Source organism: Schistocerca americana, chromosome 5 (assembly GCF_021461395.2).
Source record: "Schistocerca americana isolate TAMUIC-IGC-003095 chromosome 5, iqSchAmer2.1, whole genome shotgun sequence".
NCBI lineage: Eukaryota > Metazoa > Arthropoda > Insecta > Orthoptera > Acrididae > Schistocerca > Schistocerca americana.
In genome coordinates, this window is record NC_060123.1 from 13,585,158 (window position 1) to 13,729,336 (window position 144,179).

Here is a 144,179-nt window from a genome sequence, read left to right on the forward strand (position 1 = left end):
GAATTTTCTTTTGGGATACGACAATCTCATTTCCGATCCACTAATCCTTCTTTACTGCGTCCCTCACTCCCAAACATTGAGTAATTCACACGGAAATTGCGTCGCAATGAAATACGAGTACTATGTGTTCTAAGACATTTCCTTCTAAATCGAGTAACGTTTCTATGGAAACGACAGGATTTTCTTTTGGATACGACAATCACATTTCCGATCCACTGATCCTTCTTTACTGCATCCCTCACTCCCACACATTGACGAATTCACACGGAAATTCCGTCGCTACGAAATACGAGTATTATGTGTTCTAAGACATTTCCTTCTAAATCGAGTAACGTTTCTATGGAAACGACAGGATTTTCTTTTGGGATACGACAATCTCATTTCCGATCCACTAATCCTTCTTTACTGCATCCCTCACTCCCACACATTGAAGAATTCACACGGTTATTGCGCCGCTAGGAAATACGAGTACTATGTGTTCTAAGACATTTCCTTCAAAATCGAGTAACGTTTCTATGGAAACGACAGGATTTTCTTTTGGGATACGACAATCTCATTTCCGATCCACTAATCCTTCTTTACTGCATCCCTCACTCCCACACATTGACGAATTCACACGGAAATTGCGTCGCTATCAAATACGAGTACTATGTGTTCTAAGACATTTCCTTCTAAATCGAGTAACGTTTCTATGGAAACGACAGGATTTTCTTTTGGGATACGACAATCTCATTTCCTATCCACTATACCTTTATTACTGCATCCCTCACTCCCAAACATTGACGAATTCACACGGAAATTGCGTCGCTATGAAATACGAGTACTATGTGTTCTAAGACATTTCCATCTAAATCAAGTAACGTTTCTATGGAAACGACAGGATTTTCCTTTAGGATACGATAATCACATTTCCGATCCACTAATCCTTCTTTACTGCATCCCTCACTCCCACACATTGACGAATTCACACGGAATTTGCGTCGCTATGAAATACGAGTACTAGGTGTTCTAAGACATTTCCTTCTAAATCGAGTAACGTTTCTATGGAAACGACAGGATTTTCTTTTGGGATGCGACAATCACATTTCCGATCCACTAATCCTTCTTTACTGCATCCCTCACTCCCACACATTGACGAATTCACACGGAAATTGCGTCGCTATGAAATACGAGTACTATGTGTTCTAAGACACTTCTTTCTAAATCGAATAACGTTTCTATGGAAACGACAGGATTTTCGTTTGAGATACGAAAATCTCAATTCCGATCCACTACTCTTTCTTTACTGCATCCCTCACTCCCACACATTGACGAATTCACACGGAAATTGCGTCGCTATGAAATACGAGTACTATGTGTTCTAAGACATTTCCTTCTAAATCGAGTAACGTTTCTATGGAAACGACAGGATTTTCCTTTAGGATACGATAATCACATTTCCGATCCACTTATCCTTCTTTACTGCATCCCTCACTCCCACACATTGACGAATTCACACGGAAATTGCGTCGCTATGAAATACGAGTACTATGTGTTCTACGACATTTCCTTCTAAATCGAGTAACGTTTCTATGGAAACGAAAGGATTTTATTTTGGGATACGACAATCACATTTCCGATCCACTAATCCTTCTTTACTGCATCCCTCACTCCCACACATTGACGAATTCACACAGAAATTGCGTCGCTATGAAATACGAGTACTATGTGTTCTAAGACACTTCTTTCTAAATCGTGTAACGTTTGTATGGAAACGACAGGATTTTCTTTTGGGATACGACAATCTCATTTCCGATCCACTAATCCTTCTTTACTGCATCCCTCACTCCCACACATTGACGAATTCACACGGAAATTGCGTCGCTATGATATACGAGTACTATGTGTTCTAAGACATTTCCTTCTAAATCGAGTAACGTTTCTATGGAAACGACAGGATTTTCTTTTGGGATACGACAATCTCATTTCCGATCCACTATCCTTCTTTACTGCATCCCTCACTCCCACACATTGACGAATGCACACGGAAATTGCGTCGCTATGAAATACGAGTACTATGTAATCTAAGACACTTCTTTCTAAATCGAGTAACGTTTCTATGGAAACGACAGGATTTTCTTTTGGGATACGACAATCTCATTTCCGATCCACTAATCCTTCTTTACTGCATCCTTCACTCCCACACATTGACGAATTCACACGGAAATTGCGTCGCTATGAAATACGAGTACTATGTGTTCTAAGACATTTCCTTCTAAATCGAGTAACGTTTCTATGGAAACGACAGGATTTTCTTTTGGGATACGACAGTCTCATTTCCGATCCACTAATTCTTCTTTACTGCATCCCTCACACCCACACATTGACGAATTCACACGGAAATTGCGTCGCTATGAAATACGAGTTATATGGGTTCTACGACTTCTCCTTCTAAATCGAGTAACGTTTCTATGGAAACGACAGGATTTTCTTTTGGGATACGACAATCTCATTTCCGATCCACTTATCCTTCTTTACTGCATCCCTCACTCCCACACATTGACGAATTCACACGGAAATTGCGTCGCCATGAAATACAAGTACTATGGGTTCTATGACTTCTCCTTCTAAATCGTGTAACGTTTCTATGGAAACGACAGGATTTTCTTTTGGGATACGGCAAACACATTTCCGATCCACTAATCCTTCTTTACTGCATCCCTCACTCCCACACATTGGCGAATTCACACGGAAATTGCGTCGCTATGAAATACGAGTACTATGTGTTCTAAGACATTTCCTTCTAAATCGAGTAACGTTTCTATGGAAACGACAGGATTCTCCTTTAGGATACGATAATCACATTTCCGATCCACTAATCCTTCTTTACTGCATCCCTCACTCCCACACATTGACGAATTCACACGGAAATTGCGTCGCTATGAAATACGAGTACTATGTGTTCTAAGACATTTCCTTCTAAATCGAGTAACGTTTCTATGGAAACGACAGGATTTTCTTTTGGGATGCGACAATCACATTTCCGATCCACTAATCCTTCTTTACTGCATCCCTCACTCCCACACATTGACGAATTCACACGGAAATTGCGTCGCTATGAAATACGAGTACTATGTGTTCTAAGACACTTCTTTCTAAATCGAATAACGTTTCTATGGAAACGACAGGATTTTCGTTTGAGATACGAAAATCTCAATTCCGATCCACTACTCTTTCTTTACTGCATCCCTCACTCCCACACATTGACGAATTCACAGGAAATTGCGTCGCTATGAAATACGAGTACTATGTGTTCTAAGACATTTCCTTCTAAATCGAGTAACGTTTCTATGGAAACGACAGGATTTTCCTTTAGGATACGATAATCACATTTCCGATCCACTTATCCTTCTTTACTGCATCCCTCACTCCCACACATTGACGAATTCACACGGAAATTGCGTCGCTATGAAATACGAGTACTATGTGTTCTAAGACATTTCCTTCTAAATCGAGTAACGTTTCTATGGAAACGAAAGGATTTTCTTTTGGGATACGACAATCACATTTCCGATCCACTAATCCTTCTTTACTGCATCCCTCACTCCCACACATTGACGAATTCACACAGAAATTGCGTCGCTATGAAATACGAGTACTATGTGTTCTAAGACACTTCTTTCTAAATCGTGTAACGTTTGTATGGAAACGACAGGATTTTCTTTTGGGATACGACAATCTCATTTCCGATCCACTAATCCTTCTTTACTGCATCCCTCACTCCCACACATTGACGAATTCACACGGAAATTGCGTCGCTATGAAATACGAGTACTATGTGTTCTAAGACATTTCCTTCTAAATCGAGTAACGTTTCTATGGAAACGACAGGATTTTCTTTTGGGATACGACAATCTCATTTCCGATCCACTATCCTTCTTTACTGCATCCCTCACTCCCACACATTGACGAATGCACACGGAAATTGCGTCGCTATGAAATACGAGTACTATGTAATCTAAGACACTTCTTTCTAAATCGAGTAACGTTTCTATGGAAACGACAGGATTTTCTTTTGGGATACGACAATCTCATTTCCGATCCACTAATCCTTCTTTACTGCATCCTTCACTCCCACACATTGACGAATTCACACGGAAATTGCGTCGCTATGAAATACGAGTACTATGTGATCTATGACATTTCCTTCTAAATCGAGTAACGTTTCTATGGAAACGACAGGATTTTCTTTTGGGATACGACAATCTCATTTCCGATCCTCTAATCCTTCTTTACTGCATCCCTCACTCCCAAACATTGACGAATTCACACGGAAATTGCTTCGCTATGAAATACGAGTACTATGTGTTCTAAGACATTTCCTTCTAAATCGAGGAACGTTTCTATGGAAACGACAGGATTTTCTTTTGGGATACGACAATCACAATTCCTATCCACTAATCCTTCTTTACTGCATCCCTCACTCCCGCACATTGACGAATTCACACGGGAATTCCGTCGCTATGAAATACGAGTACTATGTGTTCTAAGACATTTCCTTCTAAATTGAGTAACGTTTCTATGGAAACGACAGGATTTTCTTTTGGGATACAACAATCTCATTTCCGATCCACTAATCCTTCTTTACTGCATCCCAAACTCCCAAACATTGACGAATTCACACGGAAATTCTGTCGCTATGAAATACGAGTACTATGTGTTCTAAGACATTTCCTTCTAAATCGAGTAACGTTTCTATGGAAACGACAGGATTTTCTTTTGGGATACGACATTCACATTTCCGATTTACTAATCCTTCTTTACTGCATCCCTCACTCCCAAACATTGACGAATTCACACGGAAATTGTGTCGGTATGAAATACGAGTACTCTGTGTTCTAAGACATTTCCTTCTAAATCGAGTGACGTTTCTATGGAAACGACGGGATTTTCTTTTGGGATACGACAAACTCATTTCCGATCCACTAATCCTTCTCTACTGCATCCCTCACTCCCACACATTGACGAATTCACACGGAAATTTCGTCGCTATGAATTACTATGTGTTCTATGACTTCTCCTTCGAAATCAAGTAACGTTTCTATGGAAACGACAGGACTTTTTTTTGGGATACGACAATCTCATTTCCGATCCACTAATCCTTCTTTACTGCATCCCTCACTCCCACACATTGACGAATTCACACGGAAATTGCGTCGCTATGAAATACGAGTACTATGTGTTCTAAGACATTTCCTTCTAAATCGAGTAACGTTTCTATCGAAACGACAGGATTTTCTTTTGGGATACAACAATCACATTTCCGATCCACTAATCCTTCTTTACTGCATCCCTCACTCCCAAAAATTGACGAATTCACACGGAAATTCCGTCGCTATGAAATACGAGTACTATGTGTTCTAAGACATTTCCTACTAAATCGAGTAACATTTCTATGGAAACGACAGGATTTTCTTTTGGGATACGACAATCACATTTCCGACCCACTAATCCTTCTTTACTGCATCCCTCACTCCCACACATTGACGAATTCACACGGAAATTCCGTCGCTATGAATAACTATGGGTTCTATGACTTCTCCTTCTAAATCAAGTAACGTTTCTATGGAAACGACAGGACTTTTGTTTGCGATACGACAATCTCATTTCCGATCCACTAATCCTTCTTTACTGCATCCCTCACTCCCAAACATTGACGAATTCACACGGAAATTGCGTCGCTATGAAATACTATGTGTTATAAGACATTTCCTTCTAAATCGAGTAACGTTTCTATGGAAACGACAGGATTTTCTTTTGAGATACGACAATCTCATTTCTGATCCACTAACCCTTCTTTACTGCATCCCTCACTCCCAAACATTGACGAATTCACACGGAAATTGCGTCGCTATGAAATACGAGTACTATATGTTCTAAGACATTTCCTTCTAAATCGAGTAACGTTTCTATGGAAACGACAGGATTTTCTTTTGAGATACGACAATCACATTTCCGATCCACTAATCCTTCTTTACTGCATCCCTCACTCCCAAACATTGACGAATTCACACGGAAATTCCGTCGCTATGAAATACGGGTACTATGTGTTCTAAAACATTTCCTTGTAAATCGAGTAACGTTTCTGTCGAAACGACAGGTTTTTCTTTTGGGATACGACAATCACATTTCCGATCCACTATACCTTCTTTACTGCATACCTCACTCCCATACATTGACGAATTCACACGGAAATTCCGTCGCTATGAAATACGGGTACTATGTGTTCTGAGACATTTCCTTCTAAATCGAGTAACGTTTCTATGGAAACGACAGGATTTTCTTTTGGGATACGACAATCTCATTTCCGATCCACTAATCCTTCTTTACTGCATCTCTCACTCCCACACATTGATGAATTCACACGGAAATTCCGTCGCTATAAAATACGAGTACTATGAGTTCTAAGACATTTCCTTCTAAATCGACTAACGTTTCTATGGAAACGACTGGATTTTCTTTTGGGATACGACAATCTCATTTCCGATCCACTAATCCTTCTTTACTGCATCCGTCACTCCCACACATTGACGAATTCACACGGAAATTCCGCCTCAATGAAATACGAGTACTATGTGTTCTAAGACATTTACTTCTAAATCGAGTAACGTTTCTATGGAAACGACAGGATTTTCTTTTGCGATACGACAATCTCACTTCCAATCCACTAATCCTTCTTTACTGCATCCCTCACTCCCAAACATTGACGAATTCACACGGAAATTCCGTCGCTATGAAATACTATGTGTTCCAAGACATTTCCTTCCAAATCGAGTAACGTTTCTATGGAAACGACAGGATTTTCTTTTGGGATACGACAATCTCATTTCCGATCCACTAATCCTTCTTTACTGCATCCCTCACTCCCACACATTGACGAATTCACACGGAAATTGCGTCGCTATGAAATACTATGTGTTCTAAGACATTTCCTTCTAAATCGAGTAACGTTTCTATGGAAACAACATGATTTTCTTTTGGGATACGACAATCACATTTCCGATCCACTAATCCTACTTTACTGCATCCCTCACTCCCAAACATTGACGAATTCACACGGAAATTGCGTCGCTATGAAATACTATGTGTTCCAAGACATTTCCTTCTAAATCGAGTAACGTTTCTATGGAAACGACAGGATTTTCATTTGGGATACGACAATCTCATTTCCGATCCACTAATCCTTCTTTACTGCATCCCTCACTCCCACACATTGACGAATTCACACGGAAATTCCGTCGCTATGAAATACGAGTACTATGTGTTCTAAGACAGTTACTTCTAAATCGAGTAACGCTTCTATGGAAACGACAGGATTTTATTTTGCGATACGACAATCACATTTCCGATCCACTAATCCTTCTTTACTGCATCCCTCACTCCCAAACATTGACGAATTCACACGGAAATTGCGTCGCTATGAAATACTATGTGTTCTAAGACATTTCCTTCTAAATCGAGTAACGTTTCTATGGAAACGACAGGATTTTCTTTTGGGATACGACAATCTCATTTCCGATCCACTAGTCCTTCTTTACTGCATCCCTCACTCCCACACATTGACGAATTCACACGGAAATTGCGTCGCTATGAAATACGAGTACTATGTGTTCTAAGACATTTCCTTCTAAATCGAGTAACGTTTCTATGGAAACGACAGGATTTTCTTTTGGGATACGACAATCTCATTTCCGATCCACTAATATTTCTTTACTGCATCCCTCACTCCCACACATTGACGAATTCACACGGAAATTGCGTCGCTATGAAATACTATGTGTTCTAAGACATTTCCTTGTAAATCGAGTAACGTTTCTACGGAAACGACAGGATTTTCTTTTGGGATACGACAATCACATTTCCGATCCACTAATCCTTCTTTACTGCATCCCTCACTCCCAAACATTGACGAATTCACACGGAAATTGCGTCGCTATGAAATACGAGTACTATGTGTTCTAAGACATTTCCTTCTAAATCGAGTAACGTTTCTATGGAAACGACAGGATTTTCTTTTGGGATACGACAATCACATTTCCGATCCACTAATCCTAATTTACTGCATCCCTCACTCCCAAACATTGACGAATTCACACGGAAATTCCGTCGCTATGAAATACGGGTACTATGTGTTCTAAGACATTTCCTTGTAAATCGAGTAACGTTTCTGTCGAAACGACAGGATTTTCTTTTGGGATACGACAATCACATTTCCGATCCACTAAACCTTCTTTACTGCATACCTCACTCCCATACATTGACGAATTCACACGGAAATTCCGTCGCTATGAAATACGGGTACTATGTGTTCTAAGACGTTTCCTTCTAAATCGAGTGACGTTTCTATGGAAACGACGGGATTTTCTTTTGGGATACGACAAACTCATTTCCGATCCACTAATCCTTCTCTACTGCATCCCTCACTCCCACACATTGACGAATTCACACGGAAATTTCGTCGCTATGAATTACTATGGGTTCTATGACTTCTCCTTCGAAATCAAGTAACGTTTCTATGGAAACGACAGGACTTTTTTTTGGGATACGACAATCTCATTTCCGATCCACTAATCCTTCTTTACTGCATCCCTCACTCCCACACATTGACGAATTCACACGGAAATTGCGTCGCTATGAAATACGAGTACTATGTGTTCTAAGACATTTCCTTCTAAATCGAGTAACGTTTCTATCGAAACGACAGGATTTTCTTTTGGGATACAACAATCACATTTCCGATCCACTAATCCTTCTTTACTGCATCCCTCACTCCCAAAAATTGACGAATTCACACGGAAATTCCGTCGCTATGAAATGCGAGTACTATGTGTTCTAAGACATTTCCTACTAAATCGAGTAACATTTCTATGGAAACGACAGGATTTTCTTTTGGGATACGACAATCACATTTCCGAACCACTAATCCTTCTTTACTGCATCCCTCACTCCCACACATTGACGAATTCACACGGAAATTCCGTCGCTATGAATAACTATGGGTTCTATGACTTCTCCTTCTAAATCAAGTAACGTTTCTATGGAAACGACAGGACTTTTGTTTGCGATACGACAATCTCATTTCCGATCCACTAATCCTTCTTTACTGCATCCCTCACTCCCAAACATTGACGAATTCACACGGAAATTGCGTCGCTATGAAATACTATGTGTTCTAAGACATTTCCTTCTAAATCGAGTAACGTTTCTATGGAAACGACAGGATTTTCTTTTGGGATACGACAATCTCATTTCTGATCCACTAACCCTTCTTTACTGCATCCCTCACTCCCAAACATTGACGAATTCACACGGAAATTGCGTCGCTATGAAATACGAGTACTATATGTTCTAAGACATTTCCTTCTAAATCGAGTAACGTTTCTATGGAAACGACAGGATTTTCTTTTGAGATACGACAATCACATTTCCGATCCACTAATCCTTCTTTACTGCATCCCTCACTCCCAAACATTGACGAATTCACACGGAAATTCCGTCGCTATGAAATACGGGTACTATGTGTTCTAAAACATTTCCTTGTAAATCGAGTAACGTTTCTGTCGAAACGACAGGTTTTTCTTTTGGGATACGACAATCACATTTCCGATCCACTATACCTTCTTTACTGCATACCTCACTCCCATACATTGACGAATTCACACGGAAATTCCGTCGCTATGAAATACGGGTACTATGTGTTCTAAGACATTTCCTTCTAAATCGAGTAACGTTTCTATGGAAACGACAGGATTTTCTTTTGGGATACGACAATCTCATTTCCGATCCACTAATCCTTCTTTACTGCATCTCTCACTCCCAAACATTGACGAATTCACACGGAAATTCCGTCGCTATAAAATACGAGTACTATGAGTTCTAAGACATTTCCTTCTAAATCGACTAACGTTTCTATGGAAACGACTGGATTTTCTTTTGGGATACGACAATCTCATTTCCGATCCACTAATCCTTCTTTACTGCATCCCTCACTCCCACACATTGACGAATTCACGCGGAAATTCCGCATCAATGAAATACGAGTACTATGTGTTCTAAGACATTTACTTCTAAATCGAGTAACGTTTCTATGGAAACGACAGGATTTTCTTTTGCGATACGACAATCTCACTTCCAATCCACTAATCCTTCTTTACTGCATCCCTCACTCCCAAACATTGACGAATTCACACGGAAATTCCGTCGCTATGAAATACTATGTGTTCCAAGACATTTCCTTCCAAATCGAGTAACGTTTCTATGGAAACGACAGGATTTTCTTTTGGGATACGACAATCTCATTTCCGATCCACTAATCCTTCTTTACTGCATCCCTCACTCCCACACATTGACGAATTCACACGGAAATTGCGTCGCTTTGAAATACTATGTGTTCTAAGACATTTCCTTCTAAATCGAGTAACGTTTCTATGGAAACGACATGATTTTCTTTTGGGATACGACAATCACATTTCCGATCCACTAATCCTACTTTACTGCATCCCTCACTCCCAAACATTGACGAATTCACACGGAAATTGCGTCGCTATGAAATACTATGTGTTCCAAGACATTTCCTTCTAAATCGAGTAACGTTTCTATGGAAACGACAGGATTTTCATTTGGGATACGACAATCTCATTTCCGATCCACTAATCCTTCTTTACTGCATCCCTCACTCCCACACATTGACGAATTCACACGGAAATTCCGTCGCTATGAAATACGAGTACTATGTGTTCTAAGACAGTTACTTCTAAATCGAGTAACGCTTCTATGGAAACGACAGGATTTTATTTTGCGATACGACAATCACATTTCCGATCCACTAATCCTTCTTTACTGCATCCCTCACTCCCAAACATTGACGAATTCACACGGAAATTGCGTCGCTATGAAATACTATGTGTTCTAAGACATTTCCTTCTAAATCGAGTAACGTTTCTATGGAAACGACAGGATTTTCTTTTGGGATACGACAATCTCATTTCCGATCCACTAGTCCTTCTTTACTGCATCCCTCACTCCCACACATTGACGAATTCACACGGAAATTGCGTCGCTATGAAATACGAGTACTATGTGTTCTAAGACATTTCCTTCTAAATCGAGTAACGTTTCTATGGAAACGACAGGATTTTCTTTTGGGATACGACAATCTCATTTCCGATCCACTAATATTTCTTTACTGCATCCCTCACTCCCACACATTGACGAATTCACACGGAAATTGCGTCGCTATGAAATACTATGTGTTCTAAGACATTTCCTTGTAAATCGAGTAACGTTTCTACGGAAACGACAGGATTTTCTTTTGGGATACGACAATCACATTTCCGATCCACTAATCCTTCTTTACTGCATCCCTCACTCCCAAACATTGACGAATTCACACGGAAATTGCGTCGCTATGAAATACGAGTACTATGTGTTCTAAGACATTTCCTTCTAAATCGAGTAACGTTTCTATGGAAACGACAGGATTTTCTTTTGGGATACGACAATCACATTTCCGATCCACTAATCCTAATTTACTGCATCCCTCACTCCCAAACATTGACGAATTCACACGGAAATTCCGTCGCTATGAAATACGGGTACTATGTGTTCTAAGACATTTCCTTGTAAATCGAGTAACGTTTCTGTCGAAACGACAGGATTTTCTTTTGGGATACGACAATCACATTTCCGATCCACTAAACCTTCTTTACTGCATACCTCACTCCCATACATTGACGAATTCACACGGAAATTCCGTCGCTATGAAATACGGGTACTATGTGTTCTAAGACGTTTCCTTCTAAATCGAGTAACGTTTCTATGGAAACGACAGGATTTTCTTTTGGGATACGACAATCTCATTTCCGATCCACTAATCCTTCTTTACTGCATCCCTCACTCCCACACATTGTCGAATTCACACGGAAATTCCGTCGCTATGAAATACGAGTACGATGAGTTCTAAGACATTTCCTTTTAAATCGACTAACGTTTCTATGGAAACGACAGGATTTTCTTTTGGGATACGACAATCTCATTTTCGATCCACTAATCCTTCTTTACTGCATCCCTCACTCCCAAACATTGACGAATTCACACGGAAATTGCGTCGCTATGAAATACTATGTGTTCTAAGACATTTCCTTCTAAATCGAGTAACGTTTCTATGGAAACGACAGGATTTTCTTTTGGGATACGACAATCTCATTTCCGATCCACTAATCCTTCTTTACTGCATCCCTCACTCCCACACATTGACGAATTCACACGGAAATTGCGTCGCTATGAAATACGAGTACGATGAGTTCTAAGACATTTCCTTTTAAATCGACTAACGTTTCTATGGAAACGACAGGATTTTCTTTTGGGATACGACAATCTCATTTCCGATCCACTAATCCTTCTTTACTGCATCCCTCACTCCCAAACATTGACGAATTCACACGGAAATTGCGTCGCTATGAAATACTATGTGTTCTAAGACATTTCCTTCTAAATCGAGTAACGTTTCTATGGAAACGACAGGATTTTCTTTAGGGATACGACAATCACATTTCCGATCCACTAATCCTTCTTTACTGCATCCCTCACTCCCAAACATTGACGAATTCACACGGAAATTCCGTCGCTATGAAATACGGGTACTATGTGTTCTAAGACATTTCCTTGTAAATCGAGAAACGTTTCTGTCGAAACGACAGGATTTTCTTTTGGGATACGACAATCACATTTCCGATCCACTAAACCTTCTTTACTGCATACCTCACTCCCATACATTGACGAATTCACACGGAAATTCCGTCGCTATGAAATACGGGTACTATGTGTTCTAAGACGTTTCCTTCTAAATCGAGTAACGTTTCTATGGAAACGACAGGATTTTCTTTTGGGATACGACAATCTCATTTCCGATCCACTAATCCTTCTTTACTGCATCCCTCACTCCCACACATTGTCGAATTCACACGGAAATTCCGTCGCTATGAAATACGAGTACGATGAGTTCTAAGACATTTCCTTTTAAATCGACTAACGTTTCTATGGAAACGACAGGATTTTCTTTTGGGATACGACAATCTCATTTCCGATCCACTAATCCTTCTTTACTGCATCCCTCACTCCCAAACATTGACGAATTCACACGGAAATTGCGTCGCTATGAAATACTATGTGTTCTAAGACATTTCCTTCTAAATCGAGTAACGTTTCTATGGAAACGACAGGATTTTCTTTTGGGATACGACAATCTCATTTCCGATCCACTAATCCTTCTTTACTGCATCCCTCACTCCCACACATTGTCGAATTCACACGGAAATTCCGTCGCTATGAAATACGAGTACGATTAGTTCTAAGACATTTCCTTTTAAATCGACTAACGTTTCTATGGAAACGACAGGATTTTCTTTTGGGATACGACAATCTCATTTCCGATCCACTAATCCTTCTTTACTGCATCCCTCACTCCCAAACATTGACGAATTCACACGGAAATTGCGTCGCTATGAAATACGAGTACTATGTGTTCTAAGACATTTCCTTCTAAATCGAGTAACGTTTCTATGGAAACGACAGGATTTTCTTTTGGGATACGACAATCACATTTCCGATCCACTAATCCTTCTTTACTGCATCCCTCACTCCCAAACATTGACGAATTCACACGGAAATTCCGTCGCTATGAAATACGGGTACTATGTGTTCTAAGACATTTCCTTGTAAATCGAGTAACGTTTCTGTCGAAACGACAGGATTTTCTTTTGGGATACGACAATCACATTTCCGATCCACTAAACCTTCTTTACTGCATACCTCACTCCCATACATTGACGAATTCACACGGAAATTCCGTCGCTATGAAATACGGGTACTATGTGTTCTAAGACGTTTCCTTCTAAATCGAGTAACGTTTCTATGGAAACGACAGGATTTTCTTTTGGGATACGACAATCTCATTTCCGATCCACTAATCCTTCTTTACTGCATCCCTCACTCCCACACATTGTCGAATTCACACGGAAATTCCGTCGCTATGAAATACGAGTACGATGAGTTCTAAGACATTTCCTTTTAAATCGACTAACGTTTCTATGGAAACGACAGGATTTTCTTTTGGGATACGACAATCTCATTTCCGATCCACTAATCCTTCTTTACTGCATCCCTCACTCCCAAACATTGACGAATTCACACGGAAATTGCGTCGCTATGAAATACTATGTGTTCTAAGACATTTCCTTCTAAATCGAGTAACGTTTCTATGGAAACGACAGGATTTTCTTTTGGGATACGACAATCTCATTTCCGATCCACTAATCCTTCTTTACTGCATCCCTCACTCCCACACATTGTCGAATTCACACGGAAATTCCGTCGCTATGAAATACGAGTACGATGAGTTCTAAGACATTTCCTTTTAAATCGACTAACGTTTCTATGGAAACGACAGGATTTTCTTTTGGGATACGACAATCTCATTTCCGATCCACTAATCCTTCTTTACTGCATCCCTCACTCCCACACATTGTCGAATTCACACGGAAATTCCGTCGCTATGAAATACGAGTACGATTAGTTCTAAGACATTTCCTTTTAAATCGACTAACGTTTCTATGGAAACGACAGGATTTTCTTTTGGGATACGACAATCTCATTTCCGATCCACTAATCCTTCTTTACTGCATCCCTCACTCCCAAACATTGACGAATTCACACGGAAATTGCGTCGCTATGAAATACGAGTACTATGTGTTCTAAGACATTTCCTTCTAAATCGAGTAACGTTTCTATGGAAACGACAGGATTTTCTTTTGGGATACGACAATCACATTTCCGATCCACTAATCCTTCTTTACTGCATCCCTCACTCCCAAACATTGACGAATTCACACGGAAATTCCGTCGCTATGAAATACGGGTACTATGTGTTCTAAGACATTTCCTTGTAAATCGAGTAACGTTTCTGTCGAAACGACAGGATTTTCTTTTGGGATACGACAATCACATTTCCGATCCACTAAACCTTCTTTACTGCATACCTCACTCCCATACATTGACGAATTCACACGGAAATTCCGTCGCTATGAAATACGGGTACTATGTGTTCTAAGACGTTTCCTTCTAAATCGAGTAACGTTTCTATGGAAACGACAGGATTTTCTTTTGGGATACGACAATCTCATTTCCGATCCACTAATCCTTCTTTACTGCATCCCTCACTCCCACACATTGTCGAATTCACACGGAAATTCCGTCGCTATGAAATACGAGTACGATGAGTTCTAAGACATTTCCTTTTAAATCGACTAACGTTTCTATGGAAACGACAGGATTTTCTTTTGGGATACGACAATCTCATTTCCGATCCACTAATCCTTCTTTACTGCATCCCTCACTCCCACACATTGTCGAATTCACACGGAAATTCCGTCGCTATGAAATACGAGTACGATGAGTTCTAAGACATTTCCTTTTAAATCGACTAACGTTTCTATGGAAACGACAGGATTTTCTTTTGGGATACGACAATCTCATTTCCGATCCACTAATCCTTCTTTACTGCATCCCTCACTCCCACACATTGTCGAATTCACACGGAAATTCCGTCGCTATGAAATACGAGTACGATGAGTTCTAAGACATTTCCTTTTAAATCGACTAACGTTTCTATGGAAACGACAGGATTTTCTTTTGGGATACGACAATCTCATTTCCGATCCACTAATCCTTCTTTACTGCATCCCTCACTCCCAAACATTGACGAATTCACACGGAAATTGCGTCGCTATGAAATACTATGTGTTCTAAGACATTTCCTTCTAAATCGAGTAACGTTTCTATGGAAACGACAGGATTTTCTTTTGGGATACGACAATCTCATTTCCGATCCACTAATCCTTCTTTACTGCATCCCTCACTCCCACACATTGTCGAATTCACACGGAAATTCCGTCGCTATGAAATACGAGTACGATGAGTTCTAAGACATTTCCTTTTAAATCGACTAACGTTTCTATGGAAACGACAGGATTTTCTTTTGGGATACGACAATCTCATTTCCGATCCACTAATCCTTCTTTACTGCATCCCTCACTCCCAAACATTGACGAATTCACACGGAAATTGCGTCGCTATGAAATACGAGTACTATGTGTTCTAAGACATTTCCTTCTAAATCGAGTAACGTTTCTATGGAAACGACAGGATTTTCTTTTGGGATACGACAATCACATTTCCGATCCACTAATCCTTCTTTACTGCATCCCTCACTCCCAAACATTGACGAATTCACACGGAAATTCCGTCGCTATGAAATACGGGTACTATGTGTTCTAAGACATTTCCTTGTAAATCGAGTAACGTTTCTGTCGAAACGACAGGATTTTCTTTTGGGATACGACAATCACATTTCCGATCCACTAAACCTTCTTTACTGCATACCTCACTCCCATACATTGACGAATTCACACGGAAATTCCGTCGCTATGAAATACGGGTACTATGTGTTCTAAGACGTTTCCTTCTAAATCGAGTAACGTTTCTATGGAAACGACAGGATTTTCTTTTGGGATACGACAATCTCATTTCCGATCCACTAATCCTTCTTTACTGCATCCCTCACTCCCACACATTGTCGAATTCACACGGAAATTCCGTCGCTATGAAATACGAGTACGATGAGTTCTAAGACATTTCCTTTTAAATCGACTAACGTTTCTATGGAAACGACAGGATTTTCTTTTGGGATACGACAATCTCATTTCCGATCCACTAATCCTTCTTTACTGCATCCCTCACTCCCAAACATTGACGAATTCACACGGAAATTGCGTCGCTATGAAATACTATGTGTTCTAAGACATTTCCTTCTAAATCGAGTAACGTTTCTATGGAAACGACAGGATTTTCTTTTGGGATACGACAATCTCATTTCCGATCCACTAATCCTTCTTTACTGCATCCCTCACTCCCACACATTGTCGAATTCACACGGAAATTCCGTCGCTATGAAATACGAGTACGATGAGTTCTAAGACATTTCCTTTTAAATCGACTAACGTTTCTATGGAAACGATAGGATTTTCTTTTGGGATACGACAATCTCATTTCCGATCCACTAATCCTTCTTTACTGCATCCCTCACTCCCACACATTGTCGAATTCACACGGAAATTCCGTCGCTATGAAATACGAGTACGATGAGTTCTAAGACATTTCCTTTTAAATCGACTAACGTTTCTATGGAAACGACAGGATTTTCTTTTGGGATACGACAATCTCATTTCCGATCCACTAATCCTTCTTTACTGCATCCCTCACTCCCAAACATTGACGAATTCACACGGAAATTGCGTCGCTATGAAATACGAGTACTATGTGTTCTAAGACATTTCCTTCTAAATCGAGTAACGTTTCTATGGAAACGACAGGATTTTCTTTTGGGATACGACAATCACATTTCCGATCCACTAATCCTTCTTTACTGCATCCCTCACTCCCAAACATTGACGAATTCACACGGAAATTCCGTCGCTATGAAATACGGGTACTATGTGTTCTAAGACATTTCCTTGTAAATCGAGTAACGTTTCTGTCGAAACGACAGGATTTTCTTTTGGGATACGACAATCACATTTCCGATCCACTAAACCTTCTTTACTGCATACCTCACTCCCATACATTGACGAATTCACACGGAAATTCCGTCGCTATGAAATACGGGTACTATGTGTTCTAAGACGTTTCCTTCTAAATCGAGTAACGTTTCTATGGAAACGACAGGATTTTCTTTTGGGATACGACAATCTCATTTCCGATCCACTAATCCTTCTTTACTGCATCCCTCACTCCCACACATTGTCGAATTCACACGGAAATTCCGTCGCTATGAAATACGAGTACGATGAGTTCTAAGACATTTCCTTTTAAATCGACTAACGTTTCTATGGAAACGACAGGATTTTCTTTTGGGATACGACAATCTCATTTCCGATCCACTAATCCTTCTTTACTGCATCCCTCACTCCCACACATTGTCGAATTCACACGGAAATTCCGTCGCTATGAAATACGAGTACGATGAGTTCTAAGACATTTCCTTTTAAATCGACTAACGTTTCTATGGAAACGACAGGATTTTCTTTTGGGATACGACAATCTCATTTCCGATCCACTAATCCTTCTTTACTGCATCCCTCACTCCCACACATTGACGAATTCACACGGAAATTCCGTCGCTATGAAATACGAGTACGATGAGTTCTAAGACATTTCCTTTTAAATCGACTAACGTTTCTATGGAAACGACAGGATTTTCTTTTGGGATACGACAATCTCATTTCCGATCCACTAATCCTTCTTTACTGCATCCCTCACTCCCAAACATTGACGAATTCACACGGAAATTGCGTCGCTATGAAATACTATGTGTTCTATGACATTTCCTTCTAAATCGAGTAACGTTTCTATGGAAACGACAGGATTTTCTTTTGGGATACGACAATCTCATTTCCGATCCACTAATCCTTCTTTACTGCATCCCTCACTCCCACACATTGACGAATTCACACGGAAATTCCGTCGCTATGAAATACGAGTACGATGAGTTCTAAGACATTTCCTTTTAAATCGACTAACGTTTCTATGGAAACGACAGGATTTTCTTTTGGGATACGACAATCTCATTTCCGATCCACTAATCCTTCTTTACTGCATCCCTCACTCCCAAACATTGACGAATTCACACGGAAATTCCGTCGCTATGAAATACGAGTACGATGAGTTCTAGGACATTTCCTTTTAAATCGACTAACGTTTCTATGGAAACGACAGGATTTTCTTTTGGGATACGACAATCTCATTTCCGATCCACTAATCCTTCTTTACTGCATCCCTCACTCCCACTCATTGACGAATTCACTCGGAAATTCCGTCACAATGAAATACGAGTACTATGTGTTCTAAGACATTTACTTCTAAATCGAGTAACGTTTCTATGGAAACGACAGGATTTTCTTTTGGGATACGACAATCTCATTTCCAATCCACTAATCCTTCTTTACTGCATCCCTCACTCCCAAACATTGACGAATTCACACGGAAATTGCGTCGCTATGAAATACTATGTGTTCTAAGACATTTCCTTCTAAATCGAGTAACGTTTCTATGGAAACGACAGGATTTTCTTTTGGGATACGACAATCTCATTTCCGATCCACTAACCCTTCTTTACTGCATCCCTCACTCCCACACATTGTCGAATTCACACGGAAATTGCGTCGCTATGAAATACGAGTACTATGTGTTCTAAGACATTTCCTTCTGAATCGAGTAACGTTTCTATGGAAACGGCAGGATTTTCTTTTGGGATACGACAATCTCATTTCCGATCCACTAATCCTTCTTTACTGCATGCCTCACTCCCACACATTGACGAATTCACACGGAAATTCCGTCGCTATGAAAAACGAGTACTATGTGTTCTAAGACATTTCCTTCTAAATCGAGTAACGTTCCTATGGAAACAACAGGATTTTCATTTGGGATTCGACAATCAAATTTCCGATCCACTAATCCTTCTTTACTGCATCCCTCACTCCCAAACATTGACGAATTCACACGGAAATTGCGTCGCTATGAAATACTATGTGTTCTATGACATTTCCTTCCAAATCGAGTAACGTTTCTATGGAAACGACAGGATTTTCTTTTGGGATACGACAATCTCATTTCCGATCCACTAATATTTCTTTACTGCATCCCTCACTCCCACACATTGACGAATTCACACGGAAATTGCGTCGCTATGAAATACTATGTGTTCTAAGACATTTCCTTCCAAATCGAGTAACGTTTCTATGGAAACGACAGGATTTTCTTTTGGGATACGACAATCACATTTCCGATCCACTAATCCTTCTTTACTGCATCCCTCACTCCCAAACATTGACGAATTCACACGGAAATTGCGTCGCTATGAAATACGAGTACTATGTGTTCTAAGACATTTCCTTCTAAATCGAGTAACGTCTCTATGGAAACGACAGGATTTTATTTTGGGATACGACAGTCTCATTTCCGATCCACTAATCCTTCTTTACTGCATCTCTCACTCCCACACATTGAGGAATTCACGTGGAAATTCCGTCGCTATGAAATGCGAGTACTATGTGTTCTAAGACATTTCCTTCTAAATCGAGTAACGTTTCTATGGAAACGACAGGATTTTCTTTTGGGATACGACAATCACATTTCCGATCCACTAATCCTCCTTTACTGCATCCCTCACTCCCAAACATTGACGAATTCACACGGAAACTGCGTCGCTATGAAATACTATGTGTTCTAAGACATTTCCCTCTAAATCAAGTAACGTTTCTATGGAAACGACAGGATTTTCTTTTGGGATACGACAATCTCATTTCCGAACCACTAATCCTTCTTTACTGCATCCCTCACTCCCAAACATTGACGAATTCACACGGAAATTGCGTCGCTATGAAATACTATGTGTTCTAAGACATTTCCTTCTAAATCGAGTAACGTTTCTATGGAAACGACAGGATTTTCTTTTGGGATACGACAATCTCATTTCCGATCCACTAATCCTTCTTTACTGCATCCCTCACTCCCACACATTGACGAATTCACACGGAAATTCCGTCGCTATGAAATACGAGTACTATGTGTTCTAAGACAGTTCCTTCTAAATCGAGTAACGCTTCTATGGAAACGACAGGATTTTCTTTTGCGATACGACAATCACATTTCCGATCCACTAATCCTTCTTTACTGCATCCCTCACTCCCAAACATTGACGAATTCACACGGAAATAGCGTCGCTATGAAATACTATGTGTTCTAAGACATTTCCTTCTAAATCGAGTATCGTTTCTATGGAAACGACAGGATTTTCTTTTTGGATACGACAATCTCATTTCCGATCCACTAATCCTTCTTTACTGCATCCCTCACTCCCACACATTGACGAATTCACACGGAAATTGCGTCGCTATGAAATACGAGTACTATGTGTTCTAAGACATTTCCTTCTAAATCGCGTAACGTTTCTATGGAAACGACAGGATTTTCTTTTGGGATACGACAATCACATTTCCGATCCACTAGTCCTTCTTTACTGTAACCCTCACTCCCACACATTGACGAATTCACACGGAAATTCCGTCGCTATGAAATTCGAGTACTATGAGTTCTAAGACATTTCCTTCTAAATCGAGTAACGTTTCTATGGAAACGACAGGATTTTCTTTTGGGATACGACAATCTCATTTCCGATCCACTAATATTTCTTTACTGCATCCCTCACTCCCACACATTGACGAATTCACACGGAAATTGCGTCGCTATGAAATACTATGTGTTCTAAGACATTTCCTTCTAAATCGAGTAACGTTTCTATGGAAACGACAGGATTTTCTTTTGAGATACGACAATCTCATTTCTGATCCACTAACCCTTCTTTACTGCATCCCTCACTCCCAAACATTGACGAATTCACACGGAAATTGCGTCGCTATGAAATACGAGTACTATGTGTTCTAAGACATTTCCTTCTAAATCGAGTAACGTTTCTATGGAAACGACAGGATTTTATTTTGGGATACGACAGTCTCATTTCCGATCCACTAATCCTTCTTTACTGCATCCCTCACTCCCACTCATTGACGAATTCACACGGAAATTGCGTCGCTATGAAATACGAGTACTATGTGTTCTAAGACACTTCCTTGTAAATCGAGTAACGTTTCTATGGAAACGACAGGATTTTCTTTTGGGATACGACAATCTCATTTCCGATCCACTAATCCTTCTTTACTGCATCCCTCACTCCCACACATTGACGAATTAACACGGAAATTGCGTCGCTATCAAATACGAGTACTATGTGTTCTAAGACATTTCCTTCTAAATCGAGTAACGTTTCTATGGAAACGACAGGATTTTCTTTTGGGATACGACAATCTCATTTCCGATCCACTAATCCATCTTTACTGCATCCCTCACTCCCAAACATTGACGAATTCACACGGAAATTGCGTCGCTATGAAATACAAGTACTATGTGTTCTAAGACATTTCCTTCCAAATCGAGTAACGTTTCTATGGAAACGACAGGATTTTCTTTTGGGACACGACAATCACATTTCCGATCCACTAATCCTTCTTTACTGCATCCCTCACTCCCACACATTGACGAATTCACACGGAAATTGCGTCGCTATGAAATACTATGTGTTCTAAGACATTTCCTTCTAAATCGAGTAACGTTTCTATGGAAACGACAGGATTTTCTTTTGGGATACGACAATCTCATTTCCGATCCACTAATCCTTCTTTACTGCATCCCTCACTCCCACACATTGTCGAATTCACACGGAAATTCCGTCGCTATGAAATACGAGTACGATGAGTTCTAAGACATTCCCTTTTAAATCGACTAACGTTTCTATGGAAACGACAGGATTTTCTTTTGGGATACGACAATCTCATTTCCGATCCACTAATCCTTCTTTACTGCATCCCTCACTCCCACACATTGTCGAATTCACACGGAAATTCCGTCGCTATGAAATACGAGTACGATGAGTTCTAAGACATTTCCTTTTAAATCGACTAACGTTTCTATGGAAACGACAGGATTTTCTTTTGGGATACGACAATCTCATTTCCGATCCACTAATCCTTCTTTACTGCATCCCTCACTCCCAAACATTGACGAATTCACACGGAAATTGCGTCGCTATGAAATACGAGTACTATGTGTTCTAAGACATTTCCTTCTAAATCGAGTAACGTTTCTATGGAAACGACAGGATTTTCTTTTGGGATACGACAATCACATTTCCGATCCACTAATCCTTCTTTACTGCATCCCTCACTCCCAAACATTGACGAATTCACACGGAAATTCCGTCGCTATGAAATACGGGTACTATGTGTTCTAAGACATTTCCTTGTAAATCGAGTAACGTTTCTGTCGAAACGACAGGATTTTCTTTTGGGATACGACAATCACATTTCCGATCCACTAAACCTTCTTTACTGCATACCTCACTCCCATACATTGACGAATTCACACGGAAATTCCGTCGCTATGAAATACGGGTACTATGTGTTCTAAGACGTTTCCTTCTAAATCGAGTAACGTTTCTATGGAAACGACAGGATTTTCTTTTGGGATACGACAATCTCATTTCCGATCCACTAATCCTTCTTTACTGCATCCCTCACTCCCACACATTGTCGAATTCACACGGAAATTCCGTCGCTATGAAATACGAGTACGATGAGTTCTAAGACATTTCCTTTTAAATCGACTAACGTTTCTATGGAAACGACAGGATTTTCTTTTGGGATACGACAATCGCATTTCCGATCCACTAATCCTTCTTTACTGCATCCCTCACTCCCAAACATTGACGAATTCACACGGAAATTGCGTCGCTATGAAATACTATGTGTTCTAAGACATTTCCTTCTAAATCGAGTAACGTTTCTATGGAAACGACAGGATTTTCTTTTGGGATACGACAATCTCATTTCCGATCCACTAATCCTTCTTTACTGCATCCCTCACTCCCACACATTGTCGAATTCACACGGAAATTCCGTCGCTATGAAATACGAGTACGATGAGTTCTAAGACATTTCCTTTTAAATCGACTAACGTTTCTATGGAAACGACAGGATTTTCTTTTGGGATACGACAATCTCATTTCCGATCCACTAATCCTTCTTTACTGCATCCCTCACTCCCACACATTGTCGAATTCACACGGAAATTCCGTCGCTATGAAATACGAGTACGATGAGTTCTAAGACATTTCCTTTTAAATCGACTAACGTTTCTATGGAAACGACAGGATTTTCTTTTGGGATACGACAATCTCATTTCCGATCCACTAATCCTTCTTTACTGCATCCCTCACTCCCAAACATTGACGAATTCACACGGAAATTGCGTCGCTATGAAATACGAGTACTATGTGTTCTAAGACATTTCCTTCTAAATCGAGTAACGTTTCTATGGAAACGACAGGATTTTCTTTTGGGATACGACAATCACATTTCCGATCCACTAATCCTTCTTTACTGCATCCCTCACTCCCAAACATTGACGAATTCACACGGAAATTCCGTCGCTATGAAATACGGGTACTATGTGTTCTAAGACATTTCCTTGTAAATCGAGTAACGTTTCTGTCGAAACGACAGGATTTTCTTTTGGGATACGACAATCACATTTCCGATCCACTAAACCTTCTTTACTGCATACCTCACTCCCATACATTGACGAATTCACACGGAAATTCCGTCGCTATGAAATACGGGTACTATGTGTTCTAAGACGTTTCCTTCTAAATCGAGTAACGTTTCTATGGAAACGACAGGATTTTCTTTTGGGATACGACAATCTCATTTCCGATCCACTAATCCTTCTTTACTGCATCCCTCACTCCCACACATTGTCGAATTCACACGGAAATTCCGTCGCTATGAAATACGAGTACGATGAGTTCTAAGACATTTCCTTTTAAATCGACTAACGTTTCTATGGAAACGACAGGATTTTCTTTTGGGATACGACAATCTCATTTCCGATCCACTAATCCTTCTTTACTGCATCCCTCACTCCCACACATTGTCGAATTCACACGGAAATTCCGTCGCTATGAAATACGAGTACGATGAGTTCTAAGACATTTCCTTTTAAATCGACTAACGTTTCTATGGAAACGACAGGATTTTCTTTTGGGATACGACAATCTCATTTCCGATCCACTAATCCTTCTTTACTGCATCCCTCACTCCCACACATTGACGAATTCACACGGAAATTCCGTCGCTATGAAATACGAGTACGATGAGTTCTAAGACATTTCCTTTTAAATCGACTAACGTTTCTATGGAAACGACAGGATTTTCTTTTGGGATACGACAATCTCATTTCCGATCCACTAATCCTTCTTTACTGCATCCCTCACTCCCAAACATTGACGAATTCACACGGAAATTGCGTCGCTATGAAATACTATGTGTTCTATGACATTTCCTTCTAAATCGAGTAACGTTTCTATGGAAACGACAGGATTTTCTTTTGGGATACGACAATCTCATTTCCGATCCACTAATCCTTCTTTACTGCATCCCTCACTCCCACACATTGACGAATTCACACGGAAATTCCGTCGCTATGAAATACGAGTACGATGAGTTCTAAGACATTTCCTTTTAAATCGACTAACGTTTCTATGGAAACGACAGGATTTTCTTTTGGGATACGACAATCTCATTTCCGATCCACTAATCCTTCTTTACTGCATCCCTCACTCCCAAACATTGACGAATTCACACGGAAATTCCGTCGCTATGAAATACGAGTACGATGAGTTCTAAGACATTTCCTTTTAAATCGACTAACGTTTCTATGGAAACGACAGGATTTTCTTTTGGGATACGACAATCTCATTTCCGATCCACTAATCCTTCTTTACTGCATCCCTCACTCCCACTCATTGACGAATTCACTCGGAAATTCCGTCACAATGAAATACGAGTACTATGTGTTCTAAGACATTTACTTCTAAATCGAGTAACGTTTCTATGGAAACGACAGGATTTTCTTTTGGGATACGACAATCTCATTTCCAATCCACTAATCCTTCTTTACTGCATCCCTCACTCCCAAACATTGACGAATTCACACGGAAATTGCGTCGCTATGAAATACTATGTGTTCTAAGACATTTCCTTCTAAATCGAGTAACGTTTCTATGGAAACGACAGGATTTTCTTTTGGGATACGACAATCTCATTTCCGATCCACTAACCCTTCTTTACTGCATCCCTCACCCCCACACATTGACGAATTCACACGGAAATTGCGTCGCTATGAAATACGAGTACTATGTGTTCTAAGACATTTCCTTCTGAATCGAGTAACGTTTCTATGGAAACGGCAGGATTTTCTTTTGGGATACGACAATCTCATTTCCGATCCACTAATCCTTCTTTACTGCATGCCTCACTCCCACACATTGACGAATTCACACGGAAATTCCGTCGCTATGAAAAACGAGTACTATGTGTTCTAAGACATTTCCTTCTAAATCGAGTAACGTTCCTATGGAAACAACAGGATTTTCATTTGGGATTCGACAATCAAATTTCCGATCCACTAATCCTTCTTTACTGCATCCCTCACTCCCAAACATTGACGAATTCACACGGAAATTGCGTCGCTATGAAATACTATGTGTTCTATGACATTTCCTTCCAAATCGAGTAACGTTTCTATGGAAACGACAGGATTTTCTTTTGGGATACGACAATCTCATTTCCGATCCACTAATATTTCTTTACTGCATCCCTCACTCCCACACATTGACGAATTCACACGGAAATTGCGTCGCTATGAAATACTATGTGTTCTAAGACATTTCCTTCCAAATCGAGTAACGTTTCTATGGAAACGACAGGATTTTCTTTTGGGATACGACAATCACATTTCCGATCCACTAATCCTTCTTTACTGCATCCCTCACTCCCAAACATTGACGAATTCACACGGAAATTGCGTCGCTATGAAATACGAGTACTATGTGTTCTAAGACATTTCCTTCTAAATCGAGTAACGTCTCTATGGAAACGACAGGATTTTATTTTGGGATACGACAGTCTCATTTCCGATCCACTAATCCTTCTTTACTGCATCTCTCACTCCCACACATTGAGGAATTCACATGGAAATTCCGTCGCTATGAAATGCGAGTACTATGTGTTCTAAGACATTTCCTTCTAAATCGAGTAACGTTTCTATGGAAACGACAGGATTTTCTTTTGGGATACGACAATCACATTTCCGATCCACTAATCCTCCTTTACTGCATCCCTCACTCCCAAACATTGACGAATTCACACGGAAACTGCGTCGCTATGAAATACTATGTGTTCTAAGACATTTCCCTCTAAATCAAGTAACGTTTCTATGGAAACGACAGGATTTTCTTTTGGGATACGACAATCTCATTTCCGAACCACTAATCCTTCTTTACTGCATCCCTCACTCCCAAACATTGACGAATTCACACGGAAATTGCGTCGCTATGAAATACTATGTGTTCTAAGACATTTCCTTCTAAATCGAGTAACGTTTCTATGGAAACGACAGGATTTTCTTTTGGGATACGACAATCTCATTTCCGATCCACTAATCCTTCTTTACTGCATCCCTCACTCCCACACATTGACGAATTCACACGGAAATTCCGTCGCTATCAAATACGAGTACTATGTGTTCTAAGACAGTTCCTTCTAAATCGAGTAACGCTTCTATGGAAACGACAGGATTTTCTTTTGCGATACGACAATCACATTTCCGATCCACTAATCCTTCTTTACTGCATCCCTCACTCCCAAACATTGACGAATTCACACGGAAATAGCGTCGCTATGAAATACTATGTGTTCTAAGACATTTCCTTCTAAATCGAGTATCGTTTCTATGGAAACGACAGGATTTTCTTTTTGGATACGACAATCTCATTTCCGATCCACTAATCCTTCTTTACTGCATCCCTCACTCCCACACATTGACGAATTCACACGGAAATTGCGTCGCTATGAAATACGAGTACTATGTGTTCTAAGACATTTCCTTCTAAATCGCGTAACGTTTCTATGGAAACGACAGGATTTTCTTTTGGGATACGACAATCACATTTCCGATCCACTAGTCCTTCTTTACTGTAACCCTCACTCCCACACATTGACGAATTCACACGGAAATTCCGTCGCTATGAAATTCGAGTACTATGAGTTCTAAGACATTTCCTTCTAAATCGAGTAACGTTTCTATGGAAACGACAGGATTTTCTTTTGGGATACGACAATCTCATTTCCGATCCACTAATATTTCTTTACTGCATCCCTCACTCCCACACATTGACGAATTCACACGGAAATTGCGTCGCTATGAAATACTATGTGTTCTAAGACATTTCCTTCTAAATCGAGTAACGTTTCTATGGAAACGACAGGATTTTCTTTTGGGATACGACAATCACATTTCCGATCCACTAATCCTTCTCTACTGCATCCCTCACTCCCAAACATTGACGAATTCACACGGAAATTGCGTCGCTATGAAATACGAGTACTATGTGTTCTAAGACATTTCCTTCTAAATCGAGTAACGTTTCTATGGAAACGACAGGATTTTATTTTGGGATACGGCAGTCTCATTTCCGATCCACTAATCCTTCTTTACTGCATCCCTCACTCCCACTCATTGACGAATTCACACGGAAATTGCGTCGCTATGAAATACGAGTACTATGTGTTCTAAGACACTTCCTTGTAAATCGAGTAACGTTTCTATGGAAACGACAGGATTTTCTTTTGGGATACGACAATCTCATTTCCGATCCACTAATCCTTCTTTACTGCATCCCTCACTCCCACACATTGACGAATTAACACGGAAATTGCGTCGCTATCAAATACGAGTACTATGTGTTCTAAGACATTTCCTTCTAAATCGAGTAACGTTTCTATGGAAACGACAGGATTTTCTTTTGGGATACGACAATCTCATTTCCGATCCACTAATCCATCTTTACTGCATCCCTCACTCCCAAACATTGACGAATTCACACGGAAATTGCGTCGCTATGAAATACAAGTACTATGTGTTCTAAGACATTTCCTTCCAAATCGAGTAACGTTTCTATGGAAACGACAGGATTTTCTTTTGGGACACGACAATCACATTTCCGATCCACTAATCCTTCTTTACTGCATCCCTCACTCCCACACATTGACGAATTCACACGGAAATTGTGTCGGTATGAAATACGAGTACTATGTGTTCTAAGACATTTCCTTCTAAATCGAGTAACGTTTCTATGGAAACGACAGGATTTTCTTTTGGGATACGACAATCACATTTCCGATCCACTAATCCTTCTTTACTGCATCCCTCACTCCCACACATTGATGAATTCACACGGAAATTGCTTCGCTATGAAATACGAGTACTATGTGTTCTAAGACATTTCCTTCTAAATTGAGTAAAGTTTCTATGGAAACGACAAGATTTTCTTTTGGGATATGACAATCTCATTTCCGATCCACTAATCCTTCTTTACTGCATCCCTCACTCCCAAACATTGACGAATTCACACGGAACTTCCGTCGCTATGAAATACGAGTACTATGTGTTCTAAGACATTTCCTTCTAAATCGAGTAACGTTTCTATGGAAACGACAGGATTTTCTTTTGGTATACGACAATCACATTTCCGATTCACTAATCCTTCTTTACTGCATCCCTCACTCCCAAACATTGACGAATTCACACGGAAATTGCTTCGCTATGAAATACGAGTACTTTGTGTTCTAAGACATTTCCTTCAAAATCGAGTAACGTTTCTATGGAAACGACAGGATTTTCTTTTGGGATACGACAATCTCATTTCCGATCCACTAATCCATCTTTACTGCATCCCTCACTCCCAAACATTGACTAATTCACACGGAAATTGCGTCGCTATGAAATACGAGTACTATGCGTTCTAAGACATTTCCTTCTAAATCGAGAAACGTTTCTATGGAAACGACAGGATTTTCTTTTGGGATACGACAATCACATTTCCGATCCACTAATCCTTCTTTACTGCATCCCTCACTCCCAAACATTGACGAATTCACACGGAAATTCCGTCGCTGTGAAATACGAGTACTATGTGTTCTAAGACTTTTCCCTCTAAATCGAGTAACGTTTCTATGGAAACGACAGTATTTTCTTTTGGGATACGACAATCTCATTTCCGATCCAATAATCCTTCTTTACTGCATCCCTCACTCCCAAACATTGACGAATTCACACGGAAATTCCGTCGCTATGAAATACGAGTACTATGTGTTCTAAGACATTTCCTTCTAAATCGAGTAACGTTTCTATGGAAACGACAGGATTTTCTTTTGGGATACGACAATCACATTTCCGATTCACTAATCCTTCTTTACTGCATCCCTCACTCCCAAACATTGACGAATTTACACGGAAATTGCTTCGCTATGTAGTACGGGTACTATGTGTTCTAAGACATTTCCTTCTAAATCGAGTAACGTTTCTATGGAAACGACAGGATATTCTTTTGGGATATGACAATCAAATTTCCGATCCACTAATCGTTCTTTACTGCATCACTCACTCCCAAACATTGACGAATTCACACGGAAATTGCGTCGCTATCTAATACGAGTACTATGTGTTCCAAGACATTTCCTTCTAAATCGAGTAACGTTTCTATGGAAACGACAGGATTTTGTTTTGGGATACGACAACCACATTTCCGATCCACTAATTATTCTTTACTGCATCCCTCACTCCCAAACATTGACGAATTCACACGGAAATTGCATCGCTATGAAATACGAGTACTATGTGTTCTAAGACATTTCCTTCTAAATAGAGTAACGTTTCTATGGAAACGACAGGATTTTCTTTTGGGATACGACAATCACATTTCCGATCCACTAATCCTTCTTTACTGCATCCCTCACTCCCAAACATTGACGAATTCACACGGAAATTGCGTCGCTATGAAATACGAGTACTATGTGTACTAAGACATTTCCTTCTAAATCGAGTAACGGTTCTATGGAAACGACAGGATTTTCTCTTGGGATACGAAAATCACATTTCCGATCCACTAACGGTTCTTTACTGCATCCCTCACTATCAAACATTGACGAATTCACACGGAAATTTCGTCGCTACGACATACGAATACTATGTGTTCTAAGACATTTCCTTCTAAATCGAGTAACGTTTCTATGGAAACGACAGATTTTCTTTTGGGATACGACAATCTCATTTCCGATCCACTAATCCTTCTTTACTGCATCCCTCACTCCCAAACATTGACGAATTCACACGGAAATTCCGTCGCTGTGAAATACGAGTACTATGAGTTCTAAGACATTTCCTTCTAAATCGAGTAACGTTTCTATGGAAACGACAGGATTTTCTTTTGGGATACGACAATCTCATTTCCGATCCACTAATCCTTCTTTACTGCATCACTCACTCCCAAAAATTGACGAATTCACACGGAAATTCCGTCGCTATGAAATACGAGTACTATGTGTTCTAAGACATTTCCTTATAAATCGAATAACGTTTCTATGGAAACGACAGGATTTTCTTTTGGGATACGACAATCACATTTCCGATTCACTAATCCTTCTTTACTGCATCTCTCACTCCCAAACATTGACGAATTTACACGGAAATTGCGTCGCTATGAATTACGTGTACTATGTGTTCTAAGACATTTCCTTCTAAATCGAGTAACGTTTCTATGGAAACGACAGGATATTCTTTTGGGATACGACAATCACATTTCCGATCCACTAATCGTTCTTTACTGCATCCCTCACTCCCAAACATTGACGAATTCACACGGAAATTGCGTCGCTATCTAATACGAGTACTATGTGTTCTAAGACATTTCCTTCTAAATCGAGTAACGTTTCTATGGAAACGACAGGATTTTCTTTTGGGATACGACAATCTCATTTCCGATCCACTAATCCTTCTTTACTGCATCCCTCACTCCCAAACATTGACGAATTCACACGGAAATTCCGTCGCTGTGAAATACGAGTACTATGAGTTCTAAGACATTTCCTTCTAAATCGAGTAACGTTTCTATGGAAACGACAGGATTTTCTTTTGGGATACGACAATCTCATTTCCGATCCACTAATCCTTCTTTACTGCATCCCTCACTCCCACACATTGACGAATTCACACGGAAATTCCGTCGCTATGAAATACGAGTACGATGAGTTCTAAGACATTTCCTTTTAAATCGACTAACGTTTCTATGGAAACGACAGGATTTTCTTTTGGGATACGACAATCTCATTTCCGATCCACTAATCCTTCTTTACTGCATCCCTCACTCCCAAACATTGACGAATTCACACGGAAATTGCGTCGCTATGAAATACTATGTGTTCTATGACATTTCCTTCTAAATCGAGTAACGTTTCTATGGAAACGACAGGATTTTCTTTTGGGATACGACAATCTCATTTCCGATCCACTAATCCTTCTTTACTGCATCCCTCACTCCCACACATTGACGAATTCACACGGAAATTCCGTCGCTATGAAATACGAGTACGATGAGTTCTAAGACATTTCCTTTTAAATCGACTAACGTTTCTATGGAAACGACAGGATTTTCTTTTGGGATACGACAATCTCATTTCCGATCCACTAATCCTTCTTTACTGCATCCCTCACTCCCAAACATTGACGAATTCACACGGAAATTCCGTCGCTATGAAATACGAGTACGATGAGTTCTAAGACATTTCCTTTTAAATCGACTAACGTTTCTATGGAAACGACAGGATTTTCTTTTGGGATACGACAATCTCATTTCCGATCCACTAATCCTTCTTTACTGCATCCCTCACTCCCACTCATTGACGAATTCACTCGGAAATTCCGTCACAATGAAATACGAGTACTATGTGTTCTAAGACATTTACTTCTAAATCGAGTAACGTTTCTATGGAAACGACAGGATTTTCTTTTGGGATACGACAATCTCATTTCCAATCCACTAATCCTTCTTTACTGCATCCCTCACTCCCAAACATTGACGAATTCACACGGAAATTGCGTCGCTATGAAATACTATGTGTTCTAAGACATTTCCTTCTAAATCGAGTAACGTTTCTATGGAAACGACAGGATTTTCTTTTGGGATACGACAATCTCATTTCCGATCCACTAACCCTTCTTTACTGCATCCCTCACCCCCACACATTGACGAATTCACACGGAAATTGCGTCGCTATGAAATACGAGTACTATGTGTTCTAAGACATTTCCTTCTGAATCGAGTAACGTTTCTATGGAAACGGCAGGATTTTCTTTTGGGATACGACAATCTCATTTCCGATCCACTAATCCTTCTTTACTGCATGCCTCACTCCCACACATTGACGAATTCACACGGAAATTCCGTCGCTATGAAAAACGAGTACTATGTGTTCTAAGACATTTCCTTCTAAATCGAGTAACGTTCCTATGGAAACAACAGGATTTTCATTTGGGATTCGACAATCAAATTTCCGATCCACTAATCCTTCTTTACTGCATCCCTCACTCCCAAACATTGACGAATTCACACGGAAATTGCGTCGCTATGAAATACTATGTGTTCTATGACATTTCCTTCCAAATCGAGTAACGTTTCTATGGAAACGACAGGATTTTCTTTTGGGATACGACAATCTCATTTCCGATCCACTAATATTTCTTTACTGCATCCCTCACTCCCACACATTGACGAATTCACACGGAAATTGCGTCGCTATGAAATACTATGTGTTCTAAGACATTTCCTTCCAAATCGAGTAACGTTTCTATGGAAACGACAGGATTTTCTTTTGGGATACGACAATCACATTTCCGATCCACTAATCCTTCTTTACTGCATCCCTCACTCCCAAACATTGACGAATTCACACGGAAATTGCGTCGCTATGAAATACGAGTACTATGTGTTCTAAGACATTTCCTTCTAAATCGAGTAACGTCTCTATGGAAACGACAGGATTTTATTTTGGGATACGACAGTCTCATTTCCGATCCACTAATCCTTCTTTACTGCATCTCTCACTCCCACACATTGAGGAATTCACATGGAAATTCCGTCGCTATGAAATGCGAGTACTATGTGTTCTAAGACATTTCCTTCTAAATCGAGTAACGTTTCTATGGAAACGACAGGATTTTCTTTTGGGATACGACAATCACATTTCCGATCCACTAATCCTCCTTTACTGCATCCCTCACTCCCAAACATTGACGAATTCACACGGAAACTGCGTCGCTATGAAATACTATGTGTTCTAAGACATTTCCCTCTAAATCAAGTAACGTTTCTATGGAAACGACAGGATTTTCTTTTGGGATACGACAATCTCATTTCCGAACCACTAATCCTTCTTTACTGCATCCCTCACTCCCAAACATTGACGAATTCACACGGAAATTGCGTCGCTATGAAATACTATGTGTTCTAAGACATTTCCTTCTAAATCGAGTAACGTTTCTATGGAAACGACAGGATTTTCTTTTGGGATACGACAATCTCATTTCCGATCCACTAATCCTTCTTTACTGCATCCCTCACTCCCACACATTGACGAATTCACACGGAAATTCCGTCGCTATCAAATACGAGTACTATGTGTTCTAAGACAGTTCCTTCTAAATCGAGTAACGCTTCTATGGAAACGACAGGATTTTCTTTTGCGATACGACAATCACATTTCCGATCCACTAATCCTTCTTTACTGCATCCCTCACTCCCAAACATTGACGAATTCACACGGAAATAGCGTCGCTATGAAATACTATGTGTTCTAAGACATTTCCTTCTAAATCGAGTATCGTTTCTATGGAAACGACAGGATTTTCTTTTTGGATACGACAATCTCATTTCCGATCCACTAATCCTTCTTTACTGCATCCCTCACTCCCACACATTGACGAATTCACACGGAAATTGCGTCGCTATGAAATACGAGTACTATGTGTTCTAAGACATTTCCTTCTAAATCGCGTAACGTTTCTATGGAAACGACAGGATTTTCTTTTGGGATACGACAATCACATTTCCGATCCACTAGTCCTTCTTTACTGTAACCCTCACTCCCACACATTGACGAATTCACACGGAAATTCCGTCGCTATGAAATTCGAGTACTATGAGTTCTAAGACATTTCCTTCTAAATCGAGTAACGTTTCTATGGAAACGACAGGATTTTCTTTTGGGATACGACAATCTCATTTCCGATCCACTAATATTTCTTTACTGCATCCCTCACTCCCACACATTGACGAATTCACACGGAAATTGCGTCGCTATGAAATACTATGTGTTCTAAGACATTTCCTTCTAAATCGAGTAACGTTTCTATGGAAACGACAGGATTTTCTTTTGGGATACGACAATCACATTTCCGATCCACTAATCCTTCTCTACTGCATCCCTCACTCCCAAACATTGACGAATTCACACGGAAATTGCGTCGCTATGAAATACGAGTACTATGTGTTCTAAGACATTTCCTTCTAAATCGAGTAACGTTTCTATGGAAACGACAGGATTTTATTTTGGGATACGGCAGTCTCATTTCCGATCCACTAATCCTTCTTTACTGCATCCCTCACTCCCACTCATTGACGAATTCACACGGAAATTGCGTCGCTATGAAATACGAGTACTATGTGTTCTAAGACACTTCCTTGTAAATCGAGTAACGTTTCTATGGAAACGACAGGATTTTCTTTTGGGATACGACAATCTCATTTCCGATCCACTAATCCTTCTTTACTGCATCCCTCACTCCCACACATTGACGAATTAACACGGAAATTGCGTCGCTATCAAATACGAGTACTATGTGTTCTAAGACATTTCCTTCTAAATCGAGTAACGTTTCTATGGAAACGACAGGATTTTCTTTTGGGATACGACAATCTCATTTCCGATCCACTAATCCATCTTTACTGCATCCCTCACTCCCAAACATTGACGAATTCACACGGAAATTGCGTCGCTATGAAATACAAGTACTATGTGTTCTAAGACATTTCCTTCCAAATCGAGTAACGTTTCTATGGAAACGACAGGATTTTCTTTTGGGACACGACAATCACATTTCCGATCCACTAATCCTTCTTTACTGCATCCCTCACTCCCACACATTGACGAATTCACACGGAAATTGTGTCGGTATGAAATACGAGTACTATGTGTTCTAAGACATTTCCTTCTAAATCGAGTAACGTTTCTATGGAAACGACAGGATTTTCTTTTGGGATACGACAATCACATTTCCGATCCACTAATCCTTCTTTACTGCATCCCTCACTCCCACACATTGATGAATTCACACGGAAATTGCTTCGCTATGAAATACGAGTACTATGTGTTCTAAGACATTTCCTTCTAAATTGAGTAAAGTTTCTATGGAAACGACAAGATTTTCTTTTGGGATATGACAATCTCATTTCCGATCCACTAATCCTTCTTTACTGCATCCCTCACTCCCAAACATTGACGAATTCACACGGAACTTCCGTCGCTATGAAATACGAGTACTATGTGTTCTAAGACATTTCCTTCTAAATCGAGTAACGTTTCTATGGAAACGACAGGATTTTCTTTTGGTATACGACAATCACATTTCCGATTCACTAATCCTTCTTTACTGCATCCCTCACTCCCAAACATTGACGAATTCACACGGAAATTGCTTCGCTATGAAATACGAGTACTTTGTGTTCTAAGACATTTCCTTCAAAATCGAGTAACGTTTCTATGGAAACGACAGGATTTTCTTTTGGGATACGACAATCTCATTTCCGATCCACTAATCCATCTTTACTGCATCCCTCACTCCCAAACATTGACTAATTCACACGGAAATTGCGTCGCTATGAAATACGAGTACTATGCGTTCTAAGACATTTCCTTCTAAATCGAGAAACGTTTCTATGGAAACGACAGGATTTTCTTTTGGGATACGACAATCACATTTCCGATCCACTAATCCTTCTTTACTGCATCCCTCACTCCCAAACATTGACGAATTCACACGGAAATTCCGTCGCTGTGAAATACGAGTACTATGTGTTCTAAGACTTTTCCCTCTAAATCGAGTAACGTTTCTATGGAAACGACAGTATTTTCTTTTGGGATACGACAATCTCATTTCCGATCCAATAATCCTTCTTTACTGCATCCCTCACTCCCAAACATTGACGAATTCACACGGAAATTCCGTCGCTATGAAATACGAGTACTATGTGTTCTAAGACATTTCCTTCTAAATCGAGTAACGTTTCTATGGAAACGACAGGATTTTCTTTTGGGATACGACAATCACATTTCCGATTCACTAATCCTTCTTTACTGCATCCCTCACTCCCAAACATTGACGAATTTACACGGAAATTGCTTCGCTATGTAGTACGGGTACTATGTGTTCTAAGACATTTCCTTCTAAATCGAGTAACGTTTCTATGGAAACGACAGGATATTCTTTTGGGATATGACAATCAAATTTCCGATCCACTAATCGTTCTTTACTGCATCACTCACTCCCAAACATTGACGAATTCACACGGAAATTGCGTCGCTATCTAATACGAGTACTATGTGTTCCAAGACATTTCCTTCTAAATCGAGTAACGTTTCTATGGAAACGACAGGATTTTGTTTTGGGATACGACAACCACATTTCCGATCCACTAATTATTCTTTACTGCATCCCTCACTCCCAAACATTGACGAATTCACACGGAAATTGCATCGCTATGAAATACGAGTACTATGTGTTCTAAGACATTTCCTTCTAAATAGAGTAACGTTTCTATGGAAACGACAGGATTTTCTTTTGGGATACGACAATCACATTTCCGATCCACTAATCCTTCTTTACTGCATCCCTCACTCCCAAACATTGACGAATTCACACGGAAATTGCGTCGCTATGAAATACGAGTACTATGTGTACTAAGACATTTCCTTCTAAATCGAGTAACGGTTCTATGGAAACGACAGGATTTTCTCTTGGGATACGAAAATCACATTTCCGATCCACTAACGGTTCTTTACTGCATCCCTCACTATCAAACATTGACGAATTCACACGGAAATTTCGTCGCTACGACATACGAATACTATGTGTTCTAAGACATTTCCTTCTAAATCGAGTAACGTTTCTATGGAAACGACAGATTTTCTTTTGGGATACGACAATCTCATTTCCGATCCACTAATCCTTCTTTACTGCATCCCTCACTCCCAAACATTGACGAATTCACACGGAAATTCCGTCGCTGTGAAATACGAGTACTATGAGTTCTAAGACATTTCCTTCTAAATCGAGTAACGTTTCTATGGAAACGACAGGATTTTCTTTTGGGATACGACAATCTCATTTCCGATCCACTAATCCTTCTTTACTGCATCACTCACTCCCAAAAATTGACGAATTCACACGGAAATTCCGTCGCTATGAAATACGAGTACTATGTGTTCTAAGACATTTCCTTCTAAATCGAGTAACGTTTCTATGGAAACGACAGGATTTTCTTTTGGGATACGACAATCACCTTTCCGATCCACTGATCCTTCTTTACTGCATCCCTCACTCCCAAACATTGACGAATTCACACGGAAATTCCGTCGCTGTGAAATACGAGTACTATGTGTTCTAAGACATTTCCTTCTAAATCGAGTAACGTTTCTATGGAAACGACAGGATTTTCTTTTGGGATACGACAATCTCATTTCCGATCCACTAATCCTTCTTTACTGCATCTCTCACTTGCAAACATTGACGAATTCACACGGAAATTCCGTCGCTATGAAATACGAGTACTATGTGTTCTAAGACACTTCCTTCTAAATCGAGTAACGTTTCTATGGAAACGACAGGATTTTCTTTTGGGATACGACAATCACATTTCTGATTCACTAATCCTTCTTTACTGCATCCCTCACTCCCAAACATTGACGAATTTACACGGAAATTGCGTCGCTATGAATTACGAGTACTATGTGTTCTAAGACATTTCCTTCTAAATCGAGTAACGTTTCTATGGAAACGACAGGATTTTCTTTTGGGATACGACAATCACATTTCCGATCCACTAATCGTTCTTTACTGCATCCCTCACTCCCAAACATTGACGAATTCACACGGAAATTGCGTCGCTATGAAATACGAGTACTATGTGTACTAAGACATTTCCTTCTAAATCGAGTAACGGTTCTATGGAAACGACAGGATTTTCTTTTGGGATACGACAATCACATTTCCGTTCCACTAATGGTTCTTTACCGCATCCCTCACTCCCAAACATTGACGAATTCACACGGAAATTGCGTCGCTATGAAATACGAGTACTATGTGTTCTAAGACATTTCCTTCTAAATCGAGTAACGTTTCTATGGAAACGACAGGACTTTCTTTTGGGATACGACAATCACATTTCCGATCCACTAATTATTCTTTACTGCATCCCTCACTCCCAAACATTGACGAATTCACACGGAAATTGCGTCGCTATGAAATACGAGTACTATGTGTTCTAAGACATTTCCTTCTAAATCGAGTAACGTTTCTATGGAAACGACAGGATTTTCTTTTGGGATACGACAATCACCTTTCCGATCCACTGATCCTTCTTTACTGCATCCCTCACTCCCAAACATTGACGAATTCACACGGAAATTCCGTCGCTGTGAAATACGAGTACTATGTGTTCTAAGACATTTCCTTCTAAATCGAGTAACGTTTCTATGGAAACGACAGGATTTTCTTTTGGGATACGACAATCTCATTTCCGATCCACTAATCCTTCTTTACTGCATCTCTCACTTGCAAACATTGACGAATTCACACGGAAATTCCGTCGCTATGAAATACGAGTACTATGTGTTCTAAGACACTTCCTTCTAAATCGAGTAACGTTTCTATGGAAACGACAGGATTTTCTTTTGGGATACGACAATCACATTTCTGATTCACTAATCCTTCTTTACTGCATCCCTCACTCCCAAACATTGACGAATTTACACGGAAATTGCGTCGCTATGAATTACGAGTACTATGTGTTCTAAGACATTTCCTTCTAAATCGAGTAACGTTTCTATGGAAACGACAGGATTTTCTTTTGGGATACGACAATCACATTTCCGATCCACTAATCGTTCTTTACTGCATCCCTCACTCCCAAACATTGACGAATTCACACGGAAATTGCGTCGCTATGAAATACGAGTACTATGTGTACTAAGACATTTCCTTCTAAATCGAGTAACGGTTCTATGGAAACGACAGGATTTTCTTTTGGGATACGACAATCACATTTCCGTTCCACTAATGGTTCTTTACCGCATCCCTCACTCCCAAACATTGACGAATTCACACGGAAATTGCGTCGCTATGAAATACGAGTACTATGTGTTCTAAGACATTTCCTTCTAAATCGAGTAACGTTTCTATGGAAACGACAGGACTTTCTTTTGGGATACGACAATCTCATTTCCGATCCACTAATCCTTCTTTACTGCATCCCTCACTCCCAAACATTGACGAATTCACACGGAAATTCCGTCGCTGTGAAATACGAGTACTATGTGTTCTAAGACACTTCCTTCTAAATCGAGTAACGTTTCTATGGAAACGACAGGATTTTCTTTTGGGATACGACAATCACATTTCCGATCCACTAATTATTCTTTACTGCATCCCTCACTCCCAAACATTGACGAATTCACACGGAAATTCCGTCGCTATGAAATACGAGTACTATGTGTTCTAAGACATTTCCTTCTAAATCGAGTAAAGTTTCTATGGAACGACAGGATTATCTTTTGGGATACGACAATCACATTTCCGATCCACTAATCGTTCTTTACTGCATCCCTCACTCCCAAACATTGAGGAATTCACACGGAAATTCCGTCGCTGTGAAATACGAGTACTATGTGTTCTAAGACGTTTCCTTCTAAATCGAGTAACGTTTCTATGGAAACGACAGGATTTTCTTTTGGGATACGACAATCACATTTCCGATCCACTAATGGTTCTTTACTGCATCCCTCACTCCCAAACATTGACGAATTCACACGGAAATTTCGTCGCTATGAAATACGAGTACCATGTGTTCTAAGACATTTCCTTCTAAATCGAGTAACGTTTCTGTGGAAACGACAGGATTTTCTTTTGGGATACGACAATCTCATTTCCGATCCACTAATCCTTCTGTACTGCATCCCTCACTCCCAAACATTGACGAATTCACACGGAAATTCCGTCGCTGTGAAATACGAGTACTATGTGTTCTAAGACATTTCCTTCTAAATCGAGTAACGTTTCTATGGAAACGACAGGATTTTCTTTTGGGATACGACAATCCCATTTCCGATCCACTAATCCTTCTTTACTGCATCACTCACTCCCAAACATTGACGAATTCACACGGAAATTCCGTCGCTATGAAATACGAGTACTATGTGTTCTAAGACATTTCCTTCTAAATCGAGTAACGTTTCTGTGGAAACGACAGGATTTTCTTTTGGGATACGACAATCACATTTCCGATTCACTAAACCTTCTTTACTGCATCCCTCACTCCCAAACATTGACAAATTTACACGGAAATTGCGTCGCTATGAATTACGAGTACTATGTGTTCTAAGACATTTCCTTCTAAATCGAGTAACGTTTCTATGGAAACGACAGGATATTCTTTTGGGATACGACAATCACATTTCCGATCCACTAATCGTTCTTTACTGCATCCCTCACTCCCAAACATTGACGAATTCACACGGAAATTGCGTCGCTATCTAATACGAGTACTATGTGTTCTAAGACATTTCCTTCTAAATCGAGTAACGTTTCTATGGAAACGACAGGATTTTCTTTTGGGATACGACAATCACATTTCAGATCCACTAATCCTTCTTAACTGCATTCTCACTCCCAAACATTGACGAATTCACACGGAAATTGCGTCGCTATGAAATACGAGTACTATGTGTTCTAAGACATTTCCTTCTACATCGAGTAACGTTTCTATGGAAACGACAGGATTTTCTTTTGGGATACGACAATCTCATTTCCGATCCACTAATCCTTCTTTACTGCATCCCTCACTCCCAAACATTGACGAATTCACACGGAAATTCCGTCGCTGTGAAATACGAGTTCTATGTGTTCTAAGACATTTCCTTCAAAATCGAGTAACGTTTCTATGGAAACGACAGGATTTTCTTTTGGGATACGACAATCTCATTTCCGATCCACTAATCCTTCTTTACTGCATCCCTCACTCCCAAACATTGACGAATTCACACGGAAATTCCGTCGCTATGAAATACGAGTACTATGTGTTCTAAGACATTTCCTTCTAAATCGAGTAACGTTTCTATATAAACGACAGGATTTTCTTTTGGGATACGACAATCACATTTCCGATTCACTAATCCTTCTTTACTGCATCCCTCACTCCCAAACATCGACGAATTTACACGGAAATTGCGTCGCTATGAATTACGAGTACTATGTGTTCTAAGACATTTCCTTCTAAATCGAGTAACGTTTCTATGGAAACGACAGGATTTTCTTTTGGGATACGACAATCACATTTCCGATCCACTAATGGTTCTTTACTACATCCCTCACTCCCAAACATTGACGAATTCACACGGAAATTGCGTCGCTATGAAATACGAGTACTATGTGTTCTAAGACATTTCCTTCTAAATCGAGTAACGTTTCTATGGAAACGACAGGATTTTCTTTTGGGATACGACAATCACATTTCCGATCCACTAATCCTTCTTAACTGCATCCCTCACTCCCAAACATTGACGAATTCAAACGGAAATTGCGTCGCTATGAAACACGAGTACTATGTGTTCTAAGACATTTCCTTCTAAATCGAGTAACGTTTCTATGGAAACGACAGGATTTTCTTTTGGGATACGACAATCACATTTCCGATCCACTAATCCTTCTTAACTGCATCCCTCACTCCCAAACATTGACGAATTCACACGGAAATTGCGTCGCTATGAAATACGAGTACTATGTGTTCTAAGACATTTCCTTCTAAATCGAGTAACGTTTCTATGGAAACGACAGGATTTTCTTTTGGGATACGACAATCTCATTTCCGATCCACTAATCCTTCTTTACTGCATCCCTCACTCCCAAACATTGACGAATTCACACGGAAATTCCGTCGCTGTGAAATACGAGTACTATGTGTTCTAAGACATTTCCTTCTAAATCGAGTAACGTTTCTATGGAAACGACAGGATTTTCTTTTGGGATACGACAATCTCATTTCCGATCCACTAATCCTTCTTCACTGCATCCCTCACTCCCAAACATTGACGAATTCACACGGAAATTCCGTCGCTATGAAATACGAGTACTATGTGTTCTAAGACATTTCCTTCTAAATCGAGTAACGTTTCTATGGAAACGACAGGATTTTCTTTTGGGATATGACAATCTCATTTCCGATCCACTAATCCTTCTTTACTGCATCCCTCACTCCCAAACATTGACGAATTCACACGGAAATTCCGTCGCTGTGAAATACGAGTACTATGTGTTCTAAGACATTTCCTTCTAAATCGAGTAACGTTTCTATGGAAACGACAGGATTATCTTTTGGGATACGACAATCTCATTTCCGATCCACTAATCTTCTTTATTGCATCCCTCACTCCAAAACATTGACGAATTCACACGGAAATTCCGTCGCTACGAAATACGGGTATTATGTGTTCTAAGACATTTCCTTCTAAATCGAGTAACGTTTCTATGGAAACAACAGGATTTTCTCTTGGGATACGACAATCACATTTCCGATTCACTAATCCTTCTTTACTGCATCCCTCACTCCCAAACATTGACGAATTTACACGGAAATTGCGTCGCTATGAATTACGAGTACTATGTGTTCTAAGACATTTCCTTCTAAATCGAGTAACGTTTCTATGGAAACGACAGGATATTCTTTTGGGATGTGACAATCACATTTCCGATCCACTAATCGTTCTTTACTGCATCCCTCACTCCCAAACATTGACGAATTCACACGGAAATTGCGTCGCTATCTAATACGAGTACTATGTGTTCTAAGACATTTCCTTCTAAATCGAGTAACGTGTCTATGGAAACGACAGGATTTTCTTTTGGGAGACGACAATCACATTTCCGATCCACTAATTATACTTTACTGCATCCCTCACTCCCAAACGTTGACGAATTCACACGGAAATTGCGTCGCTATGAAATACGAGTACTATGTGTTCTAAGACATTTCCTTCTAAATAGAGTAACGTTTCTATGGAAACGACAGGATTTTCTTTTGGGATACGACAATCACATTTCCGATCCACTAATGGTTCTTTACTGCATCCCTCACTCCCAAACATTGACGAATTCACACGGAAATTGCGTCGCTATGAAATACGAGTACTATGTGTTCTAAGACATTTCCTTCTAAATCGAGTAACGTTTCTATGGAAACGACAGGATTTTCTTTTGGGATACGACAATCACATTTCCGATCCACTAATCGTTCTTTACTGCATCCCTCACTCCCAAACATTGACGAATTCACACGGAAATTGCGTCGCTATGAAATACGAGTACTATGTGTACTAAGACATTTCCTTCTAAATCGAGTAACGGTTCTATGGAAACGACAGGATTTTCTTTTGGGATACGACAATCACATTTCCGTTCCACTAATGGTTCTTTACCGCATCCCTCACTCCTAAACATTGACGAATTCACACGGAAATTGCGTCGCTATGAAAGACGAGTACTATGTGTTCTAAGACATTTCCTTCTAAATCGTGTAACGTTTCTATGGAAACGACAGGACTTTCTTTTGGGATACGACAATCTCATTTCCGATCCACTAATCCTTCTTTACTGCATCCCTCACTCCCAAACATTGACGAATTCACACGGAAATTCCGTCGCTGTGAAATACGAGTACTATGTGTTCTAAGACACTTCCTTCTAAATCGAGTAACGTTTCTATGGAAACGACAGGATTTTCTTTTGGGATACGACAATCACATTTCCGATCCACTAATCGTTCTTTACTGCATCCCTCACTCTCAAACATTGACGAATTCACACGGAAATTCCGTCGCTATGAAATACGAGTACTATGTGTTCTAAGACATTTCCTTCTAAATCGAGTAACGTTTCTATGGAACGACAGGATTATCTTTTGGGATACGACAATCACATTTCCGATCCACTAATCGTTCTTTACTGCATCCCTCACTCCCAAACATTGAGGAATTCACACGGAAATTCCGTCGCTGTGAAATACGAGTACTATGTGTTCTAAGACGTTTCCTTCTAAATCGAGTAACGTTTCTATGGAAACGACAGGATTTTCTTTTGGGATACGACAATCACATTTCCGATCCACTAATGGTTCTTTACTGCATCCCTCACTCCCAAACATTGACGAATTCACACGGAAATTTCGTCGCTATGAAATACGAGTACTATGTGTTCTAAGACATTTCCTTCTAAATCGAGTAACATTTCTATGGAAACGACAGGATTTTCTTTTGGGATACGACAATCTCATTTCCGATCCACTAATCCTTCTGTACTGCATCCCTCACTCCCAAACATTGACGAATTCACACGGAAATTCCGTCGCTGTGAAATACGAGTACTATGTGTTCTAAGACATTTCCTTCTAAATCGAGTAACGTTTCTATTGAAACGACAGGATTTTCTTTTGGGATACGACAATCTCATTTCCGATCCACTAATCCTTCTTTACTGCATCACTCACTCCCAAACATTGACGAATTCACACGGAAATTCCGTCGCTATGAAATACGAGTACTATGTGTTCTAAGACATTTCCTTCTAAATCGAGTAACGTTTCTGTGGAAACGACAGGATTTTCTTTTGGGATACGACAATCACATTTCCGATTCACTAATCCTTCTATACTGCATCCCTCACTCCCAAATATTGACAAATTTACACGGAAATTGCGTCGCTATGAATTACGAGTACTATGTGTTCTAAGACATTTCCTTCTAAATCGAGTAACGTTTCTATGGAAACGACAGGATATTCTTTTGGGATACGACAATCACATTTCCGATCCACTAATCGTTCTTTACTGCATCCCTCACTCCCAAACATTGACGAATTCACACGGAAATTGCGTCGCTATCTAATACGAGTACTATGTGTTCTAAGACATTTCCTTCTAAATCGAGTAACGTTTCTATGGAAACGACAGGATTTTCTTTTGGGATACGACAATCACATTTCCGATCCACTAATTATTCTTTGCTTCATCCCTCACTCCCAAACATTGACGAATTCACACGGAAATTGCGTCGCTATGAAATACGAGAACTATGTGTTCTACGACATTTCCTTCTAAATCGAGTAACGTTTCTATGGAAACGACAGGATTTTCTTTTGGGATACGACAATCACATTTCCGATCCACTAATGGTTCTTTACTGCATCCCTCACTCCCAAACATTGACGAATTTACACGGAAATTGCGTCGCTATGAAATACGAGTACTATGTGTTCTAAGACACTTCCTTCTAAATCGAGTAACGTTTCTATGGAAACGACAGGATTTTCTTTTGGGATACGACAATCACATTTCCGATCCACTAATCCTTCTTTACTGCATCACTCACTCCCAAACATTGACGAATTCACACGGAAATTGCGTCGCTATGAAATACGAGTACTATGTGTTCTAAGACATTTCCTTCTAAATCGAGTAACGTTTCTATGGAAACGACAGGATTTTCTTTTGGGATACGACAATCTCATTTCCGATCCACTAATCCTTCTTTACTGCATCCCTCACTCCCAAACATTGACGAATTCACACGGAAATTCCGTCGCTGTGAAATACGAGTACTATGTGTTCTAAGACATTTCCTTCTAAATCGAGTAACGTTTCTATGGAAACGACAGGATTTTCTTTTGGGATACGACAATCTCATTTCCGATCCACTAATCCTTCTTTACTGCATCCCTCACTCCCAAACATTGACGAATTCACACGGAAATTCCGTCGCTATGAAATACGAGTACTATGTGTTCTAAGACATTTCCTTCTAAATCGAGTAACGTTTCTATGGAAACGACAGGATTTTCTTTTGGGATATGACAATCTCATTTCCGATCCACTAATCCTTCTTTACTGCATCCCTCACTCCCAAACATTGACGAATTCACACGGAAATTGCGTCGCTATGAAATACGAGTACTATGTGTTCTAAGACATTTCCTTCTAGATCGAGTAACGTTTCTATGGAAACGACAGGATTTTCTTTTGGGATACGACAATCACATTTCCGATCCACTAATCGTTCTTTACTGCATCCCTCACTCCCAAACATTGACGAATTCACACGGAAATTGCGTCGCTATGAAATACGAGTACTATGTGTACTAAGACATTTCCTTCTAAATCGAGTAACGGTTCTATGGAAACGACAGGATTTTCTTTTGGGATACGACAATCACATTTCCGTTCCACTAATGGTTCTTTACCGCATCCCTCACTCCTAAACATTGACGAATTCACACGGAAATTGCGTCGCTATGAAATACGAGTACTATGTGTTCTAAGACATTTCCTTCTAAATCGTGTAACGTTTCTATGGAAACGACAGGACTTTCTTTTGGGATACGACAATCTCATTTCCGATCCACTAATCCTTCTTTACTGCATCCCTCACTCCCAAACATTGACGAATTCACACGGAAATTCCGTCGCTGTGAAATACGAGTACTATGTGTTCTAAGACACTTCCTTCTAAATCGAGTAACGTTTCTATGGAAACGACAGGATTTTCTTTTGGGATACGACAATCACATTTCCGATCCACTAATCGTTCTTTACTGCATCCCTCACTCCCAAACATTGACGAATTCACACGGAAATTCCGTCGCTATGAAATACGAGTACTATGTGTACTAAGACATTTCCTTCTAAATCGAGTAACGTTTCTATGGAACGACAGGATTATCTTTTGGGATACGACTATCACATTTCCGATCCACTAATCGTTCTTTACTGCATCCCTCACTCCCAAACATTGAGGAATTCACACGGAAATTCCGTCGCTGTGAAATACGAGTACTATGTGTTCTAAGACGTTTCCTTCTAAATCGAGTAACGTTTCTATGGAAACGACAGGATTTTCTTTTGGGATACGACAATCACATTTCCGATCCACTAATGGTTCTTTACTGCATCCCTCACTCCCAAACATTGACGAATTCACACGGAAATTTCGTCGCTATGAAATACGAGTACTATGTGTTCTAAGACATTTCCTTCTAAATCGAGTAACATTTCTATGGAAACGACAGGATTTTCTTTTGGGATACGACAATCTCATTTCCGATCCACTAATCCTTCTGTACTGCATCCCTCACTCCCAAACATTGACGAATTCACACGGAAATTCCGTCGCTGTGAAATACGAGTACTATGTGTTCTAAGACATTTCCTTCTAAATCGAGTAACGTTTCTATGGAAACGACAGGATTTTCTTTTGGGATACGACAATCTCATTTCCGATCCACTAATCCTTCTTTACTGCATCACTCACTCCCAAACATTGACGAATTCACACGGAAATTCCGTCGCTATGAAATACGAGTACTATGTGTTCTAAGACATTTCCTTCTAAATCGAGTAACGTTTCTGTGGAAACGACAGGATTTTCTTTTGGGATACGACAATCACATTTCCGATTCACTAATCCTTCTATACTGCATCCCTCACTCCCAAACATTGACAAATTTACACGGAAATTGCGTCGCTATGAATTACGAGTACTATGTGTTCTAAGACATTTCCTTCTAAATCGAGTAACGTTTCTATGGAAACGACAGGATATTCTTTTGGGATACGACAATCACATTTCCGATCCACTAATCGTTCTTTACTGCATCCCTCACTCCCAAACATTGACGAATTCACACGGAAATTGCGTCGCTATCTAATACGAGTACTATGTGTTCTAAGACATTTCCTTCTAAATCGAGTAACGTTTCTATGGAAACGACAGGATTTTCTTTTGGGATACGACAATCACATTTCCGATCCACTAATTATTCTTTGCTTCATCCCTCACTCCCAAACATTGACGAATTCACACGGAAATTGCGTCGCTATGAAATACGAGAACTATGTGTTCTACGACATTTCCTTCTAAATCGAGTAACGTTTCTATGGAAACGACAGGATTTTCTTTTGGGATACGACAATCACATTTCCGATCCACTAATGGTTCTTTACTGCATCCCTCACTCCCAAACATTGACGAATTTACACGGAAATTGCGTCGCTATGAAATACGAGTACTATGTGTTCTAAGACACTTCCTTCTAAATCGAGTAACGTTTCTATGGAAACGACAGGATTTTCTTTTGGGATACGACAATCACATTTCCGATCCACTAATCCTTCTTTACTGCATCACTCACTCCCAAACATTGACGAATTCACACGGAAATTCCGTCGCTATGAAATTCGAGTACTATGTGTTCTAAGACATTTCCTTCTAAATCGAGTAACGTTTCTATGGAAACGACAGGATTTTCTTTTGGGATACGACAATCACATTTCCGATTCACTAATCCTTCTTTACTGCATCCCTCACTCCCAAACATTGACGAATTTACACGGAAATTGCGTCGCTATGAATTACGAGTACTATGTGTTCTCAGACATTTCCTTCTAAATCGAGTAACGTTTCTATGGAAACGACAGGATTTTCTTTTGGGATACGACAATCACATTTCCGATCCACTAATCGTTCTTTACTGCATCCCTCACTCCCAAACATTGACGAATTCACACGGAAATTGCGTCGCTATCTAATACGAGTACTATGTGTTCTAAGACATTTCCTTCTAAATCGAGTAACGTTTCTATGGAAACGATGGGATTTTCTTTTGGGATACGACAATCACATTTCCGATCCACTAATTATTCTTTACTGCATCCCTCACTCCCAAACATTGACGAATTCACACGGAAATTGCGTCGCTATGAAATACGAGTACTATGTGTTCTAAGACATTACCTTCTAAATCGAGTAACGTTTCTATGGAAACGACAGGATTTTCTTTTGGGATACGACAATCACATTTCCGATCCACTAATGGTTCTTTACTGCATCCCTCACTCCCAAACATTGACGAATTCACACGGAAATTTCGTCGCTATGAAATACGAGTACTATGTGTTCTAAGACATTTCCTTCTAAATCGAGTAACGTTTCTATGGAAACGACAGGATTTTCTTTTGGGATACGACAATCTCATTTCCGATCCACTAATCCTTCTGTACTGCATCCCTCACTCCCAAACATTGACGAATTCACACGGAAATTCCGTCGCTGTGAAATACGAGTACTATGTGTTCTAAGACATTTCCTTCTAAATCGAGTAACGTTTCTATGGAAACGACAGGATTTTCTTTTGGGATACGACAATCTCATTTCCGATCCACTAATCCTTCTTTACTGCATCACTCACTCCCAAACATTGACGAATTCACACGGAAATTCCGTCGCTATGAAATACGAGTACTATGTGTTCTAAGACATTTCCTTCTAAATAGAGTAACTTTTCTGTGGAAACGACTGGATTTTCTTGTGGGATACGACAATCACATTTCCGATTCACTAATCCTTCTTTACTGCATCCCTCACTCCCAAACATTGACGAATTTACACGGAAATTGCGTCGCTATGAATTACGAGTACTATGTGTTCTAAGACATTTCCTTCTAAATCGAGTAACGTTTCTATGGAAACGACAGGATTTTCTTTTGGGATACGACAATCACATTTCCGATCCACTAATCGTTCTTTACTGCATCCCTCACTCCCAAACATTGACGAATTCACACGGAAATTGCGTCGCTATCTAATACGAGTACTATGTGTTCTAAGACATTTCCTTCTAAATCGAGTAACGTTTCTATGGAAACGACAGGATTTTCTTTTGGGATACGACAATCACATTTCCGATCCACTAATTATTCTTTGCTTCATCCCTCACTCCCAAACATTGACGAATTCACACGGAAATTGCGTCGCTATGAAATACGAGTACTATGTGTTCTACGACATTTCCTTCTAAATCGAGTAACGTTTCTATGGAAACCACAGGATTTTCTTATGGGATACGACAATCACATTTCCGATCCACTAATGGTTCTTTACTGCATCCCTCACTCCCAAACATTGACGAATTCTCACGGAAATTGCGTCGCTATGAAATACGAGTACTATGTGTTCTAAGACACTTCCTTCTAAATCGAGTAACGTTTCTATGGAAACGACAGGATTTTCTTTTGGGATACGACAATCACATTTCCGATCCACTAATCCTTCTTTACTGCATCACTCACTCCCAAACATTGACGAATTCACACGGAAATTCCGTCGCTATGAAATACGAGTACTATGTGTTCTAAGACATTTCCTTCTAAATCGAGTAACGTTTCTATGGAAACGACAGGATTTTCTTTTGGGATACGACAATCACATTTCCGATTCACTAATCCTTCTTTACTGCATCCCTCACTCCCAAACATTGACGAATTTACACGGAAATTGCGTCGCTATGAATTACGAGTACTATGTGTTCTAAGACATTTCCTTCTAAATCGAGTAACGTTTCTATGGAAACGACAGGATTTTCTTTTGGTATACGACAATCACATTTCCGATCCACTAATCGTTCTTTACTGCATCCCTCACTCCCAAACATTGACGAATTCACACGGAAATTGCGTCGCTATCTAATACGAGTACTATGTGTTCTAAGACATTTCCTTCTAAATCGAGTAACGTTTCTATGGAAACGACAGGATTTTCTTTTGGGATACGACAATCACATTTCCGATCCACTAATTATTCTTTACTGCATCCCTCACTCCCAAACATTGACGAATTCACACGGAAATTGCGTCGCTATGAAACACGAGTACTATGTGTTCTAAGACATTACCTTCTAAATCGAGTAACGTTTCTATGGAAACGACAGGATTTTCTTTTGGGATACGACAATCACATTTCCGATCCACTTATGGTTCTTTACTGCATCCCTCACTCCGAAACATTGACGAATTCACACGGAAATTGCGTCGCTATGAAATACGATTACTATGTGTTCTAAGACATTTCCTTCTAAATCGAGTAACGTTTCTATGGAAACGACAGGATTTTCTTTTGGGATACGACAATCACATTTCCGATCCACTAATCCTTCTTTACTGCATCCCTCACTCCCAAACATTGACGAATTCACACGGAAATTGCGTCGCTATGAAATACGAGTACTATGTGTTCTAAGACATTTCCTTCTAAATCGAGTAACGTTTCTATGGAAACGACAGGATTTTCTTTTGGGATACGAGAATCTCATTTCCGATCCACTAATCCTTCTTTACTGCATCCCTCACTCCCAAACATTGACGTATTCACACGGAAATTCCGTCGCTATGAAATACGAGTATTATGTGTTCTAAGACATTTCCTTCTAAATCGAGTAACGTTTCTATGGAAACGACAGGATTTTCTTTTGGGATACGACATCACATTTCCGATTCACTAATCCTTCTTTACTGCATCCCTTACTCCCAAACATTGACGAATTTACACTGAAATTGCGTCGCTATGAATTACGAGTACTATGTGTTCTAAGACATTTCCTTCTAAATCGAGTAACGTTTCTATGGAAACGACAGGATATTCTTTTGGGATATGACAATCACATTTCCGATCCACTAATCCTTCTTTACTGCATCTTCACTCCCAAACATTGACGTATTCACACGGAAATTCCGTCGCTATGAAATACGAGTACTATGTGTTCTAAGACATTTCCTTCTAAATCGAGTAACGTTTCTATGGAAACGACAGGATTTTCTTTTGGGATACGACAATCACATTTCCGATTCACTAATCCTTCTTTACTGCATCCCTTACTCCCAAACATTGACGAATTCACACGGAAATTGCGTCGCTATGAAATACGAGTACTATGTGTTCTAATACATTACCTTCTAAATCGAGTAACGTTTCAATGGAAACGACAGGATTTTCTTTTGGGATACGACAATCACATTTCCGATCCACTTATGGTTCTTTACTGCATCCCTCACTCCCAAACATTGACGAATTCACACGGAAATTGCGTCGCTATGAAATACGAGTGCTATGTGTTCTAAGACATTTCCTTCTAAATCGAGTAACGTTTCTATGGAAACGACAGGATTTTCTTTTGGGATACGACAATCACATTTCCGATCCACTAATCCTTCTTTACTGCATCCCTCACTCCCAAACATTGACGAATTCACACGGAAATTGCGTCGCTATGAAATACGAGTACTATGTGTTCTAAGACATTTCCTTCTAAATCGAGTAACGTTTCTATGTAAACGACAGGATTTTCTTTTGGGATACGAGAATCTCATTTCCGATCCACTAATCCTTCTTTACTGCATCCCTCACTCCCAAACATTGACGTATTCACACGGAAATTCCGTCGCTATGAAATACGAGTACTATGTGTTCTAAGACATTTCCTTCTAAATCGAGTAACGTTTCTATGGAAACGACAGGATTTTCTTTTGGGATACGACAATCACATTTCCGATTCACTAATCCTTCTTTACTGCATCCCTTACTCCCAAACATTGACGAATTTACACGGAAATTGCGTCGCTATGAATTACGAGTACTATGTGTTCTAAGACATTTCCTTCTAAATCGAGTAACGTTTCTATGGAAACGACAGGATATTCTTTTGGGATATGACAATCACATTTCCGATCCACTAATCGTTCTTTACTGCATCCCTCACTCCCAAACATTGACGAATTCACACGGAAATTGCGTCGCTATCTAATACGAGTACTATGTCTTCTAAGACATTTCCTTCTAAATCGAGTAACGTATCTATGGAAACGACAGGATTTTCTTTTGGGATACGACAATCACATTTCCGATCCACTAATTATTCTTTACTGCATCCCTCACTCCCAAACGTTGACGAATTCACACGGAAATTGCGTCGCTATGAAATACGAGTACTATGTGTTCTAATACATTTCCTTCTAAATAGAGTAACGTTTCTATGGAAACGACAGGATTTTCTTTTGGGATACGACAATCACATTTCCGATCCACCAATCCTTCTTTACTGCATCCCTCACTCCCAAACATTGACGAATTCACACGGAAATTGCGTCGCTATGAAATACGAGTACTATGTGTTCTAAGACATTTCCTTCTAAATCGAGTAACGTTTCTATGGAAACGGCAGGATTTTCTTTTGGGATACGACAATCACATTTCCGATCCACTAATCCTTCTTAACTGCATCCCTCACTCCCAAACATTGACGAATTCACCCGGATATTGCGTCGCTATGAAATACGAGTACTATGTGTTCTAAGACATTTCCTTCTAAATCGAGTAACGTTTCTATGGAAACGACAGGATTTTCTTTTGGGATACGACAATCACATTTCCGATCCACTAATGGTTCTTTACTGCATCCCTCACTCCCAAACATTGACGAATTCACACGGAAATTGCGTCGCTATGAAATATGAGTACTATGTGTTCTAAGACATTTCCTTCTAAATCGAGTAACGTTTCTATGGAAACGAAAGGATTTTCTTTTGGGATACGACAATCACATTTCCGATCCACTAATCCTTCTTTACTGCATCCCTCACTCCCAAACATTGACGAATTCACACGGAAATTGCGTCGCTATGAAATACGAGTACTATGTGTACTAGGACATTTCCTTCTAAATCGAGTAATGGTTCTATGGAAACGACAGGATTTTCTTTTGGGATACGACAATCACATTTCCGATCCACTAATGGTTCTTTACCGCATCCCTCACTCCCAAACATTGACGAATTCACACGGAAATTGCGTCGCTATGAAATACGAGTACTATGTGTTCTAAGACATTTCCTTCTAAATCGAGTAACGTTTCTATGGAAACGACAGGATTTTCTTTTGGGATACGACAATCTCATTTCCGATCCACTAATCCTTCTTTACTGCATCCCTCACTCCCAAACATTGACGAATTCACACGGAAATTCCGTCGCTGTGAAATACGAGTACTATGTGTTCTAAGACATTTCCTTCTAAATCGAGTAACGTTTCTATGGAAACGACAGGATTTTCTTTTGGGATACGACAATCACATTTCCGATCCACTAATCGTTCTTTACTGCATCCCTCACTCCCAAACATTGACGAATTCACACGGAAATTCCGTCGCTATGAAATACGAGTACTATGTGTTCTAAGACATTTCCTTCTAAATCGAGTAACGTTTCTATGGAACGACAGGATTTTCTTTTGGGATACGACAATCACATTTCCGATCCACTAATCGTTCTTTACTGCATCCCTCACTCCCAAACATTGACGAATTGACACGGAAATTCCGACGCTGTGAAATGCGAGTACTATGTGTTCTAAGACATTTCCTTCTAAATCGAGTAACGTTTCTATGGAAACGACAAAATTTTCTTTTGGGATACGACAATCACATTTCCGATCCACTAATGGTTCTTTACTGCATCCCTCACTCCCAAACATTGACGAATTCACACGGAAATTTCGTCGCTATGAAATACGAGTACTATGTGTTCTAAGACATTTCCTTCTAAATCGAGTAACGTTTCTATGGAAACGACAGGATTTTCTTTGGGGATACGACAATCTCATTTCCGATCCACTAATCCTTCTTTACTGCATCCCTCACTCCCAAACATTGACGAATTTACACTGAAATTGCGTCGCTATGAATTACGAGTACTATGTGTTCTAAGACATTTCCTTCTAAATCGAGTAACGTTTCTATGGAAACGACAGGATATTCTTTTGGGATATGACAATCACATTTCCGATCCACTAATCCTTCTTTACTGCATCTTCACTCCCAAACATTGACGTATTCACACGGAAATTCCGTCGCTATGAAATACGAGTACTATGTGTTCTAAGACATTTCCTTCTAAATCGAGTAACGTTTCTATGGAAACGACAGGATTTTCTTTTGGGATACGACAATCACATTTCCGATTCACTAATCCTTCTTTACTGCATCCCTTACTCCCAAACATTGACGAATTCACACGGAAATTGCGTCGCTATGAAATACGAGTATTATGTGTTCTAATACATTACCTTCTAAATCGAGTAACGTTTCTATGGAAACGACAGGATTTTCTTTTGGGATACGACAATCACATTTCCGATCCACTTATGGTTCTTTACTGCATCCCTCACTCCCAAACATTGACGAATTCACACGGAAATTGCGTCGCTATGAAATACGAGTACTATGTGTTCTAAGACATTTCCTTCTAAATCGAGTAACGTTTCTATGGAAACGACAGGATTTTCTTTTGGGATACGACAATCACATTTCCGATCCACTAATCCTTCTTTACTGCATCCCTCACTCCCAAACATTGACGAATTCACACGGAAATTGCGTCGCTATGAAATACGAGTACTATGTGTTCTAAGACATTTCCTTCTAAATCGAGTAACGTTTCTATGTAAACGACAGGATTTTCTTTTGGGATACGAGAATCTCATTTCCGATCCACTAATCCTTCTTTACTGCATCCCTCACTCCCAAACATTGACGTATTCACACGGAATTTCCGTCGCTATGAAATACGAGTACTATGTGTTCTAAGACATTTCCTTCTAAATCGAGTAACGTTTCTATGGAAACGACAGGATTTTCTTTTGGGATACGACAATCACATTTCCGATTCACTAATCCTTCTTTACTGCATCCCTTACTCCCAAACATTGACGAATTTACACGGAAATTGCGTCGCTATGAATTACGAGTACTATGTGTTCTAAGACATTTCCTTCTAAATCGAGTAACGTTTCTATGGAAACGACAGGATATTCTTTTGGGATATGACAATCACATTTCCGATCCACTAATCGTTCTTTACTGCATCCCTCACTCCCAAACATTGACGAATTCACACGGAAATTGCGTCGCTATCTAATACGAGTACTATGTCTTCTAAGACATTTCCTTCTAAATCGAGTAACGTATCTATGGAAACGACAGGATTTTCTTTTGGGATACGACAATCACATTTCCGATCCACTAATTATTCTTTACTGCATCCCTCACTCCCAAACGTTGACGAATTCACACGGAAATTGCGTCGCTATGAAATACGAGTACTATGTGTTCTAATACATTTCCTTCTAAATAGAGTAACGTTTCTATGGAAACGACAGGATTCTCTTTTGGGATACGACAATCACATTTCCGATCCACTAATCCTTCTTTACTGCATCCCTCACTCCCAAACATTGACGAATTCACACGGAAATTGCGTCGCTATGAAATACGAGTACTATGTGTTCTAAGACATTTCCTTCTAAATCGAGTAACGTTTCTATGGAAACGACAGGATTTTCTTTTGGGATACGACAATCACATTTCCGATCCACTAATCCTTCTTAACTGCATCCCTCACTCCCAAACATTGACGAATTCACCCGGATATTGCGTCGCTATGAAATACGAGTACTATGTGTTCTAAGACATTTCCTTCTAAATCGAGTAACGTTTCTATGGAAACGACAGGATTTTCTTTTGGGATACGACAATCACATTTCCGATCCACTAATGGTTCTTTACTGCATCCCTCACTCCCAAACATTGACGAATTCACACGGAAATTGCGTCGCTATGAAATATGAGTACTATGTGTTCTAAGACATTTCCTTCTAAATCGAGTAACGTTTCTATGGAAACGAAAGGATTTTCTTTTGGGATACGACAATCACATTTCCGATCCACTAATCCTTCTTTACTGCATCCCTCACTCCCAAACATTGACGAATTCACACGGAAATTGCGTCGCTATGAAATACGAGTACTATGTGTACTAGGACATTTCCTTCTAAATCGAGTAATGGTTCTATGGAAACGACAGGATTTTCTTTTGGGATACGACAATCACATTTCCGATCCACTAATGGTTCTTTACCGCATCCCTCACTCCCAAACATTGACGAATTCACACGGAAATTGCGTCGCTATGAAATACGAGTACTATGTGTTCTAAGACATTTCCTTCTAAATCGAGTAACGTTTCTATGGAAACGACAGGATTTTCTTTTGGGATACGACAATCTCATTTCCGATCCACTAATCCTTCTTTACTGCATCCCTCACTCCCAAACATTGACGAATTCACACGGAAATTCCGTCGCTGTGAAATACGAGTACTATGTGTTCTAAGACATTTCCTTCTAAATCGAGTAACGTTTCTATGGAAACGACAGGATTTTCTTTTAGGATACGACAATCACATTTCCGATCCACTAATCGTTCTTTACTGCATCCCTCACTCCCAAACATTGACGAATTCACACGGAAATTCCGTCGCTATGAAATACGAGTACTATGTGTTCTAAGACATTTCCTTCTAAATCGAGTAACGTTTCTATGGAACGACAGGATTTTCTTTTGGGATACGACAATCACATTTCCGATCCACTAATCGTTCTTTACTGCATCCCTCACTCCCAAACATTGACGAATTCACACGGAAATTCCGACGCTGTGAAATGCGAGTACTATGTGTTCTAAGACATTTCCTTCTAAATCGAGTAACGTTTCTATGGAAACGACAAGATTTTCTTTTGGGATACGACAATCACATTTCCGATCCACTAATGGTTCTTTACTGCATCCCTCACTCCCAAACATTGACGAATTCACACGGAAATTTCGTCGCTATGAAATACGAGTACTATGTGTTCTAAGACATTTACTTCTAAATCGAGTAACGTTTCTATGGAAACGACAGGATTTTCTTTGGGGATACGACAATCTCATTTCCGATCCACTAATCCTTCTTTACTGCATCCCTCACTCCCAAACATTGACGAATTCACACGGAAATTCCGTCGCTGTGAAATACGAATACTATGTGTTCTAAGACGTTTCCTTCTAAATCGAGTAACGTTTCTATGGAAACGACAGGATTTTCTTTTGGGATACGACAATCTCATTTCCGATCCACTAATCCTTCTTTACTGCATCACTCACTCCCAAACATTGACGAATTCACACGGAAATTCCGTCGCTATGAAATACGAGTACTATGTGTTCTAAGACATTTCCTTCTAAATCGAGTAACGTTTCTATGGAAACGACAGGATTTTCTTTTGGGATACGACAATCACATTTCCGATCCACTAATTATTCTTTACTTCAACCCTCACGCCCAAACATTGACGAATTCACACGGAAATAGCGTCGCTATGAAATACGAGTACTATGTGTTCTAAGACATTTCCTTCTAAATCGAGTAACGTTTCTATGGAAACGACAGGATTTTCTTTTGGGATACGACAACCACATTTCCGATCCACTAATGGTTCTTTACTGCATCCCTCACTCCCAAACATTGACGAATTCACACGGAAATTGCGTCGCTATGAAATACGAGTACTATGTGTTCTAAGACATTTCCTTCTAAATCGAGTAACGTTTCTATGGAAACGACAGGATTTTCTTTTGGGATACGACAATCACATTTCCGATCCACTAATCCTTCTTTACTGCATCCCTCACTCCCAAACATTGACGAATTCACACGGAAATTGCGTCGCTATGATATACGAGTGCTATGTGTACTAAGACATTTCCTTCTAAATCGAGTAACGTTGCTATGGAAACGACTGGATTTTCTTTTGGGATACGACAATCACATTTCCGATCCACTAATGGTTCTTTACAACATCCCTCACTCCCAAACTTTGACGAATTCACACGGAAATTGCGTCGCTATGAAATACGAGTACTATGTGTTCTAAGACATTTCCTTCTAAATCGAGTAACGTTTCTATAGAAACGACAGGATTTTCTTTTGGGATACGACGATCTCATTTCCGACCCACTAATCCTTCTTTACTGCATCCCTCACTCCCAAACATTGTCGAATTCACACGGAAATTCCGTCGCTGTGAAATACGAGTACTATGTATTCTAAGACATTTCCTTCTAAATCGAGTAACGTTTCTATGGAAACGACAGGATTTTCTTTTGGGATACGACAATCACATTTCCGATCCACTAATCGTTCTTCACTGCATCCCTCACTCCCAAACATTGACGAATTCACACGGAAATTGCGTAGCTATGACATACGAGTACTATGTGTTCTAAGACATTTCCTTCTAAATTGAGTAACGTTTCTATGGAAACGACAGGATTTTCTTTTGGGATACGACAATCTCTTTTCCGATCCACTAATCCTTCTTTACTGCATCCCTCACTCCCAAACATTGACGAATTCACACGGAAATTCCGTCGCTGTGAAATACGTGTACTATGTGTTCTAAGACATTTCCTTCTAAATCGAGTAACGTTTCTATGGAAACGACACGATTTTCTTTTGGGATACGACAATCTCATTTTCGATCCACTAATCCTTCTTTACTGCATCCCTCACTCCCAAACATTGACGAATTCACACGGAAATTCCGTCGCTGTGAAATACGTGTACTATGTGTTCTAAGACATATCCTTCTAAATCGAGTAACGTTTCTACGGAAACGACAGGATTTTCTTTTGGTATACGACAATCTCATTTCCGATCCACTAATCCTTCTTTACTGCATCCCTCACTCCCAAACATTGACGAATTCACACGGAAATTCCGTCGCTGTGAAATACGTGTACTATGTGTTCTAAGACTTTTCCTTCTACATCGAGTAACGTTTCTATGGAAACGACAGGATTTTCTTTTGGGATACGACAGTCACATTTCCGATCCACAAATCCTTCTTTACTGCATCCCTCACTCCCAAACGTTGACGAATTCACACGGAAATTCCATCGCTATGAAATACGAGTACTATGTGTTCTAAGACATTTCCTTCTAAATCGAGTAACGTTTCTATGGAAACGACAGGATTTTCTTTTGGGATACGACAATCACATTTCCGATTCACTAATCCTTATTTACTGCATCCCTCACTCCCAAACATTGACGAATTCACACGGAAATTCCGTCGCTGTGAAATACGAGTACTATGTGTTCTAAGACATTTCCGTCTAAATCGAGTAACGTTTCAATGGAAACGACAGGATTTTCTTTTGGGATACGACAATCTCATTTTTGATCCACTAATCGTTCTTTACTGCATCCCTCACTCCCAAACATTGACGATTTCACACGGAAATTCCGTCGCTATGAAATACGAGTACTATGTGATCTAAGACATTTCCTTCTAAATCGAGTAACGTTTCTATGGAAACGACTGGATTTTCTTTTGGGATACGACAATCACATTTCCGATCCACTAATCCTTATTTACTGCATCCCTCACTCCCAAACATTGACGAATTCACACGGAAAATCCGTCGCTGTGAAATACGAGTACTATGTGTTCTAAGACATTTCCTTCTAAATCGAGTAACGTTTCTATGGAAACGACAGGATTTTCTTTTGGGATACGACAATCTCATTTCCGATCCACTAATCGCTCTTTACTGCATCCCTCACTCCCAAACATTGACGAATTCACACGGAAATTCCGTCGCTATGAAATACGAGTACTATGTGTTCTAAGACATTTCCTTCTAAATCGAGTAACGTTTCTATGGACACGACAGGATTTACTTTTGGGATACGACAATCTCATTTTCGATCCACTAATCCTTCTTTACTGCATCCCTCACTCCCAAACATTGACGAATTCACACGGAAATTGCGTCGCTATGAAATACGAGTACTATGTGTTCTAAGACATTTCCTTCTAAATCGAGTAAGGTTTCTATGGAAACGACAGGATTTTCTTTTGGGATACGACAATCACATTTCCGATCCACTAATCGTTCTTTACTGCATCCCTCACTCCCAAACGTTGACGAATTCACACGGAAATTCCGTCGCTATGAAATACGAGTACTATGTGTTCTAAGACATTTCCTTCTAAATCGAGTAACGTTTCTAAGGAAACGACAGGATTTTCTTTTGGGATACGACAATAACTTATCCGATCCACTAATGGTTCTTTACTGCATCCCTCACTCCCCAACATTGACGAATTCACACGGAAATTTCGTCGCTATGAAATACGAGTACTATGTGTTCTAAGACATTTCCTTCTAAATCGAGTAACGTTTCTATGGAAACGACAGGATTTTCTTTTGGGATACGACAATCTCATTTCCGATCCACTAATCGTTCTTTACTGCATCCCTCACTCCCAAACATTGACGAATTCACACGGAAATTCCGTCGCTGTGAAATACGAGTACTATGTGTTCTAAGACATTTCCTTCTAAATCGAGTAACGTTTCTATGGAAACGACAGGATTTTCTATTGGGATACGACAATCTCATTTCCGATCCACTAATCCTTCTTTACTGCATCACTCACTCCCAAATATTGACGAATTCACACGGAAATTCCGTCGCTATGAAATACGAGTACTATGTGTTCTAAGACATTTCCTTCTAAATCGAGTAACGTTTCTATGGAAACGACAGGATATTCTTTTGGGATACGACAATCACATTTCCGATCCACTAATCGTTCTTTACTGCATCCCTCACTCCTAAACATTGACGAATTCACACGGAAATTGCGTCGCTATCTAATACGAGTACTATGTGTTCTAAGACATTTCCTTCTAAATCGAGTAACGTTTCTATGGAAACGACAGGATTTTCTTTTGGGATACGACAATCACATTTCCGATCCACTAATAATTCTTTACTTCATCCCTCACTCCCAAACATTGACGAATTCACACGGAAATTGCGTCGCTATGAAATACGAGTACTATGTGTTCTAAGACATTTCCTTCTAAATCGAGTAACGTTTCTATGGAAACGACAGGATTTTCTTTTGGGATACGACAATCACATTTCCGATCCACTAATGGTTCTTTACTGCATCCCTCACTCCCAAACATTGACGAATTCACACGGAAATTGCGTCGCTATGAAATACGAGTACTATGTGTTCTAAGACATTTCCTTCTAAATCGAGTAACGTTTCTATGGAAACGACAGGATTTTCTTTTGGGATACGACAATCACATTTCCGATCCACTAATCCTTCTTCACTGCATCCCTCACTCCCAAACATTGACGAATTCACACGGAAATTGCGTCGCTATGAAATACGAGTACCATGTGTACTAAGACATTTCCTTCTAAATCGTGTAACGTTTCTATGGAAACGACAGGATTTTCTTTTGGGATACGACAATCACATTTCCGATCCACTAATGGTTCTTTACTACATCCCTCACTCCCAAGCATTGACGAATTCACACGGAAATTGCGTCGCTATGAAATACGAGTACTATGTGTTCTAAGACATTTCCTTCTAAATCGAGTAACGTTTCTATGGAAACGACAGGATTTTCTTTTGGGATACGACAATCTCATTTTCGATCCACTAATCCTTCTTTACTGCATCCCTCACTCCCAAACATTGACGAATTCACACGGAAATTCCGCCGCTGTGAAATACGTGTACTATGTGTTCTAAGACATATCCTTCTAAATCGAGTAACGTTTCTACGGAAACGACAGGATTTTCTTTTGGTATACGACAATCTCATTTCCGATCCACTAATCCTTCTTTACTGCATCCCTCACTCCCAAACATTGACGAATTCACACGGAAATTCCGTCGCTGTGAAATACGTGTACTATGTGTTCTAAGACTTTTCCTTCTACATCGAGTAACGTTTCTATGGAAACGACAGGATTTTCTTTTGGGATACGACAGTCACATTTCCGATCCACTAATCCTTCTTTACTGCATCCCTCACTCCCAAACGTTGACGAATTCACACGGAAATTCCATCGCTATGAAATACGAGTACTATGTGTTCTAAGACATTTCCTTCTAAATCGAGTAACGTTTCTATGGAAACGACAGGATTTTCTTTTGGGATACGACAATCACATTTCCGATCCACTAATCCTTATTTACTGCATCCCTCACTCCCAAACATTGACGAATTCACACGGAAATTCCGTCGCTGTGAAATACGAGTACTGTGTGTTCTAAGATATTTCCTTCTAAATCGAGTAACGATTCTATGGAAACGACAGGATTTTCTTTTGGGATACGACAATCTCATTTCCGATCCACTAATCGTTCTTTACTGCATCCCTCACTCCCAAACATTGACGAATTCACACGGAAATTCCGTCGCTATGAAATACGAGTACTATGTGATCTAAGACATTTCCTTCTAAATCGAGTAACGTTTCTATGGAAACGACAGGATTTTCTTTTGGGATACGACAATCACATTTCCGATCCACTAATCCTTATTTACTGCATCCCTCACTCCCAAACATTGACGAATTCACACGGAAATTCCGTCGCTGTGAAATACGAGTACTATGTGTTCTAAGACATTTCCTTCTAAATCGAGTAACGTTTCTATGGAAACGACAGGATTTTCTTTTGGGATACGACAATCTCATTTCCGATCCAATAATCGCTCTTTACTGCATCCCTCACTCCAAAACATTGACGAATTCACACGGAAATTCCGTCGCTATGAAATACGAGTACTATGTGTTCTAAGACATTTCCTTCTAAATGGAGTAACGTTTCTATGGAAACGACAGGATTTACTTTTGGGATACGACAATCTCATTTTCGATCCACTAATCCTTCTTTACTGCATCCCTCACTCCCAAACATTGACGAATTCACACGGAAATTGCGTCGCTATGACATACGAGTACTATGTGTTCTAAGACATTTCCTTCTAAATCGAGTAAGGTTTCTATGGAAACGACAGGATTTTCTTTTGGGATACGACAATCACATTACCGATCCACTAATCGTTCTTTACTGCATCCCTCACTCCCAAACATTGACGAATTCACACGGAAATTCCGTCGCTATGAAATACGAGTACTATGTGTTCTAAGACATTTCCTTCTAAATCGAGTAACGTTTCCAAGGAAACGACAGGATTTTCTTTTGGGATACGACAATCACATTTCCGATCCACTAATGGTTCTTTACTGCATCCCTCACTCCCCAACATTGACGAATTCACACGGAAATTTCGTCGCTATGAAATACGAGTACTATGTGTTCTAAGACATTTCCTTCTAAATCGAGTAACGTTTCTATGGAAACGACAGGATTTTCTTTTGGGATACGACAATCTCATTTCCGATCCACTAATCGTTCTTTACTGCATCCCTCACTCCCAAACATTGACGAATTCACACGGAAATTCCGTCGCTGTGAAATACGAGTACTATGTGTTCTAAGACATTTCCTTCTAAATCGAGTAACGTTTCTATGGAAACGACAGGATCTTCTATTGGGATACGACAATCTCATTTCCGATCCACTAATCCTTCTTTACTGCATCACTCACTCCCAAACATTGACGAATACACACGGAAATTCCGTCGCTATGAAATACTAGTACTATGTGTTCTAAGACATTTCCTTCTAAATCGAGTAACGTTTCTATGGAAACGACAGGATTTTCTTTTGGGATACGACAATCACATTTCCGATTCACTAATCCTTCTTTACTGCATCCCTCACTCCCAAACATTGACGAATTTACACGGAAATTTCGTCGCTATGAATTACGAGTACTATGTGTTCTAAGACATTTCCTTCTAAATCGAGTAACGTTTCTATGAAAACGACAGGATATTCTTTTGGGATACGACAATCACATTTCCGATCCACTAATCGTTCTTTACTGCATCCCTCACTCCTAAACATTGACGAATTCACACGGAAATTGCGTCGCTATCTAATACGAGTACTATGTGTTCTAAGACATTTCCTTCTAAATCGAGTAACGTTTCTATGGAAACGACAGGATTTTCTTTTGGGATACGACAATCACATTTCCGATCCACTAATAATTCTTTACTTCATCCCTCACTCCCAAACATTGACGAATTCACACGGAAATTGCGTCGCTATGAAGTACGAGTACTATGTGTTCTAAGACATTTCCTTCTAAATCGAATAAACGTTTCTATGGAAACGACAGGATTTTCTTTTGGGATACGACAATCACATTTGCGATCCACTAATGGTTCTTTACTGCATCCCTCACTCCCAAACATTGACGAATTCACACGGAAATTGCGTCGCTATGAAATACGAGTACTATGTGTTCTAAGACATTTCCTTCTAAATCGAGTAACGTTTCTATGGAAACGACAGGATTTTCTTTTGGGATACGACAATCACATTTCCGATCCACTAATCCTTCTTCACTGCATCCCTCACTCCCAAACATTGACGAATTCACACGGAAATTGCGTCGCTATGAAATACGAGTACCATGTGTACTAAGACATTTCCTTCTAAATCGAGTAACGTTTCTATGGAAACGACAGAATTTTCTTTTGGGATACGACAATCACATTTCCGATCCACTAATGGTTCTTTACTACATCCCTCACTCCCAAGCATTGACGAATTCACACGGAAATTGCGTCGCTATGAAATACGAGTACTATGTGTTCTAAGACATTTCCTTCTAAATCGAGTAACGTTTCTATGGAAACGACAGGATTTTCTTTTGGGATACGACAATCACATTTCCGATTCACTAATGCTTCTTTACTGCATCCCTCACTCCCAAACATTGACGAATTTACACGGAAATTGCGTCGCTATGAATTACGAGTACTATGTGTTCTAAGACATTTCCTTCTAAATCGAGTAACGTTTCTATGGAAACGACAGGATATTCTTTTGGGATACGACAATCACATTTCCGATCCACTAATCGTTCTTTACTGCATCCCTCACTCCTAAACATTGACGAATTCACACGGAAATTGCGTCGCTATCTAATACGAGTACTATGTGTTCTAAGACATTTCCTTCTAAATCGAGTAACGTTTCTATGGAAACGACTGGATTTTCTTTTGGGATACGACAATCACATTTCCGATCCACAAATTATTCTTTACTTCATCCCTCACTCCCAAACATTGACGAATTCACACGGAAATTGCGTCGCTATGAAATACGAGTGCTATGTGTTCTAAGACATTTCCTTCTAAATCGAGTAACGTTTCTATGGAAATGACAGGATTTTCTTTTGGGATACGACATTCACATTTCCGATCCACTAATGGTTCTTTACTGCATCCCTCACTCCCAAACATTGACGAATTCACACGGAAATTGCGTCGCTATGAAATACGAGTACTATGTGTTCTAAGACATTTCCTTCTAAATCGAGTAACGTTTCTGTGGAAACGACAGGATTTTCTTTTGGGATACGACAATCACATTTCCGATCCACTAATCCTTCTTTACTGCAACCCTCACTCCCAAACATTGACGAATTCACACGGAAATTGCGTCGCTATGAAATACGAGTACCATGTGTACTAAGACATTTCCTTCTAAATCGAGTAACGTTTCTATGGAAACGACAGGATTTTCTTTTGGGATACGACAATTACATTTCCGATCCACTAATGGTTCTTTACTACATCCCTCACTCCCAAGCATTGACGAATTCACACGGAAATTGCGTCGCTATGAAATACGAGTACTATGTGTTCTAAGACATTTCCTTCTAAATCGAGTAACTTTTCTATGGAAACGACAGGATTTTCTTTTGGGATACGACAATCTCATTTCCGATCCACTAATCCTTCTTTACTGCATCCCTCACTCCCAAACATTGACGAATTCACACGGAAATTCCGTCGCTGTGAAATACGAGTACTATGTGTTCTAAGACATTTCCTTCTATATCGAGTAACGTTTCTATGGAAACGACAGGATTTTCTTTTGGGATACGACAATCACATTTCCGATCCACTAATCGTTCTTTACTGCATCCCTCACTCCCAAACATTGACGAATTCACACGGAAATTGCGTAGCTATGACATACGAGTACTATGTGTTTTAGGACATTTCCTTCTAAATCGAGTAACGTTTCTATGGAAACGACAGGATTTTCTTTTGGGATACGACAATCTCATTTCCGATCCACTAATCCTTCTTTACTGCATCCCTCACTCCCAAACATTGACGAATTCACACGGAAATTGCGTCGCTATGAAATACGAGTACTATGTGTTCTAAGACATTTCCTTCTAAATCGAGTAAGGATTCTATGGAAACGACAGGATTTACTTTTGGGATACGACAATCTCATTTCCGATCCACTAATCCTTCTTTACTGCATCCCTCACTCCCAAACATTGACGAATTCACACGGAAATTCCGTCGCTGTGAAATACGTGTACTATGTGTTCTAAGACTTTTCCTTCTACATCGAGTAACGTTTCTATGGAAACGACAGGATATTCTTTTGGGATACGACAATCACATTTCCGATCCACTAATCGTTCTTTACTGCATCCCTCACTCCTAAACATTGACGAATTCACACGGAAATTGCGTCGCTATCTAATACGAGTACTATGTGTTCTAAGACATTTCCTTCTAAATCGAGTAACGTTTCTATGGAAACGACAGGATTTTCTTTTGGGATACGACAATCACATTTCCGATCCACTAATAATTCTTTACTTCATCCCTCACTCCCAAACATTGACGAATTCACACGGAAATTGCGTCGCTATGAAATACGAGTACTATGTGTTCTAAGACATTTCCTTCTAAATCGAGTAACGTTTCTATGGAAACGACAGGATTTTCTTTTGGGATACAACAATCACATTTCCGATCCACTAATGGTTCTTTACTGCATCCCTCACTCCCAAACATTGACGAATTCACACGGAAATTGCGTCGCTATGAAATACGAGTACTATGTGTTCTAAGACATTTCCTTCTAAATCGAGTAACGTTTCTATGGAAACGACAGGATTTTCTTTTGGGATACGACAATCACATTTCCGATCCACTAATCCTTCTTCACTGCATCCCTCACTCCCAAACATTGACGAATTCACACGGAAATTGCGTCGCTATGAAATACGAGTACCATGTGTACTAAGACATTTCCTTCTAAATCGAGTAACGTTTCTATGGAAACGACAGAATTTTCTTTTGGGATACGACAATCACATTTCCGATCCACTAATGGTTCTTTACTACATCCCTCACTCCCAAGCATTGACGAATTCACACGGAAATTGCGTCGCTATGAAATACGAGTACTATGTGTTCTAAGACATTTCCTTCTAAATCGAGTAACGTTTCTATGGAAACGACAGGATTTTCTTTTGGGATACGACAATCACATTTCCGATTCACTAATGCTTCTTTACTGCATCCCTCACTCCCAAACATTGACGAATTTACACGGAAATTGCGTCGCTATGAATTACGAGTACTATGTGTTCTAAGACATTTCCTTCTAAATCGAGTAACGTTTCTATGGAAACGACAGGATATTCTTTTGGGATACGACAATCACATTTCCGATCCACTAATCGTTCTTTACTGCATCCCTCACTCCTAAACATTGACGAATTCACACGGAAATTGCGTCGCTATCTAATACGAGTACTATGTGTTCTAAGACATTTCCTTCTAAATCGAGTAACGTTTCTATGGAAACGACAGGATTTTCTTTTGGGATACGACAATCACATTTCCGATCCACTAATTATTCTTTACTTCATCCCTCACTCCCAAACATTGACGAATTCACACGGAAATTGCGTCGCTATGAAATACGAGTACTATGTGTTCTAAGACATTTCCTTCTAAATCGAGTAACGTTTCTATGGAAACGACAGGATTTTCTTTTGGGATACGACATTCACATTTCCGATCCACTAATGGTTCTTTACTGCATCCCTCACTCCCAAACATTGACGAATTCACACGGAAATTGCGTCGCTATGAAATACGAGTACTATGTGTTCTAAGACATTTCCTTCTAAATCGAGTAACGTTTCTATGGAAACGACAGGATTTTCTTTTGGGATACGACAATCACATTTCCGATCCACTAATCCTTCTTTACTGCAACCCTCACTCCCAAACATTGACGAATTCACACGGAAATTGCGTCGCTATGAAATACGAGTACCATGTGTACTAAGACATTTCCTTCTAAATCGAGTAACGTTTCTATGGAAACGACAGGATTTTCTTTTGGGATACGACAATTACATTTCCGATCCACTAATGGTTCTTTACTACATCCCTCACTCCCAAGCATTGACGAATTCACACGGAAATTGCGTCGCTATGAAATACGAGTACTATGTGTTCTAAGACATTTCCTTCTAAATCGAGTAACTTTTCTATGGAAACGACAGGATTTTCTTTTGGGATACGACAATCTCATTTCCGATCCACTAATCCTTCTTTACTGCATCCCTCACTCCCAAACATTGACGAATTCACACGGAAATTCCGTCGCTGTGAAATACGAGTACTATGTGTTCTAAGACATTTCCTTCTATATCGAGTAACGTTTCTATGGAAACGACAGGATTTTCTTTTGGGATACGACAATCACATTTCCGATCCACTAATCGTTCTTTACTGCATCCCTCACTCCCAAACATTGACGAATTCACACGGAAATTGCGTAGCTATGACATACGAGTACTATGTGTTTTAGGACATTTCCTTCTAAATCGAGTAACGTTTCTATGGAAACGACAGGATTTTCTTTTGGGATACGACAATCTCATTTCCGATCCACTAATCCTTCTTCACTGCATCCCTCACTCCCAAACATTGACGAATTCACACGGAAATTGCGTCGCTATGAAATACGAGTACTATGTGTTCTAAGACATTTCCTTCTAAATCGAGTAACGTTTCTATGGAAACGACAGGATTTTCTTTTGGGATACGACAATCACATTTCCGATTCACTAATGCTTCTTTACTGCATCCCTCACTCCCAAACATTGACGAATTTACACGGAAATTGCGTCGCTATGAATTACGAGTACTATGTGTTCTAAGACATTTCCTTCTAAATCGAGTAACGTTTCTATGGAAACGACAGGATATTCTTTTGGGATACGATAATCACATTTCCGATCCACTAATCGTTCTTTACTGCATCCCTCACTCCTAAACATTGACGAATTCACACGGAAATTGCGTCGCTATCTAATACGAGTACTATGTGTTCTAAGACATTTCCTTCTAAATCGAGTAACGTTTCTATGGAAACGACAGGATATTCTTTTGGGATACGACAATCACATTTCCGATCCACTAATCGTTCTTTACTGCATCCCTCACTCCTAAACATTGACGAATTCACACGGAAATTGCGTCGCTATCTAATACGAGTACTATGTGTTCTAAGACATTTCCTTCTAAATCGAGTAACGTTTCTATGGAAACGACAGGATTTTCTTTTGGGATACGACAATCACATTTCCGATCCACTAATTATTCTTTACTTCATCCCTCACTCCCAAACATTGACGAATTCACACGGAAATTGCGTCGCTATGAAATACGAGTACTATGTGTTCTAAGACATTTCCTTCTAAATCGAGTAACGTTTCTATGGAAACGACAGGATTTTCTTTTGGGATACGACATTCACATTTCCGATCCACTAATGGTTCTTTACTGCATCCCTCACTCCCAAACATTGACGAATTCACACGGAAATTGCGTCGCTATGAAATACGAGTACTATGTGTTCTAAGACATTTCCTTCTAAATCGAGTAACGTTTCTATGGAAACGACAGGATTTTCTTTTGGGATACGACAATCACATTTCCGATCCACTAATCCTTCTTTACTGCAACCCTCACTCCCAAACATTGACGAATTCACACGGAAATTGCGTCGCTATGAAATACGAGTACCATGTGTACTAAGACATTTCCTTCTAAATCGAGTAACGTTTCTATGGAAACGACAGGATTTTCTTTTGGGATACGACAATTACATTTCCGATCCACTAATGGTTCTTTACTACATCCCTCACTCCCAAGCATTGACGAATTCACACGGAAATTGCGTCGCTATGAAATACGAGTACTATGTGTTCTAAGACATTTCCTTCTAAATCGAGTAACTTTTCTATGGAAACGACAGGATTTTCTTTTGGGATACGACAATCTCATTTCCGATCCACTAATCCTTCTTTACTGCATCCCTCACTCCCAAACATTGACGAATTCACACGGAAATTCCGTCGCTGTGAAATACGAGTACTATGTGTTCTAAGACATTTCCTTCTATATCGAGTAACGTTTCTATGGAAACGACAGGATTTTCTTTTGGGATACGACAATCACAGTTCCGATCCACTAATCGTTCTTTACCACATCCCTCACTCCCAAACATTGACGAATTCACACGGAAATTGCGTAGCTATGACATACGAGTACTATGTGTTTTAGGACATTTCCTTCTAAATCGAGTAACGTTTCTATGGAAACGACAGGATTTTCTTTTGGGATACGACAATCTCATTTCCGATCCACTAATCCTTCTTCACTGCATCCCTCACTCCCAAACATTGACGAATTCACACGGAAATTGCGTCGCTATGAAATACGAGTACTATGTGTTCTAAGACATTTCCTTCTAAATCGAGTAACGTTTCTATGGAAACGACAGGATTTTCTTTTGGGATACGACAATCACATTTCCGATTCACTAATGCTTCTTTACTGCATCCCTCACTCCCAAACATTGACGAATTTACACGGAAATTGCGTCGCTATGAATTACGAGTACTATGTGTTCTAAGACATTTCCTTCTAAATCGAGTAACGTTTCTATGGAAACGACAGGATATTCTTTTGGCATACGATAATCACATTTCCGATCCACTAATCGTTCTTTACTGCATCCCTCACTCCTAAACATTGACGAATTCACACGGAAATTGCGTCGCTATCTAATACGAGTACTATGTGTTCTAAGACATTTCCTTCTAAATCGAGTAACGTTTCTATGGAAACGACAGGATTTTCTTTTGGGATACGACAATCACATTTCCGATCCACTAATTATTCTTTACTTCATCCCTCACTCCCAAACATTGACGAATTCACACGGAAATTGCGTCGCTATGAAATACGAGTACTATGTGTTCTAAGACATTTCCTTCTAAATCGAGTAACGTTTCTATGGAAACGACAGGATTTTCTTTTGGGATACGACATTCACATTTCCGATCCACTAATGGTTCTTTACTGCATCCCTCACTCCCAAACATTGACGAATTCACACGGAAATTGCGTCGCTGTGAAATACGAGTACTATGTGTTCTAAGACATTTCCTTCTAAATCGAGTAACGTTTCTATGGAAACGACAGGATTTTCTTTTGGGATACGACAATCACATTTCCGATCCACTAATCCTTCTTTACTGCAACCCTCACTCCCAAACATTGACGAATTCACACGGAAATTGCGTCGCTATGAAATACGAGTACCATGTGTACTAAGACATTTCCTTCTAAATCGAGTAACGTTTCTATGGAAACGACAGGATTTTCTTTTGGGATACGACAATTACATTTCCGATCCACTAATGGTTCTTTACTACATCCCTCACTCCCAAGCATTGACGAATTCACACGGAAATTGCGTCGCTATGAAATACGAGTACTATGTGTTCTAAGACATTTCCTTCTAAATCGAGTAACTTTTCTATGGAATCGACAGGATTTTCTTTTGGGATACGACAATCTCATTTCCGATCCACTAATCCTTCTTTACTGCATCCCTCACTCCCAAACATTGACGAATTCACAAGGAAATTCCGTCGCTGTGAAATACGAGTACTATGTGTTCTAAGACATTTCCTTCTATATCGAGTAACGTTTCTATGGAAACGACAGGATTTTCTTTTGGGATACGACAATCACATTTCCGATCCACTAATCGTTCTTTACTGCATCCCTCACTCCCAAACATTGACGAATTCACACGGAAATTGCGTAGCTATGACATACGAGTACTATGTGTTTTAGGACATTTCCTTCTAAATCGAGTAACGTTTCTATGGAAACGACAGGATTTTCTTTTGGGATACGACAATCTCATTTCCGATCCACTAATCCTTCTTTACTGCATCCCTCACTCCCAAACATTGACGAATTCACACGGAAATTGCGTCGCTATGAAATACGAGTACTATGTGTTCTAAGACATTTCCTTCTAAATCGAGTAAGGATTCTATGGAAACGACAGGACTTACTTTTGGGATACGACAATCTCATTTCCGATCCACTAATCCTTCTTTACTGCATCCCTCACTCCCAAACATTGACGAATTCACACGGAAATTCCGTCGCTGTGAAATACGTGGACTATGTGTTCTAAGACTTTTCCTTCTACATCGAGTAACGTTTCTATGGAAACGACAGGATATTCTTTTGGGATACGACAATCACATTTCCGATCCACTAATCGTTCTTTACTGCATCCCTCACTCCTAAACATTGACGAATTCACACGGAAATTGCGTCGCTATCTAATACGAGTACTATGTGTTCTAAGACATTTCCTTCTAAATCGAGTAACGTTTCTATGGAAACGACAGGATTTTCTTTTGGGATACGACAATCACATTTCCGATCCACTAATAATTCTTTACTTCATCCCTCACTCCCAAACATTGACGAATTCACACGGAAATTGCGTCGCTATGAAATACGAGTACTATGTGTTCTAAGACATTTCCTTCTAAATCGAGTAACGTTTCTATGGAAACGATAGGATTTTCTTTTGGGATACGACAATCACATTTCCGATCCACTAATGGTTCTTTACTGCATCCCTCACTCCCAAACATTGACGAATTCACACGGAAATTGCGTCGCTATGAAATACGAGTACTATGTGTTCTAAGACATTTCCTTCTAAATCGAGTAACGTTTCTATGGAAACGACAGGATTTTCTTTTGGGATACGACAATCACATTTCCGATCCACTAATCCTTCTTCACTGCATCCCTCACTCCTAAACATTGACGAATTCACACGGAAATTGCGTCGCTATGAAATACGAGTACCATGTGTACTAAGACATTTCCTTCTAAATCGAGTAACGTTTCTATGGAAACGACAAAATTTTCTTTTGGGATACGACAATCACATTTCCGATCCACTAATGGTTCTTTACTACATCCCTCACTCCCAAGCATTGACGAATTCACACGGAAATTGCGTCGCTATGAAATACGAGTACTATGTGTTCTAAGACATTTCCTTCTAAATCGAGTAACGTTTCTATGGAAACGACAGGATTTTCTTTTGGGATACGACAATCACATTTCCGATCCACTAATAATTCTTTACTTCATCCCTCACTCCCAAACATTGACGAATTCACACGGAAATTGCGTCGCTATGAAATACGAGTACTATGTGTTCTAAGACATTTCCTTCTAAATCGAATAAACGTTTCTATGGAAACGACAGGATTTTCTTTTGGGATACGACAATCACATTTCCGATCCACTAATGGTTCTTTACTGCATCCCTCACTCCCAAACATTGACGAATTCACACGGAAATTGCGTCGCTATGAAATACGAGTACTATGTGTTCTAAGACATTTCCTTCTAAATCGAGTAACGTTTCTATGGAAACGACAGGATTTTCTTTTGGGATACGACAATCACATTTCCGATCCACTAATCCTTCCTCACTGCATCCCTCACTCCCAAACATTGACGAATTCACACGGAAATTGCGTCGCTATGAAATACGAGTACCATGTGTACTAAGACATTTCCTTCTAAATCGAGTAACGTTTCTATGGAAACGACAGAATTTTCTTTTGGGATACGACAATCACATTTCCGATCCACTAATGGTTCTTTACTACATCCCTCACTCCCAAGCATTGACGAATTCACACGGAAATTGCGTCGCTATGAAATACGAGTACTATGTGTTCTAAGACATTTCCTTCTAAATCGAGTAACGTTTCTATGGAAACGACAGGATTTTCTTTTGGGATACGACAATCACATTTCCGATTCACTAATGCTTCTTTACTGCATCCCTCACTCCCAAACATTGACGAATTTACACGGAAATTGCGTCGCTATGAATTACGAGTACTATGTGTTCTAAGACATTTCCTTCTAAATCGAGTAACGTTTCTACGGAAACGACAGGATATTCTTTTGGGATACGACAATCACATTTCCGATCCACTAATCGTTCTTTACTGCATCCCTCACTCCTAAACATTGAAGAATTCACACGGAAATTGCGTCGCTATCTAATACGAGTACTATGTGTTCTAAGACATTTCCTTCTAAATCGAGTAACGTTTCTATGGAAACGACAGGATTTTCTTTTGGGATACGACAATCACATTTCCGATCCGATAATTATTCTTTACTTCATCCCTCACTCCCAAACATTGACGAATTCACACGGAAATTGCGTCGCTATGAAATACGAGTACTATGTGTTCTAAGACATTTCCTTCTAAATCGAGTAACGTTTCTATGGAAACGACAGGATTTTCTTTTGGGAAACGACATTCACATTTCCGATCCACTAATGGTTCTTTACTGCATCCCTCACTCCCAAACATTGACGAATTCACACGGAAATTGCGTCGCTATGAAATACGAGTACTATGTGTTCTAAGACATTTCCTTCTAAATCGAGTAACGTTTCTATGGAAACGACAGGATTTTCTTTTGGGATACGACAATCACATTTCCGATCCACTAATCCATCTTTACTGCAACCCTCACTCCCAAACATTGACGAATTCACACGGAAATTGCGTCGCTATGAAATACGAGTACCATGTGTACTAAGACATTTCCTTCTAAATCGAGTAACGTTTCTATGGAAACGACAGGATTTTCTTTTGGGATACGACAATTACATTTCCGATCCACTAATGGTTCTTTACTACATCCCTCACTCCCAAGCATTGACGAATTCACACGGAAATTGCGTCGCTATGAAATACGAGTACTATGTGTTCTAAGACATTTCCTTCTAAATCGAGTAACTTTTCTATGGAAACGACAGGATTTTCTTTTGGGATACGACAATCTCATTTCCGATCCACTAATCCTTCTTTACTGCATCCCTCACTCCCAAACATTGACGAATTCACACGGAAATTCCGTCGCTGTGAAATACGAGTACTATGTGTTCTAAGACATTTCCTTCTATATCGAGTAACGTTTCTATGGAAACGACAGGATTTTCTTTTGGGATACGACAATCACATTTCCGATCCACTAATCGTTCTTTACTGCATCCCTCACTCCCAAACATTGACGAATTCACACGGAAATTGCATAGCTATGACATACGAGTACTATGTGTTTTAGGACATTTCCTTCTAAATCGAGTAACGTTTCTATGGAAACGACAGGATTTTCTTTTGGGATACGACAATCTCATTTCCGATCCACTAATCCTTCTTTACTGCATCCCTCACTCCCAAACATTGACGAATTCACACGGAAATTGCGTCGCTATGAAATACGAGTACTATGTGTTCTAAGACATTTCCTTCTAAATCGAGTAAGGATTCTATGGAAACGACAGGATTTACTTTTGGGATACGACAATCTCATTTCCGATCCACTAATCCTTCTTTACTGCATCCCTCACTCCCAAACATTGACGAATTCACACGGAAATTCCGTCGCTGTGAAATACGTGTACTATGTGTTCTAAGACTTTTCCTTCTACATCGAGTAACGTTTCTATGGAAACGACAGGATATTCTTTTGGGATACGACAATCACATTTCCGATCCACTAATCGTTCTTTACTGCATCCCTCACTCCTAAACATTGACGAATTCACACGGAAATTGCGTCGCTATCTAATACGAGTACTATGTGTTCTAAGACATTTCCTTCTAAATCGAGTAACGTTTCTATGGAAACGACAGGATTTTCTTTTGGGATACGACAATCACATTTCCGATAAACTAATAATTCTTTACTTCATCCCTCACTCCCAAACATTGACGAATTCACACGGAAATTGCGTCGCTATGAAATACGAGTACTATGTGTTCTAAGACATTTCCTTCTAAATCGAGTAACGTTTCTATGGAAACGACAGGATTTTCTTTTGGGATACGACAATCACATTTCCGATCCACTAATGGTTCTTTACTGCATCCCTCACTCCCAAACATTGACGAATTCACACGGAAATTGCGTCGCTATGAAATACGAGTACTATGTGTTCTAAGACATTTCCTTCTAAATCGAGTAACGTTTCTATGGAAACGACAGGATTTTCTTTTGGGATACGACAATCACATTTCCGATCCACTAATCCTTCTTCACTGCATCCCTCACTCCCAAACATTGACGAATTCACACGGAAATTGCGTCGCTATGAAATACGAGTACCATGTGTACTAAGACATTTCCTTCTAAATCGAGTAACGTTTCTATGGAAACGACAGAATTTTCTTTTGGGATACGACAATCACATTTCCGATCCACTAATGGTTCTTTACTACATCCCTCACTCCCAAGCATTGACGAATTCACACGGAAATTGCGTCGCTATGAAATACGAGTACTATGTGTTCTAAGACATTTCCTTCTAAATCGAGTAACGTTTCTATGGAAACGACAGGATTTTCTTTTGGGATACGACAATCACATTTCCGATTCGCTAATGCTTCTTTACTGCATCCCTCACTCCCAAACATTGACGAATTTACACGGAAATTGCGTCGCTATGAATTACGAGTACTATGTGTTCTAAGACATTTCCTTCTAAATCGAGTAATGTTTCTATGGAAACGACAGGATATTCTTTTGGGATACGACAATCACATTTCCGATCCACTAATCGTTCTCTACTGCATCCCTCACTCCTAAACATTGACGAATTCACACGGAAATTGCGTCGCTATCTAATACGAGTACTATGTGTTCTAAGACATTTCCTTCTAAATCGAGTAACGTTTCTATGGAAACGACAGGATTTTCTTTTGGGATACGACAATCACATTTCCGATCCACTAATTATTGTTTACTTCATCCCTCACTCCCAAACATTGACGAATTCACACGGAAATTGCGTCGCTATGAAATACGAGTACTATGTGTTCTAAGACATTTCCTTCTAAATCGAGTAACGTTTCTATGGAAACGACAGGATTTTCTTTTGGGATACGACATTCACATTTCCGATCCACTAATGGTTCTTTACTGCATCCCTCACTCCCAAACATTGACGAATTCACACGGAAATTGCGTCGCTATGAAATACGAGTACTATGTGTTCTAAGACATTTCCTTCTAAATCGAGTAACGTTTCTATGGAAACGACAGGATTTTCTTTTGGGATACGACAATCACATTTCCGATCCACTAATCCTTCTTTACTGCAAACCTCACTCCCAAACATTGACGAATTCACACGGAAATTGCGTCGCTATGAAATACGAGTACCATGTGTACTAAGACATTTCCTTCTAAATCGAGTAACGTTTCTATGGAAACGACAGGATTTTCTTTTGGGATACGACAATTACATTTCCGATCCACTAATGGTTCTTTACTACATCCCTCACTCCCAAGCATTGACGAATTCACACGGAAATTGCGTCGCTATGAAATACGAGTACTATGTGTTCTAAGACATTTCCTTCTAAATCGAGTAACTTTTCTATGGAAACGACAGGATTTTCTTTTGGGATACGACAATCTCATTTCCGATCCACTAATCCTTCTTTACTGCATCCCTCACTCCCAAACATTGACGAATTCACACGGAAATTCCGTCGCTGTGAAATACGAGTACTATGTGTTCTAAGACATTTCCTTCTATATCGAGTAACGTTTCTATGGAAACGACAGGATTTTCTTTTGGGATACGACAATCACATTTCCGATCCACTAATCGTTCTTTACTGCATCCCTCACTCCCAAACATTGACGAATTCACACGGAAATTGCGTAACTATGACATACGAGTACTATGTGTTTTAGGACATTTCCTTCTAAATCGAGTAACGTTTCTATGGAAACGACAGGATTTTCTTTTGGGATACGACAATCTCATTTCCGATCCACTAATCCTTCTTTACTGCATCCCTCACTCCCAAACATTGACGAATTCACACGAAAATTGCGTCGCTATGAAATACGAGTACTATGTGTTCTAAGACATTTCCTTCTAAATCGAGTAAGGATTCTATGGAAACGACAGGATTTACTTTTGGGATACGACAATCTCATTTCCGATCCACTAATCCTTCTTTACTGCATCCCTCACTCCCAAACATTGACGAATTCACACGGAAATTCCGTCGCTGTGAAATACGAGTACTATGTGTTCTAAGACTTTTCCTTCTACATCGAGTAACGTTTCTATGGAAACGACAGGAATTTCTTTTGGGATACGACAGTCACATTTCCGATCCACTAATCCGTCTTTACTGCATCCCTCACTCCCAAACGTTGACGAATTCACACGGAAATTCCATCGCAATGAAATACGAGTACTATGTGTTCTAAGACATTTCCTTCTAAATCGAGTAACGTTTCTATGGAAACGACAGGATTTTCTTTTGGGATACGACAATCACATTTCCGATCCACTAATCCTTATTTACTGCATCCCTCACTCCCAAAACATTGACGAATTCACACGGAAATTCCGTCGCTGTGAAATACGAGTACTATGTGTTCTAAGACATTTCCTTCTAAATCGAGTAACGTTTCTATGAAAACGACAGGATTTTCTTTTGGGATACGACAATCTCATTTCCGATCCACTAATCGTTCTTTACTGCATCCCTCACTCCCAAACATTGACGAATTCACACGGAAATTCCGTCGCTATGAAATACGAGTACTATGTGTTCTAAGACATTTCCTTCTAAATCGAGTAACGTTTCTATGGAAACGACAGGATTTTCTTTTGGGATACGACAATCACATTTCCGATCCACTAATCCTTATTTACTGCATCCCTCACTCCCAAACATTGACGAATTCACACGGAAATTCCGTCGCTATGAAATACGAGTACTATGTGTTCTAAGACATTTCCTTCTAAATCGAGTAACGTGTCTATGGAAACGACAGGATTTTCTTTTGGGATGCGACAATCACATTTCCGATCCACTAATTGTTCTGTACTGTATCCCTCACTCCCAAACATTGACGAATTCACACGGAAATTGCGTCGCTATGAAATACGAGTACTATGTGTTCTAAGACATTTCCTTCTAAATCGAGTAACGTTTCTATGGAAACGACAGGATTTTCTTTTGGGATACGACAATCTTATTTCCGATCCACTAATCCTTCTGTACTGCATCCCTCACTCCCAAACATTGACGAATTCACACGGAAATTGCGTCGCTATGAAATACGAGTACTATGTGTTCTAAGACATTTCCTTCTAAATCGAGTAACGTTTCTATGGAAACGACAGGATTTTCTTTTGGGATACGACAATCACATTTCCGATCCACTAATTGTTCTTTACTGTATCCCTCACTCCCAAACATTGACGAATTCACACGGAAATTGCGTCGCTATGTAATACGAGTACTATGTGTTCTAAGACATTTCCTTCTAAATCGAGTAACGTTTCTATGAAAACGACAGGATTTTCTTTTGGGATACGACAATCTCATTTCCGATCCACTAATCGTTCTTTACTGCATCCCTCACTCCCAAACATTGACGAATTCACACGGAAATTCCGTCGCTATGAAATACGAGTACTATGTGTTCTAAGACATTTCCTTCTAAATCGAGTAACGTTTCTATGGAAACGACAGGATTTTCTTTTGGGATACGACAATCACATTTCCGATCCACTAATCCTTATTTACTGCATCCCTCACTCCCAAACATTGACGAATTCACACGGAAATTCCGTCGCTATGAAATACGAGTACTATGTGTTCTAAGACATTTCCTTCTAAATCGAGTAACGTTTCTATGGAAACGACAGGATTTTCTTTTGGGATACGACAATCACATTTCCGATCCACTAATTGTTCTGTACTGTATCCCTCACTCCCAAACATTGACGAATTCACACGGAAATTGCGTCGCTATGAAATACGAGTCCTATGTGTTCTAAGACATTTCCTTCTAAATCGAGTAACGTTTCTATGGAAACGACAGGATTTTCTTTTGGGATACGACAATCTTATTTCCGATCCACTAATCCTTCTCTACTGCAACCCTCACTCCCAAACATTGACGAATTCACACGGAAATTGCGTCGCTATGAAATACGAGTACTATGTGTTCTAAGACATTTCCTTCTAAATCGAGTAACGTTTCTATGGAAACGACAGGATTTTCTTTTGGGATACGACAATCTCATTTCCGATCCACTAATCGTTCTTTACTGCATCCCTCACTCCCAAACATTGACGAATTCACACGGAAATTCCGTCGCTATGAAATACGAGTACTATGTGTTCTAAGACATTTCCTTCTAAATCGAGTAACGTTTCTAAGGAAACGACAGGATTTTCTTTTGGGATACGACAATCACATTTCCGATCCACTAATCGTTCTTTACTGCATCCCTCACTCCCAAACATTGACGAATTCACACGGAAATTGCGTCGCTATGAAATACGAGTATTATGTGTTCTAAGACATTTCCTTCTAAATCGAGTAACGTTTCTATGGAAACGACAGGATTTTCTTTTGGGATACGACAATCACATTTCCGATCCACTAATTGTTCTTTACTGTATCCCTCACTCCCAAACATTGACGAATTCACACGGAAATTGCGTCGCTATGATATACGAGTACTATGTGTTCTAAGACATTTACTTCTAAATCGAGTAACGTTTCTATTTAAATGACAGGATTTTCTTTTGGGATACGACAATCTCTTTTCCGATCCACTAATCCTTCTCTACTGCATCCCTCACTCCCAAACATTGACGAATTCACACGGAAATTGCGTCGCTATGAAATACGAGTACTATGTGTTCTAAGACATTTCCTTCTAAATCGAGTAAGGTTTCTATGGAAACGACAGGATTTTCTTTTGGGATACGACAATCACATTTCCGATCCACTAATCGATCTTTACTGCATCCGTCACTCCCAAACATTGACGAATTCACACGGAAATTGCGTCGCTATGAAATACGAGTACTATGTGTTCTAAGACATTTCCTTCTAAATCGAGTAACGTTTCTATGGAAACGACAGGATTTTCTTTTGGGATACGACAATCTCATTTTCGATCCACTAATCCTTCTTTACTGCATCCCTCACTCCCAAACATTGACGAATTCACACGGAAATTGCGTCGCTATGAAATTTGAGTACAATGTGTTCTAAGACATTTCCTTCTAAATCGAGTAACGTTTCTATGGAAACGACAGGATTTTCTTTTGGGATACGACAATCACATTTCCGATCCACTAATCGTTCTTTACCGCATCCCTCACTCCCAAACATTGACGAATTCACACGGAAATTCCGTCGCTATGAAATACGAGTACTATGTGTTCTAAGACATTTCCTTCTAAATCGAGTAACGTTTCTAAGGAAACGACAGGATTTTCTTTTGGGATACGACAATCACATTTCCGATCCACTAATCGTTCTTTACTGCATCCCTCACTCCCAAACATTGACGAATTCACACGGAAATTGCGTCGCTATGAAATACGAGTATTATGTGTTCTAAGACATTTCCTTCTAAATCGAGTAACGTTTCTATGGAAACGACAGGATTTTCTTTTGGGATACGACAATCACATTTCCGATCCACTAATTGTTCTTTACTGTATCCCTCACTCCCAAACATTGACGAATTCACACGGAAATTGCGTCGCTATGATATACGAGTACTATGTGTTCTAAGACATTTACTTCTAAATCGAGTAACGTTTCTATTTAAATGACAGGATTTTCTTTTGGGATACGACAATCTCTTTTCCGATCCACTAATCTTTCTCTACTGCATCCCTCACTCCCAAACATTGACGAATTCACACGGAAATTGCGTCGCTATGAAATACGAGTACTATGTGTTCTAAGACATTTCCTTCTAAATCGAGTAAGGTTTCTATGGAAACGACAGGATTTTCTTTTGGGATACGACAATCACATTTCCGATCCACTAATCGATCTTTACTGCATCCGTCACTCCCAAACATTGACGAATTCACACGGAAATTGCGTCGCTATGAAATACGAGTACTATGTGTTCTAAGACATTTCCTTCTAAATCGAGTAACGTTTCTATGGAAACGACAGGATTTTCTTTTGGGATACGACAATCTCATTTTCGATCCACTAATCCTTCTTTACTGCATCCCTCACTCCCAAACATTGACGAATTCACACGGAAATTGCGTCGCTATGAAATTTGAGTACAATGTGTTCTAAGACATTTCCTTCTAAATCGAGTAACGTTTCTATGGAAACGACAGGATTTTCTTTTGGGATACGACAATCACATTTCCGATCCACTAATCGTTCTTTACCGCATCCCTCACTCCCAAACATTGACGAATTCACACGGAAATTGCGTCGCTATGAAATACGAGTACTATGTGTTCTAAGACATTTCCTTCTAAATCGAGTAACTTTTCTATGAAAACGACAGGATTTTCTTTTGGGATACGACAATCTCATTTCCGATCCACTAATCGTTCTTTACTGCATCCCTCACTCCCAAACATTGACGAATTCACACGGAAATTCCGTCGCTATGAAATACGAGTACTATGTGTTCTAAGACATTTCCTTCTAAATCGAGTAACGTTTCTATGGAAACGACAGGATTTTCTTTTGGGATACGACAATCACATTTCCGATCCACTAATCCTTATTTACTGCATCCCTCACTCCCAAACATTGACGAATTCACACGGAAATTCCGTCGCTATGAAATACGAGTACTATGTGTTCTAAGACATTTCCTTCTAAATCGAGTAACGTTTCTATGGAAACGACAGGATTTTCTTTTGGGATACGACAATCACATTTCCGATCCACTAATTGTTCTTTACTGTATCCCTCACTCCCAAACATTGACGAATTCACACGGAAATTGCGTCGCTATGATATACGAGTACTATGTGTTCTAAGACATTTACTTCTAAATCGAGTAACGTTTCTATTTAAATGACAGGATTTTCTTTTGGGATACGACAATCTCTTTTCCGATCCACTAATCCTTCTCTACTGCATCCCTCACTCCCAAACATTGACGAATTCACACGGAAATTGCGTCGCTATGAAATACGAGTACTATGTGTTCTAAGACATTTCCTTCTAAATCGAGTAAGGTTTCTATGGAAACGACAGGATTTTCTTTTGGGATACGACAATCACATTTCCGATCCACTAATCGATCTTTACTGCATCCGTCACTCCCAAACATTGACGAATTCACACGGAAATTGCGTCGCTATGAAATACGAGTACTATGTGTTCTAAGACATTTCCTTCTAAATCGAGTAACGTTTCTATGGAAACGACAGGATTTTCTTTTGGGATACGACAATCTCATTTTCGATCCACTAATCCTTCTTTACTGCATCCCTCACTCCCAAACATTGACGAATTCACACGGAAATTGCGTCGCTATGAAATTTGAGTACTATGTGTTCTAAGACATTTCCTTCTAAATCGAGTAACGTTTCTATGGAAACGACAGGATTTTCTTTTGGGATACGACAATCACATTTCCGATCCACTAATCCTTCTTTACTGCATCCCTCACTCCCAAACATTGACGAATTCACACGGAAATTCCGTCGCTATGAAATACGAGTACTATGTGTTCTATGACAATTCCTTCTAAATCGAGTAACGTTTCTAAGGAAACGACAGGATTTTCTTTTGGGATACGACAATCACATTTCTGATCCACTAATCGTTCTTTACTGCATCCCTCACTCCCAAACATTGACGAATTCACACGGAAATTGCGTCGCTATGAAATACGAGTATTATGTGTTCTAAGACATTTCCTTCTAAATCGAGTAACGTTTCTATGGAAACGACAGGATTTTCTTTTGGGATACGACAATCACATTTCCGATCCACTAATTGTTCTTTACTGTATCCCTCACTCCGAAACATTGACGAATTCACACGGAAATTGCGTCGCTATGAAATACGAGTATTATGTGTTCTAAGACATTTCCTTCTAAATCGAGTAACGTTTCTATGGAAACGACAGGATTTTCTTTTGGGATACGACAATCTCATTTCCGATCCACTAATCCTTCTCTACTGCATCCCTCACTCCCAAACATTGACGAATTCACACGGAAATTGCGTCGCTATGAAATACGAGTACTATGTGTTCTAAGACATTTCCTTCTAAATCGAGTAACGTTTCTATGGAAACGACAGGATTTTCTTTTGGGATACGACAATCTCATTTCCGATCCACTAATCCTTCTTTACTGCATCCCTCACTCCCAAACATTGACGAATTCACACGGAAATTCCGTCGCTGTGAAATACGAGTACTATGTGTTCTAAGACATTTCCTTCTAAATCGAGTAACGTTTCTATGGAAACGACAGGATTTTCTTTTGGGATACGACAATCTCATTTCCGATCCACTAATCGTTCTTTACTGCATCCCTCACTCCCAAACATTGACGAATTCACACGGACATTCCGTCGCTATGAAATACGAGTACTATGTGTTCTAAGACATTTCCTTGTAAATCGAGTAACGTTTCTAAGGAAACGACAGGATTTTCTTTTGGGATACGACAATCACATTTCCGATCCACTAATCGTTCTTTACTGCATCCCTCACTCCCAAACATTGACGAATTCACACGGAAATTGCGTCGCTATGAAATACGAGTATTATGTGTTCTAAGACATTTCCTACTAAGTCGAGTAACGTTTCTATGGAAACGACATAATTTTCTTTTGGGATACGACAATCACATTTCCGATCCACTAATTGTTCTTTACTGTATCCCTCATTCCCAAACATTGACGAATTCACACGGAAATTGCGTCGCTATGAAATACGAGTACTATGTGTTCTAAGACATTTCCTTCTAAATCGAGTAAGGTTTCTATGGAAACGACAGGATTTTCTTTTGGGATACGACAATCACATTTCCGATCCACTAATCGTTCTTTACTGCATCCCTCACTCCCAAACATTGACGAATTCACACGGACATTCCGTCGCTATGAAATACGAGTACTATGTGTTCTAAGACATTTCCTTCTAAATCGAGTAACGTTTCTAAGGGAACGACAGGATTTTCTTTTGGGATACGACAGTCACATTTCCGATCCACTAATCGTTCATTACTGCATCCCTCACTCCCAAACATTGACGAATTCACACGGAAATTGCGTCGCTATGAAATACGAGTACTATGTGTTCTAAGACATTTCCTTCTAAATCGAGTAACGTCTCTATGGTAACGACAGGATTTTCTTTTGGGATACGACAATCTCATTTCCGATCCACTAATCCTTCTCTACTGCATCCCTCACTCCCAAACATTGACGAATTCACACGGAAATTGCGTCGCTATGAAATACGAGTACTATGTGTTCTAAGACATTTCCTTCTAAATCGAGTAAGGTTTCTATGGAAACGACAGGATTTTCTTTTGGGATACGACAATCACATTTCCGATCCACTAATCGTTCTTTACTGCATCCGTCACTCCCAAACATTGACGAATTCACACGGAAATTGCGTCGCTATGAAATACGAGTACTATGTGTTCTAAGACATTTCCTTCTAAATCGAGTAACGTTTCTATGGAAACGACAGGATTTTCTTTTGGGATACGACAATCTCATTTTCGATCCACTAATCCTTCTTTACTGCATCCCTCACTCCCAAACATTGACGAATTCACACGGAAATTGCGTCGCTATGAAATACGAGTACTATGTGTTCTAAGACATTTCCTTCTAGATCGAGTAACGTTTCTATGGAAACGACAGGATTTTCTTTTGGGATACGACAATCACATTTCCGATCCACTAATCGTTCTTTACTGCATCCCTCACTCCCAAACATTGACGAATTCACACGGAAATTGCGTCGCTATGAAATACGAGTACTATGTGTTCTAAGACATTTCCTTCTAAATCGAGTAACGTTTCTATGGAAACGACAGGATTTTCTTTTGGGATACGACAATCTCATTTCCGATCCACTAATCCTTCTTTACTGCATCCCTCACTCCCAAACATTGACGAATTCACACGGAAATTCCGTCGCTGTGAAATACGAGTACTATGTGTTCTAAGACATTTCCTTGTAAATCGAGTAAGGTTTCTATGGAAACGACAGGATTTTCTTCTGGGATACGACAATCACATTTCCGATCCACTAATCCTTCTTTACTGCATCCCTCACTCCCAAACATTGACGAATTCACACGGAAATTCCGTCGCTATGAAATACGAGTACTATGTGTTCTAAGACAAGTCCTTCTAAATCGAGTAACGTTTCAAAGGAAACGACAGGATTTTCTTTTGGGATACGACAATCACATTTCCGATCCACTAATCGTTCTTTACTGCATCCCTCACTCCCAAACATTGACGAATTCACACGGAAATTGCGTCGCTATGAAATACAAGTATTATGTGTTCTAAGACATTTCCTTCTAAATCGAGTAACGTTTCTATGGATACGACAGGATTTTCTTTTGGGATACGACAATCACATTTCCGATCCACTAATCGTTCTTTACTGCATCCCTCACTCCCAAACATTGACGAATTCACACGGAAATTGCGTCGCTATGAAATACGAGTATTATGTGTTCTAAGACATTTCCTTCTAAGTCGAGTAACGTTTCTATGGAAACGACAGGATTTTCTTTTGGGATACGACAATCACATTTCCGATCCACTAATTGTTCTTTACTGTATCCCTCACTCCCAAACATTGACGAATTCACACGGAAATTGCGTCGCTATGAAATACGAGTACTATGTGTTCTAAGACATTTCCTTCTAAATCGAGTAAGGTTTCTATGGAAACGACAGGATTTTCTTTTGGGATACGACAATCACATTTCCGATCCACTAATCGTTCTTTACTGCATCCCTCACTCCCAAACATTGACGAATTCACACGGACATTCCGTCGCTATGAAATACGAGTACTATGTGTTCTAAGACATTTCCTTCTAAATCGAGTAACGTTTCTAAGGAAACGACAGGATTTTCTTTTGGGATACGACAATCACATTTCCGATCCACTAATCGTTCTTTACTGCATCCCTCACTCCCAAACATTGACGAATTCACACGGAAATTGCGTCGCTATGAAATACGAGTACTATGTGTTCTAAGACATTTCCTTCTAAATCGAGTAACGTCTCTATGGAAACGACAGGATTTTCTTTTGGGATACGACAATCTCATTTCCGATCCACTAATCCTTCTCTACTGCATCCCTCACTCCCAAACATTGACGAATTCACACGGAAATTGCGTCGCTATGAAATACGAGTACTATGTGTTCTAAGACATTTTCTTGTAAATCGAGTAAGGTTTCTATGGAAACGACAGGATTTTCTTTTGGGATACGACAATCACATTTCCGATCCACTAATCCTTCTTTACTGCTACCCTCACTCCCAAACATTGACGAATTCACACGGAAATTCCGTCGCTGTGAAATACGAGTACTATGTGTTCTAAGACATTTCCTTCTAAATCGAGTAACGTTTCTATGGAAACGACAGGATTTTTTTTTGGGATACGACAATCTCATTTCCGATCCACTAATCCTTCTTTACTGCATCCCTCACTCCCAAACATTGACGAATTCACACGGAAATTCCGTCGCTGTGAAATACGAGTACTATGTGTTCTAAGACATTTCCTTCTAAATCGAGTAACGTTTCTATGGAAACGACAGGATTTTCTTTTGGGATACGACAATCACATTTCCGATCCACTAATACATCTTTACTGCATCCCTCACTCCCAAACATTGACGAATTCACACGGAAATTCCGTCGCTGTGAAATACGAGTACTATGTGTTCTAAGACATTTCCTTCTAAATCGAGTAACGTTTCTATGGAAACGACAGGATTTTATTTGGGATACGACAATCTCATTTCCGATCCACTAATCCTTCTTTACTGCATCCCTCCTCCCAAACATTGACGAATTCACACGGAAATTCCGTCGCTGTGAAATACGAGTACTATGTGTTCTAAGACATTTCCTTCTAAATCGAGTAACGTTTCTATGGAAACGACAGGATTTTCTTTTGGGATACGACAATCGCATTTCCGATCCACTAATCCTTCTTTACTGCATCCCTCACTCCCAAACATTGACGAATTCACACGGAAATTCCGTCGCTGTGAAATACGTGTACTATGTGTTCTAAGACATTTCCTCCTAAATCGAGTAAGGTTTCTATGGAAACGACAGGATTTTCTTTTGGGATACGACAATCACATTTCCGATCCACTAATCGATCTTTACTGCATCCGTCACTCCCAAACATTGACGAATTCACACGGAAATTGCGTCGCTATGAAATACGAGTACTATGTGTTCTAAGACATTTCCTTCTAAATCGAGTAACGTTTCTATGGAAACGACAGGATTTTCTTTTGGGATACGACAATCTCATTTTCGATCCACTAATCCTTCTTTACTGCATCCCTCACTCCCAAACATTGACGAATTCACACGGAAATTGCGTCGCTATGAAATTTGAGTACTATGTGTTCTAAGACATTTCCTTCTAAATCGAGTAACGTTTCTATGGAAACGACAGGATTTTCTTTTGGGATACGACAATCACATTTCCGATCCACTAATCGTTCTTTACTGCATCCCTCACTCCCAAACATTGACGAATTCACACGGAAATTCCGTCGCTATGAAATACGAGTACTATGTGTTCTATGACAATTCCTTCTAAATCGAGTAACGTTTCTAAGGAAACGACAGGATTTTCTTTTGGGATACGACAATCACATTTCCGATCCACTAATCGTTCTTTACTGCATCCCTCACTCCCAAACATTGACGAATTCACACGGAAATTGCGTCGCTATGAAATACGAGTATTATGTGTTCTAAGACATTTCCTTCTAAATCGAGTAACGTTTCTATGGAAACGACAGGATTTTCTTTTGGGATACGACAATCACATTTCCGATCCACTAATTGTTCTTTACTGTATCCCTCACTCCGAAACATTGACGAATTCACACGGAAATTGCGTCGCTATGAAATACGAGTATTATGTGTTCTAAGACATTTCCTTCTAAATCGAGTAACGTTTCTATGGAAACGACAGGATTTTCTTTTGGGATACGACAATCTCATTTCCGATCCACTAATCCTTCTCTACTGCATCCCTCACTCCCAAACATTGACGAATTCACACGGAAATTGCGTCGCTATGAAATACGAGTACTATGTGTTCTAAGACATTTCCTTCTAAATCGAGTAACGTTTCTATGGAAACGACAGGATTTTCTTTTGGGATACGACAATCTCATTTCCGATCCACTAATCCTTCTTTACTGCATCCCTCACTCCCAAACATTGACGAATTCACACGGAAATTCCGTCGCTGTGAAATACGAGTACTATGTGTTCTAAGACATTTCCTTCTAAATCGAGTAACGTTTCTATGGAAACGACAGGATTTTCTTTTTGGATACGACAATCTCATTTCCGATCCACTAATCGTTCTTTACTGCATCCCTCACTCCCAAACATTGACGAATTCACACGGACATTCCGTCGCTATGAAATACGAGTACTATGTGTTCTAAGACATTTCCTTCTAAATCGCGTAACGTTTCTAAGGAAACGACAGGATTTTCTTTTGGGATACGACAATCACATTTCCGATCCACTAATCGTTCTTTACTGCATCCCTCACTCCCAAACATTGACGAATTCACACGGAAATTGCGTCGCTATGAAATACGAATATTATGTGTTCTAAGACATTTCCTACTAAGTCGAGTAACGTTTCTATGGAAACGACAGGATTTTCTTTTGGGATACGACAATCACATTTCCGATCCACTAATTGTTCTTTACTGTATCCCTCACTCCCAAACATTGACGAATTCACACGGAAATTGCGTCGCTATGAAATACGAGTACTATGTGTTCTAAGACATTTCCTTCTAAATCGAGTAAGGTTTCTATGGAAACGACAGGATTTTCTTTTGGGATACGACAATCACATTTCCGATCCACTAATCGTTCTTTACTGCATCCCTCACTCCCAAACATTGACGAATTCACACGGACATTCCGTCGCTATGAAATACGAGTACTATGTGTTCTAAGACATTTCCTTCTAAATCGAGTAACGTTTCTAAGGAAACGACAGGATTTTCTTTTGGGATACGACAATCACATTTCCGATCCACTAATCGTTCATTACTGCATCCCTCACTCCCAAACATTGACGAATTCACACGGAAATTGCGTCGCTATGAAATACGAGTACTATGTGTTCTAAGACATTTCCTTCTAAATCGAGTAACGTCTCTATGGTAACGACAGGATTTTCTTTTGGGATACGACAATCTCATTTCCGATCCACTAATCCTTCTCTACTGCATCCCTCACTCCCAAACATTGACGAATTCACACGGAAATTGCGTCGCTATGAAATACGAGTACTATGTGTTCTAAGACATTTCCTTCTAAATCGAGTAAGGTTTCTATGGAAACGACAGGATTTTCTTTTGGGATACGACAATCACATTTCCGATCCACTAATCGTTCTTTACTGCATCCGTCACTCCCAAACATTGACGAATTCACACGGAAATTGCGTCGCTATGAAATACGAGTACTATGTGTTCTAAGACATTTCCTTCTAAATCGAGTAACGTTTCTATGGAAACGACAGGATTTTCTTTTGGGATACGACAATCTCATTTTCGATCCACTAATCCTTCTTTACTGCATCCCTCACTCCCAAACATTGACGAATTCACACGGAAATTGCGTCGCTATGAAATACGAGTACTATGTGTTCTAAGACATTTCCTTCTAGATCGAGTAACGTTTCTATGGAAACGACAGGATTTTCTTTTGGGATACGACAATCACATTTTCGATCCACTAATCCTTCTTTACTGCATCCCTCACTCCCAAACATTGACGAATTCACACGGAAATTCCGTCGCTATGAAATACGAGTACTATGTGTTCTATGACAATTCCTTCTAAATCGAGTAACGTTTCTAAGGAAACGACAGGATTTTCTTTTGGGATACGACAATCACATTTCCGATCCACTAATCGTTCTTTACTGCATCCCTCACTCCCAAACATTGACGAATTCACACGGAAATTGCGTCGCTATGAAATACGAGTATTATGTGTTCTAAGACATTTCCTTCTAAATCGAGTAACGTTTCTATGGAAACGACAGGATTTTCTTTTGGGATACGACAATCACATTTCCGATCCACTAATTGTTCTTTACTGTATCCCTCACTCCGAAACATTGACGAATTCACACGGAAATTGCGTCGCTATGAAATACGAGTATTATGTGTTCTAAGACATTTCCTTCTAAATCGAGTAACGTTTCTATGGAAACGACAGGATTTTCTTTTGGGATACGACAATCTCATTTCCGATCCACTAATCCTTCTCTACTGCATCCCTCACTCCCAAACATTGACGAATTCACACGGAAATTGCGTCGCTATGAAATACGAGTACTATGTGTTCTAAGACATTTCCTTCTAAATCGAGTAACGTTTCTATGGAAACGACAGGATTTTCTTTTGGGATACGACAATCTCATTTCCGATCCACTAATCCTTCTTTACTGCATCCCTCACTCCCAAACATTGACGAATTCACACGGAAATTCCGTCGCTGTGAAATACGAGTACTATGTGTTCTAAGACATTTCCTTCTAAATCGAGTAACGTTTCTATGGAAACGACAGGATTTTCTTTTGGGATACGACAATCTCATTTCCGATCCACTAATCGTTCTTTACTGCATCCCTCACTCCCAAACATTGACGAATTCACACGGACATTCCGTCGCTATGAAATACGAGTACTATGTGTTCTAAGACATTTCCTTCTAAATCGCGTAACGTTTCTAAGGAAACGACAGGATTTTCTTTTGGGATACGACAATCACATTTCCGATCCACTAATCGTTCTTTACTGCATCCCTCACTCCCAAACATTGACGAATTCACACGGAAATTGCGTCGCTATGAAATACGAATATTATGTGTTCTAAGACATTTCCTACTAAGTCGAGTAACGTTTCTATGGAAACGACAGGATTTTCTTTTGGGATACGACAATCACATTTCCGATCCACTAATTGTTCTTTACTGTATCCGTCACTCCCAAACATTGACGAATTCACACGGAAATTGCGTCGCTATGAAATACGAGTACTATGTGTTCTAAGACATTTCCTTCTAAATCGAGTAAGGTTTCTATGGAAACGACAGGATTTTCTTTTGGGATACGACAATCACATTTCCGATCCACTAATCGTTCTTTACTGCATCCCTCACTCCCAAACATTGACGAATTCACACGGACATTCCGTCGCTATGAAATACGAGTACTATGTGTTCTAAGACATTTCCTTCTAAATCGAGTAACGTTTCTAAGGAAACGACAGGATTTTCTTTTGGGATACGACAATCACATTTCCGATCCACTAATCGTTCATTACTGCATCCCTCACTCCCAAACATTGACGAATTCACACGGAAATTGCGTCGCTATGAAATACGAGTACTATGTGTTCTAAGACATTTCCTTCTAAATCGAGTAACGTCTCTATGGTAACGACAGGATTTTCTTTTGGGATACGACAATCTCATTTCCGATCCACTAATCCTTCTCTACTGCATCCCTCACTCCCAAACATTGACGAATTCACACGGAAATTGCGTCGCTATGAAATACGAGTACTATGTGTTCTAAGACATTTCCTTCTAAATCGAGTAAGGTTTCTATGGAAACGACAGGATTTTCTTTTGGGATACGACAATCACATTTCCGATCCACTAATCGTTCTTTACTGCATCCGTCACTCCCAAACATTGACGAATTCACACGGAAATTGCGTCGCTATGAAATACGAGTACTATGTGTTCTAAGACATTTCCTTCTAAATCGAGTAACGTTTCTATGGAAACGACAGGATTTTCTTTTGGGATACGACAATCTCATTTTCGATCCACTAATCCTTCTTTACTGCATCCCTCACTCCCAAACATTGACGAATTCACACGGAAATTGCGTCGCTATGAAATACGAGTACTATGTGTTCTAAGACATTTCCTTCTAGATCGAGTAACGTTTCTATGGAAACGACAGGATTTTCTTTTGGGATACGACAATCACATTTCCGATCCACTAATCGTTCTTTACTGCATCCCTCACTCCCAAACATTGACGAATTCACACGGAAATTGCGTCGCTATGAAATACGAGTACTATGTGTTCTAAGACATTTCCTTCTAAATCGAGTAACGTTTCTATGGAAACGACAGGATTTTCTTTTGGGATACGACAATCTCATTTCCGATCCACTAATCCTTCTTTACTGCATCCCTCACTCCCAAACATTGACGAATTCACACGGAAATTCCGTCGCTGTGAAATACGAGTACTATGTGTTCTAAGACATTTCCTTCTAAATCGAGTAACGTTTCTATGGAAACGACAGGATTTTCTTTTGGGATACGACAATCACATTTCCGATCCACTAATCCTTCTTTACTGCATCCCTCACTCCCAAACATTGACGAATTCACACGGAAATTCCGTCGCTATGAAATACGAGTACTATGTGTTCTAAGACAAGTCCTTCTAAATCGAGTAACGTTTCAAAGGAAACGACAGGATTTTCTTTTGGGATACGACAATCACATTTCCGATCCACTAATCGTTCTTTACTGCATCCCTCACTCCCAAACATTGACGAATTCACACGGAAATTGCGTCGCTATGAAATACGAGTATTATGTGTTCTAAGACATTTCCTTCTAAATCGAGTAACGTTTCTATGGATACGACAGGATTTTCTTTTGGGATACGACAATCACATTTCCGATCCACTAATCGTTCTTTACTGCATCCCTCACTCCCAAACATTGACGAATTCACACGGAAATTGCGTCGCTATGAAATACGAGTATTATGTGTTCTAAGACATTTCCTTCTAAGTCGAGTAACGTTTCTATGGAAACGACAGGATTTTCTTTTGGGATACGACAATCACATTTCCGATCCACTAATTGTTCTTTACTGTATCCCTCACTCCCAAACATTGACGAATTCACACGGAAATTGCGTCGCTATGAAATACGAGTACTATGTGTTCTAAGACATTTCCTTCTAAATCGAGTAAGGTTTCTATGGAAACGACAGGATTTTCTTTTGGGATACGACAATCACATTTCCGATCCACTAATCGTTCTTTACTGCATCCCTCACTCCCAAACATTGACGAATTCACACGGACATTCCGTCGCTATGAAATACGAGTACTATGTGTTCTAAGACATTTCCTTCTAAATCGAGTAACGTTTCTAAGGAAACGACAGGATTTTCTTTTGGGATACGACAATCACATTTCCGATCCACTAATCGTTCTTTACTGCATCCCTCACTCCCAAACATTGACGAATTCACACGGAAATTGCGTCGCTATGAAATACGAGTACTATGTGTTCTAAGACATTTCCTTCTAAATCGAGTAACGTCTCTATGGAAACGACAGGATTTTCTTTTGGGATACGACAATCTCATTTCCGATCCACTAATCCTTCTCTACTGCATGCCTCACTCCCAAACATTGACGAATTCACACGGAAATTGCGTCGCTATGAAATACGAGTACTATGTGTTCTAAGACATTTCCTTGTAAATCGAGTAAGGTTTCTATGGAAACGACAGGATTTTCTTTTGGGATACGACAATCACATTTCCGATCCACTAATCCTTCTTTACTGCTACCCTCACTCCCAAACATTGACGAATTCACACGGAAATTCCGTCGCTGTGAAATACGAGTACTATGTGTTCTAAGACATTTCCTTCTAAATCGAGTAACGTTTCTATGGAAACGACAGGATTTTTTTTTGGGATACGACAATCTCATTTCCGATCCACTAATCCTTCTTTACTGCATCCCTCACTCCCAAACATTGACGAATTCACACGGAAATTCCGTCGCTGTGAAATACGAGTACTATGTGTTCTAAGACATTTCCTTCTAAATCGAGTAACGTTTCTATGGAAACGACAGGATTTTCTTTTGGGATACGACAATCACATTTCCGATCCACTAATACATCTTTACTGCATCCCTCACTCCCAAACATTGACGAATTCACACGGAAATTCCGTCGCTGTGAAATACGAGTACTATGTGTTCTAAGACATTTCCTTCTAAATCGAGTAACGTTTCTATGGAAACGACAGGATTTTATTTGGGATACGACAATCTCATTTCCGATCCACTAATCCTTCTTTACTGCATCCCTCCTCCCAAACATTGACGAATTCACACGGAAATTCCGTCGCTGTGAAATACGAGTACTATGTGTTCTAAGACATTTCCTTCTAAATCGAGTAACGTTTCTATGGAAACGACAGGATTTTCTTTTGGGATACGACAATCGCATTTCCGATCCACTAATCCTTCTTTACTGCATCCCTCACTCCCAAACATTGACGAATTCACACGGAAATTCCGTCGCTGTGAAATACGTGTACTATGTGTTCTAAGACATTTCCTCCTACATCGAGTAACGTTTCTATGGAAACGACAGGATTTTCTTTTGGGATACGACAGTCACATTTCCGATCCACTAATCCTTCATTACTGCATCCCTCACTCCCAAACGTTGACGAATTCACACGGAAATTCCATCGCTATGAAATACGAGTACTATGTGTTCTAAGACATTTCCTTCTAAATCGAGTAACGTTTCTATGGAAACGACAGGATTTTCTTTTGGGATACGACAATCTCATTTCCGATCCACTAATCCTTCTTTACTGCATCCCTCACTCCCAAACATTGACGAATTCACACGGAAATTCCGTCGCTGTGAAATACGAGTACTATGTGTTCTAAGACATTTCCTTCTAAATCGAGTAACGATTCTATGGAAACGACAGGATTTTCTTTTGGGATACGACAATCACATTTCCGATCCACTAATTGTTCTTTACTGTATCCCTCACTCCGAAACATTGACGAATTCACACAGAAATTGCGTCGCTATGAAATACGAGTACTATGTGTTCTAAGACATTTCCTTCTAAATTGAGTAACGTTTCTATGGAAACGACAGGATTTTCTTTTGGGATACGACAAACTCATTTCCGATCCACTAATCCTTCTCTACTGCATCCCTCACTCCCAAACATTGACGAATTCACACGGAAATTGCGTCGCTATGAAATACGAGTACTATGTGTTCTAAGACATTTCCTTCTACATCGAGTAACGTGTCTATGGAAACGACAGGATTTTCTTTTGGGATACGACAGTCACATTTCCGATCCACTAATCCTTCTTTACTGCTACCCTCACTCCCAAACATTGACGAATTCACACGGAAATTCCGTCGCTGTGAAATACGAGTACTATGTGTTCTAAGACATTTCCTTCTAAATCGAGTAACGTTTCTATGGAAACGACAGGATTTTCTTTTGGGATACGACAATCTCATTTCCGATCCAATAATACATCTTTACTGCATCCCTCACTCCCAAACATTGACGAATTCACACGGAAATTCCGTCGCTGTGAAATACGAGTACTATGTGTTCTAAGACATTTCCTTCTAAATCGAGTAACGTTTCTATGGAAACGACAGGATTTTATTTGGGATACGACAATCTCATTTCCGATCCACTAATCCTTCTTTACTGCATCCCTCCTCCCAAACATTGACGAATTCACACGGAAATTCCGTCGCTGTGAAATACGAGTACTATGTGTTCTAAGACATTTCCTTCTAAATCGAGTAACGTTTCTATGGAAACGACAGGATTTTCTTTTGGGATACGACAATCGCATTTCCGATCCACTAATCCTTCTTTACTGCATCCCTCACTCCCAAACATTGACGAATTCACACGGAAATTCCGTCGCTGTGAAATACGTGTACTATGTGTTCTAAGACATTTCCTCCTACATCGAGTAACGTTTCTATGGAAACGACAGGATTTTCTTTTGGGATACGACAGTCACATTTCCGATCCACTAATCCTTCATTACTGCATCCCTCACTCCCAAACGTTGACGAATTCACACGGAAATTCCATCGCTATGAAATACGAGTACTATGTGTTCTAAGACATTGCCTTCTAAATCGAGTAACGTTTCTACGGAAACGACAGGATTTTCTTTTGGGATACGACAATCACATTTCCGATCCACTAATCCTTCTTTACTGCATCCCTCACTCCCAAACATGGACGAATTCACACGGAAATTCCGTCGCTATGAAATACGAGTACTATCTGTTCTAAGACATTTCCTTCTAAATCGAGTAACGTTTCTATGGAGACGACAGGATTTGCTTTTGGGATACGACAATCAAATTTCCGATCCACTAATCCTTCTTTACTGCATCCCTCACTCCCAAACATGGACGAATTCACACGGAAATTCCGTCACTATGAAATACGAGTAGTATGTGTTCTAAGACATTTCCTTCTAAATCGAGTAACGTTTCTATGGAAACGACAGGATTTTCTTTTGGGATACGACAATCTCATTTCCGATCCACTAATCCTTCTTTACTGCATCCCTCACTCACAAACATTGACGAATTCACACGGAAATTCCATCGCTGTGAATTACGAGTACTATGTGTTCTAAGACATTTCCTTCTAAATCGAGTAACGTTTCTATGGAAACGACAGGATTTTCTTTTGGGATACGACAATCTCATTTCCGATCCACTAATCGTTCTTTACTGCATCCCTCACTCCCAAACATTGATGAATTCACACGGAAATTGCGTCGCTATGAAATACGAGTACTATGTGTTCTAAGACATTTCCTTCTAAATCGAGTAACGTTTCTATGGAAACGACAGGATTTTCTTTTGGGATACGACAATCTCATTTCCGATCCACTAATCCTTCTTTACTGCATCCCTCACTCCCAAACATTGACGAATTCACACGGATATTGCGTCGCTATGAAATACGAGTACTATGTGTTCTAAGACATTTCCTTCTAAATCGAGTAACGTTTCTATTGAAACGACACGATTTTCTTTTGGGATACGACAATCACATTTCCGATCCACTAATCGTTCTTTACTGCATCCCTCACTCCCAAACATTGACGAATTCACACGGAAATGACGTCGCTATGAAATACGAGTACTATGTGTTCTAAGACATTTCCTTCTAAATCGAGTAACGTTTCTATGGAAACGACAGGATTTTCTTTTGGGATACGACAATCTCACTTCCGATCCACTAATCGTTCTTTACCTCATCCCTCACTCCCAAACATTGACGAATTCACACGGAAATTGCGTCGCTATGAAATACGAGTACTATTTGTTCTAAGACATTTCCTTCTAAATTGAGTAACGTTTCTATGGAAACGACAGGATTTTCTTTTGGGATATGACAATCTCATTTCCGATCCACTAATCGTTCTTTACTGCATCCCTCACTCCCAAACATTGACGAATTCACACGGAAATTGCTTCGCTATGAAATACGAGTACTATGTGTTCTAAGACATTTCCTTCTAAATCGAGTAACGTTTCTAAGGAAACGACAGGATTTTCTTTTGGGATACGACAATCACATTTCCAATCCACTAATCGTTCTTTACTGCATCCCTCACTCCCAAACATTGACGAATTCACACGGAAATTGCGTCGCTATGAAATACGAGTACTATGTGTTCTAAGACATTTCCTTCTAAATCGAGTAACGTTTCTATGGAATCGACAGGATTTTCTTTTGGGATACGACAATCACATTTCCGATCCACTAATCCTTCTTTACTGCATCCCTCACTCCCAAACATTGACGAATTCACACGGAAATTCCGTCGCTGTGAAATACGTGTACTATGTGTTCTAAGACATTTCCTCCTACATCGAGTAACGTTTCTATGGAAACGACAGGATTTTCTTTTGGGATACGACAGTCACATTTCCGATCCACTAATCCTTCATTACTGCATCCCTCACTCCCAAACGTTGACGAATTCACACGGAAATTCCATCGCTATGAAATACGAGTACTATGTGTTCTAAGACATTTCCTTCTAAATCGAGTAACGTTTCTACGGAAACGACAGGATTTTCTTTTGGGATACGACAATCACATTTCCGATCCACTAATCCTTCTTTACTGCATCCCTCACTCCCAAACATGGACGAATTCACACGGAAATTCCGTCGCTATGAAATACGAGTACTATCTGTTCTAAGACATTTCCTTCTAAATCGAGTAACGTTTCTATGGAGACGACAGGATTTGCTTTTGGGATACGACAATCACATTTCCGATCCACTAATCCTTCTTTACTGCATCCCTCACTCCCAAACATGGACGAATTCACACGGAAATTCCGTCACTATGAAATACGAGTAGTATGTGTTCTAAGACATTTCCTTCTAAATCGAGTAACGTTTCTATGGACACGACAGGATTTTCTTTTGGGATACGACAATCTCATTTCCGATCCACTAATCCTTCTTTACTGCATCCCTCACTCACAAACATTGACGAATTCACACGGAAATTCCATCGCTGTGAATTACGAGTACTATGTGTTCTAAGACATTTCCTTCTAAATCGAGTAACGTTTCTATGGAAACGACAGGATTTTCTTTTGGGATACGGCAATCTCATTTCCGATCCACTAATCGTTCTTTACTGCATCCCTCACTCCCAAACATTGACGAATTCACACGGAAATTGCGTCGCTATGAAATACGAGTACTATGTGTTCTAAGACATTTCCTTCTAAATCGAGTAACGTTTCTATGGAAACGACAGGATTTTCTTTTGGGATACGACAATCTCATTTCCGATCCACTAATCCTTCTTTACTGCATCCCTCACTCCCAAACATTGACGAATTCACACGGATATTGCGTCGCTATGAAATACGAGTACTATGTGTTCTAAGACATTTCCTTCTAAATCGAGTAACGTTTCTATGGAAACGACACGATTTTCTTTTGGGATACGACAATCACATTTCCGATCCACTAATCGTTCTTTACTGCATCCCTCACTCCCAAACATTGACGAATTCACACGGAAATGACGTCGCTATGAAATACGAGTACTATGTGTTCTAAGACATTTCCTTCTAAATCGAGTAACGTTTCTATGGAAACGACAGGATTTTCTTTTGGGATACGACAATCTCACTTCCGATCCACTAATCGTTCTTTACCTCATCCCTCACTCCCAAACATTGACGAATTCACACGGAAATTGCGTCGCTATGAAATACGAGTACTATTTGTTCTAAGACATTTCCTTCTAAATTGAGTAACGTTTCTATGGAAACGACAGGATTTTCTTTTGGGATATGACAATCTCATTTCCGATCCACTAATCGTTCTTTACTGCATCCCTCACTCCCAAACATTGACGAATTCACACGGAAATTGCTTCGCTATGAAATACGAGTACTATGTGTTCTAAGACATTTCCTTCTAAATCGAGTAACGTTTCTAAGGAAACGACAGGATTTTCTTTTGGGATACGACAATCACATTTCCAATCCACTAATCGTTCTTTACTGCATCCCTCACTCCCAAACATTGACGAATTCACACGGAAATTGCGTCGCTATGAAATACGAGTACTATGTGTTCTAAGACATTTCCTTCTAAATCGAGTAACGTTTCTATGGAATCGACAGGATTTTCTTTTGGGATACGACAATCACATTTCCGATCCACTAATCGTTCTTTACTGCATCCCTCACTCCCAAACATTGACGAATTCACACGGAAATTACGTCGCTATGAAATACGAGTACTATGTGTTCTAAGACATTTTCTTCTAAATCGAGTAACGTTTCTATGGAAACGACAGGATTTTCTTTTGGGATACGACAATCACATTTCCGATCCACTATTCGTTCTTTACTGCATCCCTCACTCCCAAACTTTGACGAATTCACACGGAAATTGCGTCGCTATGAAATACGAGTACTATGTGTTCTAAGACATTTCCTTCTAAATCGAGTAACGTTTCCATGGAAACGACAGGATTTTCTTTTGGGATACGACAATCACATTTCCAATCCACTAATCGTTCTTTACTGCATCCCTCACTCCTAAACATTGACGAATTCACACGGAAATTGCGTCGCTATGAAATACGAGTACTATGTGTTCTAAGACATTTCCTTCTAAATGGAGTAACGTTTCTATGGAGACGACAGGATTTTCTTTTGGGATACGACAATCTCATTTCCGATCCACTAATCCTTCTTTACTGCATCCCTCACTCCCAAACATTGACGAATTCACACGGAAATTGCGTCGCTATGAAATACGAGTACTATGTGTTCTAAGACATTTCCTTCTAAATCGAGTAACGTTTCTATGGAAACTACAGGATTTTCTTTTGGGATACGACAATCACATTTCCGATCCACTAATCGTTCTTTACTGCATCCCTCACTCCCAAACATTGACGAATTCACACGGAAATTGCGTCGCTATGAAATACGAGTACTGTGTGTTCTAAGACATTTCCTTCTAAATCGAGTAACGTTTCTATGGAAACGACAGGATTTTCTTTTGGGATACGACAATCACATTTCCGATCCACTAATCGTTCTTTACTGCATCCCTCACTCCCAAACATCGACGAATTCACACGGAAATTCCGTCGGTATGAAATACGAGTACTATGTGTTCTAAGACATTTCCTTCTAAATCGAGTAACGTTTCTATGGAAACGACAGGATTTTCTTTTGGGATACGAGAATCCCATTTCCGATCCACTAATCGTTCTTTACTGCATCCCTCACTCCCAAACAATGGCGAATTCACACGGAAGTTGCGTCGCTATGAAATGCGAGTACTATGTGTTCTAAGACATTTCCTTCTAAATCGAGTAACGTTTCTATGGAAACGACAGGATTTTCTTTTGGGATACGACAATCACATTTCCGATCCACTAATCCTTCTTTACTGCTTCCCTCACTCCCAAACATTGGCGAATTCACACGGAAGTTGCGTCGCTATGAAATGCGAGTACTATGTGTTCTAAGACATTTCCTACTAAATCGAGTAACGTTTCTATGGAAACGACAGGATTTTCTTTTGGGATACGACAATCCCATTTCCGATCCACTAATCCTTCTTTACTGCATCCCTCACTCCCAAACATTGGCGAATTCACACGGAAGTTGCGTCGCTATGAAATGCGAGTACTATGTGTTCTAAGACATTTCCTTCTAAATCGAGTAACGTTTCTATGGAAGCGACAGGATTTTCTTTTGGGACACGACAAACTCAATTCCGATCCACTAATCCTTCTTTACTGCATCCCTCACTCCCAAACAATGACGAATTCACACGGAAATTCCGTCGCTATGAAATACGAGTACTGTGTGTTCTAAGACATTCCCTTCTAAATCGAGTAACGTTTCTATGGAAACGACAGGATTTTCTTTTGGGATACGACAATCACATTTCCGATCCACTAATCCTTCTTTACTGCATCCCTCACTCCCAAACATTGGCGAATTCACACGGAAGTTGCGTTGCTATGAAATGCGAGTACTATGTGTTCTAAGACATTTCCTTCTAAATCGAGTAACGTTTCTATGGAAACGACAGGATTTGGTTTTGGGATACGACAATCCCATTTCCGATCCACTAATCGTTCTTTACTGCATCCCTCACTCCCAAACATTGGCGAATTCACACGGAAGTTGCGTCGCTATGAGATGCGAGTACTATGTGTTCTAAGACATTTCCTTCTAAATCGAGTAACGTTTCTATGGAAACGACAGGATTTTCTTTTGGGATACGACAATCACATTTCCGATCCACTAATCGTTCTTTACTGCATCCCTCACTCCCAAACATTGACGAATTCACACGGAAATTCCGTCGGTATGAAATACGAGTACTATGTGTTCTAAGACATTTCCTTCTAAATCGAGTAACGTTTCTATGGAAACGACAGGATTTTCTTTTGGGATACGACAATCACATTTCCGACCCACTAATCCTTCTTTACTGCATCTCTCACTCCCAAACATTGACGAATTCACACGGAAATTCCGTCGCTATGAAATACGAGTACTATGTGTTCTAAGACATTTCCTTCTAAATCGAGTAACGTTTCTATGGAAACGACAGGATTTTCTTTTGGGATACGACAATCTCATTTCCGATCCACTAATCCTTCTTTACTGCATCCCTCACTCCCACACATTGACGAATTCATACGGAAAATGCGTCGCTATGAAATACGAGTACTATGTGTTCTAAGACATTTCCTTCTAAATCGAGTAACGTTTCTATGGAAACGACAGGATTTTCTTTTGGGATACGACAATCTCATTTCAGATCCACTAATCCTTCTTTACTGCATCCCTCACTCCCACACATTGACGAATTCACACGGAAATTGCGTCGCTATGAAATACGAGTACTATGTGTTCTAAGACATTTCCTTCTAAATCGAGTAACGTTTCTATGGACACGAGAGGATTTTCTTTTGGGATACGACAATCTCATTTCCGATCCACTAATCCTTCTTTACTGCATCCCTCACTCCCAAACATTGACGAATTCACACGGAAATTCCGTCGCTATGAAATACGAGTACTATGTGTTCTAAGACATTTCCTTCTAAATCGAGCAACGTTTCTATGGAAACGACAGGATTTTCTTTTGGGATACGACAATCACATTTCCGATCCACTAATCCTTCTTTACTGCATCCCTCACTCCCAAACATTGACGAATTCACACGGAAATTCCGTCGCTATGAAATACGAGCACTATGTGTTCTAAGACATTTCCTTCTAAATCGAGTAACGTTTCTATGGAAACGAAAGGATTTTCTTTTGGGATACGACAATATCATTTCCGATCCACTAATCCTTCTTTACTGCATCCCTCACTCCCACACATTGACGAATTCACACGGAAATTGCGTCGCTATGAAATACGAGTACTATGTGTTCTAAGACATTTCCTTCTAAATCGAGTAACGTTTCTATGGAAACGACAGGATTTTCTTTTGGGATACGACAGTCTCATTTCCGATCCACTAATTCTTCTTTACTGCATCCCTCACACCCACACATTGACGAATTCACACGGAAATTGCGTCGCTATGAAATACGAGTACTATGGGTTCTACGACTTCCCCTTCTAAATCGAGTAACGTTTCTATGGAAACGACTGGATTTTGTTTTGGGATACGACAATCTCATTTCCGATCCACTTATCCTTCTTTACTGCATCCCTCACTCCCACACATTGACGAATTCACACGGAAATTGCGTCGCTATGAAATACGAGTACTATGGGTTCTATGACTTCTCCTTCTAAATCGTGTAACGTTTCTATGGAAACGACAGGATTTTCTTTTGGGATACGGCAATCACATTTCCGATCCACTAATCCTTCTTTACCGCATCCCTCACTCCCAAACATTGACGAATTCGCACGAAAATTCAGTCGCTATGAAGTACGAGTACTATGTGTTCTAAGACATTTCCTTCTAAATCGAGTAACGTTTCTATGGAAACGACAGGATTTTATTTTGGGTTACGACAATCTCACTTCCGATCCACTAATCCTTCTTTACTGCATCCCTCACTCCCAAACATTGACGAATTCACACGGAAATTCCGTCGCTATGAAATACGAGTACTATGTGTTCTAAGACATTTCCTTCTAAATCGAGTAACGTTTCTATGGAAACGACAGGATTTTCTTTTGGGATACGACAATCTCATTTCCGATCCACTAATGGTTCTTTACAGCATCCCTCACTCCCAAACATTGACGAATTCACACGGAAATTCCGTTGCTGTGAAATACGAGTACTATGTGTTCTAAGACATTTCCTTCTAAATCGAGTAACGTTTCTATGGAAACGACAGGATATTCTTTTGGGATACGACAATCACATTTCCGATCCACTAATCCTTCTTTACTGCATCCCTCAATCCGAAACATTGACGAATTCACACGGAAATTCCATCGCTGTGAATTACGAGTACTATGTGTTCTAAGACATTTCCATCTAAATCGAGTAACGTTTCTATGGAAACGGCAGGATTTTCTTTTGGGATACGACAATCTCATTTCCGATCCACTAATCGTTCTTTACTGCATCCCTCACTCCCAAACATTGACGAATTCACACGGAAATTGCGTCGCTATGAAATACGAGTACTATGTGTTCTAAGACATTTCCTTCTAAATTGAGTAACGTTTCTATGGAAACGACAGGATTTTCTTTTGGGATACGACAATCTCATTACCGATCCACTAATCCTTCTTTACTGCATCCCTCACTCCCAAACATTGACGAATTCACACGGATATTGCGTCGCTATGAAATACGAGTACTACGTGTTGTAAGACATTTCCTTCTAAATCGAGTAACGTTTCTATGGAAACGACAGGATTTTCTTTTGGGATACGACAATCTCATTTCCAAACCAATAATCCTTCTTTACTGCATCCCTCACTATCAAACATTGACGAATTCACACGGAAATTCCGTCGCTGTGAAATACGAGTACTATGTGTTCTAAGACATTTCCTTCTAAATCGAGTAACGTTTCTATGGAAACTACAGGATTTTCTTTTGGGATACGACAATCACATTTCCGATCCACTAATCGTTCTTTACTGCATCCCTCACTCCCAAACATTGACGAATTCACACGGAATTTGCGTCGCTATGAAATACGAGTACTGTGTGTTCTAAGACATTTCCTTCTAAATCGAATAACGTTTCTATGGAAACGACAGGATTTTCTTTTGGGATACGACAATCACATTTCCGATCCACTAATCGTTCTTTACTGCATCCCTCACTCCCAAACATTGACGAATTCACACGGAAATTCCGTCGGTATGAAATACGAGTACTATGTGTTCTAAGACATTTCCTTCTAAATTGAGTAACGTTTCTATGGAAACGACAGGATTTTCTTTTGGGATACGACAATCCCATTTCCGATCCACTAATCGTTCTTAACTGCATCCCTCACTCCCATACATTGGCGAATTCACACGGAAGTTGCGTCGCTATGAAATGCGAGTACTATGTGTACTAAGACATTTCCTTCTAAATCGAGTAACGTTTCTATGGAAACGACAGGATTTTCTTTTGAGATACGACAATCACATTTCCGATCCACTAATCCTTCTTTACTGCATCCCTCACTCCCAAACATTGGCGAATTCACACGGAAGTTGCGTCGCTATGAAATGCGAGTACTATGTGTTCTAAGACATTTCCTTCTAAATCGAGTAACGTTTCTATGGAAACGACAGGATTTTCTTTTGGGATACGACAATCCCATTTCCGATCCACTAATCGTTCTTTACTGCATCCCTCACTCCCAAACATTGGCGAATTCACACGGAAGTTGCGTCGCTATGAAATGCGAGTACTATGTGTTCTAAGACATTTCCTTCTAAATCGAGTAACGTTTCTATGGAAGCGACAGGATTTTCTTTTGGGACACGACAAACTCAATTCCGATCCACTAATCCTTCTTTACTGCATCCCTCACTCCCAAACAATGACGAATTCACACGGAAATTCCGTCGCTATGAAATACGAGTACTATGTGTTCTAAGACATTTCCTTCTAAATCGAGTAACGTTTCTATGGAAACGACAGGATTTTCTTTTGGGATACGACAATCACATTTCCGATCCACTAATCCTTCTTTACTGCATCCCTCACTCCCAAACATTGGCGAATTCACACGGAAGTTGCGTCGCTATGAAATGCGAGTACTTTGTGTTCTAAGACATTTCCTTCTAAATCGAGTAACGTTTCTATGGAAACGACAGGATTTGGTTTTGGGATACGACAATCCCATTTCCGATCCACTAATCGTTCTTTACTGCATCCCTCACTCCCAAACATTGGCGAATTCACACGGAAGTTGCGTCGCTATGAAATGCGAGTACTATGTGTTCTAAGACATTTCCTTCTAAATCGAGTAACGTTTCTATGGAAACGACAGGATTTTCTTTTGGGATACGACAATCACATTTCCGATCCACTAATCGTTCTTTACTGCATCCCTCACTCCCAAACATTGATGAATTCACACGGAAATTCCGTCGGTATGAAATACGAGTACTATGTGTTCTAAGACATTTCCTTCTAAATCGAGTAACGTTTCTATGGAAACGACAGGATTTTCTTATGGGATACGACAATCCCATTTCCGATCCACTAATCGTTCTTTACTGCATCCCTAACTCCCAAACATTGGCGAATTCACACGGAAGTTGCGTCGCTATGAAATGCGAGTAGTATGTGTTCTAAGACATTTCCTTCTAAATCGAGTAACGTTTCTATGGAAGCGACAGGATTTTCTTTTGGGATACGACAAACTCATTTCCGATCCACTAATCCTTCTTTACAGCATCCCTCACTCCCAAACAATGACGAATTCACACGGAAATTCCGTCGCTATGAAATAAGAGTACTATGTGTTCTAAGACATTTCCTTCTAAATCGAGCAACGTTTCTATGGAAACGACAGGATTCTCTTTTGGGATACGAAAATCACATTTCCGATCCACTAATCCTTCTTTACTGCATCTCTCACTCCCAAACATTGACGAATTCACACGGAAATTCCGTCGCTATGAAATACGAGTACTATGTGTTCTAAGACATTTCCTTCTAAATCGAGTAACGTTTCTATGGAAACGACAGGATTTTCTTTTGGGATACGACAATCTCATTTCCGATCCACTAATCCTTCTTTACTGCATTACTCACTCTCACACATTGACGAATTCATACGGAAATTGCGTCGCTATGAAATACGAGTACTATGTGTTCTAAGACATTTCCTTCTAAATCGAGTAACGTTTCTATGGAAACGACAGGATTTTCTTTTGGGATACGACAATCTCATTTCAGATCCACTAATCCTTCTTTACTGCATCCCTCACTCCCACACATTGACGAATTCACACGGAAATTGCGTCGCTATGAAATACGAGTACTATGTGTTCTAAGACATTTCCTTCTAAATCGAGTAACGTTTCTATGGACACGAGAGGATTTTCTTTTGGGATACGACAATCTCATTTCCGATCCACTAATCCTTCTTTACTGCATCCCTCACTCCCAAACATTGACGAATTCACACGGAAATTCCGTCGCTATGAAATACGAGTACTATGTGTTCTAGGACATTTCCTTCTAAATCGAGCAACGTTTCTATGGAAACGACAGGATTTTCTTTTGGGATACGACAATCACATTTCCGATCCACTAATCTTCTTTACTGCATCCCTCACTCCCAAACATTGACGAATTCACACGGAAATTCCGTCGCTATGAAATACGAGCACTATGTGTTCTAAGACGTTTCCTTCTAAATCGAGTAACGTTTCTATGGAAACGACAGGATTTTCTTTTGGGATACGACAATATCATTTCCGATCCACTAATCCTTCTTTACTGCATCCCTCACTCCCACACATTGACGAATTCACACGGAAATTAGGTCGCTATGAAATACGAGTACTATGTGTTCTAAGACATTTCCTTCTAAATCGAGTAACGTTTCTATGGAAACGACAGGATTTTCCTTTGGGATACGACAGTCTCATTTCCGATCCACTAATTCTTCTTTACTGCATCCCTCACACCCACACATTGACGAATTCACACGGAAATTGCGTCGCTATGAAATACGAGTACTATGGGTTCTACGACTTCTCCTTCTAAATCGAGTAACGTTTCTATGGAAACGACAGGATTTTCTTTTGGGATACGACAATCTCATTTCCGATCCACTAATCCTTCTTTACTGCATCCCTCACTCTCACACATTGACGAATTCATACGGAAATTGCGTCGCTATGAAATACGAGTACTATGTGTTCTAAGACATTTCCTTCTAAATCGAGTAACGTTTCTATGGAAACGACAGGATTTTCTTTTGGGATACGACAATCTCATTTCAGATCCACTAATCCTTCTTTACTGCATCCCTCACTCCCACACATTGACGAATTCACACGGAAATTGCGTCGCTATGAAATACGAGTACTATGTGTTCTAAGACATTTCCTTCTAAATCGAGTAACGTTTCTATGGACACGAGAGGATTTTCTTTTGGGATACGACAATCTCATTTCCGATCCACTAATCCTTCTTTACTGCATCCCTCACTCCCAAACATTGACGAATTCACACGGAAATTCCGTCGCTATGAAATACGAGTACTATGTGTTCTAAGACATTTCCTTCTAAATCGAGCAACGTTTCTATGGAAACGACAGGATTTTCTTTTGGGATACGACAATCACATTTCCGATCCACTAATCGTTCTTTACTGCATCCCTCACTCCCAAACATTGATGAATTCACACGGAAATTCCGTCGGTATGAAATACGAGTACTATGTGTTCTAAGACATTTCCTTCTAAATCGAGTAACGTTTCTATGGAAACGACAGGATTTTCTTTTGGGATACTACAATCCCATTTCCGATCCACTAATCGTTCTTTACTGCATCCCTAACTCCCAAACATTGGCGAATTCACACGGAAGTTGCGTCGCTATGAAATGCGAGTACTATGTGTTCTAAGACATTTCCTTCTAAATCGAGTAACGTTTCTATGGAAGCGACAGGATTTTCTTTTGGGATACGACAAACTCATTTCCGATCCACTAATCCTTCTTTACAGCATCCCTCACTCCCAAACAATGACGAATTCACACGGAAATTCCGTCGCTATGAAATACGAGTACTATGTGTTCTAAGACATTTCCTTCTAAATCGAGCAACGTTTCTATGGAAACGACAGGATTTTCTTTTGGGATACGAAAATCACATTTCCGACCCACTAATCCTTCTTTACTGCATCTCTCACTCCCAAACATTGACGAATTCACACGGAAATTCCGTCGCTATGAAATACGAGTACTATGTGTTCTAAGACATTTCCTTCTAAATCGAGTAACGTTTATATGGAAACGACAGGATTTTCTTTTGGGATACGACAATCTCATTTCCGATCCACTAATCCTTCTTTACTGCATCCCTCACTCTCACACATTGACGAATTCATACGGAAATTGCGTCGCTATGAAATACGAGTACTATGTGTTCTAAGACATTTCCTTCTAAATCGAGTAACGTTTCTATGGAAACGACAGGATTTTCTTTTGGGATACGACAATCTCATTTCAGATCCACTAATCCTTCTTTACTGCATCCCTCACTCCCACACATTGACGAATTCACACGGAAATTGCGTTGCTATGAAATACGAGTACTATGTGTTCTAAGACATTTCCTTCTAATTCGAGTAACGTTTCTATGGACACGAGAGGATTTTCTTTTGGGATACGACAATCTCATTTCCGATCCACTAATCCTTCTTTACTGCATCCCTCACTCCCAAACATTGACGAATTCACACGGAAATTCCGTCGCTATGAAATACGAGTACTATGTGTTCTAAGACATTTCCTTCTAAATCGAGCAACGTTTCTATGGAAACGACAGGATTTTCTTTTGGGATACGACAATCACATTTCCGATCCACTAATCCTTCTTTACTGCATCCCTCACTCCCAAACATTGACGAATTCACACGGAAATTCCATCGCTGTGAATTACGAGTACTATGTGTTCTAAGACATTTCCATCTAAATCGAGTAACGTTTCTATGGAAACGGCAGGATTTTCTTTTGGGATACGACAATCTCATTTCCGATCCACTAATCCTTCTTTACTGCATCCCTCACTCCCAAACATTGACGAATTCACGCGGAAATTGCGTCGCTATGAAATACGAGTACTATGTGTTCTAAGACATTTCCTTCTGAATTGAGTAACGTTTCTATGGAAACGACAGGATTTTCTTTTGGGATACGACATTCTCATTACCGATCCACTAATCCTTCTTTACTGCATCCCTCACTATCAAACATTGACGAATTCACACGGAAATTCCGTCGCTGTGAAATACGAGTACTATGTGTTCTAAGACATTTCCTTCTAAATCGAGTAACGTTTCTATGGAAACGACAGGATTTTCTTTTGGGATACGACAATCTCATTTCCGATCCACTAATCGTTCTTTACTGCATCCCTCACTCCCAAACATTGACGAATTCACACGGAAATTGCGTCGCTATGAAATTCGAGTACTATGTGTTCTAAGACATTTCCTTCTAAATCGAGTAACGTTTCTATGGAAACGACAGGATATTCTTTTGGGATACGACAATCACATTTCCGATCCACTAATGGTTCTTTACTGCATCCCTCACTCCCAAACATTGACGAATTCACACGGAAATTCCGTCGCTATGAAATACGAGTACTATGTGTTCTAAGACGTTTCCTTCTAAATCGAGCAACGTTTCTATGGAAACGACAGGATTTTCTTTTGGGATACGACAATCACATTTCCGATCCACTAATCCTTCTTTACTGCATCCCTCACTCCCAAACATTGACGAATTCACACGGAAATTCCGTCGCTATGAAATACGAGCACTATGTGTTCTAAGACGTTTCCTTCTAAATCGAGTAACGTTTCTATGGAAACGACAGGATTTTCTTTTGGGATACGACAATATCATTTCCGATCCACTAATCCTTCTTTACTGCATCCCTCACTCCCACACATTGACGAATTCACACGGAAATTCCGTCGCTATGAAATACGAGTACTATGTGTTCTAAGACATTTCCTTCTAAATCGAGCAACGTTTCAATGGAAACGACAGGATTTTCTTTTGGGATACGACAATCACATTTCCGATCCACTAATCCTTCTTTACTGCATCCCTCACTCCCAAACATTGACGAATTCACACGGAAATTCCGTCGCTATGAAATACGAGCACTATGTGTTCTAAGACGTTTCCTTCTAAATCGAGTAACGTTTCTATGGAAACGACAGGATTTTCTTTTGGGATACGACAATATCATTTCCGATCCACTAATCCTTCTTTACTGCATCCCTCACTCCCACACATTGACGAATTCACACGGAAATTGCGTCGCTATGAAATACGAGTACTATGTGTTCTAAGACATTTCCTTCTAAATCGAGTAACGTTTCTATGGAAACGACAGGATTTTCCTTTGGGATACGACAGTCTCATTTCCGATCCACTAATTCTTCTTTACTGCATCCCTCACACCCACACATTGACGAATTCACACGGAAATTGCGTCGCTATGAAATACGAGTACTATGGGTTCTACGACTTCTCGTTCTAAATCGAGTAACGTTTCTATGGAAACGACAGGATTTTCTTTTGGGATACGACAATCTCATTTCCGATCCACTAATCCTTCTTTACTGCATCCCTCACTCTCACACATTGACGAATTCAAACGGAAATTGCGTCGCTATGAAATACGAGTACTATGTGTTCTAAGACATTTCCTTCTAAATCGAGTAACGTTTCTATGGAAACGACAGGAGTTTCTTTTGGGATACGACAATCTCATTTCAGATCCACTAATCCTTCTTTACTGCATCCCTCACTCCCACACATTGACGAATTCACACGGAAATTGCGTCGCTATGAAATACGAGTACTATGTGTTCTAAGACATTTCCTTCTAAATCGAGTAACGTTTCTATGGACACGAGAGGATTTTCTTTTGGGATACGACAATCTCATTTCCGATCCACTAATCCTTCTTTACTGCATCCCTCACTCCCAAACATTGACGAATTCACACGGAAATTCCGTCGCTATGAAATACGAGTACTATGTGTTCTAAGACATTTCCTTCTAAATCGAGCAACGTTTCTATGGAAACGACAGGATTTTCTTTTGGGATACGACAATCACATTTCCGATCCACTAATCCTTCTTTACTGCATCCCTCACTCCCAAACATTGATGAATTCACACGGAAATTCCGTCGGTATGAAATACGAGTACTATGTGTTCTAAGACATTTCCTTCTAAATCGAGTGACGTTTCTATGGAAACGACAGGATTTTCTTTTGGGATACGACAATCCCATTTCCGATCCACTAATCGTTCTTTACTGCATCCCTAACTCCCAAACATTGGCGAATTCACACAGAAGTTGCGTCGCTATGAAATGCGAGTACTATGTGTTCTAAGACATTTCCTTCTAAAGTAACGTTTCTATGGAAGCGACAGGATTTTCTTTTGGGATACGACAAACTCATTTCCGATCCACTAATCCTTCTTTACAGCATCCCTCACTCCCAAACAATGACGAATTCACACGGAAATTCCGTCGCTATGAAATACGAGTACTATGTGTTCTAAGACATTTCCTTCTAAATCGAGCAACGTTTCTATGGAAACGACAGGATTTTCTTTTGGGATACGAAAATCACATTTCCGACCCACTAATTTTTCTTTACTGCATCTCTAACTCCCAAACATTGACGAATTCACACGGAAATTCCGTCGCTATGAAATACGAGTACTATGTGTTCTAAGACATTTCCTTCTAAATCAAGTAACGTTTCTATGGAAACGACAGGATTTTCTTTTGGGATACGACAATCTCATTTCCGATCCACTAATCCTTCTTTACTGCATCCCTCACTCTCACACATTGACGAATTCATACGGAAATTGCGTCGCTATGAAATACGAGTTCTATGTGTTCTAAGACATTTCCTTCTAAATCGAGTAACGTTTCTATGGAAACGACAGGATTTTCTTTTGGGATACGACAATCTCATTTCAGATCCACTAATCCTTCTTTACTGCATCCCTCACTCCCACACATTGACGAATTCACACGGAAATTGCGTCGCTATGAAATACGAGTACTATGTGTTCTAAGACATTTCCTTCTAATTCGAGTAACGTTTCTATGGACACGAGAGGATTTTCTTTTGGGATACGACAATCTCATTTCCGATCCACTAATCCTTCTTTACTGCATCCCTCACTCCCAAACATTGACGAATTCACACGGAAATTCCGTCGCTATGAAATACGAGTACTATGTGTTCTAAGACATTTCCTTCTAAATCGAGCAACGTTTCTATGGAAACGACAGGATTTTCTTTTGGGATACGACAATCACATTTCCGATCCACTAATCCTTCTTTACTGCATCCCTCACTCCCAAACATTGACGAATTCACACGGAAATTCCGTCGCTATGAAATACGAGTACTATGTGTTCTATGACATTTCCTTCTAAATCGAGTAACGTTTCTATGGAAACGACAGGATTTTCCTTTGGGATACGACAGTCTCATTTCCGATCCACTAATTCTTCTTTACTGCATCCCTCACACCCACACATTGACGAATTCACACGGAAATTGCGTCGCTATGAAATACGAGTACTATGGGTTCTACGACTTCTCCTTCTAAATCGAGTAACGTTTCTATGGAAACGACAGGATTTTGTTTTGGGATACGACAATCTCATTTCCGATCCACTTATCCTTCTTTACTGCATCCCTCAGTCCCACACATTGACGAATTCACACGGAAATTGCGTCGCTATGAAATACGAGTACTATGGGTTCTATGACTTCTCCTTCTAAATCGTGTAACGTTTCTATGGAAACGACAGGATTTTCTTTTGGGATACGGCAATCACATTTCCGATCCACTAATCTTTCTTTACCGCATCCCTCACACCCAAACATTGACGAATTCACACGGAAATTCAGTCGCTATGAAGTACGAGTACTATGTGATCTAAGACATTTCCTTCTAAATCGAGTAACGTTTCTATGGAAACGACAGGATTTTATTTTGGGTTACGACAATCTCACTTCCGATCCACTAATCCTTCTTTACTGCATCCCTCACTCCCAAACATTGACGAATTCACACGGAAATTCCGTCGCTATGAAATACGAGTACTATGTGTTCTAAGACATTTCCTTCTAAATCGAGTAACGTTTCTATGGAAACGACAGGATTTTCTTTTGGGATACGACAATCTCATTTCCGATCCACTAATGGTTCTTTACAGCATCCCTCACTCCCAAACATTGACGAATTCACACGGAAATTGCGTCGCTATGATATTCGAGTACAATGTGTTCTAAGACATATCCTTCTAAATCGAGTAACGTTTCTATGGAAACGACAGGATTTTCTTTTGGGATACGACAATCACATTTCCGATCCACTGATGGTTCTTTACTGCATCCCTCACTCCCAAACTTTGACGAATTCACACGGAAATTCCGTTGCTGTGAAATACGAGTACTATGTGTTCTAAGACATTTCCTTCTAAATCGAGTAACATTTCTATGGAAACGACAGGATATTCTTTTGGGATACGACAATCACATTTCCGATCCACTAATCCTTCTTTACTGCATCCCTCACTCCCAAACATTGACGAATTCACACGGAAATTCCATCGCTGTGAATTACGAGTACTATGTGTTCTAAGACATTTCCATCTAAATCGAGTAACGTTTCTATGGAAACGGCAGGATTTTCTTTTGGGATACGACAATCTCATTTCCGATCCACTAATCCTTCTTTACTGCATCCCTCACTCCCAAACATTGATGAATTCACACGGAAATTCCGTCGGTATGAAATACGAGTACTATGTGTTCTAAGACATTTCCTTCTAAATCGAGTAACGTTTCTATGGAAACGACAGGATTTTCTTTTGGGATACGACAATCCCATTTCCGATCCACTAATCGTTCTTTACTGCATCCCTAACTCCCAAACATTGGCGAATTCACACGGAAGTTGCGTCGCTATGAAATGCGAGTACTATGTGTTCTAAGACATTTCCTTCTAAATCGAGTAACGTTTCTATGGAAGCGACAGGATTTTCTTTTGGGATACGACAAACTCATTTCCGATCCACTAATCCTTCTTTACAGCATCCCTCACTCCCAAACAATGACGAATTCACACGGAAATTCCGTCGCTATGAAATACGAGTACTATGTGTTCTAAGACATTTCCTTCTAAATCGAGCAACGTTTCTATGGAAACGACAGGATTTTCTTTTGGGATACGAAAATCACATTTCCGACCCACTAATTTTTCTTTACTGCATCTCTCACTCCCAAACATTGACGAATTCACACGGAAATTCCGTCGCTATGAAATACGAGTACTATGTGTTCTAAGACATTTCCTTCTAAATCAAGTAACGTTTCTATGGAAACGACAGGATTTTCTTTTGGGATACGACAATCTCATTTCCGATCCACTGATCCTTCTTTACTGCATCCCTCACTCTCACACATTGACGAATTCATACGGAAATTGCGTCGCTATGAAATACGAGTACTATGTGTTCTAAGACATTTCCTTCTAAATCGAGTAACGTTTCTATGGAAACGACAGGATTTTCTTTTGGGATACGACAATCTCATTTCAGATCCACTAATCCTTCTTTACTGCATCCCTCACTCCCACACATTGACGAATTCACACGGAAATTGCGTCGCTATGAAATACGAGTACTATGTGTTCTAAGACATTTCCTTCTAATTCGAGTAACGTTTCTATGGACACGAGAGGATTTTCTTTTGGGATACGACAATCTCATTTCCGATCCACTAATCCTTCTTTACTGCATCCCTCACTCCCAAACATTGACGAATTCACACGGAAATTCCGTCGCTATGAAATACGAGTACTATGTGTTCTAAGACATTTCCTTCTAAATCGAGCAACGTTTCTATGGAAACGACAGGATTTTCTTTTGGGATACGACAATCACATTTCCGATCCACTAATCCTTCTTTACTGCATCCCTCACTCCCAAACATTGACGAATTCACACGGAAATTCCGTCGCTATGAAATACGAGTACTATGTGTTCTAAGACATTTCCTTCTAAATCGAGTAACGTTTCTATGGAAACGACAGGATTTTCTTTTGGGATACGACAATCTCATTTCCGATCCACTAATGGTTCTTTACAGCATCCCTCACTCCCAAACATTGACGAATTCACACGGAAATTGCGTCGCTATGATATTCGAGTACAATGTGTTCTAAGACATATCCTTCTAAATCGAGTAACGTTTCTATGGAAACGACAGGATTTTCTTTTGGGATACGACAATCACATTTCCGATCCACTGATGGTTCTTTACTGCATCCCTCACTCCCAAACATTGACGAATTCACACGGAAATTCCGTTGCTGTGAAATACGAGTACTATGTGTTCTAAGACATTTCCTTCTAAATCGAGTAACATTTCTATGGAAACGACAGGATATTCTTTTGGGATACGACAATCACATTTCCGATCCACTAATCCTTCTTTACTGCATCCCTCACTCCCAAACATTGACGAATTCACACGGAAATTCCATCGCTGTGAATTACGAGTACTATGTGTTCTAAGACATTTCCTTCTAAATCGAGTAACGTTTCTATGGAAACGACAGGATTTTCCTTTGGGATACGACAGTCTCATTTCCGATCCACTAATTCTTCTTTACTGCATCCCTCACACCCACACATTGACGAATTCACACGGAAATTGCGTCGCTATGAAATACGAGTACTATGGGTTCTACGACTTCTCCTTCTAAATCGAGTAACGTTTCTATGGAAACGACAGGATTTTGTTTTGGGATACGACAATCTCATTTCAGATCCACTAATCCTTCTTTACTGCATCCCTCACTCCCACACATTGACGAATTCACACGGAAATTGCGTCGCTATGAAATACGAGTACTATGTGTTCTAAGACATTTCCTTCTAATTCGAGTAACGTTTCTATGGACACGAGAGGATTTTCTTTTGGGATACGACAATCTCATTTCCGATCCACTAATCCTTCTTTACTGCATCCCTCACTCCCAAACATTGACGAATTCACACGGAAATTCCGTCGCTATGAAATACGAGTACTATGTGTTCTAAGACATTTCCTTCTAAATCGAGCAACGTTTCTATGGAAACGACAGGATTTTCTTTTGGGATACGACAATCACATTTCCGATCCACTAATCCTTCTTTACTGCATCCCTCACTCCCAAACATTGACGAATTCACACGGAAATTCCGTCGCTATGAAATACGAGTACTATGTGTTCTAAGACATTTCCTTCTAAATCGAGTAACGTTTCTATGGAAACGACAGGATTTTCTTTTGGGATACGACAATCTCATTTCCGATCCACTAATGGTTCTTTACAGCATCCCTCACTCCCAAACATTGACGAATTCACACGGAAATTGCGTCGCTATGATATTCGAGTACAATGTGTTCTAAGACATATCCTTCTAAATCGAGTAACGTTTCTATGGAAACGACAGGATTTTCTTTTGGGATACGACAATCACATTTCCGATCCACTGATGGTTCTTTACTGCATCCCTCACTCCCAAACATTGACGAATTCACACGGAAATTCCGTTGCTGTGAAATACGAGTACTATGTGTTCTAAGACATTTCCTTCTAAATCGAGTAACATTTCTATGGAAACGACAGGATATTCTTTTGGGATACGACAATCACATTTCCGATCCACTAATCCTTCTTTACTGCATCCCTCACTCCCAAACATTGACGAATTCACACGGAAATTCCATCGCTGTGAATTACGAGTACTATGTGTTCTAAGACATTTCCATCTAAATCGAGTAACGTTTCTATGGAAACGGCAGGATTTTCTTTTGGGATACGACAATCTCATTTCCGATCCACTAATCCTTCTTTACTGCATCCCTCACTCCCAAACATTGATGAATTCACACGGAAATTCCGTCGGTATGAAATACGAGTACTATGTGTTCTAAGACATTTCCTTCTAAATCGAGTAACGTTTCTATGGAAACGACAGGATTTTCTTTTGGGATACGACAATCCCATTTCCGATCCACTAATCGTTCTTTACTGCATCCCTAACTCCCAAACATTGGCGAATTCACACGGAAGTTGCGTCGCTATGAAATGCGAGTACTATGTGTTCTAAGACATTTCCTTCTAAATCGAGTAACGTTTCTATGGAAGCGACAGGATTTTCTTTTGGGATACGACAAACTCATTTCCGATCCACTAATCCTTCTTTACAGCATCCCTCACTACCAAACAATGACGAATTCACACGGAAATTCCGTCGCTATGAAATACGAGTACTATGTGTTCTAAGACATTTCCTTCTAAATCGAGCAACGTTTCTATGGAAACGACAGGATTTTCTTTTGGGATACGAAAATCACATTTCCGACCCACTAATTTTTCTTTACTGCATCTCTCACTCCCAAACATTGACGAATTCACACGGAAATTCCGTCGCTATGAAATACGAGTACTATGTGTTCTAAGACATTTCCTTCTAAATCAAGTAACGTTTCTATGGAAACGACAGGATTTTCTTTTGGGATACGACAATCTCATTTCCGATCCACTAATCCTTCTTTACTGCATCCCTCACTCTCACACATTGACGAATTCATACGGAAATTGCGTCGCTATGAAATACGAGTACTATGTGTTCTAAGACATTTCCTTCTAAATCGAGTAACGTTTCTATGGAAACGACAGGATTTTCTTTTGGGATACGACAATCTCATTTCAGATCCACTAATCCTTCTTTACTGCATCCCTCACTCCCACACATTGACGAATTCACACGGAATTTGCGTCGCTATGAAATACGAGTACTATGTGTTCTAAGACATTTCCTTCTAATTCGAGTAACGTTTCTATGGACACGAGAGGATTTTCTTTTGGGATACGACAATTTCATTTCCGATCCACTAATCCTTCTTTACTGCATCCCTCACTCCCAAACATTGACGAATTCACACGGAAATTCCGTCGCTATGAAATACGAGTACTATGTGTTCTAAGACATTTCCTTCTAAATCGAGCAACGTTTCTATGGAAACGACAGGATTTTCTTTTGGGATACGACAATCACATTTCCGATCCACTAATCCTTCTTTACTGCATCCCTCACTCCCAAACATTGACGAATTCACACGGAAATTCCGTCGCTATGAAATACGAGTACTATGTGTTCTAAGACATTTCCTTCTAAATCGAGTAACGTTTCTATGGAAACGACAGGATTTTCCTTTGGGATACGACAGTCTCATTTCCGATCCACTAATTCTTCTTTACTGCATCCCTCACACCCACACATTGACGAATTCACACGGAAATTGCGTCGCTATGAAATACGAGTACTATGGGTTCTACGACTTCTCCTTCTAAATCGAGTAACGTTTCTATGGAAACGACAGGATTTTGTTTTGGGATACGACAATCTCATTTCCGATCCACTTATCCTTCTTTACTGCATCCCTCAGTCCCACACATTGACGAATTCACACGGAAATTGCGTCGCTATGAAATACGAGTACTATGGGTTCTATGACTTCTCCTTCTAAATCGTGTAACGTTTCTATGGAAACGACAGGATTTTCTTTTGGGATACGGCAATCACATTTCCGATCCACTAATCCTTCTTTACCGCATCCCTCACACCCAAACATTGACGAATTCACACGGAAATTCAGTCGCTATGAAGTACGAGTACTATGTGATCTAAGACATTTCCTTCTAAATCGAGTAACGTTTCTATGGAAACGACAGGATTTTATTTTGGGTTACGACAATCTCACTTCCGATCCACTAATCCTTCTTTACTGCATCCCTCACTCCCAAACATTGACGAATTCACACGGAAATTCCGTCGCTATGAAATACGAGTACTATGTGTTCTAAGACATTTCCTTCTAAATCGAGTAACGTTTCTATGGAAACGACAGGATTTTCTTTTGGGATACGACAATCTCATTTCCGATCCACTAATGGTTCTTTACAGCATCCCTCACTCCCAAACATTGACGAATTCACACGGAAATTGCGTCGCTATGATATTCGAGTACAATGTGTTCTAAGACATATCCTTCTAAATCGAGTAACGTTTCTATGGAAACGACAGGATTTTCTTTTGGGATACGACAATCACATTTCCGATCCACTGATGGTTCTTTACTGCATCCCTCACTCCCAAACATTGACGAATTCACACGGAAATTCCGTTACTGTGAAATACGAGTACTATGTGTTCTAAGACATTTCCTTCTAAATCGAGTAACATTTCTATGGAAACGACAGGATATTCTTTTGGGATACGACAATCACATTTCCGATCCACTAATCCTTCTTTACTGCATCCCTCACTCCCAAACATTGACGAATTCACACGGAAATTCCATCGCTGTGAATTACGAGTACTATGTGTTCTAAGACATTTCCATCTAAATCGAGTAACGTTTCTATGGAAACGGCAGGATTTTCTTTTGGGATACGACAATCTCATTTCCGATCCACTAATCCTTCTTTACTGCATCCCTCACTCCCAAACATTGACGAATTCACACGGAAATTGCGTCGCTATGAAATACGAGTACTATGTGTTCTAAGACATTTCCTTCTAAATTGAGTAACGTTTCTATGGAAACGACAGGATTTTCTTTTGGGATACGACATTCTCATTACCGATCCACTAATCCTTCTTTACTGCATCCCTCACTATCAAACATTGACGAATTCACACGGAAATTCCGTCGCTGTGAAATACGAGTACTATGTGTTCTAAGACATTTCCTTCTAAATCGAGTAACGTTTCTATGGAAACGACAGGATTTTCTTTTGGGATACGACAATCTCATTTCCGATCCACTAATCGTTCTTTACTGCATCCCTCACTCCCAAACATTGACGAATTCACACGGAAATTGCGTCGCTATGAAATTCGAGTACTATGTGTTCTAAGACATTTCCTTCTAAATCGAGTAACGTTTCTATGGAAACGACAGGATATTCTTTTGGGATACGACAATCACATTTCCGATCCACTAATGGTTCTTTACTGCATCCCTCACTCCCAAACATTGACGAATTCACACGGAAATTCCGTTGCTGTGAAATACGAGTACTATGTGTTCTAAGACATTTCCTTCTAAATCGAGTAACGTTTCTATGGAAACGACAGGATTTTCTTTTGGGATACGACAATCACATTTCCGATCCAATAATCCTTCTTTACTGCATCCCTCACTCCCAAACATTGACGAATTCACACGGAAATTCCATCGCTGTGAATTACGAGTACTATGTGTTCTAAGACATTTCCTTCTAAATCGAGTAACGTTTCTATGGAAACGGCAGGATTTTCTTTTGGGATACGACAATCTCATTTCCGATCCACTAATCGTTCTTTACTGCATCCCTCACTCCCAAACATTGACGAATTCACACGGAAATTGCGTCGCTATGAAATACGAGTACTATGTGTTCTAAGACATTTCCCTCTAAATCGAGTAACGTTTCTATGGAAACGACAGGATTTTCTTTTGGGATACGACAATCTCATTACCGATCCACTAATCCTTCTTTACTGCATCCCTCACTCCCAAACATTGACGAATTCACACGGATATTGCGTCGCTATGAAATACGAGTACTATGTGTTGTAAGACATTTCCTTCTAAATCGAGTAACGTTTCTATGGAAACGACAGGATTTTCTTTTGGGATACGACAATCTCATTTCCAAACCAATAATCCTTCTTTACTGCATCCCTCACTATCAAACATTGACGAATTCACACGGAAATTCCGTCGCTGTGAAATACGAGTACTATGTGTTCTAAGACATTTCCTTCTAAATCGAGTAACGTTTCTATGGAATCGACAGGATTTTCTTTTGGGATACGACAATCACATTACCGATCCACTAATCGTTCTTTACTGCATCCCTCACTCCCAAACATTGACGAATTCTCACGGAAGTTCCGTCGCTATGAAATACGAGTACTATGTGTTCTAAGACATTTCCTTCTAAACCGAGTAACGTTTCTATGGAAACGACAGGATTTTCTTTTGGGATACGACAATCACATTTCCGATCCACTAATCGTTCTTTACTGCATCCCTCACTCCCAAACATTGACGAATTCACACGGAAATTCCGTCGCTATGAAATACGAGTACTATGTGTTCTAAGACATTTCCTTCTAAATCGAGTAACGTTTCTATGGAAACGACAGGATTTTCTTTTGGCATACGACAATCACATTTCCGATCCACTAATCGTTCTTTACTGCATCCCTCACTCCCAAACATTGACGAATTCACACGGAAATTCCGTCGCTATGAAATACGAGTACTATGTGTTCTAAGACATTTCCTTCTAAATCGACTAACGTTTCTATGGAAACGACAGGATTTTCTTTTGGGATACGACAATCACATTTCCGATCCACTAATCGTTCTCTACTGCATCCCTCACTCCCAAACATTGACGAATTCGCACGGAAATTCCGTCGCTATGAAATACGTGTACTATGTGTTCTAAGACATTTACTTCTAAATCGAGTAACGTTTCTATGGAAACGACAGGATTTTCTTTTGGGATATGACAATCTCATTTCCGATCCACTAATCCTTCTTTACTGCATCCCTCACTCCCAAACATTGACGAATTCACACGGAAATTGCGTCGCTGTGAAATACGTGTACTATGTGTTCCAAGACATTTCCTTCTAAATCGAGTAACGTTTCTATGGAAACGACAGGATTTTCTTTTGGGATACGACAATCACATTTCTGATCCACTAATCGTTCTTTACTGCATCCCTCACTCCCAAACATTGACGAATTCACACGGAAATTGCGTCGCTATGAAATACGAGTACTATGTGTTCTAAGACATTTCCTTCTAAATCGAGTAACGTTTCTATGGAAACGACAGGATTTTCTTTTGGGATACGACAGTCTCATTTCCGATCCACTAATTCTTCTTTACTGCATCCCTCACACCCACACATTGACGAATTCACACGGAAATTGCGTCGCTATGAAATACGAGTACTATGGGTTCTACGACTTCTCATTCTAAATCGAGTAACGTTTCTATGGAAACGACAGGATTTTCTTTTGGGATACGACAGTCTCATTTCCGATCCACTAATTCTTCTTTACTGCATCCCTCACACCCACACATTGACGAATTCACACGGAAATTGCGTCGCTATGAAATACGAGTACTATGGGTTCTACGACTTCTCATTCTAAATCGAGTAACGTTTCTATGGAAACGACAGGATTTTCTTTTGGGATACGACAATTTCATTTCCGATCCACTTATCCTTCTTTACTGCATCCCTCACTCCCAAACATTGACGAATTCACACGGAAATTCCGTCGCTATGAAATACGTGTACTATGTGTTCTAAGACATTTCCTTCTAAATCGAGTAACGTTTCTATGGAAACGACAGGATTTTCTTTTGGGATACGACAATCTCATTTCCGATCCACTAATCCTTCTTTACTGCATCCCTCACTCCCAAACATTGACGAATTCACACGGAAATTGCGTCGCTATGAAATACGAGTACTATGTGTTCTAAGACATTTCCTTCTAAATCGAGTAACGTTTCTATGGAAACGACAGGATTTTCTTTTGGGATACGACAGTCTCATTTCCGATCCACTAATTCTTCTTTACTGCATCCCTCACACCCACACATTGACGAATTCACACGGAAATTGCGTCGCTATGAAATACGAGTACTATGGGTTCTACGACTTCTCATTCTAAATCGAGTAACGTTTCTATGGAAACGACAGGATTTTCTTTTGGGATACGACAGTCTCATTTCCGATCCACTAATTCTTCTTTACTGCATCCCTCACACCCACACATTGACGAATTCACACGGAAATTGCGTCGCTATGAAATACGAGTACTATGGGTTCTACGACTTCTCATTCTAAATCGAGTAACGTTTCTATGGAAACGACAGGATTTTCTTTTGGGATACGACAATTTCATTTCCGATCCACTTATCCTTCTTTACTGCATCCCTCACTCCCAAACATTGACGAATTCACACGGAAATTCCGTCGCTATGAAATACGTGTACTATGTGTTCTAAGACATTTCCTTCTAAATCGAGTAACGTTTCTATGGAAACGACAGGATTTTCTTTTGGGATACGACAATCTCATTTCCGATCCACTAATCCTTCTTTACTGCATCCCTCACTCCCAAACATTGACGAATTCACACGGAAATTCCGTCGCTGTGAAATACGTGTACTATGTGTTCTAAGACGATTCCTTCTAAATCGAGTAACATTTCTATGGAAACGACAGGATTTTCTTTTGGGATACAATAATCTCATTTCCGATCCACTAATCCTTCTTTACTGCATCCCTCACTAACAAACATTGACGACTTCACACGGAAATTGCGTCGCTGTGAAATACGAGTACTATGTGTTCTAAGACATTTCCTTCTAAATCGAGTAACGTTTCTATGGAAACGACAGGATTTTCTTTTGGGATACGACAATCTCATTTCCGATCCACTAATCGTTCTTTACTGCATCCCTCACTCCCAAACATTGACGAATTCACACGGAAATTCCGTCGCTATGAAATACGTGTACTATGTGTTCTAAGACATTTCCTTCTAAATCGAGTAACGTTTCTATGGAAACGACAGGATTTTCTTTTGGGATACGACAATCACATTTCCAATCCACTAATCGTTCTTTACTGCATCCCTCACTCCCAAACATTGACGAATTCACACGGAAATTCCGTCGCTATGAAATACGAGTACTATGTGTTCTATGACATTTCCTTCTAAATCGAGTAACGTTTCTATGGAAACGACAGGATTTTCTTTTGGGATACGACAATCTCATTTCAGATCCACTAATCCTTCTTTACTGCATCCCTCACTTCCAAACATTGACGAATTCACACGGTAATTCCGTCGCTGTGAAATACGTGTACTATGTGTTCTAAGACATTTCCTTCTAAATCGAGTAACGTTTCTATGGAAACGACAGGATTTTCTTTTGGGATACGACAATCTCATTTCCGATCCACTAATCCTTCTTTACTGCATCCCTCACTCCCAAACATTGACGAATTCACACGGAAATTCCGTCGCTGTGAAATACGTGTACTATGTGTTCTAAGACGATTCCTTCTAAATCGAGTAACATTTCTATGGAAACGACAGGATTTTCTTTTGGGATACAATAATCTCATTTCCGATCCACTAATCCTTCTTTACTGCATCCCTCACTCCCAAACATTGACGACTTCACACGGAAATTGCGTCGCTGTGAAATACGAGTACTATGTGTTCTAAGACATTTCCTTCTAAATCGAGTAACGTTTCTATGGAAACGACAGGATTTTCTTTTGGGATACGACAATCTCATTTCCGATCCACTAATCCTTCTTTACTGCATCCCTCACTCCCAAACATTGACGAATTCACACGGAAATTCCGTCGCTATGAAATACGAGTACTATGTGTTCTAAGACATTTCCTTCTGAATCGAGTAACGTTTCTATGGAAACGACAGGATTTTCTTTTGGGATACGACAATCACATTTCCGATCCACTAATCCTTCTTTACTGCATCCCTCACTCCCAAACATTGACGAATTCACACGGAAATTCCGTCGCTGTGAAATACGAGTACTATGTGTTCTAAGACATTTCCTTCTAAATCGAGTAACGTTTCTATGGAAACGACAGGATTTTCTTTTGGGATACGACAATCTCATTTCCGATCCACTAATCGTTCTTTACGGTATCCCTCACTCCCACAAATTGACGAATTCACACGGAAATTCCGTCGCTATGAAATACGAGTACTATGTGTTCTAAGACATTTCCTTCTAAATCGAGTAACGTTTCAATGGAAACGACAGGATTTTATTTTAGGATACGACAATCTCACTTCCGATCCACTAATCCTTCTTTACTGCATCCCTCACTCCCAAACACTTACGAATTCACACGGAAATTCCGTCGCTGTGAAATACGTGTACTATGTGTTCTAAGACATTTCCTTCTAAATCGAGTAACGTTTCTATGGAAACGACAGGATTTTCTTTTGGGATACGACAATCTCATTTCCGATCCACTAATCGTTCTTTACTGCATCCCTCACTCCCAAACATTGACGAATTCACACGGAAATTGCGTCGCTATGAAATACGAGTACTATGTGTTCTAAGACATTTCCTTCTAAATCGAGTAACGTTTCTATGGAAACGACAGGATTTTCTTTTGGGATACGACAATCTCATTTCCGATCCACTAATCCTTCTTTACTGCATCCCTCACTCCCAAACATTGACGAATTCACACGGATATTGCGTCGCTATGAAATACGAGTAACGTTTCTATGGAAAAGACAGGATTTTCTTTTGGGATACGACAATCTCATTTCCAAACAATAATCCTTCTTTACTGCATCCCTCACTCCCAAACATTGACGAATTCACACGGAAATTCCGTCGCTGTGAAATACGAGTACTATGTGTTCTAAGACATTTCCTTCTAAATCGAGTAACGTTTCTATGAAAACGACAGGATTTTCTTTTGGGATACGACAATCTCACTTTCGATCCACTAATCCTTCTTTACTGTATCCCTCACTCCCAAACATTGACGAATTCACACGGAACTTCCGTCGCTATGAAATACGAGTACTATGTGTTCTAAGACATTTCCTTCTAAATCGAGTAACGTTTCTATGGAAACGACAGGATTTTCTTTTGGGATACGACAATCTCACTTCCGATCCACTAATCCTTCTTTACTGCATCCCTCACTCCCAAACATTGACGAATTCACACGGAAATTCCGTCGCTATGAAATACGAGTACTATGTGTTCTAAGACATTTCCTTCTAAATCGAGTAACGTTTCTATGGAAACGACAGGATTTTCTTTTGGGATACGACAATCTCACTTCCGATCCACTAATCCTTCCTTACTGCATCCTTCACTCCCAAACTTTGACGAATTCACACGGAAGTTGCGTCGCTGTGAAATACGAGTACTATGTGTTCTAAGACATTTCCATTTAAATCGAGTAACGTTTCTATGGAAACGACAGGATCTTCATTTGGGATACGACAATCTCATTTCCAAACCAATAATCCTTCTTTACTGCATCCCTCACTCCCAAACATTGACGTATTCACACGGAAATTCCGTCGCTGTGAAATACGAGTACTATGTGTTCTAAGACATTTCCTTCTAAATCGAGTAACGTTTCTATGGAAACGACAGGATTTTCTTTTGGGATACGACAATCTCACTTCCGATCCACTAATCCCTCTTTACTGAATCCCTCACTCCCAAACATTGACGAATTCACACGGAAATTCCGTCGCTATGAAATAGGAGTACTATGTGTTCTAAGACATTTCCTTCTAAATCGAGTAACGTTTCTATGGAAACGGCAGGATTTTCTTTTGGGATACGACAATCACATTTCCGATTCACTAATCCTTCTTTACTGCATCCCTCACTCCCAAACATTGACGAATTCACACGGAAATTCCGTCGCTATGAAATGCGAGTACTATGTGTTCTAAGACATTTCCTTCTAAATCGAGTAACGTTTCTATGGAAACGACAGGATTTTCTTTTGGGATACGACAATCACATTTCCGATCCACTAATCCTTCTTTACTGCATCCCTCACTCCCAAACATTGACGAATTCACACGGAAATTCCGTCGCTATGAAATACGAGTACTATGTGTTCTAAGACATTTCCTTCTAAATCGAGTAACGTTTCTATGGAAACGACAGGATTTTCTTTTGGGATACGACAATCAGATTTCCGATCCACTAATCCTTCTTTACTGCATCCCTCACTCCCAAACATTGACGAATTCACACGGAAATTCCGTCGCTATGAAATACGAGTACTATGTGTTCTAAGACATTTCCTTCTAAATCGAGTAACGTTTCTATGGAAACGACAGGATTTTCTTTTAGGATACGACAATCTCACTTCCGATCCACTAATCCTTCTTTACTGCATCCCTCACTCCCAAACATTGACGAAATCACACGGAAATTCCGTCGCTGTGAAATACGTGTACTATGTGTTCTAAGACATTTCCTTCTAAATCGAGTAACGTTTCTATGGAAACGACAGGATTTTCTTTTGGGATACGACAATCTCACTTCCGATCCACTAATCCTTCTTTACTGCATCCCTCACTCCCAAACATTGACGAATTCACACGGAAAATCCGTCGCTATGAAATACGAGTACTATGTGTTCTAAGACATTTCCTTCTAAATCGGGTAACGTTTCTATGGAAACGACAGGATTTTCTTTTGGGATATGACAATCTCACTTCCGATCCACTAATCCTTCTTTACTGCATCCCCCACTCCCAAACATTGACGAATTCACGCGGAAATTCAGTCGCTGTGAAATACGAGTACTATGTGTTCTAAGACATTTCCTTCTAAATCGAGTAACGTTTCTATTGAAACGACAGGATTTTCTATTGGGATACGACAATCTCACTTCCGATCCAATAATCCTTCTTTACTGCATCCCTCACTCCCAAACATTGACGAATTCGCACGGAAATTCCGTCGCTATGAAATACGAGTACTATGTGTTCTAAGACATTTCCTTCTAAATCGAGTAACGTTTCTATGGATACGACAGGATTTTCTTTTGGGATACGACAATCTCATTTCCAAACCAATAACCCTTCTTTACTGCATCCCTCACTGCCAAACATTGATGAATTCACACGGAAATTCCGTCGCTGTGAAATACGAGTACTATGTGTTCTAAGACATTTCCTTCTAAATCGAGTAACGTTTCTATGGAAACGACAGGATTTTCTTTTGGGGTACGACAATCTCACTTCCGATCCACTAATCCTTCTTTACTGCATCCCTCACTCCCAAACATTGACGAATTCACACGGAAATTCCGTCGCTATGAAATACGAGTACTAAGTGTTCTAAGACATTTCCTTCTGAATGGAGTAACGGTTCAATGGAAACGACAGGATTTTCTTTTGGGATACGACAATGTCACTTCCGATCCACTAATCCTTCTTTACTGCATCCCTCACTCCCAAACTTTGACGAATTCACACGGAAATTCCGTCGCTGTGAAATACGAGTATTATGTGGTCTAAGACATTTCCTTCTAAATCGAGTAACGTTTCTATGGAAACGACAGGATTTTCTTTTGGGATACGACAATCACATTTCCGATCCACTTATCCTTCTTTACTGCATCCCTCACTCCCAAACATTGAAGAATTCACACGGAAATTCCGTCGCTATGAAATACGAGTACTATGTGTTCTAAGACATTTCCTTCTAAATCGAGTAACGTTTCTATGGAAACGACAGAATTTTCTTTTGGGATACGACAATCACATTTCCGATCCACTAATCCTTCTTTACTGCATCCCTCACTCCCAAACATTGACGAATTCACACGGAAATTCCGTCGCTGTGAAATACGAGTACTATGTGTTCTAAGACATTCCCTTCTAAATCGAGTAACGTTTCTATGGAAACGACAGGATTTTCTATTGGGATACGACAATCTCATTTCCGATCCACTAATCCTTCTTTACTGCATCCCTCACTCCCAAAAATTGACGAATTCACACGGAAATTCCGTCGCTATGAAATACGAGTACTATGTGTTCTAAGACATTTCCTTCTAAATCGAGTAACGTTTCTATGGAAACGACAGGATTTTCTTTTGGGATACGACAATCTCATTTCCGATCCACTAATCGTTCTTTACTGCATCCCTCACTCCCAAACATTGACGAATTCACACGGAAATTCCGTCGCTATGAAATACGAGTACTATGTGTTCTAAGACATTTCCTTCTAAATCGAGTAACGTTTCTATGGAAACGACAGGATTTTCTTTTGGGATACGACAATCACATTTCCGATCCACTAATCGTTCTTTACTGCATCCCTCACTCCCAAACATTTACGAATTCACACGGAAATTGCGTCGCTATGAAATACGAGTACTACGTGTTCTAAGACATTTCCTTCTAAATCGAGTAACGTTTCTAAGGAAACAACAGGATTTTCTTTTGGGATACGACAATCTCATTACTGATCCACTAATCCTTCTTTACTGCATCCCTCACTCCCAAACCATGACGAATTCACACGGAAATTGCGTCGCTATGAAATACTATGTGTTCTAAGACATTTCCTTCTAAATCGAGTAACGTTTCTATGGAAACGACAGGATTTTCTTTTGGGATACGACAATCTCATTTCCGATCCACTAATCGTTCTTTACTGCATCCCTCACTCCCAAACATTGACGAATTCACACGGAAATTGCGTCGCTATGAAATACGAGTACTATGTGTTCTAAGACATTTCCTTCAAAATCGAGTAACGTTTCTATGGAAACGACAGGATTTTCTTTTGGGATACGACAATCACATTTCCGATCCACTAATCGTTCTTTACTGCATCCCTCACTCCCAAACATTGACGAATTCACACGGAAATTCCGTCGCTATGAAATACGAGTACTATGTGTTCTAAGACATTTCCTTCTAAATCGAGTAACGTTTCAATGGAAACGACAGGATTTTATTTTAGGATACGACAATCTCACTTCCGATCCACTAATCCTTCTTTACTGCATCCCTCACTCCCAAACACTTACGAATTCACACGGAAATTCCGTCGCTGTGAAATACGTGTACTATGTGTTCTAAGACATTTCCTTCTAAATCGAGTAACGTTTCTATGGAAACGACAGGATTTTCTTTTGGGATACAACAATCTCATTTCCGATCCACTAATCGTTCTTTACTGCATCCCTCACTCCCAAACATTGACGAATTCACACGGAAATTGCGTCGCTATGAAATACGAGTACTATGTGTTCTAAGACATTTCCTTCTAAATCGAGTAACGTTTCTATGGAAACGACAGGATTTTCTTTTGGGATACGACAATCTCATTTCCGATCCACTAATCCTTCTTTACTGCATCCCTCACTCCCAAACATTGACGAATTCACACGGATATTGCGTCGCTATGAAATACGAGTAACGTTTCTATGGAAAAGACAGGATTTTCTTTTGGGATACGACAATCTCATTTCCAAACAATAATCCTTCTTTACTGCATCCCTCACTCCCAAACATTGACGAATTCACACGGAAATTCCGTCGCTGTGAAATACGAGTACTATGTATTCTAAGACATTTCCTTCTAAATCGAGTAACGTTTCTATGGAAACGACAGGATTATCTTTTGGGATACGACAATCTCACTTTCGATCCACTAATCCTTCTTTACCGTATCCCTCACTCCCAAACATTGACGAATTCACACGGAACTTCCGTCGCTATGAAATACGAGTACTATGTGTTCTAAGACATTTCCTTCTAAATCGAGTAACGTTTCTATGGAAACGACAGGATTTTCTTTTGGGATACGACAATCTCACTTCCGATCCACTAATCCTTCTTTACTGCATCCCTCACTCCCAAACATTGACGAATTCACACGGAAATTCCGTCGCTATGAAATACGAGTACTATGTGTTCCAAGACATTTCCTTCTAAATCGAGTAACGTTTCTATGGAAACGACAGGATTTTCTTTTGGGATACGACAATCTCACTTCCGATCCACTAATCCTTCTTTACTGCATCCTTCACTCCCAAACTTTGACGAATTCACACGGAAGTTGCGTCGCTGTGAAATACGAGTACTATGTGTTCTAAGACATTTCCATTTAAATCGAGTAACGTTTGTATGGAAACTACAGGATCTTCATTTGGGATACGACAATCTCATTTCCAAACCAATAATCCTTCTTTACTGCATCCCTCACTCCCAAACATTGACGTATTCACAGGGAAATTCCGTCGCTGTGAAATACGAGTACTATGTGTTCTAAGACATTTCCTTCTAAATCGAGTAACGTTTCTATGGAAACGACAGGATTTTCTTTTGGGATACGACAATCTCACTTCCGATCCACTAATCCCTCTTTACTGCATCCCTCACTCCCAAACATTGACGAATTCACACAGAAATTCCGTCGCTATGAAATAGGAGTACTATGTGTTCTAAGACATTTCCTTCTAAATCGAGTAACGTTTCTATGGAAACGACAGGATTTTCTTTTGGGATACGACAATCACATTTCCGATCCACTAATCCTTCTTTACTGCATCCCTCACTCCCAAACATTGACGAATTCACACGGAAATTCCGTCGCTATGAAATGCGAGTACTATGTGTTCTAAGACATTTCCTTCTAAATCGAGTAACGTTTCTATGGAAACGACAGGATTTTCTTTTGGCATACGACAATCACATTTCCGATCCACTAATCCTTCTTTACTGCATCCCTCACTCCCAAACATTGACGAATTCACACGGAAATTCCGTCGCTATGAAATACGAGTACTATGTGTTCTAAGACATTTCCTTCTAAATCGAGTAACGTTTCTATGGAAACGACAGGATTTTCTTTTGGGATACGACAATCAGATTTCCGATCCACTAATCCTTCTTTACTGCATCCCTCACTCCCAAACATTGACGAATTCACACGGAAATTCCGTCGCTATGAAATACGAGTACTACGTGTTCTAAGACATTTCCTTCTAAATCGAATAACGTTTCTATGGAAACGACAGGATTTTCTTTTAGGATACGACAATCTCACTTCCGATCCACTAATCCTTCTTTACTGCATCCCTCACTCCCAAACATTGACGAAATCACACGGAAATTCCGTCGCTGTGAAATACGTGTACTATGTGTTCTAAGACATTTCCTTCTAAATCGAGTAACGTATCTATGGAAACGACAGGATTTTCTTTTGGGATACGACAATCTCACTTCCGATCCACTAATCCTTCTTTACTGCATCCCTCACTCCCAAACATTGACGAATTCACACGGAAAATCCGTCGCTATGAAATACGAGTACTATGTGTTCTAAGACATTTCCTTCTAAATCGGGTAACGTTTCTATGGAAACGACAGGATTTTCTTTTGGGATATGACAATCTCACTTCCGATCCACTAATCCTTCTTTACTGCATCCCCCACTCCCAAACATTGACGAATTCACACGGAAATTCAGTCGCTGTGAAATACGAGTACTATGTGTTCTAAGACATTTCCTTCTAAATCGAGTAACGTTTCTATTGAAACGACAGGATTTTCTTTTGGGATACGACAATCTCACTTCCGATCCAATAATCCTTCTTTACTGCATCCCTCACTCCCAAACATTGACGAATTCACACGGAAATTCCGTCGCTATAAAATACGAGTACTATGTGTTCTAAGACATTTCCTTCTAAATCGAGTAACGTTTCTATGGATACGACAGGATTTTCTTTTGGGATACGACAATCTCATTTCCAAACCAATAACCCTTCTTTACTGCATCCCTCACTCCCAAACATTGATGAATTCACACGGAAATTCCGTCGCTGTGAAATACGAGTACTATGTGTTCTAAGACATTTCCTTCTAAATCGAGTAACGTTTCTATGGAAACGACAGGATTTTCTTTTGGGGTACGACAATCTCACTTCCGATCCACTAATCCTTCTTTACTGCATCCCTCACTCCCAAACATTGACGAATTCACACGGAAATTCCGTCGCTATGAAATACGAGTACTATGTGTTCTAAGACATTTCCTTCTAAATGGAGTAACGGTTCAATGGAAACGACAGGATTTTCTTTTGGGATACGACAATGTCACTTCCGATCCACTAATCCTTCTTTACTGCATCCCTCACTCCCAAACTTTGACGAATTCACACGGAAATTCCGTCGCTGTGAAATACGAGTACTATGTGGTCTAAGACATTTCCTTCTAAATCGAGTAACGTTTCTATGGAAACGACAGGATTTTCTTTTGGGATACGACAATCACATTTCCGATCCACTTATCCTTCTTTACTGCATCCCTCACTCCCAAACATTGACGAATTCACACGGAAATTCCGTCGCTATGAAATACGAGTACTATGTGTTCTAAGACATTTCCTTCTAAATCGAGTAACGTTTCTATGGAAACGACAGGATTTTCTTTTGGGATACGACAATCACATTTCCGATCCACTAATCCTTCTTTACTGCATCCCTCACTCCCAAACATTGACGAATTCACACGGAAATTCCGTCGCTGTGAAATACGAGTACTATGTGTTCTAAGACATTCCCTTCTAAATCGAGTAACGTTTCTATGGAAACGACAGGATTTTCTATTGGGATACGACAATCTCATTTCCGATCCACTAATCCTTCTTTACTGCATCCCTCACTCCCAAAAATTGACGAATTCACACGGAAATTCCGTCGCTATGAAATACGAGTACTATGTGTTCTAAGACATTTCCTTCTAAATCGAGTAACGTTTCTATGGAAACGACAGGATTTTCTTTTGGGATACGACAATCACATTTCCGATCCACTAATCGTTCTTTACTGCATCCCTCACTCCCAAACATTGACGAATTCACACGGAAATTCCGTCGCTATGAAATACGAGTACTATGTGTTCTAAGACATTTCCTTCTAAATCGAGTAACGTTTCTATGGAAACGACAGGATTTTCTTTTGGGATACGACAATCACATTTCCGATCCACTAATCGTTCTTTACTGCATCCCTCACTCCCAAACATTTACGAATTCACACGGAAATTGCGTCGCTATGAAATACGAGTACTATGTGTTCTAAGACATTTCCTTCTAAATCGAGTAACGTTTCTAAGGAAACAACAGGATTTTCTTTTGGGATACGACAATCTCATTACTGATCCACTAATCCTTCTTTACTGCATCCCTCACTCCCAAACCATGACGAATTCACACGGAAATTGCGTCGCTATGAAATACTATGTGTTCTAAGACATTTCCTTCTAAATCGAGTAACGTTTCTATGGAAACGACAGGATTTTCTTTTGGGATACGACAATCTCATTTCCGATCCACTAATCGTTCTTTACTGCATCCCTCACTCCCAAACATTGACGAATTCACACGGAAATTGCGTCGCTATGAAATACGAGTACTATGTGTTCTAAGACATTTCCTTCTAAATCGAGTAACGTTTCTATGGAAACGACAGGATTTTCTTTTGGGATACGACAATCACATTTCCGATCCACTAATCGTTCTTTACTGCATCCCTCACTCCCAAACATTGACGAATTCACACGGAAATTCCGTCGCTATGAAATACGAGTACTATGTGTTCTAAGACATTTCCTTCTAAATCGAGTAACGTTTCTATGGAAACGACAGGATTTTCTTTTGGGATACGACAATCTCATTTCCGATCCACTAATCGTTCTTTACTGCATCCCTCACTCCCAAACATTGACGAATTCACACGGATATTGCGTCGCTATGAAATACGAGTACTATTTGTTCTAAGACATTTCCTTCTAAATCGAGTAACGTTTCTATGGAAACGACAGGATTTTCTTTTGGGATACGACAATCACATTTCCGATCCACTAATCGTTCTTTACTGCATCCCTCACTCCCAAACATTGACGAATTCACACGGAAATTGCGTCGCTATGAAATACGAGTACTATGTGTTCTAAGACATTTCCTTCTAAATCGAGTAACGTTCCTATGGAAACGACAGGATTTTCTTTTGGGATACGACAATCTCATTTATGATCCACTAATCCTTCTTTACTGCATCCCTCACGCCCAAACATTGACGAATTCACACGGAAATTCCGTCGCTACAAAATACGAGTATTATGTGTTCTAAGACATTTCCTTCTAAATCGAGTAACGTTTCTATGGAAACGACAGGATTTTCTTTTGGGATACGACAATCAAATTTCCGATCCACTAATCCTTCTTTACAGCATCTCACACTCCCACACATTGAAGAATTCACACGGAAATTGCGTCGCTATGAAATACGAGTACTATGTGTTCTAAGACATTTCCTTCTAAATCGAGTAACGTTTCTATGGAAACGACAGGATTTTCTTTTGGGATACGACAATCACATTTCCGATCCACTAATCCTTCTTTACTGCATCCCTCACTCCCACACATTGACGAATTCACACGGAAATTCCGTCGCTACGAAATACGAGTATTATGTGTTCTAAGACATTTCCTTCTAAATCGAGTAACGTTTCTATGGAAACGACAGGATTTTCTTTTGGGATACGACAATCTCATTTCCGATCCACTAATCCTTCTTTACTGCATCCCTCACTCCCAAACATTGACGAATTCACACGGAAATTACGTCGCTATGAAATACGAAAACTATGTGTTCTAAGACATTTCCTTCTAAATCGAGTAACGTTTCTATGGAAACGACAGGATTTTCTTTTGGGATACGACAATCACATTTGCGATCCACTAATCCTTCTTTACTGCATCCCTCACTCCCAAACATTGACGAATTCACACGGAAATTGCTTCGCTATGAAATACGAGTACTTTGTGTTCTAAGACATTTCCTTCTAAATCGAGTAACGCTTCTATGGAAACGACAGGATTTTCTTTTGGGATACGACAATCTCATTTCCGATCCACTAATCCTTCTTCACTGCATCCCTCACTCCCAAACATTGAAGAATTCACACGGAAATTGCGTCGCTATGAAATACGAGTACTATGTGTTCTAAGACATTTCCTTGTAAATCGAGTAACGTTTCTATGGAAACGACAGGATTTTCTTTTGGGATACGACAATCACATTTCCGATCCACTAATCCTTCTTTACTGCATCCCTCACTCCCACACATTGACGAATTCACACGGAAATTCCGTTGCTACGAAATACGAGTATTATGTGTTGTAAGACATTTCCTTCTAAATCGAGTAACGCTTCTATGGAAACGACAGGATTTTCTTTTGGGATACGACGATCTCATTACCGATCCACTAATCCTTCTTTACTGCATCCCTCACTCCCACACATTGAAGAATTCACACGGAAATTGCGTCGATATGAAATACGAGTACTATGTGTTCTAAGACATTTCCTTGTAAATCGAGTAACGCTTCTATGGAAACGACAGGATTTTCTTTTGGGATACGACAATCACATTTCCGATCCACTAATCATTCTTTACTGCATCCCTCACTCCCACACATTGACGAATTCACACGGAAATTGCGTCGCTATGAAATACGAGTACTATGTGTTCTAAGACATTTCCTTCTAAATCGAGTAACGTTTCTATGGAAACGACAGGATTTTCTTTTGGGATACGACAATCTCATTTCCGATCCACTAATCGTTCTTTACTGCATCCCTCACTCCCAAACATTGACGAATTCACACGGAAATTCCGTCGCTATGAAATACGAGTACTATGTGTTCTAAGACATTTCCTTCTAAATCGAGTAACGTTTCTATGGAAACGACAGGATTTTCTTTTGGGATACGACAATCTCATTTCCGATCCACTAATCGTTCTTTACTGCATCCCTCACTCCCAAACATTGACGAATTCACACGGATATTGCGTCGCTATGAAATACGAGTACTATTTGTTCTAAGACATTTCCTTCTAAATCGAGTAACGTTTCTATGGAAACGACAGGATTTTCTTTTGGGATACGACAATCACATTTCCGATCCACTAATCGTTCTTTACTGCATCCCTCACTCCCAAACATTGACGAATTCACACGGAAATTGCGTCGCTATGAAATACGAGTACTATGTGTTCTAAGACATTTCCTTCTAAATCGAGTAACGTTCCTATGGAAACGACAGGATTTTCTTTTGGGATACGACAATCTCATTTATGATCCACTAATCCTTCTTTACTGCATCCCTCACTCCCAAACATTGACGAATTCACACGGAAATTCCGTCGCTACAAAATACGAGTATTATGTGTTCTAAGACATTTCCTTCTAAATCGAGTAACGTTTCTATGGAAACGACAGGATTTTCTTTTGGGATACGACAATCAAATTTCCGATCCACTAATCCTTCTTTACAGCATCCCACACTCCCACACATTGAAGAATTCACACGGAAATTGCGTCGCTATGAAATACGAGTACTATGTGTTCTAAGACATTTCCTTCTAAATCGAGTAACGTTTCTATGGAAACGACAGGATTTTCTTTTGGGATACGACAATCACATTTCCGATCCACTAATCCTTCTTTACTGCATCCCTCACTCCCACACATTGACGAATTCACACGGAAATTCCGTCGCTACGAAATACGAGTATTATGTGTTCTAAGACATTTCCTTCCAAATCGAGTAACGTTTCTATGGAAACGACAGGATTTTCTTTTGGGATACGACAATCTCATTTCCGATCCACTAATCCTTCTTTACTGCATCCCTCACTCCCAAACATTGACGAATTCACACGGAAATTACGTCGCTATGAAATACGAAAACTATGTGTTCTAAGACATTTCCTTCTAAATCGAGTAACGTTTCTATGGAAACGACAGGATTTTCTTTTGGGATACGACAATCACATTTGCGATCCACTAATCCTTCTTTACTGCATCCCTCACTCCCAAACATTGACGAATTCACACGGAAATTGCTTCGCTATGAAATACGAGTACTTTGTGTTCTAAGACATTTCCTTCTAAATCGAGTAACGCTTCTATGGAAACGACAGGATTTTCTTTTGGGATACGACAATCTCATTTCCGATCCACTAATCCTTCTTTACTGCATCCCTCACTCCCAAACATTGAAGAATTCACACGGAAATTGCGTCGCTATGAAATACGAGTACTATGTGTTCTAAGACATTTCCTTGTAAATCGAGTAACGTTTCTATGGAAACGACAGGATTTTCTTTTGGGATACGACAATCACATTTCCGATCCACTAATCCTTCTTTACTGCATCCCTCACTCCCACACATTGACGAATTCACACGGAAATTCCGTTGCTACGAAATACGAGTATTATGTGTTGTAAGACATTTCCTTCTAAATCGAGTAACGCTTCTATGGAAACGACAGGATTTTCTTTTGGGATACGACGATCTCATTACCGATCCACTAATCCTTCTTTACTGCATCCCTCACTCCCACACATTGAAGAATTCACACGGAAATTGCGTCGATATGAAATACGAGTACTATGTGTTCTAAGACATTTCCTTGTAAATCGAGTAACGCTTCTATGGAAACGACAGGATTTTCTTTTGGGATACGACAATCACATTTCCGATCCACTAATCATTCTTTACTGCATCCCTCACTCCCACACATTGACGAATTCACACGGAAATTGCGTCGCTATGAAATACGAGTACTATGTGTTCTAAGACATTTCCTTCTAAATCGAGTAACGTTTCTATGGAAACGACAGGATTTTCTTTTGGGATACGACAATCTCATTTCCGATCCACTAATCCTTCTTTACTGCATCCCTCACTCCCAAACATTGACGAATTCACACGGAAATTGCGTCGCTAGGAAATACGAAAACTATGTGTTCTAAGACATTTCCTTCTAAATCGAGTAACGTTTCTATGGAAACGACAGGATTTTCTTTTGGGATACGACAATCACATTTCCGATCCACTAATCAGTCTTTACTGCATCCCTCACTCCCACACATTGACGAATTCACACGGAAATTGTGTCGGTACGAAATACGAGTACTATGTGTTCTAAGACATTTCCTTCTAAATCGAGTAACGTTTCTATTGAAACGACAGGATTTTCTTTTGGGATACGACAATCTCATTTCCGATCCACTAATCCTTCTTTACTGCATCCCTCACTCCCACACATTGACGAATTCACACGGAAATTGCGTCGCTATGAAATACGAGTACTATGTGTTCTAAGACATTTCCTTCTAAATCGAGTAACGTTTCTATGGAAACGACAGGATTTTCTTTTGGGAGACGACAATCACATTTCCGATCCACTAATCCTTCTTTACTGCATCCCTCACTCCCACACATTGACGAATTCACACGGAAATTGCGTCGCTATGAAATACGAGTACTATGTGTTCTAAGACATTTCCTTCTAAATCGAGTAACGTTTCTATGGAAACGACAGGATTTTCTTTTGGGATACGACAATCACATTTCCGATCCACTAATCCTTCTTTACTGCATCCCTCACTCCCACACAATGACGAATTCACACGGAAATTCCGTCGCATCGAAATACGAGTATTATGTGTTCTAAGACATTTCCTTCTAAATCGAGTAACGTTTCTATGGAAACGACAGGACTTTCTTTTGGGATACGACAATCTCATTTCCGATCCACTAATCCTTCTTTACTGCATCCCTCACTCCCAAACATTGACGAATTCACACGGAAATTGCGTCGCTATGAAATACGAGTACTATGTGTTCTAAGACATTTCCTTCTAAATCGAGTAACGTTTCTATGGAAACGACAGGATTTTCTTTTGGGATACGACAATCACATTTCCGATCCACTAATCCTTCTTTACTGCATCCCTCACTCCCAAACATTGACGAATTCACACGGAAATTGCTTCGCTATGAAATACGAGTACTTTGTGTTCTAAGACATTTCCTTCTAAATCGAGTAACGTTTCTATGGAAACGACAGGATTTTCTTTTGGGATACGACAATCTCATTTCCGATCCACTAATCCTTCTTTACTGCATCCCTCACTCCCAAAAATTGACGAATTCACACGGAAATTCCGTCGCTATGAAATACGAGTAGTATGTGTTCTAAGACATTTCCTTCTAAATCGAGTAACGTTTCTATGGAAACGACAGGATTTTCTTTTGGGATACGTCAATCACATTTCCGATCCACTAATCGTTCTTTACTGCATCCCTCACTCCCAAACATTGACGAATTCACACGGAAATTCCGTCGCTATGAAATACGAGTACTATGTGTTCTAAGACATTTCCTTCTAAATCGAGTAACGTTTCTATGGAAACGACAGGATTTTCTTTTGGGATACGACAATCACATTTCCGATCCACTAATCGTTCTTTACTGCATCCCTCACTCCCAAACATTGACGAATTCACACGGAAATTCCGTTGCTGTGAATTACGAGTACTATGTGTTCTAAGACATTTCCTTCTAAATCGAGTAACGTTTCTATGGAAACGACAGGATTTTCTTTTGGGATACGACAATCACATTTCCGATCCACTAATCCTTCTTTACTGCATCCCTCACTCCCAAACATTGACGAATTCACACGGAAATTCCATCGCTGTGAATTACGAGTACTATGTGTTCTAAGACATTTCCTTCTAAATCGAGTAACGTTTCTATGGAAACGACAGGATTTTCTTTTCGGATACGACAATCTCATTTCCGATCCACTAATCGTTCTTTACTGCATCCCTCACTCCCAAACATTGAC